Below are 144,179 nucleotides of genomic sequence, written 5' to 3'. Positions count from 1 at the left end.
GGGACATCCTCGACTCCCGCAAGCAACGAGGAACCCTACACTATCTGGTCAGGTGGAAACACTTCCCCCACCCGGAATGGGTGGCGGCGCACAACGTTAACGCGCCTGACCTGACCAGAGCATTTCACCGGGCATACCCCGACAAACCGCAACCAAGGTCAGCAAAACCAAACCCCCCCCCGCAGGCCTCCCCCCGCCTCCCGTGCCCCAAGGGAAAGGGCCCCCCCCAAGCCCGCGACTTGGGTGGACCTTCCCCCCCCCGGGACTCACTCCCCCCGCCCCGGGCCCACGGGGTGGTGACAAACGATCGCCAGCACCCTCCCCCCGCCCCCCGGCCGCAGGGGAGTGGCAAACAAGTCAACAGGGCAACCTGGGGGCAACGCCCAAGAGACACAACAAAGGCGACGCACTCTAAATAAGAAAAGAAGGGCCCTACCTGGAGCTGAGAAGCACCCGACCAGCCACGCCTCTCGCCTCGCCGAACTGAGCCAAACAAACAGGGTGTGGCTGGAGCATGCGCACGCCAGGTCAGAACCCGAGCATGCGCACCATGGACACACCCTGGGAAGGCACGTGGTAGAGGGAGGAGCAAAGGGAGGGGCGACAACTACTCCGGCGGGAACTTTGAAAAAAAAAAAAAAAAAAAATGTGGCATTTTGACAGCTCCATGGGGAAAACCCAGAAACCCGGGGGAGAACACTATTCGGAAAGGGGGCAGTATGTCATGAGTGCCGTTGAGCTAAAGTCATCAGCGCAATGGCACTCATGACAATGACAAGGAAATAGGTGAAGGGGTACAAGTTAAGTAGCCATCAACCCACAACGACTAACGGCTAACAAACAATAGCTAAACGGATCACGGAGCCACCTAAGCCATCAGCGGCAATACAACGGGGATCGCCCAGCTGAAAGCAATCAGCAGAAGAATGAAAACCTGAGGATGGGCGATCCTGGAAACCCTCAACCAATGGCAGGGCAACGCATGGGACAAAGGGGGGTGACGTGACCGAGAGCGAGGGGGCGCTGACCGGCGCGGGGTATTTAAACCCCGCACCGGCGCGCTCCTGTCACTCTCAGCTTTTTTCTACCAACGTTGTACCTACCCTGAAATAAACCAGAGCCTGCTTTGCAAACCAGTGTCTGAACGTTATTCAGAGGTAGGCAGCGCATGACATATAGGTATGAGGTGAGGAGGTATTCACATTGGACTCATGGCTACTCTTCTGCATTCACTGGCCCCAAATGCTCATTATCTCATATTGAAATGGGGATATTGAACAGGGTCCACTCAAGCAAACATGTATAGAAACTTCATTCAGATGTCTTCAATATATGAACATTAGGGACTGAGCTGTGGGGGTGGGATATCTGGGCAGAGTGGGTATATTGAGGAAGAGCTAGCTTTTATGGTCCATGTTCATATTGTTGGATCTATTCAAACATAACATCTGTAAGGTTAGAGGGAAGCCACTAGATTACACTAGATTAGACCTTCAGTATGGAATAGAACACCAGATAGTTCTGAATTCAGTCTTTGAGGTTCTAAATTTAAACCTGTGACCTTGGAGAGACAGCAGACACAGAATGCATGGGAGAATGAATAATATAATTGTGGCTCAGTAGAAACGGAAATGTGGCATTAGATCTATTTACATTTTAGCTGCCAAATTTTGATGAGGAGTACTGGAGTAACTTATGGTTTTTTTTCAGAAACATGATTTTCTTATGTCTGTGCAATTAATTTTTTTTTTTTTGCTAATTTCACACCAACCTTTGCTACTGAAGTGTTTAAGGATAAAAATGTATCTTGAGTCTTTGAGCTAAATTTCATGTTGCACTTGTTGATACAGGAAGATACATACATACATATTTGTTGAAGCTCAGGAAGTAACAAAAATGGTAAGACTTGGTTTTTAATTTGTTTTTTCCCCCTTCCAAAGTAATAGAAACTTTGAGAACAAATAAATGTTGGATAAATGTATATTTTCACCTTACTAGCTGTAGAGCCATAGAATACAATATATTACATATAAGCTAACTCATAATTTTGATTCTTCGGTTACATTTATAATATTTATCATTAGTACAACTACTATAATGATACCTACTTTTAGACATGGAACAGGAAGTTGTGCTGTGAAGTAGTTACTGTAATATCTTACCTTTTTGCCATGTGCTTAAATTCAGAAATGTGTAAGAGTATAGAAAAATAAGTATGTACAACAAGAATGTTCAAAACTGTAATAAACAAAAGGAAGAATTTCTAGATTTTAAAATAGCCTTTCCAGGCAGTGAGTATTATTGAGAAACAGAATGCAACTTGCCCTGTAGCTCCTGTTTAGAGATGTCTTAGTAGTGAAATTGCACATACCATAAACAATAACTTCATTTTTTAAAAAAGTCTTTGAACATTCTCCTCCCCAGCTATCACACTCCTAGTTAAAGCCCAAAGCATCTTTCTATCCATCAGAGAGTCTTTTGTATATGTAAAAATCACCTTGTATAATTGGAAAATTACACTTGGAAACAACCTCTCTCTCATTACAGCTTAAAAATTTAATGTAATTGTGGTCTGTAAATGTGATAACTTGTATAATAAACCTTTTCATAGTGAATTAAGTGGATTTACAAGGTGGCACTCCATTATTATTTTGGGAAGGATCCGATGAGAGGAACCAAAATATCTTAGTTCATCTGTAGCATTTAGGAAAAAAAACAATGGGACTGGTCAGATGTTTTGGGATTTTCCATGCTATGTTCATGTCTTTCAACCACAGGTTCTTCACTAGTTCCCTATTGGAGTGAGGATGCAGTTTAAATGACTACTACTTACATTTAGACCAGTTCCGTTACAAACAGCCTCCGTACATATGCATATTCACTTATCTCTTCCTACAATCTTGTTAGCTGTTTACATCCTTCTCTACTGGTCTTCTTCTGTTCCCCACTCTATAGCCAAAGTCTCCAGGTTCCAAACGGTAAAGGACCTGGCCCTGTAACTTCCATTTGCCTCTGAGTAATACTGATAGCCGTGGAATCCTTGGTGCTCTCTGAGCTTGGTTGTTCGCTTGCAGACGTTTCATTACCCAACTGGGTAACATCATCAGTGCAATGTAGGGTAATGAAACATCTGCAAGCGAACAACCAAGCTCAGAGAGCACCAAGGATTCCACAGTTCAACCCTGAGCTACATACATTCTCTTCTACTGGAATACTAATAGCCGTTAAAAAGGTAGGATTTTTATTTGACCAGTATGTATAGGGCCTCTTTTGATCAGTATAGGGCCTCCTTATTCCCCTTTGTTCTTAATAAGGTTGGTACTTTCTAATTTAATACTTGTTTTATATTTGTTAAAGATGTAGATGTATCATTTTGTAAGCTGTAGCTCTTGATTGAAAGGTTGTTGTAGTTGCTTGTGTTTAGTTGTAAATACTTGTTTTATTGGTTTGGCAGTTAAGTGTGAACTAATTCTATTGGATGGAATTTTGTAATCACACAGTTTCTTTGAGTTGCGCCCTGTCTTGGTAAAGGCACCTAATAAATAGATGATATTATTATTTTAAAAATCCTAATATTTTAAATAATACCTAAATTGGTTTTGTAAGGGGTTCAGGTATTGTTAGTTGACCTTCAAAAAATTACATTTGGAAATTTTGTGTGTAATGTTATTTGGTACACATGTGTAAATCAGCATTGATCCAATTCAAATTTCCAAATCAGCTCCAAAAATTGATCCAATCTGATTCAGTCTTTCAAGTCAGTTTGAAAAGTGGAACTAATTTTATTGAAAGTTACTAATGATTTTTCCCAAATATATTTGTTCAGGTGCACAAGCTTTAAAATCATAGAATCAAGTCTGAATTTTTTTAAAAAATCATTTAGGGGCATCTAGTCAATGTGGAGAGGACGCAATAGTGCTGCGGGTTAAACCGCTGAGCTGCTGAGCTGCTGAGCTTGCTGATTGGAAGGTTGGTGGTTTGAATCCGCGTGACGGGATGAGCTCCCGTTGCTAGTCCCAGCTCCTGCCAACCTAGCAGTTTGAAAACATGCAAATGTGAGTAGATTAATAGGCACCACTTCGGGGGCAGGTAACGGCGTTCCATTTAGTCATGCTGGCCACATGACCACGGAAGTGTCTATAGACAAACGCCGGCTCTTTGGCTTTGAAACGGAGATGAGCACCGCCCCCTAGAGTCGGACACGGCTGGATTTAATGTCAAGGGAATCCTTTACCTTTACTTTTAGTCAGTGTGGTTTTAAGTTGGTTCAGATACTTTAATCTGAAATTAAAGTCAAATCATTGTATTGATTGAGTCACCCTTGAATCAATTGCCCAGCTCAAATATCCTTCCTACTATATATAATAACACTTCATTACAGTCTTGCACATAGATGTGGAGATAACAGCTTTCAAATGCAATGGCAACAATCCTTTCTTCCTCCAGGATGCACTGACATTTTTACAAGAAAAAGAAGATCTGCTGCCTGTTGTCAACTTTTGATCTAGAGTATGGTGGATCTGCTCCTGTTTTTCCCTAGCCTGAAAATGTGACAGACAAGGGCAGTAAAAGCCATTTATTAGAGAAAAATGAAGAACTTGTCCAAAATATCAGGTTTAAGAATAATTGGAATTGGATGTTACACCAAACAAAGTATTTTTTATAGACTAGCAAAGTGAGGGGTGTTAAAAGTAAATGCTACATATATATATCATTTTTCCTAAAAGTTTTGTTTTTTTTCCTGAGAATTTTTTTTAAAGTTTTCCCTATTGCTTAAACATTTCTGGAAATTTTACATTGCCATGTGGGGCTCCAAGTCCAGCTGGCAATATGTATTTTGACATTTGAAACTGTGGATTGCTGATATACATGACAGTGCTACACATGTAAAAGTAAAAATTAAAGGCTATCAATATAAATGGATGATAAATGACTTGTACCTTGGCATATTTCATTCTGATGTAAAACACAGGTCATTTCACTGCCAAGTAGCTTTTTCAGTAGCTGTTCCATTGTTTGCCCTGCATTACAAAGAAAATTAAACCAGATGAAGATAACGTTTAGTAAGTTTCAAAAATAATCATTAGGGAAACTGGTTTACCTAGGGGGTCAGTGAGCCTCTGTACTGCTACTGACATTAGCATCATAATGAGACCATCTACAGATCTAAAGAATTTTGACTCATCAGTGAAAATGTACGCAACTATTCTATGCTATTTACATAGCAGTGACGTAATATACAAATGCTATGTTAATATAGATTTAAACAGCTCCATCCAAGCCTATAATGTTTTTGTAATAAAAAGGGCTATTAATATAGCATTGGAACTATTATGCTCAAATGGCAAAGTTAACAGTGTTGATAAGAGAAAATACCATGTCTGGATTTGTATCTACTTGGCAACCACTTTTGGATTATTTCCTTGTCTCTAAAAAAAATTAGGTTTTGATTTTGGGTTTTGATGATTAAATGGTTTGATTTTATAGAAATAATGTTACTAAGGTTTAGTTCATGGTTATATCTGTATAATATGCATTTATATCTGTGTTGGAAAAGGTCAGAAGTCACTTCCTTTTTCGGTCTAATCTAATTTTGCACTTTTGCACTTTTGCACTTTTGCACTTTTTCTTTTTTATTTAGTTCTGTACTCTATCTTTTCTATACTCTATCTTCTGATTTTTACCTATATCTTGAAAATTAATAAAGTTCTTTAATTAAAAAAGGGATTATTGAGTCCCTGATTCAGCAATTTGATCTCACTTTGCATGAAAGGGTTCATAGGTTCTTAAGAATCAGTTCATGAATGTGATTTTTTACTTTTAAGCATAGGATCACTGGTCCAAAAGGTAATTAACAGGTTGCTCAGGTCATTGGCTTTATGGAGAACCTTGGGGTACCTCAAAAGTTTATTCAATACACATAGGTCAGTAAAGACAAGTACCCTTTGCTTAATTGAAATCTGTTCACTTTTCAATTTCATATATGCAGGTCAGACCAGACTAAGAAATAGATTTCATGGAAGACTAAAAACCACTTCTTTTATTTAAATCAGCTATAGTAACGTAATCTTGCAAGTCTGAATGTGCCTCCCTTCTTCCCTTTTTCATATTCATGTCAATTAGGGGGCTGTTCACCCGAGACATTTCTGCAATCGTCCCACATCATTTGGACTCAAGCAATATTTTCCTTTTTGTTATTATTTATTTACTGAAATTTGTTGTGGCCACCCACTCTGGTATACTCAAGGCAGCTTACAAAATCCAAAAACAATAAAAACTGTTAAAAAGCATACAACAACAGAGACTGAAGCAACCATCATAATAACAAGCGAAGAATCACAATAGGGGCCCCACAACACATTAACCTCAGGCCTGAACCAAAGCCTGGTCTTGAGGGCTTTTTGAAACCCCATGAGAGAGGGTGCCATCCATATTCCTAGGGCACACTGTTTCAGAGTGCAGGGGCCACAACAGAGAAGGAATGATTTCTCAGTCCCATAAGATGACAACATGTAATAGAGAAGACCTAGAGTGAACCCACCCTGCCAGCACATACCAGGCAGGCAGAAACAATTGGAGAACAACAATGTGTTGGTTCGGTGATGGATCTTCCCTCTGTTCTTCAAGGTCATCCTCTTTACTCTTTACAGGTAGTCCTCGAGTTATGATGGCAATTGGGATCAGAATTTCCATTGCTAAGCAATGCGGTCATAAAGGATGACATTGCAAGACTGCATTGCTTAGTGACAGCAGTCCCTGCAGTCCCCATTGTTGCCATTAAATGAGGATTGCGGGTCATTAAGTGAGCACCTCCTCGCAACCAAAGTCAGTGGGGAAGCTAGCAGGAAGCTACAAGTCTCAGGTGGCTTGCAAGCAGGTCGGCTGGCAGGTAAATGGCTGCTGCTGGGCGGAAGAGGGTGTGCAAGTGATGGAGGAGGTGCGGCATGAGCGCAGTGGAGCTTGGGGTGGCTGCTGCTGGGTGGGAGAAGGTGTGTGAGTGGCCCAGGAGGTGCTATGTGAGTGCGGTGAGGCTGGGGGACAGTGTGCAGGTGGGGGAGACTTACTGGAGCAGCTTGTGACCTTCCCTGCTGGCTTCCCTATTGACTTTGCTTGTGAGAAGCTGGCAGGGAAGGTTGCAAATCTCAACCATGTGACCGTGGGATGCTGCAACTGTTGCAAGTGCAAGCCAGTTGCCAAGTGCCCAGATCGTGATCATGTGACCGCAGGGGTGCTGGTTTTCTTCTACTGCCTAGAATCTTTAGTTTCCTCTAGTGTCCAGTTTTTAAAAGCATAAAGTTACTGATCTTCGTTATGTCATGCAAAAACCAAAACAGACATATTTTCCATGAGAAGCTGTTTATTCTTTATAATTAATTCCAAAATGTTACTGTAAAAGTTTCTATATTCCAAATTTATCTGGACCCTTAGTCCATTTATAACTTTCTAAGATCAAAATCTTATTTAGCTTTTTGTTGTTTATTTCAAATTATTTAACTTAAGCTTATGATGAAGGCAAACTCACCTGGCATTAGTTAATAAGCAATTTCTGAAAGTGATTAGAAAGTGAGCTTAGCAAACTTAGTGCCCTTTAAAAGGCACTGGCCCCAGTTGCGAGCAAGATGGTTATTCTCATCCTCTCCCAGCATTCACACCTGTGGGAGACCCTGTCCTGTGGTGTCCTCATGGGGAGGAGCTGTCCAGATCACACGTAGGCAATCTCCCGTCCTCTCCTTATCCGGAGAGGTTCCTAGGAACTGGTCTATTCACTGGTTCCTTGGTCTTTGCCGCGGTCATCAACTCTGCTTTTGCGGAGACGTGTTCAGTCCACCATTCATTCCCTGGAAGCCTCCAGAATTCCTTATATCTTAAATGAGAATTCCTATGTAATGCCAGCAGATAAGAGTCCAGATGCATCAGTATCTCTCTAATTCTATGTGTTGATTTCTAATTCTGTGTGGGAGATCTGGAATTAAGTTCACAATGAAAAAATAAAGAATAATTCGCTCAGTAAATTATTAACTGTTCACAGGAAAGTAAAATAGTTCTGTGTCCTCCCAAAGTGAGCCCCATCAAAGCAACTGTTGGGGCAAGTTTCACGATTTACACTTGCTATGTGTTCCTTCTTTCTCTGTTACTCTTCAAAATACATACATGCCAATCAATTGCCATTCACAGACAATTTTTTTATATTCTTTTCCAACTCCCATTTATCTAGTATCCATTTTTTCCCACAGAGATGAATGCATTTCCTCTGATTCATATGCATGTACTTTCCTAGGCTCTCTTCCTGAAACTCTAGAGGACTTTCTCAAATAGCATTTTCGAGGATATAAGAACTCAAGCAATTTTTCCTAGAGAAACTGTGATGATTCTCTGTACTTCCATTCCTGATGGAAAGAGAACTGCAGCTCAGTTTAATGAATACTGACAATGCAATTACGTTTCTTATATGCCTTGCATATCCCAGGGAACCTGACAAGGAAACAAAAGGTAGTCCTCAGTCCTGTTCCCTGTATCATTGTAGAAAAAAAGCAAATGTAAATTGGGGCACCAAGGAATCACAGGATAAGCATTTCAATGCTCATCCTTCAAAGGCATTTTTATCTGTTAGTCTTCAAGTGCCGATCACTGCTTTGTCTCTCCTTGTTTTTAAGAACACTGCATAAATTAGTAGACATTATTAATATTAGCACTGAGTTATCTCCCAAATGTTTTGGAAAATTTGTATTATAAGAAGTAAAAAGAGGAAAGTTTTAACTTTATAATTTCTGGACAAAATCTAAGTGGTGATTCAAACATTCAGCAATATCTAAGGAAATTTAAATCATTTATGGATTGTACTGATTAAGGGCGAACACAGCTTTTGAAAGGGTTATGATAGCCTGCCAGGGAATAAAATAATAAAACTCCTGAGAATGCAAAAACAAGGGGGTGCTAAGCACCTGGCAGATCTATAATATGGGGAGATGGGCCAGAATTGGATAGACTGATGTAGATTACTACTATCTTATTTATTACTAAAACGCAGACATGGTATGATCTTGTCTTATTTCCCCCAAAAATTCTGACTCTGGATTAGACCTAGAGTAAAATTTTACACTGTTTAGAAATGAGCAACTTTCTAATCTTGATTTATGTATTTGAGCCTGACATGTTTTGTAATAAAAATAAGGAGTTTTTAAAAGTGACAGATCTAAATGTGCAGCAGACTTGGGCTACAGAGAAGGAATTCCTGCATTGCAACAATACAAATGAGATTCATTGGGCCAAACAACTGATAGGAGATGGGGGGGAAGCGTTGAGGGCAAAAATCTTAACATTATAATAAGCCATCTGGAAAAAAAGAAATAGAAAAAGAAGAAGAAGAAGAAGAGGGGAGCTAAAGAAAAAAGCTACTAAAAATAGCTTCTCACAACAAATAACCTAAAGAATGGACATTTTCTCAATAGAACAATAGATATAGCGAGTTAAGTATTAGGTATGCTCGCTGCCTTGAGTTATATATAAAAAAGGCAGAATAATAATAATAATAATAATGTCTAAATATCTGGCTGACTGTGACCAACCATAATAATTTAAAATCAGTTGCACAGCATTGAAATCAGGAGTAAGAAACCTGCAGAGACTGGGTAAACTTCATTTTTTGCCCCCCTGAAATTTTTCTTCTCAGAACTATTGCCCAATCTGTGGGGAGAATGACATACGTTCATAGCATCTAGCTATTTTTGTTAGCATTGATTGATTGATTTTGAGCAAGAATTAAAGGCAATGAGAGATTATTAGACAGTCCTACTGTAAGAAGAAAAGAAATAGTGGGGAAGATTCTCCTGAGTCTTCATTCCTCCCCTTCAGACAATTCCCCTTCTTTTCATTAAAAAAAAAAAAAAACTTACCAAGGGACAGGGAATAGCAGGCAATAGACAATTTGCAGTCCCCATCTCTTTCTTCCCTGAGATCTAAACCTCTATCTGTATATAAAGACTTCCCTGAGTTGAGGTTAACTCTTTATGTATAATGGGCTGTAGGAATAACCTTGAGAAGCAGGAGGAAGAGCTGCAACAGAGACAATGGTCAGATAAAGGAAATCTGAGTCCAAAGCAGAAAAGAAATTTCAGGTCTGACTTTCCTTAGTTCTTTTGAAGATAAAGGGAGGGAGGAGAGAAGTCCATTCAGACTTGCAAGATTCTGATATTGTAACCTTATAATAAATGTAGCATTAGCATTCATAACCCTGGTTTTGTAGTCTAGTCTACCTTGAAGGGCTGACACTACGTGGACATGACTATCCATATATTCTTCTTGGAAATAATATGGAAATGGTTTGTGGTTGCTGCCTTCTTCTTTTAACTTCCCTATCCAGCTTAAGGCCCTGGGGTTTCCTGGTGACACAGTTTAATTTTTGAGGGGAATGGGTATCAGCCAAGTTTGGCTACATGTTACCACCTACTATAGCATCTAATCTCTGATTCTAGTTGTATTCTAGAGGGAAAGAAATGAAGGGAATGACAGGGAACAATCAATGTGGATTGTAAATATGGATAGGACAGACATATTTGAGACAGAGTGTAACTGATTCAGAGGTTCCAAGAGAGTGGACTTTTGCATTTTCAAGTCTGCTTTTGGAATTATTCATCCCACTGAGTCCTTGATAGGTGATATAAAATAGGAAAAATACAAATGTATCAAGCACATTCAAGGCACTTCAGATGCAAATGTCAAACTGCAGCCGGACCATAACATTACCTGGGTCAGAATTTAGCAGTATATCTTTTTAAGAATAATCAGAGAAAAATTATATCCATATAATGAAAGGACTGTTTGTTTGTAAGATGATTAATATGTGTCTCCCAATTAAAGCCAGTTTCTGCAAAAAGACTAGAAGAGCAAGAAGGATCATGTGCAATAATTTTTTGAAATCAACCATAATGCATAAATTACTATTTTCATTGTTTTTTACTTCCTTGCTGGAGAGAATTCCAAACACATCACTACCCAGCTGTTTCCTTCTTTGCTTTCTCTGCTAGTGGTGCCTCTACTTCCTCTCCAACTTCTTTGGCAATAGAAGTTCTTATTAAGATCAGAGAGACTCAGATAGACAGTGTGAATGATGCTTGGGAAACTAACATTGTTGATGGTATATGCATTTTTCCTACACTGAGAATGTTGATTGGTTATTCTTTGCAGTATGAGAATAGATTCTTACGAGTGCCTTAGAGATTAAGATGTATATGTATAAAGCAACCCTTTGCATGCTTACTCAAAAGAAGGACTCACATTGTTTGTCCCAGAGGACACAGATTTCAGCCCTATTGTATATAATTTCATTTTCTACAGCCAACTTTCCCCCCGTTTTTAATATTTTATCTCTTGTTGAAATGTGATAGTTTTATACCAAAAAAAAAAAGAGAGATTTATACCCCACCTTTATTTTGTGCAACTCAAGATGGTGTACATATTACTTCCTCCTATTTTTTTCCCCACAACGACCACTCTGTTGAGCTGAAAGAGATTGATTAACCCAAATTTACCCAGCCAGCTTTCACATCTAAGGCAGGACTAGAATCAGTCTTCCACTTTCTAATCCAGCATGTTAGCCAGGGGTGTCCAAAGGGAGGTGGACTCAAAAAAAGTCAAGATGGCAGCCACAACCAAGCAATCAAAGCATTGCAACACACATTAGAAAGGGGCAGGACTTGGAGCTCATGGCTGTGGCCACCTATTTTCCCCCTGGTTTTATTTTGTATTAATTAGGTAAAACAAACAAGAGAAAAAGCAAAAACAAAGAAAAGGGGAAGTGATACACATAAATTAAGCTTGACACTAAAACTAAGGTTTAAGTTGTGGCTGCCATCTTGACTACTTTGACCCCCTCCCTGTGGACACCCCTGATCTTAACCTAATGAGTGAAATTCAAAGATTCTCTCGGTGGAAAGCAGGAGATTCTGACTTACTTGTGAAATGCAGGTAACATCTGAGAAAGTTTGAATTTTTTGCTTTAAAACTACCCACTCTCCAAACATATACTGTACGTACTACAATGGTTCAGATGGGACTTGCTGCCTTTCTCCTCTAGCAGGTGGCTCTGGTCTGTTTTAAGTGAAAGAAAGTGACCTAAAGCTATTGTAGAAGAGTGTTCATGCTAGACCACAAGGAGGAACCAAGACATTCCTGAAGTAAAAATGACAGGCTTCCAAGCTAGTGGCTTTTTACAGGGTAAAACCATCTTTCTTGCTCTGCCTTCTTGAGAATGTTTACGGAAATTATTCTATTCTGCACAGAAGATGACAAAACCGTATCACTTCCTCAAGGAGAAAACCATGTACAGTAGAATCTCGGTTAATTGGAACTCAAGCAACCAGCACTCTCAAGCAACCCACAAGCGAAAGAAAAATGAAAAATGAAGAAATGATACGTTAAATAAAAATTTAAATAAAATCAATTTTTAGCGGAAAGATAAGTTTAAACTTGGCATTCTGTGCCACATTGCCCTGACCCCACTCCCAGCAGAAACACAAGTCCAAACCCACCTTTTTAAAGGTAAGCCTAAACTCACCCCTCTGCTAGAAAGGGACCGGACTGGCGTGGCACGCCAAGCCCAAACCCACCCCTCTGCCAGAAAGTGATTGGTCAATCCCTCTCTAGTGAGTATAAAAGCACGCCAAGTTTGGACTTGCCTATTTTTAATAGTAACCCTCAAGCAACCAGAAACTACATTTATCCAGCATCTACCAATCCCCATGGGTGCTGGTTAACCGAGATTCTACTGTATTCTGGTGGGGGCAGAATTCAGGATTCCATGAATGTCAGGTTTAAGTAGAAAACAAAGTGGACATTCCTATTGAGTCAGACCAGCAGTTCGTTCGATCCAGTAATGCAGTTCTCCAGTCCTACCTCACTTATAGCTGCTGGTGCGGTGGCGGTTGACTCTGTGACCTTCTGGATCCATAGCATGTGCTGTGGATTCAGCCACAGTCCTTCCCATTTATAACAGTGGTGAGTGAGCTCTCTAAGTATCATGAATACGAGAGCGCTGAAAGATGTTTCCCCCCCTTCCATTTGGCTATTTTCTTCTTTTGTTACTGTTAAATCTCATGAACTGGATTTCTTATTTGTTAAAAATTGCGTTCATTTTACTGTGCCAATGGCAGTTCAGCTGCAGTAACTAAGCAGATTTTGCTGGTAGTTCTTGGCACCTCTATTTTATTTTGCTTCATTCGTCTATCTCCAGCCTGCCTCTTTCCGGACTCCAGTTCCCAGAATGCTTATCTCAACACGGGTAGATATATGGGACTTTTTGCATATTTTCCTTGTCTCTACTTCTGCCTTGCTTTCTTTTTTACTTACTTGGGAACAGGACATATTGAATATTGTTGAACCTCTCAGGCATATTTAATTCCAAGAAAACTCCTTCATCCATGGGTCTCTGAACTTTGGCTTGAGAATAAATTAATCTTTTGTAGGAATGTCACCAAATTTGAAAGGCAAATAATTTTGATAGAATTGCTATTAGGACATTCAATTTCTTATGGTTAGGTTCATCCTGCACATTTGTTCCAGCTACAGACTGCATGGCCAACGTAGTAGTTTTAAGGATTGATAAAGCTTAGATCTTGGCGAGTATAAAAGCAAAGATTACACAGTTCATTCCTTGTGAATACTATCAGTTTTCTGCAACAAAAACACTTGCCTCTCCAGCGGCTTTCCTCTTTTATTACATATTAGCTTTTTTCAATTTAATCTTTAGAGACTTTGTACTACTGGTTCCAGATAAAGCTTAATGTAAAAAGACTGACAGTCTATTGAAACACTGAATGCATAAAGACTGTCCAGAGAGATACAGATAATCTACAGTGTTTCTTTTGTTATCAAATAATAGAAGGTATTCATTGAGATTCACGCTCTGCACATTTTGAATGATGCTTTTAAAACAAGAGTTGAAAATAGTGTTTTCTTGGAATGTCCTTTTAGGGATCGAGGATCTACCCAGAAAGCTTGATCTGGTACATTTTCTTACCATCGGGTGAGTTTTTCCCTCCAGCTAAATGGATATTTCCCAGGGTCCTCAGCCCCTTATCCAACTGGTTGAAAAACAGGACTGCTTCTGTTCCAGTGGCTGCCATCATATCATATACGAGGTTACATATCCAGAAAAGGAAATATTTGTCAATATTGCAGAAGATGTCAACTAAACGATCAAGTTGAGCCCAAGGTATAACATTATAAAGATATTTTTTAAAAACAAAGTGACTAAAGTTGACCGCCACTCCTTTTTTAAAACTGAAACCTCTATTACATGAGATGCAAATCCAAAGAATGACCTAATAAGCAACATTTTGTTGAAACTAAGCTCATTCTTTCAAACTAAATAAATGTTTCTTGATTTCTATTTATTTTTTAGGTCTTCCACTCCAGATCAATTATATTCAGAGTCTTTGGAAGATGACTTTGAACATTTTCTGGCAACAAAATGAGGAAACTGTACTGTTTAATTAACTCAATTAAAAAATTAAGGATCAAAATACTAGTTTGATTTTTTATGTTATATGCTTGAAACAATGTTTTTGGATTAGATAGTCTGCAGGTTATGCTTTTGTGGATTGGTATTAATTTTACATCTTATATTTATAATACTGTAGATGTGTAAATTATTGAATAACTATTAAATAATTATTTAATAAAAATAGTTTTTAAAATGAGCAAAATCTTATGAAATTGCCAAATGTTAAAAAATCTGGCCACCATCAGATTACCCAATATCTGCATAAGATATTGTGATGTTGTGTCTTGTGAGATTTGAAAATCTTGTGGTTTATACCAATCTGAAAATTTGGTGGGGTACTGGTTTGGCGATGTATTGGACCATAAATGGTTCTTGATCAGATGCTCATACATCTGATTTCAGGGATCAAGGACCTAATCAAATCTCTCCTAAAAGCTGTGTCTGTAACATCATTTAAAGATAGTACAGTATGTACACCATAATATGTTTACAAAGAAAATTCAACATAGCTCGTTTTATACAATTTAAAATTCTCCACATTCCCATGCAGACTTCTCCACAAAGCAAATAACATCTGAGCCAGTATGATATTAAGGCCTTGATTCTTGCTGCTGATGAATATGCACAATATTGATACTTGTCATCAGGAAAAGAAACCAATAGTGAAGTTGTGGTGCCCCACTGGGGAACTGAGTCTTGACTGAAACCCAGTGGGTCAGACTGGTGATTGAATGAGGCCTATGGGCCTGAACCGCATCATCCCTTATGAACGGGTTTTATACTGCTGTCTCTATATTGTCAAAGATATTTTGCTTCCACCAACCCCCACAAAGGATGCAAATATAAGGAGACAACATAAATTCTTAATTGGATGCTATTAGATCCTGATGCTTTCTGATATTACCAGGAATATGCTGAGTCTTTGGTAGACAGATACTACTACTAACTCTAACTCCACTCCAGTATTTATTTTTTAACAGCATGAATCAGGTTAGCTGGCAAATTTCTGGATGGAATAGATCTCAGCTATTGTATGTGATGTAATATTTTCTTTAACAAATTTTTATCTGGAAGCTTTTTCTTCTCTAGAATATGCAGAATGAACACACCAAATGTTTTAAAGCTTTCCACAAACCCAAAACATGTATTACGAATTGCAGTGTTCTAGCAAAATATGAAAGGATGTTAACACTAACAAAAACGTTCCCTTGAATTTCAACGTAGACTAAATAAATACCAGAATGTTGGCAGCTGATAATCTTGCAATGTGCTGGAAAGGCAGAAAATAACTGAAAAATAGACAGGATCCTAAATAAGGAGATAAAGGAGAGAGAAACTTATCCAGCTTCTATAGATTATATATTGGATTAGTAAGTAACATTTTACTACTGGTTAGAGTTGAAGTAAGGATACTGTTATTTCATTTTTAACAGTGATAGGGACACACCCTATGCATGCTCACAAAAATCTTTTATGGTTGTGATTACTATTTTAGGCAGCATGTGTAGGCAACTTCCTAATAAACTATGACATCTTTGTGGTTTGAGCATTTTTTTTTAAAGATTATTCCAACAATGAAGCTAAATTATTTGATTAGTTTAATTTGCCACTAAAATTGCAGTTTTCCACCTTGGTATGATGGCTGTAGACCTTTGCTTTAGCACAATCATTTCCATCTCTACCCTACCACATTCAATAGGAAGGTGAGCTGATGAAACAAGCTGAGTTCACCCAATTACTCTTGTTCTTGTGCAGAATGGGCTATACAACCAGACTTCATAGATTTCACTACCACCGTTTAACTTCTGAGTATGAAAGGTCAGCTTCATCAAGTCACTGAATATAAAATGCCAACTCCATCAAGTCACTGAGTAAACCACCTTCTTTAGTAGGTATGAATATGAATATTAATATGATGCTTAAGATAAAAAAATATTTTGTATGAGAAATAGTGAAAATCAGCCTCTAGGGCTCCACCAATTAGCATTCTAGCATTTATCTTTAGGTCCTTTAGGGCTAGGATTCCTCAATTGTCTTGCTAACCACTTATTGAAGCTGTGGAAAGGCAGCTCCCTTTCTTCTTGATAAACGAGGAATGTGCAGATGTTTCAAAATTATAATACCCTGCAAACTGCCAACCTGATCTTGAAATAGTAATTCTGAAACTAGTAATTTTATAAAGGACAATAGAAATTAAAAGACATAGCCTTCAATGTTTACTCAGTTTTTGTGTTCCTTATGAGGCAAATGTTGTTTGCTGTTACTAAACATTTAATTAAGGCCACATGAATACTTTCAAAGTTTTGAAAATACTGACTTTTTTCCCCCAACTGAACACTAACTACAGCAAAGCAACAAAACCAGAAAGTCTTTTCCAGTAAAATTATCTTTATTGAAAATGAAGAACACCAAACACTGTACATTTTCATTCCTGATTATCACATTTCCTATTTAGATATCCAATGTTTGCTATGCATTATAAATTAGATGAAGAATTCAGTAATAAGGTACAAAAACAAAATTGTCTTCTTCACACAAGTGTTGCAAGTAATCACAGGAAGGAGATGATTGAAATGGAAAGACTCTTGAAAAAAATGAAATGTTTGTACACAGGTACTATCAGTAGATGCTTATCTGCGCAGTAAACATTAGCCTTATGCAAATCTCACTTGAATTCACTTAATTAAGAAGCTGAAAAGAAAGAGAAAATGATTAAATGCAAGGAATAATGGGCATACATGTTGCTCTTGCAATACTCCTGTTAGTAAAAATTAAGATCTGTAACCTCCTTGGAGGCTGGGCAGGGCTAATAAATATTAGCACATTAGAATCACAATACAATCATGTAATGAATCTGTACAAAATGGAAACATTTTATGTTTTAAATTGTGTGAAGTGTTGAGGGGAATAAATTAGGTAATGGTATTTGACAAATTATGTATTTTGTAACACTAGGGGATGCTTCAAACTTCATTTGTCAAACTTCATATCAGGTGGTTTCAAAAAACAGAGAATTGCAATTCAATAGCAAAAATTAGAGGTATGCAATCTGTGGACTGTAGGATGAATATGGGGGCCCGATTCCCTTTAAGACCCTTATATAAAGCTACCAAAATAAGGCAGCAATTTTTTAAATTTTTGGCAACATTTATTTAAAACGCTTTGCCTCAAAGGTATGCTAATGTTTTGCCTCAAAGATATGATCATGTGTCTATTATAAATTTTATAAATTTCTCAGCCTCTGGAATGAGAAATGTTAGGCCCTCACAGGCTTAAAAATATTTTTAAAATACAGTGCAGTTCCAGCAAAAATTGTCGCCTATTTCCACTGCAAATCATTAACACTTCTGAAATTATTTCAACATAATCGCTTAGAATGATGTCCAAATGAGTTCAGTAGGATTCACTCTGGAACAAACTTCTTTATCAGTGAGGTCTTGTCTAATGCAAGGTGATTAAACATTTTGTGACAGTAGGTATATCTGCAATTTTGAAAAAATAGAATGGATGGTCCCACAAAATGGCTTCTATGGAGGGGCTTCTCTTTCCACAAAATGGTTGCTATGGTGGCTGCAGCCAGTCACAAGACACTATCTACCAGAAGACATATCTATACATTTTTTATCTATAAAAACTCTTCCCATTTTTCCATATTGCTTATTCCTCATACTTATGTCATGCATGTAGGTTAGCCATAAAACAAGGTAGTTTGTAACTGGTTAATGGAAAGGATTGCAGTAACATTTAAGCTTGTCCACCTAAGAACAGTGCAGTTATTGCCAGAATAGGCCAAGCATACGTCATGGTTTTGACTTGAAAAATGCAAAAGTGGTTAAGGAGAGCAGACTGTTAAGGGAAATATATTTAGAAGAGTAATCAATACAATTTGCATCTGTAAACCTGTAAAAAGAAGTTGTTCATTTTAGATAACATCCTGTGACTGCACATATGGAAGATTAGCTGAAGGCTGTGTTTAACTTGCAGATAACAGGCTGGCATTGCTCAACGCTTTAGCTGACTTCACTAAGAACTGAAAAATACTATCTTCTGCATAGAACTTGTGATCCTAGGCCTATCTAGTACATTATATTTTTGCAGCTGCTATGAAAAACCTATTAGGTGGACAAAAAACACCATTCTCCTGTTCATATTTTCAACAACAACAACAAAAGGGCATACTGTATCTGGATCTTTTAATGCAACCTGACAAAATAGTCGTAAGTAGCAGCCACTGAAAGGCATATAGCTTCCATGATGTATTCCATTTCCCAACACCACAGACTGTTCTTTTTATATATGCTATCAGAACATCTCTTTATAATCCACTGTATGCTAAAAAAACCTCAAACATAGTACCTTTTTCTCATGGGTGAGTTATTCCACTCTGTCCAGCTGGTCTTTCCCTCTCTTTTCAGAGGGATATCGTAGAGGTAAAGGATAACTCTACAGTACCCTTTTTCAGGTGCAGTGGCTAAGAATGTCCATAATGTTCTGAGGGCTGCTCAGCCCTTGATACATTTGTATCAAGACATTTTGATTATTGCTGTTTTTACTTGACTTTCTTTTCAAAGATCCCCAATATGCTAATATGAAATTTATTTTATTTAATTAATTAATTTATAATCAACTGCCATTTTTAAATTGTAGATCAAGAATGGCTTTGCTCTTTTCATCAAACTACCAGCAATAACCCCAAGATCCCTTTCTTAGTTAGTCACTGTCAGCACAAACCTGGTTGGCATATATGTGATTAAGACTTTTTTGGGGGGTTGGTTGGTTGGATCCAATGTGGATTACATTGAAACATCCTTTGAATGTTACTGTCTCTCAGATTTAGAGAGATATAAACCAGAGCCCCAGTTAATCCACCTCATGCTTCACCAAATAAACAGAGATGATTATGTTTAGCTTTAATTGCTGTATCTTCTCAGCTGTTTTCTCCCAAAATGAGAGCTGTCTGGTCAAGAAGGAAATACCTGGCTGTCAAAATGCCATTCTTCTTACAGGCTTCAATTCCTACTAAAGCTACAATGATAGCATATCATAGCTTTGAAAAAAAAAAAGAACTTTTCACATGAGCAGCACCCCATTAGTAGGTTGCAGTGAATTTTGTGTGCGTAGATAGATAATAGGGAGGGAGAAATGGCCTGCTTGAACCAGGAAGCAGGAGGTGAGTGCACCTTACTTATATGAGCAGGGAAAATCAACCCAGGCAGTTTTAATAAAGGTTATGAAACTGATAAGGATTAAGATCAGATTCGCTATTAAAGCCACCTGTGAAACTACTAGAAAGCTGAGTTCAGTTGGCTGAAACAAGAGTTCATGTTAAAAGGAAAACAGTCTGGAGCTCCAGAAGTGCAAATCATAAAATAAAAATTTTGCGATTTTGGCTGTGCTGCTGTTGAGCCAGAAGAAATTCAACTCAGCTACCCAAGCAAGACAATGAGACACGATCACAGGGGTGCCAGGCTGGTGCTGAGGCAAAGCTAAATCCTAGTATGGAAGTGCTTATAATTTACTGCCTCCACAGGAAAAACAACAATCATTCAAAACTGCAGACAAAAGGCAAAAAAGGCATTAGGTAACTCAGTTCTACAAATGAAGAATGCATCTCTTTCCTAAATGAAGAGACTCTAGAAATAACCTGAAAGAAACAGTGATGCTGCTGAATAAGATTTCCAAGTTAACTTTCTGTAAGTAACACTTATCAAAAGGTTAGGACTGGCTATGGTTCCCCATCAGATCATACAAGCATGTGTAAGTCATAATTATTTGCTGTGTCTCCAAGTTACCATTTCATGTTTGTTTTCATATATAAACATTACAAATCTGAAATGAACTTCTGGCTTTTTAAATATTTTTAAAACACAGCTTTCATTTTTCTATTTCTCAGTGTTTAATATTTCTCTTATTCTCTGCCTTCCATTGCCCATGATGCACCTATTGCTGCTGTAAATACAGTGCATTTGGAAAGTATTCAGACCCCCTTCACTTTTTTCAATTTTGTTATGTTGCAGCCTGATACTACAATAATTCAAATTCATTTTTTCCCATTAATCTACACTCAGTGCCCCATAATGACAAAGTGAAAACAGAATTTTAGAAATGTCTGTAAATTTATTAAAAAGGAAAAACTGAAATATCACATGTACATAAGTATTCAGATCCTTTGCCACAACACTTGAAATTTAGCTCAGGTGCCTCCCATTTCTCTTGATAGTTGCTGCGCTATTTCTACACCTTGATTGGGTCCACCTGTGGTAAATTAAATTGATTGGACATGATCTGGAAAGGCACACACCTCTCTATAGAAGGCCTGACAGCTGACAATGCATACTGTATCAGAGCAAAAACCATGAGGTCAGAGCAACTGCCTGCAGAGCTCAGAGACAGGATTATTGCAAGGCATAGATCTGGGGAAGGCTACAAAAAAAAATCTGCTGCACTGAAGGATCTCAAGAGCACAGTGGCCTCCATAATTCTCAAATGGAAGAAGTTTGGCACAACCAGGACTCTTCCAAGAGCTGGTTGCCTGGCCAAACTGAGCAATCAGGGGAGAAGAGCCTTATTAAGAGAGGTGACCAAGAACCCCATGGTCACTCTGACTGAGCTCCAGAGATCCTGTGTGGAGATGGGACAAAGTTCCAGAAGGACAACCATCACTGCAGCCTTCCACCGATCTGGGCTTCATGGCAGAGTGGCTAGACAGAAGCCTCTCCTCAGTGCAAAACACATGAAAGCCTGCTTGGAGTTTGCAAAAAAGCACCTGAATGACTCTCAGACTGTGAGGAACAAGATTCTCTGGTCTGATGAAACCAAGATTGAACTGTTGGGCCTCAATTCTAAATGGTATGTCTGGAGGACACCAGGCACCGCTCATCACCTGCCCAATACCATTCCAACAGCGAAGCATGGTGGTGGCAGCATCATGCCGTAGGGGTGTTTTTCAGCAGCAGGGACTGGGGGACTGGTCAGGGTTGAGGGAAAGCTGAATGGAGCAAAGTACAGAGATATCCTCAATGAAAACTTGTTCCACAGTGCTCAGGATCTCAGACTGGGCCAAAGGTTCACCTTCCAACATGACAATGATCCTAAGCACACAGCCAAGACAACACAGGAATAGCTTAGGGACAATTCTGTGAATGTCCTAGAGTGGCCCAGCCGGAGCCCTGACTTGAACCCTATTGAACATCTCTGGAGAGACCTGAAAATGGCTGTCCACCGATGGTCCCCATCCAACCTGATTGAGTGTGAGAGGATTTGCAAAGAAGAATGGCAGAAAATCCCCCAATCCAGGTGTGCAAAGCTTGTCGCATCATACTGAAAAAGACTTGAGGCTGTAATTGCTGTCAAAGGTGCTTCAACAAAGTACTGAGTAAAGGGTCTGAATACTTACGTACATGTGATATTTCAGTTTTTCCTTTTTAATAAATTTACAGACATTTTTAAAATTCTGTTTTCACTTTGTCATTATGTGGTATTGAGTGTAGATTAATGAGAAAAAAAAATGAATTTGAACTATTGTATCCGGCTGCAACATAACAAAATTGAAAAAAGTGAAGGGGGTCTGAATACTTTCTGAATGCACTGTAAGTCCATAAACCTTGTTACTGCTTGTCCTCTTCATTTTCCTTCCATCTTTCCCAGCATCAGGGCCTTCTCCAGAGAGCTGGGTCTTCACATAATGAAGTAGGATAATTCAAGCCTGATCATTTGTATCTTGAGTGAGAACTCTGGGTTGATCCATTTGTTTGTTTTCTTGACTGTCCACAATATTCTTAGCAATCTTCTCTACCATCGAAGTTCAAAATGTCAGTATTCTTTATATCCTGCTTCTTCAGACTCCAGCTTTCACTTCTATGGAGTGTCACTGGGAAAACTGTTGCCTGCACCATTCTGATCTTTTTAAGTATAGATACATTATGGATCCTAATATCTCTTCCAAGGCCTTCATGGCTAGTCTACTACGTTCTAGCCTGTGGTGGTTTCCCTCGTTGCTGGTTCCGCTACTGCTGATACAGTAGTTGTCCCTATAATATCTTCACTGTCTATGCTACAGTGCCTGATATCAAGTTTGTTTTATGCCTGGGTTAAGGACCACACTTGTATACTCCAACAAGTGGGCGAGCACAGAGCCAACAAATGGATAATTCCAAGACAAAAAAATTAATTTGATTTTAATTAAATAAAATGTAATTATACTTACATTAATTAACCATAGTTAATTCTTCATTTATTTAATAACTTTTATATAAAAATTACAAGCCATTGAAAACTTTTAGAGGTATCATAAGCACTAGACCCAAGGCTTTAGGATGGTGTACATTGTATTTATAAGTTCATTTTGCTAACCCCTGATTTAAAGTGTACACCATATATCAAAGTAAAAAGATGAAATAAAACTTATACTTAAAATGTCACACCCAATTAAACGTTTATCTGGCTACATTTGCTTAATATTTTCAGGGAAGGAGCAGGTTTATGTTTTCGAGAACTTCCAAGGAAAATGATTTGCATATGCATGGCTTTGCTAACAAACCAGAAGAACTAAGAATATTAATCCATTTTATATTTCCCCCAATTCCTTGGAGACCATGCATATTCCATATCAAGTTGCCAAATTTTAGAAGAGTGATTTCTCTCCAATTTCAAATGAATGGCAAAGAATAAAAGTTGTGAAAGCCTGATGTGATGGACCAAGCCCCATTCACTCCAGCACCATTCATTCACTCCAGAATCTGCTGCACATTAGGCAAGGCTATCCTTCCATCCCACTTCCTTGCCCTGCCACACACTCCCTCTGACATGCCCAATTCATAAATCTACATATGAGAGAAAACAGAGGCTTGCCTGGGCAAGACCGAAAGGAGCTTTCTCCAACCCCACCTTTTCTGTCCTGAGATACAAGGAGAGGGACTGAGAGTGCTGTGAGAAAGATCAGAAGTCTGGAGTGGTTCTGCCAGAGAGAACATGGCACTCCAAGGACTAGAAGGTGATGCTACAGAGGTTAATTTTTAACAATTATTACTCCTAGTTTACTGGCAAGTAAGTATTCAGGCTGCAAGATGTCCTTTCTCACCCACATAAACTAGTGTGAAAGTGAAGGAACCACCCTCCAAAGGCAGGGAGTGCAGAAAGGCTACCAAATGACTGTATCATGGCAAAAAGGCAGGGCAGAAAGGGTGGGTGATGCTAAAGGTCTTGTGAAAGTGCAGGGGTGAGACTTGATATTCAGCCTGGCCACCTCCCACCTTTATCTTGCAGTTACAAAGCCTCTGAATACATTTTATGCATTAAAAGCAAAGTTTTCATCCATTTGCAATGGATGTCACCCCTGACAACAACACTTGCTGGAGAGAGATGTTTCTGGAAAAAAAAATAATGTGTTCCCAGCTCACTTTTGTTTACCAATCACATCAGGTAAACAAAGGCTGTCACTTTTTCATTTTCATGAGGTTATGAAAAATAATGAAAAACACTGTGAAAACAAGAAGTCAACTACTCTCATATATGCCAAAATCAAGTGATCTCATGTATCCAAAGTATAATCAGAATGAATGAATGAATGAATGAATACCCGCCACAATCAACTGATCATTTGGAAGTTTTGGGAGTACATTTCCATCCAATTCCTCAGTTTCTCTGACATACACAAAAAACTTATCTTAAAACTAATATTCCATGTTGTTCATTGATTTTTGTACAGATCTCTTGTACAAGAGAAGAAGAGCTTCTTGAATGAACAACAGAAATGGGATGCAAAATATAATGATCATTCAACAATAATTTGCATCGATCTCTCCTTTCAAGCCTATGTGTGTTTTTTGGGGAAATTGTTTTGTACCTTATGGCACTCTCCAAATTCTTACAAATTGGAAAGTTACAAAAACACTGTTGGCTATGTCAATTCAAAGGAGTCATGACTGGAATTTTGCACAAAGTTCTGTCTCTATTTGCACCAATGTCTCTCTTCCCACCAAAACTCAGATAAAATATTTAGGTAAAAACTGTGACAGAAGGGAAAGAAGTATTTGAAAATGCAGTTCATTCCCACCTTTACTTTTGGTTGTCTAACTAGAAGTAGCAACCAGGGATAATCAGAGGGAGCGGGGGAAAGGCTATTTTGGCCTAGGTCTAAAGTTCAAAGTCTGACTGACTTGAAGGCAGATGGGATAGTGGGAAAGTGGCACTACTTTTCTCAAAGCCACTGATTTGGTATCATTTGGAATCCCTTGCATTCTGTAATGTTAACAAATGTTTTGGGGCGATCCAATCTCAGATGGGAGATACAGGATGGAGTTGACCCATGGGTAACACTGCAGCAAACATGAGAGGGATCATGAGTGGGATCCAAAGGTCTTCCCTCAAGGGGGAAAAAAAATTGGGGATAAGCCCTCTTCTGAGTACTCAGATTGTTATGATTGTTGGAAAGAACACGTAATAATTTTCCAAATCAGTGGAGATGGTGGGATTTGAAAACTGAAGTACAACTGCATAAGCTTCACGGGTACTCACTGGACAGTGCCTATGTCCTTTTTGTTGACAAGCAATACCAAGTCTCCACCATACTGAAACTCCAGGGTCAGTTTACAAGTTAGACGTTTACTCCAGGGAATATCCTTTTCTGTACTAACCCTCAACAAGAAGTACTCGTCTCAAAATCTTCTTGAAGTGAATGACTCATCAACTGATTTCCTTCATAACCTGCTTTAATTCTAGCTGAGGTCCTCCCCAATGCAAATTCCTCTGCGGATTAAACACCATCTTGTTTCCTATTTGAGAGTACAAATCACCTTTCAGAAAGGCTACCTGTTCCCGTTTATACATAGAACGTCCTTCACACTGTTAGACTTTGCTTTGGGATTATCCTTCTAAAATGCAGGAATGGCACGTGTTATAGAGATAATCCAAATAAAACCTTCAGACACAGGCCCAACTTGCTTGTTCATAAATTCATGAATCTCAGTGCAGAAAATTGGAAGCAGATTGCTAGCAGAAAAAGATTACCTGAATGGATTATCCATGCTATTTGTGGCTTACCTGTACGGATAGCCATGGTATTTGGAGCGGAATATCGATAGCAGGAAGCTGAAGAAAAAAACTACCAGACCCAATCCTACTAGGCATATTACTGGAAGAAAAAACAACTATATTTTAGATTCTCAAAAAGCTATTATATCCCATATTAGGTACAATGACATACAGGCATATTTTGAAATATATAAGGTTAGTTGGGTCATCTCTCGTTGCCCTTCTTATATCATCAGTGGCAATGCTATCATCTTTTAAGAAAAATAGATTTCCAGCAGATTAGCTTTTCTTGACGGTACAAACAACAAGAAAATGGCTATTTAGAAGAAAAAGAGAACAGAAGGTAGCAATTCGGAAAGCATTCCATGATCCTGCAATGTTTCATTATTTCAGAGTATTGGAAAGGATAAAAAGTAAACAAACCATAGCATTTTATTTGCCCATTGTCAACAGTTCTCAAATCTTGAGCACACAGACCCTATGGCATACAGCAAAAAAGGAAGCAGAAGAGTTCACTAGGTCTTTAAAGTCTTCACTCATGCCACTTCGTTTATAGAATTTAATTTTATAAGTAAGGCTTTGACAATTTCTAAAGTCATTATTATATTAGCGCTCACCTTCCTACAAGACTTTTGCTGTTCTATCAGTTCAGAAATCCATGCTACAACTAATTTCTTTCCTCCTTCAAAGAGAAATCTCTGCCAATTCCCTTCCTAATTTTTGCACTGGCTCATTGGTATCCATCAAAGTATCAACTTTCTGATTATTCTTTTTAACATACTTTATCTCCTTGGCCCTTCCTAGTTACAAAAGTAGTTTATAAAATGACTGAAAGGAAGTTTAAATCATCAACTCGGAATGCAGCACATTTCAAAGAAGTTGCTCTCTTTCATGTTTTCCCTTTTATAACAATATGGAAAATGTCACTTCAGCTGCAAGTTCAGTTTCAAGCATCCTCTTTGCATATAAGAAGGGTGCCTTTTTCCTTAGATGTTTGCTTTACCTGTATCTGCCTCTTTCATGAGTGATGATAGGTAGGTAGGTAGGTAGGTAGATAGATGTTGCTTAAATGTGGATACATGATCCCACATCCCTATGTGGAAGTTGTAAGAGATTGGTAGATGGGAAAAAAGTCAACGCAGACAGAGATCTACAGTTGGCCCATCTGAAAAGGTAGCATATTATGATGGAGTGTCTACTGCCCACTCCCTCCCACCCACCATTTGGGGAACTAATAGTGGCCCACCTTTTGGGCCACTATTAAGAAAAATAAAGGGTGTGTATCTGTATAACAAAGCCACAGCTAGTTTTAAATGCCCCGTAAGAACAGTTCTCCATGCAGTATCAAGCAGCTTATGTAAAAGAAGGAGGAATGTATTTTGAAGTACCTTGTAGATCTCTGCTATTATACTGTCAATGTCTTCACATTTGCAAATGCTGTGGTAAACATGGGCATGGTTTCTAACAAACTGTGGATTTCCATGGCAGTTTGCCGTAGTTGCACTTACATTTTAACGGCAAGAAAAGAACTTATCTATTTACCTGATAGCATCAAACTACTTACTTCTCCTTTTCCCAACATCTCCCTTGGAGGTGGCAGCTTCATTCAAAAGAACCATTCCCATGGTGATAGCAGCATCGATATCATTGTTGTCAAGGAAACTATAGAAATGTTGAAGTTTCACAAAGCCAACAGTACATCTTTAACCTTAGCAGGTATTAATTTTGTGGATAAAAAAATTAAAGCTGTTTATCAATGGTGTGTGTATGCAGAGCTCTAAGAAAAAGGAAAAAAAAGTGATAATTCCTATGTATAATATACATGTTAATGTAAGCTAAGATACAGTTAGGTTATTTCAGAAATTATCAAAATAGAATAGAAATATGTTTAAGCAATCCAAGTATGCTAATGTGATTTTATTAAATTAGGTAAGTATATAAAGCCACTAAACCAGTGAGATGCTTAAAAACTCATGTACTAGTTCTGGTAGTACAAAATGAATGTTGCCAGGAGACAGATACAGGGTGCATAAAAATAATTACATTACTTCTCTGATTATTTGATGCAATCTAAGCCATTTAGATAGCACACAAAATGCAGTGTCTTCAAGTTGGATAGGATCTACCCACTATGCTACAAGAATGGAATAACATCACTGCATCAGCAAGTGTTTTCAGTCACTAGCCTTTTTATCCTCTTAATTGCTAGCTTTTACAAATGCAAACAAGCAGAAAATGATAAAATAATTTTAACTAATTTGTAAAAATCCTAAGCTGTTCATAAAATTGTTTGAAAAAGTATCAACAAAAAATTCTTACAACTCTAATTAACATCTCTTCCAGTCGCTCAGCTTACAATAACGCAAGTGGGATTAATGCTTTGTGAAAGCTGTTATCTATAGCTTTTTAAAAACAAAACAAACAAACCACCTGCTGGTTTTAAAACTGATCATTTATGTATTTGCCAACAGTAAATCAAAACTTTAACTCTTGTAAAAAGCTTAATTTAACTTACTAAATTGTTTGATGTTAGGTACTTCAAATTAAGGGAAATATCTGAACTGTCCTGTTCATAGCATAAACCAAAGCTGTCAATGCTTATCACAATTCAGTTGTGCTTATTATTAGCATTACACTCTCTCCTTCAATGACTGACATGTGCTGTCTTCGTTTTTTTTGTCTGTCTAAATAAGAACACAGAGAAAGTTACATATTCATCATTTTTTAAGGTTGCTTGGACAAACCAAAATGGTATGAAATTCAAAATTCATAATAAATAAAAAAATAAAACTTATAGGGAAGCACCAGCCTATTAAACCTTTCAAAGCTTCCATGAATGTGTGCCGTCAAAAAACCACTCAGCCTTCCAGTGAAAAACATTTTTTCCTGCAATCCCACATCTCCACTAGTACTAATGGTAGTATTTTTAGTTTTAAAAATTTTGCCACTTCATTGCCAGCTCACCTTAAAACTACCATTCCTAAGAGTGAAAAGTGGAGACACAAATCTAGGGCTTCTCTGATGAAACTGAGTAGTTGAATCCCTTTCAACTTGGATGCAATCCCTGTTTTGGGACGTACAATTGTTCGCTTACTTCCATAAAATATTATTATTATTATTATTAATCAAATTTATCACCGCCCATCTCCCAAAAGGGACTCTGGGCGATTTACAATAAAACATAAATAAAATATAAAACTGTAAAACACTGTAATACATAATAAAATAAATATAATAAAAACCTTGATGGCTGGAAGTTCTTTATGATTTGCAGGCAGAGCAGGGTCCTTCTAAGAAACTAACCATCCCCAGGAATGGCTACTCTCTCTCCCGCCCCAGGCATAATTACAGAGCCAGGTCCTTAGCTGTTTCCTAAAATCCAGGAGGGAGGGAGCCAATCTCACTTCCAGGGGAAGGATATTCCAGAGGGCAGGGGCTGTTGCAGAGAAGGCCCGCCTCCTGGACCCTGCCAGATGGAATTCTCTTGCAGACGGGGTCCATAAGGTAACCTGGACCCGTGCCATGTAGGCCTTTAAAGGTGATAACCAACACCTTGAACTGGACCTGGAAGCATACTGGCAACCAATGCAGCTCACAGAGCAAAGGGGTGACATGTACTGATCTTGAGAAACCCAAGATCGCCCACATGGCTGCATTTTGCACCAGCTGTAGCTTCCAGATACTCTTCAAGGGTAGCCCCATGTAGAGCGCATTGCAGTAGTCTATATGGGAGATAACCAGGGCATGAGTGACCGTTCGAAGGGCCTCTCGCTCCAGGAAGGGTCATAACTGGCACACAACACGTTGCACAAAGGCCCTCCTAGCCATGGCTGCCACCTGCTCTTCAAGCAGGAGCCGTGAGTCCAGGAGGATCCCCAAGTTACGCACCGGGTCTATCTGGGTCAGTGCAACCCCATCCAGAACTAAAGATGATAATTTCCCAGAAATCAAGGAGCCATTAATCCACAGCCACTCCGTCTTCCCTGGGTTCAGCCGCAACCTGTTGTCTCCCATCCAGGCCCCCACTGCCCCCAGGCACTCGGAAAGGGTGGCCACAGCATCACTTACTTCACCCGGGATAGAGATGTATAATTGGGTATCATCTGCATATTGATACCTCACCCCGTAGTGACGGATGATCTCGCCCAGTGGTTTCATGTAAATGTTAAAAAGGAGCAGAGAGAGTACCGGACCCTGCAGCACCCACAAAATAGGGGCCACGGGCCGGATCTCTCGCTCCCTATCAACATTGACTGGGACCAACCCTGGAGGAAGGAGGTGAACCAGTGCAGAACCATGCCACCCACCCCCAACCCCCTAAGTTGGTCCAGAAGGATACCATGGTTGATGGTATCGAAAGCCACTGAGAGGTCAAGAAGAGCGAGGATGGATGCACTGCCTCCATCTCACTCCCGCCAGAGATCATCCATAAGTGCGACCAGTGCCATTTCTGTCCCATAACCAGGCCTGAAACCTGACTGAAAGGGATCTAGATAATCCATTTCATGCAGAATCCTCTGGAGCTGCAAAGCCACCACTTTCTCAACCACCTTCCCCAAAAAGGGGAGGTGGGAGACTGGGCGAAAATTGTCCAGTATAGTAGGGTCCAGCGATGGGTTCTTGAGGAGGGGTCGCACCAGTGCTTCCTTAAAGGCTGCTGGGAACACCACCTCTCTCAAGGATGTGTTTACCATCGCCTGGACCCACCCACCTGTCACCTCCCACACTGCTTTCACCAGCCAGGGGGGGCATGGGTCTAATTGGCACGTGGTAGCATTTACAGTCCGAAGGATCCTGTCCACTTCCTCAGGTTCAACAGGATTGAACTGGTCCCAGATAACCTGCTAAGTAGGTTCCCTGGGTATCTCCTCCGACTCTGTCTCACGCTTGGAGTCGAACTCGGTCTGGATCTGAGCGATTTTATCAGGTGCCCGGAAAATTCCTCCACACGGCCCTGTAGATGGATTTCTGACTCCCCTTTCCCTAAAAGGGATCGGGTAATCTTAAACAGGGCTGCTGGGCGGCATTCTGCAGATGCAATAAGAGCGGAGAAGTACTGGCGCTTCGCCACTCTTACCGTCACAAGGTAGGCCTTAATCGCAGCTCCAGCTTGTGTTCGGTCAGGTTCGGTTTTTGTCTTCCTCCAGCAGCGCTCTAGGAGTCTCTTAACCCACTTCAAAACCCTCAGCTCCTCCATAAACCATGGGGAGTGCCGGGTTTGGATGGGCAAGAGAGGCCACACAGGTGCAATCCTGCCAAAGCTCTGGCTGCCTCCCTATTCCAGGCAGCAGCCAGGGCCACCACTGGACCGTGCAGGAGAGATTCAGGTATAACCCCCAGCTCCCTCTGAAACCCAACCGGGTCCATCAGTCGCCGGGGGCGGACCAATCAAATGGGTCCTGCCTCCCTGCGGATGGGGGCTGCACAAGAGAATCTCAAGGCCACCAGGGCATGATCTGACCATGACAAAGGGGAAAGACGTAATTCTCTCCTCAGATCATCTTGCCACTGCTCCAACAAGAAAACTAGGTCTGGGGTGAGGCCACTGTCTCTAGTCAGGTCCTGAATAATCTGGAACAGGACCATGGCTGCCATGGTAGCCATGAACTCCTGGGGTGCTTCCGAGGCCTGCCCCAGGGAAGGCAGATTGAAGTCCCCCAACACCATAAGCCTGGGGAACTCCACTGCCAAACCTGAGACGGCCTCCAGCTGCTCAGGCAGGGAGGTTGCTACGCGGCAGGGAGGCTGGTACAGTGGCAACACTCCCAACTGTTCTTGGGAACCCAGCCTGAAGAATAGGGTCTCACACCCGACCACTTGTGGAGCAGGACCCCTGACGGCCACTAGCGATTCTCGGAAGACAACAAATATATTTTACTTTAAATCATCCCAGGTACCTGTGAGTCAGGTGAAATGTACAAATGCAATTAAAAAAGGGTAACCATCCAATGACTAGAAAAGAGGAGTCAAAATTGTTTAAAAATCATCACCCTGAATGTTTTATTTAAGAAAACAAGTTTGGAAAATCCAACTTTTTGGCTGGATGTATGCCTGAAGTACATCACAGTTACCAACTGTGGCTTTCTTACAGAATATGCAAGTAAAATGCATTTGAATGCTTAATAAAGTTCTAACAGACCCATATTGCACCATGCCTTGATAAGCTTCTTTTTTCCCTCTTAGTTTTCTCAATTAATAAAACTCTTTTTAGAAAAAAAAAACAGTAGTAAAGATGGCAAAAGACATTTGGATGCCCGAGGCAGAAAATCTAGCTGGTTCCTCCACAAATACGATAATGAACTGAATAATCAAGTGGGATGTATCTGAAGGAGATGACTAAGTTCTTTCACTCCTTTCCTTCTTTTTAATAGGTTAAACCACCACTCCTAAATTTTGGTTAGTTAGAAGGAGTTTGATGATTACTTTAGAAACTTGGAGTGTATATATAATTTGGACAGTTCCTTCAGGTATTTTAACTATTTCCTGTATTATGACTTGGTAAGAGGCTTCTAGGTCAAAAAACGCTGAGGTGTTATATGCACAATTGCTTCAAGATTTTGAGGTCCTGATGTAAAGCTCTAAGGACAAGATCCATCTAGAATGTTTTCCTATATGGCGACTTATCAAGAAACGAATGCAGGTTCATAATATACTTGGGGGCGGGATACAAGTGATTTGAAAACATCTAATCTGAAAAATGATCAATAGACAACTTCCTGTGAGCCAATAGTACCATTTTGGAGGCACCATCAGATAATTTATAATTTCAGATAACTGAAGCAAAGTTTGGGTAATAAAAAGTTTTGGAAGCATTAAAACTCAGAAGTGGGCTGTGTACTCAAAAGTGCCAAGAGATGGTGCAAGATTAGCTGCCACCTTTCTCTAGTTCTCATTTCTTACCATTAGCCATAAGAGCTTATTTAAATGAATTCAGAAATAAATTAAATTCATCAATGTCAGAAACTTTGGCATTTCTACCTATATAGCTAAAAAGACAGGAGAATAAAATTGGCCAAGTTCCTTGTTCTTTGTATGTGAACAGGCAGACACTTGGCCTCCTTGTCCTTCAGGCAACTCAACTGGAAAATTGAAAAAGTAAAATCTCACTAAAAAACCAGACATTACATCTGAACCAAGGTATCCTGAGCAAAAAAATTACAAATGTATAAATAAATTAAAGGGCATTGGCTCACTATGAATTAACCACTCAAGTACTTGTTTTAATTTTTAAAAGATGAATGTTTGGCTAACTCTAAGCCTTATTGATGAGTCCAGATTAAACCCAACTCATCATTTATTAGATTTCTTTATTCATGGGGTAATAATTACACACGTTTATCAAATCCTGGCACCATGGAAGAGGTCAATGACTGCAAATGGAGCAATGAGGCCAGGAATGCTGCCAACTCCCTACAATTGCAGTCTCCCAATGGATCTTCCCTTTCAGCACTGTCTGCCACCAGCTGACAAGAAACAGCATCCTTTTGGATGAACATCGGGATGGGATTTCAACATTTCGGAACCTGTAGCAATTTCCAGGATGAACTACTTCAAGGTCCTATTGTTTTTCAAGGACACTCAAGCAAGCCAGGAGTAACAGCAAGCTTTCAATCAGGTCTCAGTGGGATAGCTGCCCTTGTCTTAGTCCTTCCACTTACATGCTCAACACTGTATCATTCTTCCCAAAATTGGCACAAAACATTCCTTGACCATTATTTTCCATACTTTCTGACCAAACCACCTGAGAGTAAATGGCATCTTACAGCCCAAAGTATAAAACCACTGGCTCCAAAACAAAGCTGTAAAGGATTTACTTATGTATTATACAACGTGCTAACAGTGGAAAAGCCCCCCCATTCCTTATAGAAAAAGATGATTTGAGATTCAGTTGAATTATGTCGAATCTGGTTGTTTCGGTGCTGAGCATTACAAGTGCTTTGCATCCCAAATAATATTCTGCTAAAACATAGACAAATTGGCTAAATTCCTGAATATCTCTAATTGTAACTCAAGCAAGCTGCTTACTTGGACAACATTCAAACAAGTTTTGAAACAATACTGAGAACTGTGATGGGGACCCATGGCCCTTCAGATGTTGCTGCACAACTCATCCCAGGGATAAGGAATGCTTAAATTTATAGATCACTAACATTTGGAGGGTCACAGTTCCCTATCCAAGCCTAAAAAAACTTTTGAATTATCTGACCTAATGCTAACAAGGAGACTCCATTCTCTACAAAGACAAACAAATGACACCACACAACAGACATCTCATTACTGAGGAAATATTTAAAAACAGGTACATCTTAATACTAAACTGAAACACTTTATTTTAATTTCAAGCCATGGCACTTTTGATGACCTTCCTGCTATGTGCTTAACGTAGGTTGTTATGCTTTAGGACTTGTTCCTAGACGCTGTTTGTTGTGCTTCAGAAATATTTCTGAAAATTCTAAACTGCCTTCTATCAAGCATCTAGTCTGTATGAGGTGCTGTTCCTGTGCGGCCACTCAGTTCATCAATCTTAATTTTGGGGGTCAATTGCAATAAACTGGGGAAGGGGAGAGGGATTTGGAGGGTGAACATTGCAGCAGCTGTAGTATACCTGAATGACAGAGCACAACCTTCTTTTGAAACTAGCTACCACACAGCTGCTTGTATAGATGGACTGGATATTATATTTACAACCATGTTTATACAAAAAGGTGAAAGGTCCCCTGTGCAAGCACTGAGTCATGTCTGACCCTTTGGGGGGACGCCGCTTTCGTGACATTTTCTTGGCAGACTATAGAATGGGATGGTTTGCCATTGCCTGGCATGCGGGTTAAACTGCTGAGCTGCTGAGCTTGCCGATTGGAAGGTCGGCAGTTCGAATCTGTGTGACGGGGTGAGCTCCCATTGCTAGTCCCAGCTCCTGCCAACCTAGCAGTTTGAAAACATGCAAATGGAGTAGATTAATAGGTACCGCTTCGGTGGGCAGGTAACAGCATTCCGTTTAGTCATGCCAGCCACATGACCACGGACGTGTCTACAGACAAACGCCGGCTCTTCGGCTTTGAAACAGAAATGAGCACTGCCCCCTAGAGTCAGACACGACTGGACTTAATGTCAAGGGAAACCTTAACTTTACCTTATACAAAAGCCACTGTGTTTGACTTAAGTTCTTCAATCATTATGATATCAGTCACATTTGGATTACATACTCCCTAGGAATTGGCTGAGGAATTATCTACTACTCTGTACATGTTTCTTAGGCACTGTACATTAATAAACAAACAAACAAACAGGAGAATCCACATAATTAAAAAAAATGCTTCTGAGGTTTATTTTATAAATAGACAGGGACATGAAGAAAAGGTATACTCAGATTAGGATTAAGAAAAAAGTTAATTAAGATATGATAACATAGCCATTTTCAAATATCTGAAGGGCTGCCAGATAGATGAGGTAACAATGTTGTCCTTTTTTGCTCCAGAGAGCAGGATCTGAACCAGTAAGATTAAAACCAAAGAAATAAATACTTGGATCAGTCATAAGGCAGAACTTCCTGGTGGTATGATAAATGACTGCCTGGTAATTATAAACAGAGAATGGATAACCATCTCAACTAACAGTGAATTTGCTGCATCAATGGGGGATTGGACCAAACCAGAAGCAGGAAGCTTACTGGTCCTTTCAATACTATTAAACCACAGCTCCCAGCACTCCTCCCCACTGGTGGTATTAGCTGAGCTAATGGTGGCATTATCAGTTGCAAGTCTGAGACTGCTACCAGTATAGAATCAATTTCTCCCTGAATATATTTCTAAACTGATCCAGATAAACAGGTCATTCGTAACTTTTGCAATTTGTCTTTATGTAAAAATAAGACTCCCTTGTCTTATGTTCTGTTTCTCTCTCTGCCAGTAAATACAAATCTTGCAAGAAGTTTTCCTTGTTTGCTGTATATTAGGAGAACCTTATATAGTTACCTTACATTTGAGAGTCCCAAACTTCATACCGTAGGACCCATTATACTTTCTTCTATTGTCTCTTTGAGATGTTATTTTAGCTAATCAGATATTTGTTAAAATCATATGTATGCATATCTCCATCATCAAACAGAAAAGAAACATTTTAATATTTAAAAGTTCTGAATGATTTTGAAGAATGCATCTGAAGGTCAAAGCTACATCACATACCGGTGCAAAAACAGAGTATGTTATTCAGTGGAATTACAGCAGCATGGATTTGAGAATTGAGTACGTAATTTCAGTGGCAATCAGGCTACCTTTAAAAGTAACTGGAGTGAATAGTTCCAATGGGAATTTCAACCACCACAGTTCTTATCTTAAACAAATACTCATACTGTTGTTTTTAAAGGAACCTCCTCAAAGAAAGTTCTTATAAAGCTGGACTACTTCAAATGATCTCTGCTGCAGAGAACGGACACTCTCGCTAAAGCCATCAGATCCATGCAGGTAAAGATTTTGCAACCCATTTCAGTCCAGCCCAGCCATAACAAGCAGAATATGGAACTACAGCTGCCTGGATGACAGACCACTGATTTTCCGATCTTTCCTTTTCAGACAGATAACACCTGGGCTATTTAGAAAGGTACCAATCAAACTGGTTGGAGAAAATAGGTTTTGAAAAGCTTGAAAATGAGAAACCATAATAAAAGTTGAGACACAGATACACAATTACACTTTAAACACAAAAAACAAAAATAATCATCACCTCCCAGCTATCTAGGTTTGTTGACTAGAGATGATAAAACATTGATTTGTTCTCTGAAGAAAGAAATATTCTGTGGCTGACAGTCTGCAGAAGTCAAAACAAAAACACACAGTCACTGAAGTCTATGGATTTATATAAAAGAAAATTATTTCATTCTTCCTATTATATCAACTGGTCAAGCTGTTTTGCTTTATTTCCTGCTTTATTTCCTGCTTTGTTAATGACTGTCCAAATTTGCTCATTGTCCTTATGACTGAAAGGCTGTTTCCCAACATTTACATGACGACATACTGTAGCCCTACAGTCTCTTGCAGACAAATAGGACTATATTGTGCTAAGGACATACATGCACAATTTTCATTTAAAGACCTTCGTATGTTTGGTTTGAAGATCTGCAAGATGGACATTCAACTGAATGTGCTTTTACTTGTACAGTATATGAAATCAAGGACTTTAATTTTGTGGAGCCATTGGCTCAAACTTTCGCAATTATACCTGTCTCTGTGTTTCCTCATGCTTGACATCCTTCGCTTTCTCCTCCATCAATGCTTTCCCCTTATTTTCTTTCTTCAGGCAAAGAATAAGATTTTGTTTCCTTTTGTCTTACATATACTAATGGCTCTAAGTAAGGAGTATAAACATTCTTCAAGTGTTTAGTTTATACAAAGATAATGAAGGACTGAGTGGCTTTGAGGATGTGCTCAGGGAGGGAAAGGGCAGAAGATCAATTGTACAATCCAGTGCAATAAAAGAAAACTTCAGAGAGCCTCTTGGCTGCTTGACTGATTTAATCAAATCAATAGCTACACTATGACAGACAAGGAAGTACATAACACATCAATGTATTTTGTGGAGTCCTCAGCTAGCTCTCTGAGGAACTGAGCTATGTTAGCAGTGGGAATGCTACAGGACTGCAGTATTTTTCTTGCAAAAGTCTAGATTGGCCAATTTATGGGTATCTTGCTTGGTTTCCTTCCATGGATGATGATTGAGAAGCTATTTGCTATTTTTAGGTTTAGGGAGGAAGGTCTGAGAGTTTTCTTTAAGATCAGATCCCAGGCTAACATAAGTAGAAAATTCAAGGTACAGCTACCCATTTTCTGTTGTTTGCTGAGTTATATACAAACACATTGTTTGGAAAAGATATAAGAAGTGAGGAAGTAAACGTTTTCACTGCTGCTATTTTACCAAGCTATGACAATTTTAATTTTGACCACTCTTTTTGTTTTCCTATCTTAATAATTAATTGTTTGAAATTCAGTTGAAATAATCTGCCCAAGTTTTTAGGAGATAGATATTTGAAAGAGGTTTTACAGATTTTAATTCCTGATAATTCACTTAATATATTTTGAATTGTCATAGAGATATTTATGCAGAGAAATTTTGTCTTAGAAAAATTAATACTTAAACCTACTAATTTGTTTAATTTTGTAAAAATGTTCTTAATTCTAGAGAATTAATGCCTTAAAGTTAAATTCAGTGTAATATTATCAGCAAAAATATTTATTTTATAACAAGCACCATTAATTTCTAATCCTCGTATGTCCAAACATTTCCTTTGCTAAGGGTCCCAATCAGATGGCAAGTAATATTGGGGAAAGTGGGGAACCTTATTTTGTACCTTTTTCTATTAAAAATGGGAGATCTACCATTAACTCTAATACAGGCACTGGTATTTTGATACAGATTTGGAATTCTAGAAAATTGATGTCCAAATTTCATGTATTCTAAGGTAGAATATTGTCAAATGCCTTCACCACATCTAATGATTAATACATTTATACATAGAGATAAAAAAACAAGAATGTTTAGAAAGATTCTCTATAAAAACACCAGTGAAGGAGACTTTGGAATTTCAAATATTAAATCATACACTAACCATATCAGTAACAATTTTTGGTTGATAAAAAAAAATTAACACCCTAGTTAAAGAGGGAGTGTATAAATATACACTACCATTGACCAAAGTCCACTTCTCTTTGCCCAAAACATTTCTAAAGAACCTAAGAATATTCAAAATCCCTTTCTTCTGTGTATGTTCAAAATTTGGAATTGACTGTATACCCCACATCTCTTTACCTTTTTATCTTTTCCTTTTAGGATGGAGATAAAAGTGAACAATATCAGGGTTGGGAAATGAAAGGACTTCAATATTTATAAGATTTATATGATGGGGATATTCCTAAAACAGAATAATGAGAAATAATCTCAGAAAATTTGGCTTATTATTCATGGTTTCACATACCTCACATTTTGCAGTTTACTTCAGCCTCACTAATTAGAATATGGTGATTAGAGCCATGACTAAATATGAAATTAGGCTGTCACCCCCACTAGGTACACCATATATGAAATAAACTCTACAGGAAGCTAAAAGTACTTTTATTGAGATTGGCTATAATAACAGAATCTTGCAAGTCTGACTGTGTTGTACCTCCTTCCTGTTCTTATACTCCAGTGAATCAAGGAGGTATCTGCCTGAGCTGCTTCTCGTTGTTCTCGTTGCTCTGGACTTAAAGATTGTTTCAGCCCCTTTTGCCTAGCCAACAATTCTTACATATTCTGTCAAGGTCATCTTCCTTACTAAATTCATCACCTAATGGGGAGAAAAGGAAAAGTTCAAAAATGTGCAACATTCTATTAGAAGAGAAGACATATTTCTTGAATGGACTTTAAGAAATATGGGATTTAAAATTTTTTTAAAAAAACTTTTATCTATTATTTTATGATTATCCATTTGGCATAGTAGAACACTGCATTCAATCTTGACCAAAATTGAAATATTTTATAGATGGTATTGAATGCTGAGAAAATTTAACATGATACATTCTAGGGTATGTCCCATGTGTTGGAGAAAGTATAAAGAGATACTGTAGGTGCATATGTGGTAGTCTTGTAAAGTTGCTTATCTGTTTTGAGTGAACTTTTTATTTAAAAAGGACAAATTACCACTCAGGTTATTACATTAGATCCTAAGCTAGTCTCATTAAGTTTTTACCCAAATTATACTTTAGATCATAAAGAGTTCATAGTGTTTGGATTTTTTTTTTTTGAGGGGTGGGGTTGCAGCCAGACAGGGAGTAGAAAACAAGAAAGGATTTGAAAAGTTTTATATGTTGGAAAAGCTTTCTAAAGGAAAAGTGTTCTGATTTGAGAAAACCAAAGTGAGGAGTATGGAAAGTGTGGTGAAATGTGTGGCAAAATGATGCCCGTGCAGGGCACCCAAAATATTGATATAAGTCTGCCTAAATATACAAACTATTATTTGTGGGAAATTACATACAGCACCTTCAGGCAATGATCGTTCAACTGAGCTGGTGACAGATATGTTTACAGTACATAAAGCTTCATTCTCCACTGCACCTGATAACAAGTGATTGTTGCTTCTAGGAAGGAAAAATAAAGCTTTACTCGTTGAAGATAAATGAGGACAGATGTTGAGGGAAAATGGCACTACGCTGCTGTTCAAAGTGACAGATTAAAGTAATCCAAAACCTAAAGACAATTCCCAAAGTGCATCCAGCGTGAGTTTCTTTCTTCCACCCTGAAAATATCTGTCCTTGGATGCTCTGCGCATGCAGAAATTGGGTGGTAGAATATCATTGGTGGGAACAGAATGTACATTTTTGGAAAGCCTGTCTTTCAAAATGCCGCTGTGCAACTGAAAACTGGTTTCTTGAGCCTTGTTATCCCTTAAGCCAGCTTTATAATCCCCTAAATGAATATACTTTGATAAAATTGCCTTGGACTTTATTTGATATCAACATGATGTGCAAGACACTTAATACTGCAAAAAGCTACTGGATGGAAATAGCAGGAGGGGCAGAAGAGTGATCTCCCTACGTTTACAACAACATGCTCTGAGAACACTTTTTTTGAATATCAGGAGAACTCAGAACTGCCTTGGACATGTTGCCAAGAAAGCAAAAGGATCTTAGAAGCTGGTGCAACTGAAATGATTAACCTGCTACCCTTACAAGGTGTTGCACAGTTGGCTTAACTATACACACCTATTTGTCAATTTCACTGGGACCGCGCTATAAGATACCTGTCTCTGGCTTCTCTCTTGATTAAAGGGCTTTCAAACTCCTGAATGATCAGACTCTGTGGATAAAGACTTCGTTTACTGGGTAATTAAATGGCAGTGAGATCTAAATGGTCAACAGTTAGTTTAACTCCTTCTGCATCACTATCTGATGAGCCAAGAAAGATGGCAGAGAAGGATTCTTCTACTCACTTGTTAAAAGAGATCCGGGCTTAGGTACAAATTCTGAAGCCGATTCAATAAAATCTGGCTGAGCTCAAGAATGATTTAAAGCAGATGCAAGAAAAAAATGGCTAGATATGAAGATCGATTACATGCCCACAAGACCATAACGCAAGCCAGTCATAATATTTTGGATAAACAAATTACTTATTTAGAATTACACACCTATTTGTGGCTGCCACTGAAAAATCCTTGCCTTGTCAGTGCCCAGCATTTATGTATGCGGAACAATATCTCCCTTGCTTTCCTATGGATTTCAATTGTGCCAGGAGTACTCAGATCTTGTCAGAACTGGACTTGTGACTTTCATCATTACACCCTGCAACTGAAATACTAGAATGATAAAGACTGTTTGGCAGCAAAGCCATGCCGAAGTATATAATAATATGATGCTATGTATTTATATTCTGATCTTCAGCTGAAAAGATTTCTAGAATGTCTTACATCATCATTCCCATCATCATTTATCCCTTTAGGCTTATAATCTAAAAGGCATATGATAAGGAAAAGAAAAAAAACTGGAGGAAGAGAGAGTGGTGGTAGGTTTGATTGTCCAGATGGGTGGAAATACTCTGATAGGACTGTACTCAAATCTGTTGCATCATTCTATGCCTGGGTAGCCAGTTCTTCTTTTCTCTACCTCCCCTCCCATCCCCTCTCCTCCTTTCCCTTCCTCTTCCCCTTCTTTCTTGGTCTTTTCCTTCTTCTCTTTTGCCACCAAACAATTTTCTTCTTTTCCCTTCCCTGCTGCAAGATGGCTCCTCAGAAGCCTGGTGGCACTTAGTATGGAGAAGGGCCATCATAAGTTGCTGGGTCATAGCAGGAACATAACTGAACAAGTGTCAAAAGCAGATTATATTTATAACTGACAATATACTCCTTAACAACTCACCTCAAAGTCAGCTTTTCCCATATTTAGTTCAAGGAGGATATGAACTTGCATACAGGAAAACTGTTTTCTTGTAACATCTTGTAGTATCTTCCTTTTCATCCTGGAAAGTAATCCATCTCCTTGAGAAGCCTGTGTGAATGTGTTTGTGTGAATGTATATGCATGCATGTATGTGTGTCTGTGTGTATATATATGTGTGTGTGTGTGTGTGCGCATACACACATTCATAAACATATCCAAATATATATTCCTTTTCCATGTAAAGTAAAAAAATGCAATTAAAAGATTATTCCAAGTTATAATAATCAAAAGATTAAATTGAAGTATAAGCTTAAATCAATTCATTAATAAAAATCTGTATACAAGAAGGACTGAGAATTGCTGTTGGTATCTGAAGAAGGCCTAGCTTGTGTTTATCTGCTGCCCTACCCCTCTCTGCTATTAAATAAATAAGCCAGCCAGCCAGCCAGCCAGCCAGCCTCTTACATCACTTAATTAGCAGAACACTAATGACTGAACTAAAATTATTTTTCCTCAACCTTTCCAAAGTTGTTAACAAAAAAATTCTCGATAAAGCGTTTATGGAAATAACTTTGTTTAGTTTCCTTACATAGAGAGGTGAAGAATAACTGTCTTCTCTTTAGTACAGATAGGATTGGGCAAAGACCATAAACTGTCAGACCAAATGTTCTGGATGATGGCTGTAGTTTTTACATATGAAGCTGTAAACTAATATACTTCAATTGTTACAGAAATTACTTGTTCCAAAGAGACAACCTTTCCAAATGGAAAATTTATTTAACCTAATATCTTTCATGCAGTTATAATTACGAAAGGCTCAGTATGCCTTTGACTGCCATTTACTTAGAGAAGAAATGACCTTCTTTCCTTATTAATAAAACTCCCAGGAGAATCTGGTTGACCAGGGTTATAATCTGGAGACTACACTAGATATGAATTTAACCTGGTCTAGCAAAGCTTTTCTTATGATAATAAACTTAACAGAAAACAAAACACATCTCTGTTCTTCAGGCATTGAAGTGGGAGAGGCACCAGTAGAAACTTTTCTCTGGGCAAAACATCCAAATGCAATTAACTGACTTCTTGAATGCTGTGCAAGATTTGGCAAAGACATACAAGGAATATTCAATTATGCACCATGTGCAATATTCATTGCACTAGTAACAAGTTAAAAGATCACAGCCTTGCTGTTCATTTTACAGCAAAATTCAGCAAAATATAAGCACTTTTAGAGCATTATTTTCTGTGTCAAATTAAATGCAAGTTTATTTTTCCCCAGTGAACTCAACCAGACTTTAATGTGTTCACCAGTGAGCTTTCTTATTCTTAATAAAATTTATGTTATTTTGGAAAAAAAAATTGTAAACTCCACAGGGAAGTTAATATAGGATTGTTTGGAAAGTTGTTTTTATCAACTTTCCTTTTGCTAGAAATATTTTATGAATTAAAAAAAAATCAGAAAGGATCAATGTGACAGCTAATCCTATTGCTGGTATAAAGAGGATAATGGAAACCATTTCTTCAAACACATCTGCTAAAATTCTGTGTGTAAGCTCACACTGCCTGGGAAACCTCGCTGCATTCCAAATTTTAGTGGAATGGCCCTGACTGATGAAAAAACCTTCAAGGATTCTTGCTGAAAGATGGATTAAGATGCTATGTACTAGGTTCCATCAAGATTTTGATTAGAAAAACTACTTTGAATAAGCATAAACAGATAGCCATGGGAATGAAATGCTAAGTCCAGAAAGAAAAAAGCCTCAGCAGTTTGATTTCTGGATATGAAGGTTTACATCTGATGTTATCTTTCTGGCTGCCCCTTGTCTGGAATGCAATCCCCAGCATGCCACTTAAAGATCAATTGTGGCCCCTGGTTTAAAAAAGGTTGGGGACCGTTGCCATAGGGAATGAGACAGTTTGTCTCAGAGAAAACTATTTAGGAGGATCATGTTCATTTAAATAATGGTTCCTCTCTTGATTATGACTATATACAAATGCACATACCCAGAAGAAAAAGTTTATACACGTGAAAGACATATATACAAAGTTATAACTACCTTCAATTTCCAAAGTATATCTACAGTATGTTACTAATGTTGAATATGGACAGGGTCATAAACTAGGAGGAGAGGGCAAAGCACAGTAGTGGTTAAGGTGCTGGGCTAGAAACCAGGAGTCTGTGAATTTGCCTTAGGCATGAAAGCCGGCTGGGTAACCTTGGGCCAGTCACTGTCTCTCAGCCCAACTCACCTTACAGGGTTGTTGTTGTGGAAAAATAGGAGGAGGAAGGAGTATTAGGTATGTTCGACATCTTGAGTTATTTATAAAAATAATAAAGGTGGGATAAAAATAAAATAAATAAAAATATGTATTTTGAGATGCACGGGGTTAGGCACTGGACTTTACAAGATCATCCCTGTGTGTGTGAGTGTGCATGAATGAGCTATGTCGGAGACCTGCTTCCACATTTCAACATTATGTACAGGGTATGAATCAGCTTTTAGCTGTGACAGACAGGTTTTACCAATTGATCAAGTTATTCCTATCACTTAGTTGATGACCTCTGCCATCCTGAGCTAATTCTCAGTGTATTATACAAAGCCACGAGGTTTTGTTTATAAAGGACTGAAGTCCCCAACACAGCATTAGAACTGAGAAAAAGGAAAAGGTATGTAATAACAACAAAACAAACCAAGATTCCTTTCCCTAGGAATAAGCAACACAAATAAAAGGCATCCAGCTAAATATATATTAAATAGGCAGGGAATTCAATACCTGTTGAATACTTCAATGACAGTCACTATCAGTGCAATTCCTTTTAACTGTGGATTCTGATTGAGCCTTGCCATGTTTCCGCCATTAACGTTTGAAGGATACTCAGAAGGAGAATAATATGAGACTCCGCAACAAATTGTGCCTGACTGCTTCCATGTATATAACTCTGAAAAATTGAAGGAAGAGAAAATAAATAGATCAGTCATTCCAACTGAACAGTCAGTGTGTGTGTATGTATGCATGTGCATATTCATTTAGTTATTTAAAGGATGTATTTGTATAAATCAGCCTGGAAAAACATATAACAAAAGAACACATTGGCATATAAAGATGATGGAGTTACATAAATTGCCCAGCTGCAAAATTGTCTCCTGAATCCTTCTTGCTTAAATCCAAAGAACCAAATGCAGGGAGAAAAGCAAGCAAGGAGGGCCTCTGCCTTTTCTCCCAATTTGCTAGTTTATTAGTGGCTTCTCAGAGGCTGTTGCTGGTAGCAGAACACTTGAATAGATGAAACGTGGCTGTGATCCAGGAAGGTAATTGTTTTCTTAAAAGCTATGCCAGCCGATTTTGCCCATAATTTAATTACAATGATAGTATTAAACAGAACAAAATGCATGCATTAAATAGCTTTTAAATAATAGGTAGCATTCAACAGGCCAAATGCTTAGCTTTTCTCACTTGCTGTCCATGTACCTCTTCCTTTCCATTTCTGTCTGTGCTGCAGGAAAGAATGGGTGGATAGTTTCCCACCCTCTTTATTTTCTGAAACCTTCTAATTACAGTGAACAACATGATTGCTCCTTGGACTGTGAACAAATAAACTGAAGTGAATGAGCAACAATGTTTTAGGACAGAAATGATAATTCTACACCCAATTTCAGCTTCCATTTTATAATTCAGGCTGATGTGATGCACTTTCTCTCTCAAACTTCAGACTTTCACACTCCAGAATCCCTTCCTCTCTCTCCTTCTCTATGTCACACACAAATAGGAGAAAGAAATCTTAGAAGATAATTTTTTTGGGAGGGGGGGAATTAAACATACCACTTAAAAAAAAAAGAATCATAGTAAATGTAGACCATCAAAATCCAAGGCTCCAGTTGAGGCAGGAATCCAAATTAAGTTATCCTGGGCAGATACTGGAGCACATCCAGTGAAGGGGCACTTACCACCTCTCTGGATATAGAGAGGTTCCACACTGAACTTCTCTTACTGTTAGAAAGATTCCCTCCCCGCCCTAATATTCAATGTAAGTATCAGAATCTGCCTTCCTGCAGCTTTAACTGTTTACTCCATGTCCTATACTCTGAAATGAGAAAAAAACATCTTCTATTGACATGCTTTCAGATATTTGAAGAATGATATCATATCCTCTCTCATTTGTCCTTTTTCAAGGCTAAATATACCAGCTCCTTCAGTCTTTCTTCATAGGACTTAACTTCTAATCCCCAGAGCATTCTTTTGGCTTTTTCCCCTGAATATATTTCACATTTTCTCAATCTTTCTTAGTGTGTGTGCCAAGAAGAAATACAGTACTTGAGGTGATGCCTGACCAAAGAAAATAAACGAGAATAATTACTTCCCATGATTTAGAAATAATACTTCAGGGCTTGCCTTTTTTGCAGTTACATCACACTGCTGGCTCATATTCATTTTGCAACCAATTGCTTGCTATTCCATAATATTTATCACAAGTATTATTTCCAAGCCAGATTTCCCCATTCCGTACCTGTACTTTTGATTTCAGCTGTCTAAATGAAGAACTCTGCACTTATTTTTGTTATTTTTTATACTATTACTTTCAGCCTAATTCTATAATGCACTATAACCCTAACTGCCCAGAGTCCCCCTTTCTTGGGGGAGATGGGTGGTAATAGAAGTTTGAAAAATAAATAAATAAAATAAATAATCTATCAAACTGTTTTGAATTTGATTTCTCTTTTCTAGGGTATTAACTATCCCATCTAATTTTGCACCACCTGCAAAAATAATATCCATTCCTTCCATCTCTTCATCCAAGTCATTGGGGTGGGGGGGAGAGAGAGAGAGAAAGAGAATGAATAGTGGAGGACCAAGGACTGGTCTTATGGCATTACACCTGACACCTCTCTCCAATCAGATGAGAAACAATTGATGGAGTATTCTTTGAATATCACATGAGTACTAGGGCCTGGCTCACTTTCTCTCTTCTCATGTCAAGCTCCCTAGCTTGTACTCATTAGAAGGTACCAAGAAACACAACATGGCCCATCTGGGTAAGAATCCTTACGACAGACCAAAGCCATTTTAAGCACTTGATTGCCCTCATCAACATGAAGGTGTAGTCTTTTCTAGCATTTCTCTTTTCCGGACTTTCCCTGACTCAACAGAACCCCTGCTATGTGCTTCTTGGGCTTGATACTAAGTGGCAGCTATTGGTCCACATAATTGACATTTCTACTCTGGGAACCTCGTAACTCCCACATATTGTAACTTGGTTCTGGCTTCCTGAATGTTTTCTTATCAGTAATTCACCATATCAGTCTTTATGGCAAGACTTCATATCACCATTTATTCCTCATATCAATCTGTCATGGGATCAAAATATCTGAAACCAGATCAAAATTCATGGGCCAAACCCTACTGCTTCCATAATAGCTCTGCTACCAGAAAAATAATCTGAAGATTATTCTGCGCCCAGAAGTGAGAAGGCAGAGAAGTGTAGTACAGCAGCTGGAAAAGAGATGAGCCCAGTATATGGTCTTCTGGCTCAAAAATCTTTGTAGAGGCGAGCAGTGCTGGGAGGGTTCCCCTGGCCCAGCTCTCATGACAAGAACACCACCTTCTGGAAGGGATTAAGAGACAGGAAACTTTGGGACCAGCCTTTGTGAAAAGGCTCTTTCAAGACTAGTGTTAGTTCCTGTGGACTGGTATGGGGAACAAGGGACAGCAGCAGCATGAAGACTTCTGTTGGTTTTTTTCTTTTTCTAAATCTCTAAATTAAATAAAAGAATGTGAGCCAGCCTTTACTCCATTGATCCAACTATTGGGGGAGACAAGTCATTTGAAGAAGATGAATAAAACACCCCACATGTTGATACACAAAGTTCATTTTCCTGTGACTGTGTCCTCCTGATTTCATGAACTGTTACAGACAATTTACTAGATTTTATTTTCCATCTCCTTTTTCTCTAAGAGCTTATGCACAGAAAAATGGCAAATTTGCAACATTATTTAGTTACAGTACCCAGCCCCCCCCAAAAGCCTGCCACTGACGTGATGTTCCTTTTTATGGAAAATGCAGTTATTCCAGTTGATCATCAGCAGGCTTCCAGGACTGCCTAACAGTGAAAAGTAAGAAGAAAATAGATGGGGAAATAGCACAGATAAATTGATGAAAGTCTGGGAAACCAGCTCCTCAATTATTATTTACAAGGATGATTTAGGAGCCCAGAAATTGCCGCTGATAGCAAATCATACTGTACGGCCCCAAAAGTCATAATTTATAGCAGTTTCCTTATCTAATAGTTCTGGCAATTTTGTTTAAACACTACCACCTCCACCCTGGATGTCGGCATACACATAGCCTTTACTTATGGAGAATCCCCACCTTCCTATAAATATTAGGCTCACTACAATCCTATCAAATTTTAAGATACTTTGAAAGTCACCTAAGGGATGGATTTTAATGAGGCTTACATGAAATTAAGTCCACTATGGAAAGCTGATTAAACTATATCCATATAGACTCTACCATAACAGCATCAAAGGGTCGTCATACAGGGAAAAGTCATATCTACATAACCAACTTACTGATGGAGACAAAGCACAAATTATAGCTTTAAAAATTGTAAACGTAAAATCGATTTCCCATCTTTCCCCAAACAAAAGCAGAACTGAATTAGAACACATCAGCAGCATCAGTACTTTGTTTTTAAAAATCTATTCTGAACAGAGATGCGGAAGTCCTCAAAAGCTCTCCTAAGGCTATTGGAGTTGCTTCTGGGTGAGAGAAAAATCAGAAAAATAAAATAAAGGTGCCTGTCAAATAAAGAGAAATGATATGTTCCTATGAGGACCTTAAAGAAAATCCCTATGGAAGGGAAATGCTGCATGGAAATCAAAAACTGTTGCCGTGGGATAAACCACAGAATGCTGGCTTTCAATCCAATCCTGATCTTGTCTTCCTAGCAATTAGCCCCTAGTCCCTATGGCACTCTGAAAAAAGAATGCCAGGGGGAAAATTGGGTAGGTGTTGGAAAGGGATACTCGGATCCTGATGATTTGCAGGAGGAATCAGAGGTAGACACCAATTTTGGCCCTAGAGAATACCCTGCAATCTAGATTGGGAGAGAAAAGAAGAAAAATCCTAAGTCACTTATACATAGCGGGACACGAAATTCATTTTGGAATATTCCACACCAGACTTCTTTGATATTTATTTGAATATGTCTTTGGCAATGCGAAGCAGCATGCAGCTAGAACAACTGATCTTGGGTTTGGATCAAGGTCAAAAGCAGTTAAAAGATATCCACCAGATTCTCTAGAAAGGGATTTCCATTTGCTGCCAAAGTGGATAACGGGATAAAAAATAAAATAAAATAAAATGTTGTATTTGGAAAGGCAGTACATAGGAGCTGGGAGGAAGAGAAAGCTCCAGTTTTTTTTACCAGCCCTTTCCACATCCCCCCCTCTACTCATCTCTCTTCCCTCTATAATGCTTTGGCTTTCTTTTTATTATCCTAAGATTCAGCAAATGTTTTACATTGTTTGAATATTAAGGGTCTCTTTAGAAATTAAGAGCCATGTCATGCCTAAACATAGGGCCAATTTTTTTTCTGGAGTTCCTGAGGTTTTTTTTCTTTTTTTTGGTAGGGGGGAGAAGGGTTTATTTATTTTTAACCCTATTTTTGTGCCATCTCTGCCTACATGTGGCAGGAAACCTGCTGTCAATTTTCAGCAATAATAGTTAGCTCCAAGAACCAGAACCAGACGAGTCCACAGGGAACATCTAGCCCTGGGAACTTCAGACAGCCCACTCCTATCTTACCCAATCCTAAAAGCAAAATCAGTATTATCATCTTCCATTCTGAAAATGAAGCAGATGAAGACAGAGGCAACATTCAAATTGGAATCTCCCAGATTCAGCTACAAGCCATAGAATCAGAGGATTCTGGAGTTGAAAGGTATCATAGAAGTCATCTAGCCCAATCCTCATCTAGCCCATAACTCAGTAAATTCACTAGAGTTTCTCTGATACATGACCATCCAGCCTCTGTTTGAAGGAGAACTCAATAGTTCCCATGGCAATCTGTTCCATCACCTGATAACTCTTACAGTCAGGAAGTTCTACTGATGTCCAGACTGAATCTGCTGCCTTGTAACTTTTAACCTAATGGTTTTGATTTTGCTCCCTGGGCAATAATGAATAACTCCACTCTCTCTTCTATGTGCCAATCCTTTAGATATGAAGGATGCTATTATATTTCCCTTCGATCTCAACAATATGCTATACCAGCTCTTTCCTGAAATAGCACCAGGATACCAATTCACTCCCATCTAATTTTGCAACAGCCTCTTCAAAAATCCTTTGTCTTCCTCATTCTCAAACACTTGCCTTTCTCTTTCTCTCTTCCTTTCCCATATTTATTATTTCAATGTGTTGTGTATAAGCTGCCCTTGAAGGCAATGTGTCCAACATAGGAATCAGGATACTAACTGGGACTATGGATACAGAAAAGGCTCTCGGTCCATTTCCCAGGAGCTCCAGTCATGATCTACCATCTCTAAGGTTTGTACAGCATCATCTAAGTGAAGGAACAGAGGAATGAACAGCAGAAATGCTCCAGATTGTAGGGTCAAGCTCCTTGGGAGACATGACCACTTTAGGACTCAGCATCATGAGTAATGCTATCTGAGCTTTCAAAGGCCCAGTTACTGGAAGTTTTTTAAGGCAATGTTAAAAGGTTGATGGTTGATGTGTGTCATCTTTTTCATCCTGTGTTGGAACGCCCTTGTTCCAACCCCCTTCTATCAACTTTTGTCTAGAATATGACCCCTCTTCTAGGCTGATTCCTACTAAGTCCAATATAGCGCTTATTGGCTTTAAATCTACACTCAGGCTTGGATAGATCTTCAGCACTAGTGTTTCATAGGCCTGGGTTAATGGTTTTTGATTCTTATCTCTCTCTCAGTTCCTGCACCTCTGCGGGATAACAAGAGTTGGGCAGTTGCCTGAGATTGCTACTGGGCTTCCAATTTGCACCTGAATCTTCTTTACAGTATATTTTGACAGCTGAAAGCTCAAGGTCGAATAGACATACCATACTTTGCAGAAGAATGTTTATAATTTGCAGGAAAAAAAACCCCAATTGTTCTAATCAATACTGACTTTCCATGTTGCAGAGTAGGAAAGTGACTAATACTGAATAGAACCTTAGTCATTTTGACTTCTCTGGTGTACAAAATATGCTTGGCCCATCAAAATCTGCGAACATAGAAAGCTCTAAGCTTGTGAACCATACCTCTGTTCAACTTGTAATTATCTTTGGTCTTGACTCTGATCCCACTGAATGTGATAAGAGTTCAGTGTTTTCCCAACATATCATAATCAAAAAAATCCTTTTATATATATTTCTAGAGAGAAAATTAAGTATTACCAGCTCTATAAAACTTAGCAGTACTGAAACAGAGAAGGCATATATTTTATATATATTCTCTGAAGTAATCAATGCTAGTTATAATGGATTGTAATTTTAAATTTCTCTAAATACTACATATGTTGGTGATCTTCAGAGTGATATCTGTCACTGTTCAGTGAAATGCTTACATTAAATGTTGATTTCACTCCTTTCTTTCCTGTTAAACCACATAAATAAAATAGAAAATGGTAATTGGAAACATGACCACTTTGAGTTACATTTTAGTCCTCAAGACAGCCCAATTAACTTCTGCAATAGTCCACATTAAAATTTAAGCACGATTGCATGTTTTAGATGCCACAGTGGTCTGTTATGCTGTTACTGGAATGAAGCAATATGGATTTTGTGCTTCAGTGTTGGTAGGTGATTTCTTAAAAATGGAGATGTTTAAAAGGCACCATTACTTAAATTTCATTTAAATTAATAATCTAGCATCAGAAGGCAGCATTTCTGATAAATTTTAAAAAAAGCATTTTTCTCTTTTAAGAAAAGAAATAGAAGTGATTCATATCTTTCCAAGTGGCCATTTCTGGCATGGAGAAATGAAACAGCTACTAAGAGTACAAAGGTTTGAACAAGCACCAATAAACATTCTTTCATTGCAGCACCCCAAATCATTTTGCTGTTGCAACTCTCAAATAGTCTTTTTTTTTTGCCACTGAAAAACGTAACTAAATCTGACAGTCTTTCAGTTGCCAAGATTATACATGATAAAGCAGCTTATGATTCTCAGTTTAATCCAGTTTCTTTTATGTATCATAAATCTCACTAGGAAGCACTCCAGAAATTAAGATCTGAAGGAGGAGCCCACATGAAGATGCAGCCATTTACTGGTGCTCATCCATCAGGTAAGTGGGAAAAGATGTTCTCTTGCACACTATGGGACAACTGTCTTGCGGTGATTTCTTTCTTTAAGTTCTTTAAAAACTAGAGGGATATGAAGCCACTCTTTATTCCATTACCAGTTGGGCTGAGAAAAAATCCATTGGACGTGTATACTACATGTTGAAAATACATTTAATTCTCCAGTGACAATAATTTGACTTTCTGAATCAGTATTCCAAAATTAGCTTCCACCTCCTCTCTCTCATCTGACTATATAGAGGAATTATAAATGTGTGCACTTTATAAATGTATGTGCTTGGATACAGAAAAAAAAAGGTCTGATAATGTTAGATAGGTGTGAACCAGCAAAAAGCCAAGAGACTATACAAAGGGATGCTTAAGCCCCACGTCCCCACCCCGTTTGAGTGGCTGATGGTGTTCAGACGAAGTGTTTCTCCATTGCAGTCCCTACCCTCTGTCATAGCCTCCTGCTAGGGGATCGGTTGATGCCCACCTTGATATAATTTAGGAGGACAGTAAAAACAGTATTGCTCCATGGAGCATTTAATATGTAATTGCTGCCATTGGGACTGGGTGCCAGTGGGTGTTATTTAATTTGTTATTTAATTGCTTTTATCAATTAGTTCATGCTGTTTTATTGTTTTATGGGTAAACTGCCAGGAGTCCTATTTGGAATATGGCAATATATAAAATCTCTAAATAAATAAATGTGTGTGTGCTGGGGGATCTTGCCTTACGTTAGACTTTCCAAGTCCTTTGTTAAACATTCATTTTATATTTCATCCTAGAGGGTAGTTTCTTTTTCTTTTTAAAAATTCTTATACATTTACTTTTGGAAATATTTATTAAATGAGACACTAAATTTCATCTTTAAAATGTTTAGAAAAAGAGGAAAAACTCTCTTTTTGTTTTTATATTTTCTCCTAGTCTGACATTCATCTGGATAGTTTCAAACCAATCTAATGAAATTCCCACAGGCTGTTCCTGGGATAAACACATGCATGTGCATGCACAAACACACATACACCAAAACACTCATAGCATTAGCTCCTGGGATAAATATACATCAAATAAATGGAGGAAACAAAACTGAGTCTTCATCTTTTTTTTTTTTAAGACGCGTGTTCCCATCAAGTGTATGGTACTTTCCCAGTTCTGCTCAGGATTTTTTCAGTCTCTTGACATGGCCATTTCTACATCTCATCTGGAAGTTACTGGTCACATGGTATTCATATCTTCAGCTCTTATTTGACACGGGCAATGAAAAGTGGTTTATGAAAGGATCAACCATGTGCCTTGAACAGGGGTTGGGAATGGATAGCTATCTTTTACCAAAAAGTTATCCTGCAACTTTCCAACAAAGTTGAACTCCACTCTGATAAACTCCACTCATGATGAGTAGATTGAGGTATTCTTACTAAGACAGTAGCAAAATGTTTATTTATAGCTTTAGCTTATAGAAACCATTCGTAAGAATTTTATTAAGTTTCAAGCAAAGATAAAAGTTACAGAAAAACAAAAAAACTACAAAGAAGGAAAAAAACCAAAACAGTGTAGAAACACAAGAGAATTTTTTTTCAAAATTACAAAAAGAGGTGACTTCTGACTTTTAACAGCAAGGATATACAACAATTTTCCATAATCAATTCCTTACTCTATATTAAACCAAAATCACATTATTTCTATAAATCATTCCATTGGCACATTGTAATAATCATTAAATATAGTTGCTCCCTCCCCTTATATTGATACACACACACACACAGTGTGTGTGTGTGTGTGTGTGTGTGTGTACACACACAGTATATACACCTTCTAATCAACTTCCCCCAAAGATAACATTTAATTATTTCCTTCCTACTACTATTCTATACATTCCTGTCTACTATAATAAAGATCAAACTAAAAAACATATGTCTGCCATTGTACTTGATAATTCAACAATTTTAATAATCTTAATCATATTAAACCAGACATTTATTATTTTTATTATACCTTAATAATCTTAATCCAAATTGTTAAATATAAACGAGATCAGCCAAACCCTAAAAGCAAACCAGATAAATATTCTTAAACCCTTATCCCACTTCAAAATAAACCAGAACATTTACATAGCCCCACAAGGTGCACAAAGCTTTTTTCTTAAAAAAAATCAAAGAGCCCAACTGCCCCCCTCAAAAACTCCAATTCTCTTCAGGAGACCTCCCATACATCATAACCCCTTCTTTTCCATGGCACTCCACCAGAAGATCAATTGCACTTGTGGCTTGCAACTCGCTCTCTCCCTTAAATTTCTCCAACTCAACTATCCGATCTTCATCCAGCATTTCAACAGAAATCCCAATCTCACTCTTAGAAGAGACATTTCTGTTGTTGTTAAATTCCTCAACTTCATCCATGACATCCCCAACTAGATGACACATTTTAGATCTTGTATTTTTCACAATGTCCTGAATGCCTTGTATAAAAACTTGGTAGGAATCAGAAAGCATCTGTTTAAAATCTTGTTAGAAGTCAGAGAAAGTTTGTTTAAAATGACTCAAGCAGTAGATTATGGTGCCCCCTAGGAGTTTAACCAACGACAGTTCCCAAGGGAAAGTATAATTAGAAAACTGAAAGTTCAAAACAGCCAATTCAACATGTAGGAAAATGCTAATATCTTCAAATTTAGTACAAAAATAATAACGGAAACAATTATTTACTCTCAATCCTCCTTAATATTTGGAGGGAAAACAAAGTCCAAAACTTTAAAAGAATTTTTTTGAGAAAAACTGATCCCAAGAATAACAATAAGCACGAAGAGAACCACTTCTCCTTCCCCCAGAAAGCCTCTCTTAGGGCATGTGTACTTAAAAAAAATATAAATTGGGTGATTTAGAAATGGGGTGGTCAGTCTTAGTGTCCCTTTAAGGCTACAGTGAGGCTTGGAAATGGTGACATCACAGTCTCCCTGCTAAGCTCTTACCAGTTGAGTGTGAATGCTATTTGCTATCTTCTGGCTGCAAGCAGCCCTCCGGAGGACAGATGAGGTGATTCCAGGTGTTTTCCTTTTTCTGGAAAAACACTCCTGGGCTTCAGGAAAAACCTGCCGCATTGTCAGTTCTGCCCGCTGAGCCCACGGGCACAGCTGTTCAGCCCACCATGTCCGAACCGGAAGTCCAGCTGATGAATTTCATAGGGTTTCTTTGTTTTATATATGTATGTATTGTTACATATGTATGGATTAACGGTGTGCTGTATTTTTAAATTCTCTGACTTGATCTTGGACCATAAACAAACAAACTTTCCAACAAATGGGTGAACAGTCAGAATGTGTTGTCTTCTTTGTCTGAAGAAACATTTGCACTTTTCAGCAACCAACAAATGTTACTTATTTCCGACACAGAAACAATATTTAATCTCTGCCTGCTCCTCAGCAGTGTCTCAGCCATTTCCATTAAAATATTCTCCCCAGTTTCAGTGTGCAGAAGACTTGTGACACAGATTATTTCTATTTGAACTATTCAAGTCTTATTATAAGCATCTGAAAACAGACATTCAAAAGTACTGTAAGTATAACTGGAGTTACACTATTGCTGTGCCTTTACGCACACATATTTATTGGAGTTAATGGAACTACCAGTGTGAATAAGGTTTATGTCCTCATAAGCTTCACAGGAAGCATTTTAGTGCACCAATTATTTTAGGCACACAACTACATAAATACATAACATACTAAAATTTAAATCATATAAAAAATGTGGCTATTTTGGTACTGCAACTGGGTTTATTATCCTATTCAAATTTATGCTCTACTCATTATATGGTCATTTTGTTGCAACAATTCTCTATTTTTAGGATTTAAATCTCCATAGCATCTAAATATTGATGCTGAGAATTTATTATCATTTAGCATAGCTACACAGCATATCAAAGGCAGTATTTTCTCAGGAAAACATGCAATGAAATTGGACACATTGGTATATATATGAAGAGATATAGTATATATACACACTAAATTTAATCAGAAGGAATTCCTGAATTTCATATTACAGTTTTTCAATTTTCTTTCTCCTTCCCATCTCGAAATACCATAAAAGAATTTCCAAGCATCTTCTGGTTGCAATGATAATAAAATGCAGATATATTACAGGGTAGTTGGAATGTTATTGAAAATCACATCATCCTATGAACAAGCACCATGGTCTTCAAAGTGACATGGTTAAGCAACATTTTTCTAAAAGTTGTTCCACCCCCCCACCCCCCCCAGCCCCACTCAATAAAGAACACATATAATTTCTGTAATACCATCTAGGAAGCTTGAAAATTAATCTAGATTCTGGATTAAATCCCTAGGCTCTGATGCAACAAGATGTCAACCACATAACAATTCAATCTCTCATATTTCTCAAGTTTATGGATTCACTAAAGATGCATAAAAAATCCCAGGCCTGAAACAATGTTATAGCTGTCATAAGCTTCCTTGACTTTCCCACTACTTCCTGTAAGTAACATGAAGGCAGATATAGTGGAAAAAGTTCATTCACAACATTCCTTGGACTGAGCATGTCTGTATAAGAGGAACAGCTAGCTCTATCTGCTTATTCTCATGGCAGTAAATATGCTGGTGAACATGTATATCACTTTCTAAGGACCATATATTTCAAAGTAATCTCCTATTTCCCAAACACCAAACAAACAGCCTCTCCCCCATCCCAAACTAAAACAAAACACAAAATAATTTAAAATATCAGACAAATTGGTCATTTAAAAAGCCAAATGAATCAACTCCTTAAAAATGCCAAATCTTAGATCATTCTGCTGTCTACATAGTTTTATTATCAATTTCCCTACCCACACTCCAGTTTTATTCTTTGTATGAACAGGCTATGGTATTAGTCATTTCAGTCATTTAAGCATTTATCAAAAGTTTCCTCTGTCAAATTCCGTTTTAGAACTTTATTCTCAGCTTTGTATTAAAATGTATTTTATTCATTCAGTATATTTTGGTATCACATTTCTGATCACAGAACATTTAATAGAATATCCAGATAACTAAATAATTGAAACTATCAAAAAAAGAAAGATCACATTATTACAAAACCAAGGAGCACTAATGAAACCAGATAGTAGCACTAATGTACAAAAGAGGTGGCAACGTCACCATCTCTCTGAAAGACAGCAAAAAGGGACTAAGGCCCATGGCAAAGTTGTTCCACTTCAGAAGTGAAGAGCATCAGTTCCATCTTACACAAAATTTATTTTTCTTTTCTTTTGCCCAAACGAGGTTAAGCATGCTTACACTGAATTTAATTGATCATTTTAATATCCACTCCACTCCCTCACTTAACCCATTTTGAGGAGATTATTTACTATCCTTTTTTGGCTTAGCATTTCTAAATAATTGGGTAGTGTTAGAAAACTCCAGGTATTTCATTGCTCACCCCAGTTTTTCAGAAAATATTACGGGCTCTTTCTTTGGAAGCTTCATAATTATATCCCTCTATTACACAGCTTCATCTTTTATCCTATTCTCCATTTCCTGTTTTTAGGCAGTTACCAACTGTCAAGCCAACCAAAGATGCAAGAACCACACAGATTTCAAAAAGGCATTTTTAATGCTAGTCTGAGGTAAAAACCTAATCTTGAAAACTACTTCTTAGTGTTTTTCCTGCGCTATGGCAGGGTCCGCTTGTCGGCATATCCGTCTCCATTTGACTCGATCAAAGGCATCTTCAGGGGGGACGTTCACGCATTCCATGTCTTCCTTAATGCGGTCCATCCACTGTTTCTTGGGTCTACCATGGGGCCGCCGGCCACCGGAGTTCAAGTGCATGGCTGTTCTCGCCACCAAGTCTTCTTTGCCACGTATGACGTGTCCATACCATCTGAGCCTTCCTTCCCGCAGTTTTGCTATGATTGGTGTGACTCCCAGTCTTCGTCGGATGTCATCGTTCATGGCATGGTCGAATCACGTTAGTCCAAGGCACCATCAGGGCATTCGCATTTCCATCATGTGCAGGGCCTGCTTGTGCTTTGCTGTCACTGGCCAGCACTCCGATCCGTAGAGGGTGACTGGGAGCACTACCGTTCTGTAGACCTTTGACTTGAGGCGTAGGGGCATCCGACGATCACACAGGACTCCAGGCACCTGGTGCCACTTCATCCAGGTGGCGTTGACACGGGCGCGGGCATCTGGAAAGCTATCGCCGTCGCTGCATATGAGGGAGCCGAGATACTTGAATTGCTCTACTTTCTTCAAGTCTTCTCCACTAATGCTGATGGTTCCATCGGTTTGGGGGCCGCATTCCATATATTCCATATAATATATTATAAGATTGATTGATTGATTGATTTATTATAAATTTAAATAGTAAAATTTATTTATTTATTATAAGATAATATAAGATTATATGTTCCATATAATCTTGAAAACTGTAAATTTCTAGCAAAGTTACAGTGAGTTAATTAAGGTGGAGCGTCTTTGAAACATTTTCTTCTCATAGCTCTCACATCAAGACTGTGTTGCTTCTCCTCATCTAAACGGCATTCTTCCTCCACTTCCTTCCCACAGACTTTCACATTTCCTCTTGAGCCTTCAGTACGCTCAAGTCCAAGGAAACAAAAATTACTGCATCATCTTTATTAACATTCTTTGATCTTACAACTGGTTGAAAGACATAGCATATTTTTGCTGAAGCCCCGTTGATTCTCCAGCAAGACTTGTCCTTCTAGACTTGTCCTTCTTAATAATTTTATCTTTTTTCACAATTTATTAGAATAGCAAACTAACTGGCCTAGAACTTGCTCTAATTTTTACTTTGGGAACTTTCCAATCCTCTGCTAAAAAGGCCAATCTTTTTTTTTCTGGACATATTTCTTATCAAATTATCAATTTTATAGCTCAGCACCTTGCAGTATATGGCCTTATAAAAGAGAGATACTGTACAAGGTAATTTTCCCCTAAAAAAACTGACATATCTGTTTGCGCGTCTCTAAGTCTAATTCCGAATTTATTTCTCAAGTCCAAAATATTTATTTATCACTCAACTAATATTTGAACCACAGTAAGGACCCGGAAGTGTCTATGACAATGCCGGCTCCAAGGCTTAGAAACGGAGATGAGCACCGCCCCCTAGAGTCGGACACGACTGGACTTTACGTCAAGGGAAACCTTTACCTTAATATTTGAACCACAGTAAGTACATTTCAGCAAATGAAATAAGAAATTGGTTACACTATAAAACACACTTCAGCAAAGGATCGTCACCTTGTCGTGGTGCTGGAGCTTGAGCACCTCAATGATGCCATGAGCTAAACCATGAAGGGACACCCAAGACGGGAAGGTCATGACAGAGAGGTCAGACTAAACGCGATCCCTGGGGAAGGTAATGGCAACCCACCCCAGTATTCTTGCCGTGAAAACTAAATGGATCAGTACAACCAGAGATATGTCGGTATACCATCGGAAGATGAGACCCCCAGGTCGGAAGATGGTCAAAATGCTACTGGGGAGGAACAGAGGATGAGTTCAACTAGCCCCAGACGTGATGACGCAGCTAGCTCAAAGCCAAAAGGACGGCTAGCGGCCGACGGTGCTGGTGGTGAACGGCGAATCCGATGTTCTAAGGATCAACACACCATTGGAACCTGGAATGTAAGATCTATGAGCCAGGGCAAATTGGATGTGGTGATTGGTGAGATGTCAAGATTCAAGATAGACATTTTGGGCGTCAGTGAACTGAAATGGACTGGAATGGGCCACTTCACATCAAATGACCACCAGATCTACTACTGTGGACAAGAAGACCACAGAAGAAATGGAGTAGCCTTCATAATTAATAGTCAAGTGGCTAAAGCAGTGCTTGGATACAATCCAAAAAACGACAGAATGATCTCAATTCGAATTCAGGGCAAGCCATCTAACATCACAGTGATCCAAATATACGCCCCAACCACAGATGCTGAAGAAGCTGAAGTAGAGCAGGTCTATGAGGACCTGCAGCACCTACTGGATGACACACCTAAAAGAGATGTTATTTTCATCACAGGAGACTGGAATGCTAAGGTGGGCAGTCAAATGACACCTGGAATTACAGGTAAGTATGGCCTGGGAGAACAAAATGAAGCAGGACACAGGCTGATAGAATTTTGCCAAGACAACTCAATGTGCATAACAAACACCCTCTTCCAGCAACCTAAGAGACGGCTTTATACATGGGCTTCACCAGATGGACAACACTGAAATCAGATTGACTACATCCTTTGCAGCCAAAGGTGGCGGACATCTATACAGTCGGTAAAAACAAGACCTGGAGCTGACTGTAGTTCCCATCATGAACTTCTTCTTGCACAATTTAGGATCAGACTAAAGAGATTAGGGAAGACCCACAGATCAGCTAGATATGAGCTCACTAATATTCCTAAGGAATATGCAGTGGAGGTGAAGAATAGATTTAAGGGATTGGACTTAGTAGATAGGGTCCCGGAAGAACTATGGACAGAAGTCCTCAACATTGTTCAGGAGGCGGCAACAAAATACATCTCAAAGAAAGAGAAAACCAAGAAGGCAAAATGGCTGTCTGCTGAGACACTAGAAGTAGCCCAAGAAAGAAGGAAAGCAAAAGGCAACAGTGATAGGGGGAGATATGCCCAATTAAATGCAAAATTCCAGAGGTTAGCCAGAAGAGATAAGGAATTATTTTTAAACAAGCAATGCGCGGAAGTGGAAGAAGACAATAGAATAGGAAGGACAAGAGACCTCTTCCAGAAAATTAGAAACATTGGAGGTAAATTCCAGGCAAAAATGGGTATGATCAAAAACAAAGATGGCAAGGACCTAACAGAAGAAGAAGAGATCAAGAAAAGGTGGCAAGTATATACAGAAGGCCTGTATAGGAAGGATAACAATATCAGGGATAGCTTTGATGGTGTGGTCAGTGAGCTAGAGCCAGACATCCTGAAGAGTGAGGTTGAATGGGTCTTAAGAAGCATTGCTAATAACAAGGCAGCAGGAGACGACGGCATCCCAGCTGAACTGTTCAAAATCTTGTGAGATGATGCGGTCAAGGAAATGCATGCTATATGCCAGCAAATTTGGAAAACACAAGAATGGCCATCAGACTGAAAAAAATCAACTTATATCCCCATACCAAAAAAGGGAAATACTAAAGAATGTTCAAACTATCGAACAGTGGCACTCATTTCACATGCCAGTAAGGTAATGCTCAAGATCCTGCAAGGTAGACTTCAGCAATTCATGGAGCGAGAATTGCCAGATGTACAAGCTGGGTTCAAAAAAGGCAGAGAAACTAGGGACCAAATTGCCAATATCCGATGGATAATGGAAAAGGCCAGGGAGTTTCAGAAAAACATCTATTTCTGTTTTATTGACTATTCTAAAGCCTTTGACTGTGTGGACCATAACAAATTGTGGCAAGTTCTTAGTGGTATGGGGATACCAAGTCATCTTGTCTGCCTCCTGAAGAATCTGTATAACGACCAAGCAGCAACAGTAAGAACAGACCACGGAACAACGGACTGGTTTAAGATTGGGAAAGGAGTACGGCAGGGCTGTATACTCTCACCCTACCTATTCAACTTGTATGCAGAACACATCATGCGACATGCTGGGCTTGAGTAATCCAAGGCTGGAGTTAAAATCGCTGGAAGAAACATTAACTATCTCAGATATGCAGATGATACCACTTTGATGGCTGAAAGCGAAGAGGAACTGAGGAGCCTTATGATGAAGGTGAAAGAAGAAAGTGCAAAAGCTGGCTTGCAGCTAAACCTCAAAAAAACCAAGATTATGGCAACCAGCTTGATTGATAACAGGCAAATAGAGGGAGAAAATGTAGAAGCAGTGAAAGACTTTGTATTTCTAGGTGCGAAGATTACTGAGATGCTGACTGCAGTCAGGAAATCAGAAGACACTTAATCCTTGGGAGAAGAGCAATGACCAATCTCGATAAAATAGTTAAGAGCAGAGACATCACACTGACAACAAAGGTCTGCATAGTTAAAGCAATGGTGTTCCCCGTAGTAACATATGGCTGTGAGAGCTGGACCATAAGGAAGGCTGAGACAAGGAAGATCGATGCTTTTGAACTGTGGTGTTGGAGGAAAATTCTGAGAGTGCCTTGGACTGCAAGAAGATCAAACCAGTCCATCCTCCAGGAAATAAAGCCAGACTGTTCACTTGAGGGAACGATATTAAAGGCAAAACTGAAATACTCTGGTCACATAATGAGAAGACAGGACACCCTGGAGAAGATGCTGATGCTAGGGAGAGTGGAGGGCAAAAGGAAGAGGGGCCGACCAAGGGCAAGGTGGATGGATGATATTCTAGAGGTGACGGACTCGTCCCTGGGGGAGCTGGGGGTGTTGACGACCGACAGGAAGCTCTGGCGTGGGCTGGTCCATGAAGTCACGAAGAGTCGGAAGCGACTGAACGAATAAACAACAAATAAAACATACTGATAATACTGCTATCTTTTCTATTTCAGCAAATATAACCTCAAAAGGAGCTTCTTCTATTCATAGTTCAAAACCTTCCTGAATATCCACATTATGATTTCGGCATTTTTATGACTGACAAGACAGCAAAAGTGCTTGAGAAAGTTTGAAGTTATTCTTTTAATTGTCTTGTTTGAAACTAGTAATTTTAGTAGTATGTGATGGAGCCTTATCTGACTGAAATGTTCTCGAGAAACTTCCTTTCTGATGAAATTAAAATGCAACCTCTATTCATCTGAATCTGCTCTCATCTCTTTTGCCAAACCCAAACCAATAATAACAAAAGCATCACAATGAATAGAAGATATCACAACAGAAAAATGTATCTTTTTCAAAATTAACTTAAGTGGCATTTTGTATAAAGGGAATATCTGAGTATAACCGAACTTGCTTTTGTGGTATATTATGCATCTAAAAAGATGTAAGTATTGTAAAGAAAACATGTGTATGAACTGTGTAAGATATTTAATTAAAAGAAGCTGTGAATAATGCCATTCTAGATCAAAGCAGTCACATTTGCTCTTCAAGGGATCATAAAAAAAATAATGACTTCAGAATTTTTAAATCAGGGACAAAAAATCTTGATCCCCCCTATTGTTCTAGACCAGTGTTTCTTAACCTTGACAACTTTAATCTGTGTGGACTTCAACCCCCAGAATTCCCCAGCCAGCAATGCTGGCTAGGGAATTCTGGGAGTTGAAGTCCACACAGTTTAAAGTTGATAAGGCTGAGAAACACTGGTCTAGACTATAACTTCATACCACTTGTCATGCTACTTGGGAATTAAAGCTCAAAATACATGCAGGATACTAGGTGGCCTATACCTCATTCTTGTTAACTGAACCACAGTGGAGGATGGATCCCAAATCTCAAATTATCAGAAATGTGCCACAACTATCAATGACTGAAAGTGCTGAGACCAGGAAAAAATTGTCCCATTTCAGTCTTGAATCTCACAAAACAAAACATCTCTTTTCTTCATGTCATTCCCGTCATATGTATAAACCCACAGAGAAACCTTATTTGCAAATTAATTTGTATAGCTTAATTTACATACCAAGGCTCCTCATAACAAGTTCCAGCATTTTCATGAACACAGGAGCTGGGAAATGATAATGGAAATGTATTCAGATAAAGTCAGGTGGGTCTCTCTCAAAACAGCACCCAGTTGCAACAGCATTTTCCATCCTATTTCATAGAAAATACAGGGAATAATGGGCAGAAGGGTAGGCAAATGCATGAAAAGGCAGTAGTTTTGCTTTCATAGTAAAAGATAATACAGGAAGGGTTCAGTAATATGGTATCCATAAATATTAATGTATCAATAGGTATCTCCCTTTATGCCTGTTAGGCTCCCTGACTTCATTAATTTGTTTAGATCATTTTATATATTTTTAAAAATTATTAAATCAGAAGCTGATATACCGCAACCATCATTATATTTACACACAGAGTTAGGAAATAAAAATGATGAGTGGCTGCAGCTCAGCGTGTTGCTTGGAAAGGTGTTCATGTGCCTAGAAAAAGATAAAATTGTGGGTTGCAAGGAATACAGTATATCTTATGGAACTCAGGATAATTTGCCTTCAGATTTTGTGACTAAGCACATATACTGTGGCTGTTATTTTGTGAGTCTATGACGTGGCCTCAAATTTCCAAATGTGTCCACCAGGTCAAAAAGTTGTCTGTCTATGAGCTAAAGCATTGAATTTGCTAAGGCGTTAAATAAGGCACTAATGAGCTGGGCCATAAGAATATAAAACGAGCCATACTGAAGTATGCTGAGTCAGATCAATGAGTCAGCTAAGTCAACATTCTGTTCCACAGTGGCCAAGCAGATGTCTACATGAAACACTTAAATAGGATCCAACTGGTGGCTCAAAGATTACCTTATCACACATGGATATTTGCATACCATACTTCACATTTTATGTGAAATAGTCTAATATTGAAAAGTTAATATTTAGATACTGAAAAAAATGCAAGTTGTTTCATGATTTTGAGATCAAATGGAAGAATATTTCAGAGCTGCTAACATATTCTCAGAATCTTAACTTATCATACGGGATACTACCAACTCTATTCAGCATACTATAATATAATGAAGAACAATATTGTAAAGTAGAGCTATTAATGCTGGGAAAGGTAGAAAGAAAAAGAAGAGGACGATTAGAAGCAAGGTTGGATGGACTCAGTTACAGTAGCAGTGAGTGCACAATTGGGAAGACTAGGTTAGGGATGGATCATCATGGAAAAAAATCTATGTGATTGCAAAGAGTTGACACTGACTTGATGGCACACAATCGATTAAAAAGTATGTAAAATGCATGTTTTTAGTGAAGTGCTTTAATGTACTGGATGTGTATGGATGTGTACACAAATGCTTTCTTCCATTGCTCTGACTCAGGCTACACTAGACATGGGACGTGAAATGATGGCAAGCCAACCCTGTTAGTTAATTTGGAATCTGGGCATTCATCCTGTTTCAGAAATATTTTAAAAATGTTTACTGTTAATTTCCCACCTCTAACAGATAAAATAAAAAAAATAACTTAGGAAGCTGGCAAGAGTAACTATACTCATCACTTGGAAAGATTTCAGTCCTTAAAATGAACCCTCTGCCAACCCCCTTTAAAATATGATTACACTAATTCATTTAAAAATATTGAAAATTGGCATGGAGTTGGTGGGATTAACAATGCTTTCTAAGCTTTATTAAGTTTAATAAGATTGGTATTTACATAAATGTGCCCAGGACTGCAGCCTGCTTTTTTTAGACGGTCAAAGAAGAACTGAGAATTGCTTTTACAAGTGTACTGAAACTATCTGATGGAAGTGGCTTAAAATTCAAAATATTTATTATGACAATTGTGGTGGTAAAAGGTACCCTCCCCCCTGCATAAACATGTAAGCTGCATTCAGTACCAGACCCATGAGATCCCCCCCCCCACCATACATATGAACTGTTTAAAGCCCCCTTGAAAGAAAATATTTAGGGCAAGCTGAATTGACCCTGAGTGGTGACAGGGAAAGGTATCAGTCAGGAACCTGTGACCCAGTAAACCAAATTGTTTTATTCACTGACCGTATCTCAAAGACAGTATAGCTAGCATGCTGACCTAGCAGGAAGGGATAAATAATAAGATCACACAGATGGGTTTATTTAAAATATTCCAACACCACGCTGTAATTTCCACTGTGCCTGCCTTTTTTCTGTGTCTTGTCTTTGCAATGTAGCGGGCCGAAGGCTGTTCAGCAAAGTGTTAATGCTTTGCTGGGAGCCCAGTAAATATACTGTTTATTGATTGCATGCAAATAAAATTATGGCATATCTTCGAAGTGATTTGGTTGCTTTAGGTGAACCAGGTTTTGGCCACGACACAACGCAGCATAACTGAACCCAGTTCCACCTTGATATACAACACAGAATGAAAAAGCTTCGTACTCAAGCAAACGGAGCAATTTAGAGATTCCTTTATAGGAGCATGGCCATATTCAGAATAACCGATTTAGAATTCTTGGAGGCAATACATCTGTAATTACAGTTTTAAAAGTTTGGAACTCATAGGTAAATTATTTAAATTCTGTACTGTCCCCAGTTACTCTTGTTGTTGTTTATTCGTTTAGTCGCTTCCGACTCTTCATGACTTCATGGACCAGCCCACGCCAGAGCTTCCTGTCGGTCGTCAACACCCCGAGCTCCCCCAGGGACGAGTCCGTCACCTCTAGAATACTCTAGAGTATTTAGCTAGCTGACAATACTGAGGCTTTGAAACGTTGTGGCATGGTGAAATTCAAAACCATAATTTAGGCTGAAGAGTATTTAGCCAGCACAGACTTTGGTGGAAAATTAGGGCGTAATTATCTACAATGGCTTTAAAAGTTTATGCAAAGGTGTCTGCCCACTGATGGTGTAGGGGGACTCTTTGATCCAGATGAAGCTTCTGAGAGCACCACAGATTTTCAGCAGAGCCCTTTGCCTCCTAAAAACCTGCCCATCTCACAACCCGTGAAGTTCTAAAGGATTTCTACCCCAAGACAGATTTGGGGGAGGAAGAAATTGCCTCCTTCTGTAGTCTGCTGATTGAAGCTTCCTCTGCGTCAAACAAACCTAATCAATGACAGCACTTTCCTCCTGTATTTGCAGTTACTTGATTTTGCAATAGGGAACATCACTGCAGATAAAATAAGAACTAGCCTGTCAAAACTTGAAAATTCATTTTGGGTATCAGACCAAACCAACCAACCAAACAAACAAACAAACACCATGCTGTCAAAAGTAGATAACTTTCTGCTGACTACAGAGGATTTCCTGCATCATAGCAATATTAAAATTTCAGTTATGTCAGGAATCTTCATCAGGGAAAACAGTTGTTTATATTTATAAAAGACACCATTCTTTTTCTGCTTAAACATGAAAAACAAGAGTTGGAGGATATTTATTATTTTTGCAAAACTTCAGTAAGCTGAATGTAAGTGTAAAATACATTAACTGCTGAAAAATTACATAAAGAATATATTGTAAGTAAAAATTGGGTGGGTAGGTTAAGGGAACATTTCATTGCCCTACTCTACAGTAAAATATATTTATTCTAAGGGAGAAAGTGTGCTATAAAATCAGCCAACAGACCAAGCTGAAGCTGCGCCAAGGAGCGCTCCTCGAATTGAGGGTGATAATCAAGAAGACATGATGGACACTGCTTGCCCTTTTCCCGTGTCTCCTAACTGATTCTTGACAGTCCAGAGACTAAATGTTAATGCCTGAGACAGAAATCTTGCAGGATTAAGACTCTTTCAAAGTCTTATGCAATTAACATTACTTTAAAGAATACACTCCCATTACATTACTTAAGACTGTGCCTAGCCACCTTTCAGGGTTTCCAGTTCTGGCCCTATTATCACCATCACCATCTTTGAAATTTATATGCTGCCAAACTCCCAGCAACTCTGGGCAGTTTACAAATTGCTAAAAACATCTGAAGCAAGAAAACCACCCAAAGCAAAAAAGAGCAAAGATACCATGCTTCAGTATGTTTCTTTTAAGTGTGGATCACTTTTTGCATTCCTTTCTACCAACCCTTCAAACCTCACAAAGCAGACTTGCTGATATCTGGCTATCAACCCTGTTTTCACTGTGGACTTGTTCTTTCTCTTTCATTTCAAGGAAGGAACAAATAGAGATTTCAGCCAGTAAGATAAGAGAGAACGCTTGCATAATGCAGGTGTCTTGCAGACCCTTGAATGCTGAGTGCGAATGTCTGCGAGAGAAGAGCTGTGTGGGCTTCCATGTGAATTAGAACCCTATTAATGTGGGTTTCTGCCTCACATAGAAGACTGTGTAGCTCCTATATGAATGGCTTTTTTTTCTGCAGACATATGTGCTCAGCATGAGAACATCTAAAGGAGGCTGATGCTGAGTGAGTGATATTGGCAGGGGGCGAGACTTAATCAGAGTGCTCACATGAGAAGCAGTATGGATTTAGGAACACCTGAACAGGCTGTAGGAGCCTTTCATTTCCCCTGGCTGAGCCAAGCATAGCTTTAAAGGTGTCCTGTAAGATGCAAGAAGTTGTCTTCAGAAGGATACATGGCAGGAGGGCAATGCTAAATCCTGACCAATATTCCATTATTATATGAGCATAGATAATAGTCTAGACATTGAGTGCTTTTCTAATACACTTTTTAAAAGAAAAGCTAACAGTTGCTAGATCTCATCTATTTAAAAATAAAATAACAATAGAATAGGGAAGGAGAGTATATTTTTGAGGTGAGAAGGTGAAGCAGTTTCAAGGAGTTAAGGACAAGGGATATCTTTGTACATTTTGAAGCATCTTTTCACCTTCAACTCTGAAGTACTGGGAAGTCTTGGTATTAACTACTATGAGGTTGATAATTGTGTCCTGATGTAGTGCCCAAAAAACAATCGAACAAATGATTGATTGTTGATGAAAGGATGAAAATGGAGACAAAATCAATAACCTTTATATGATTATTGAGGAGAAGCTACTTTTTAACTGACCTACATTCTTCAGTGCCAAAGATGTCCTCTTAAAAATCATGTTTTGTTACTTTGGAGGTTGTTAAAGCCCAACAGATATGTCTGAACAAAAAAGGAAATGAAGAAGGAAGAGGACCCTGCAACACTAAGTTATTAGAATTTGATGTATGGTTCTTTAGATTCCAGTTACAGAATTCATAATGATGAGCTTTCATATGTAGCTGAAAATGTATGAAATTCTAAGAAAAATTATTTGCATCTACCAACCAATTTCCCAACAATTATGATTTGCAAAAAAAAAAAAAAAAGTTGATTCATACAGGCAACAGAAATGAGAACAGGTTCAGGCTTAATAAACCACACATTTTCCATAAAAATTAGAGGACGTTTTCTACTAAATGCAAGTGTAAACATTTCTACTATTTTTAGTAAAAGTCCCCCCTCTCTATCAATCTGCAAAATATTACCATGTTATTTTAACAAAGTGAAATCAAAGGGTAAACTAATTTAACAATGGTCACTTATAATGCACACATTTATAATGTAACAACTGCACAGTAAAATCTCTTGCCAAGATAAGTCTCATTATCTGTAATGGTGCAACTAATTTAACAACTTTCACTTTAAACTAGCTTCCCAATTTATCAGATTAATGACCACAATATAACTGACTTCAGTACTGTAAACTAAATTCTCAAGCATAGCAATAAACCAGTACTCAGTAAATAATAGATAATGAGTGATCTTTTTTAAAAATGTGAGAAATACAAAGAAGATATTCCTGCATTTTCTTTCCTGGATCAATTTTTGAGCAGGTCATTTATCCATATATGAACCATTCCAGACTGTAAAGATAGCTACCCAAGTACTATTGGTATCATTCTCAAAAATTCCCCAAAATATTTTAATTTCAAATATTAATGCTACAAAGCCAGATCTATTTATACAGGAGTAAGCCCCACTGAATTCACTAAACATATTTCTGAGTAAGTACAGGTAGGATTGTCCTGAAATCCAGGTTCCTTAAACCTTGAATAACTCCAACAAGGAAATGGAAAGGCCAGAAATAGAAGTTCATTGATTATGAAGTTTTTAAAAGTATGAGGCACACGTGTATTTTATAAATGGAAAAACCATGTTTTATCTTCCTAGAAAGCCATCCTCACAGTTTGTTCTAACGAGGTGTCATTTCATTAAACCTTGTGACCTTTAACCACACATTATTATTTCAGAAAATCTTTTTCTCCAACATGAAGAATGGAATATCCAACTTTTGCAATAGTGGAAGACATCCAGAAATGTCTCATTATTTAAGTCAGTATTAAGAGTATCTGCAGAATCATAACAAGACATTCTTCGCACACTTTAGCTAACCCAGTTTCTTCTTGGACCACTGCATTTTCTTGGGGCTGCATGTATCTCCACTATTTGCAACACTGATGTTGATTCTGAGAAAACCATAACTTCCATCGAAATACAGTAATTACTTTTAAAATATGTTCATCTCTATGACAAATCTGGCAGTTGCATGTTCAGGTGTCATTCAGTTCTAGTTGTATATTAACTTCATACTTAGGTTGGTGGGACAGGAACTGCCTCAAAAGAATGATTATGTCATTGCATCCCAAGTTGCCTCCCACGGCACAGCAGTGGAAGATCTGTTGACTTGGAAAGGCAGGAGGAAAAAGGATTTAAACCATAGATTTAAACTGTGAAGGACAGAGATATGTACAGGGTTCATATTAATAGTCCAGTTGTTTACAATGCTTAAATATATCCTTTGAATCTGAGCCAAGAAAGTAGCTTCAAGCTTTTAGAGGAAAGATGGAACGTACCCAAAATGCATATAAATAAATAAGCAGCTCTTCCTCTCCACTGCATGCATTATACACTGCATTATACACATTGCTAAGCTGCTGCTTGACTCCATCTCTATTGTTCTCCAGAGCACCTTCAGAAGACAAGCAAAAGTAAGGAAATCATTCTGAGCCTGAAAGCCAACCACATGGATCTTTTCCTGTGTGATTTACGCTTCATCTGAATAGCTAAACATTTCAAATTCATTGAGACTGGGCAGCAATCTGTATGCTTTCAATACTCACTCTTGTTAGTGAAAAGCAAGGCAATGCAAAGCATTAGACTTTACAGGCTTAAAAAGGAAATGCATTATTTAAAATTATTTTAAGGAGTTCAGTTTATTTGTAGTAGAAGAACTGAGCAAAAATATGTTATTGCAGTATTGTAAAATACTTCAACCCTTTTCATGTAATTCTGGATTTTCTTCTGACATTAGATAATTAAAGAGCAGTGGTAAACCTTCCAAATAAGACTTTAAAAAGAGAATTGTGACATTATTTGTGACTGTAGTGAGTATAAATATGTGCTAATTCAATTGTCTTGCTTTATGGCACAAGAGCTAATAATGTGTATTTTAGTTGAAAATGTTCCATGAGTTCCTTTTCATTTAGATGGAGAGAACATTGTGAATGGTGATGCCTTTACTTTTGGCCAGGGTTGACGACTACCAAATCATGGACAAGAGGTGGACAAGAAGGGATGATCAAGGTAGTGACAGGCAGAGGGAGAGATGGCAAGAGACAGTGGGTAGGTCACTCCCTGAAAAAGGCAATTGGTCATCTGAGACCAGGTCTTACTTCTGGTTCCCTATACTCAATCTAGGATCCAGGTTACCCTATACTTGAAGGCCCTGTCCTCTGCCTGCCACTACTGAATGCCAGGTCTGCCCATAATAAATCTTCTGCCTGTCCAATAACATCTGGAAGGGATCTTCTCCCACTGAGTGTTATTGGGAAGGATATAGGAGTGGGCTTTCTCAGTTGGGCTGCCCCCTTCTCTGAAACTGCATTCCACTTGAGATCAGGCTGGCCCCAACCACTTTGGGCTTTCAAAAAGCATTAAAAACCTGGGTTTTTCACAGAAATTTTGGGGACTGATGTGGTTTTATTGTTTCTATCCTGCAGAAGAGCTCTTATTGTTATTGGGTCATTCCTTGTTGCTCAGGCAGGAGGTAACCGATTATACTTTATCACTGTATTTGTTTTAATCCTATTACAGAGTTTAGTAATGTAAGCAGCTCACAGTTGGTTGCAATTGGAGCAGCATATAAGCTTAGCAAAATGCATACATACATATGTACATTCAGTATTGTGAATTTTTAAGGCTCTCTCCTTCGAAAGGAAGATAACATGCATAGTATTTAAAAATATGTTCCTTAAATACAAAGATCAGAGTTATGGAACAGTCCATATAGTTCACATTTGAATGATTGTAACAATCATCCATAAAAAATTCTGAACAATATTGCTTAAAGAAGCATCACTCTGAAAAACTATAAAACAAGCAACTGCTCATAACCCAAATATGTACATGATTTGTACTTTTAGCAGCCCCCCAAAGATTGCAGATCCTTTGATTTAAACATTAATTTCTCTTTAAATCAAGAATGGGAAATCTGCAGCTCCATCAGCTTCTTCCCCCAGCTGGATTTTTGAGCCCTTCAAAACTCCTTAGGATTATCATGCAGAAATTTAGTGGCAAACTGCTGTTTTTTAAATGTACATATGCTATTTGCAATCTGGACTGTAGTCTTTATCTGTATAAGGGGACAACTCAAAAAGAGGATAAAAGAGGATAAAGTCAGATACTATATGAAGATTGACAATACACCCTAAGAAGTCAAGAAAAAGACAAAAATAAAGATACAGGAAAGATGTATCTTTATAGTCCTCGTCAAGACACAAAAAATCACCCAAAAGAATTTATAAAATGGACAATTCGTTAAATTCTCAACATACTATAATTTGTTAGTATCAACGTCTGCTCCTGCACTCTCTTACCTTTCTGTCACTCTATGTAAAATGCATCATAAGTTAAATAATGAAATGCAGTAATAAAAAGTCTGAGCTATTCTAAACAGTTTTAGTGACATACGTATTTATTATTTATTTTCTCAAAGTTCAGCATAACACAGCTGTCAGACTAAATGTGTCATATTGTGTCATCAATCAGCTCCTATCCTTCTGTCACCAAGTCGGTCATTAAATTTAAATTCAAGTTGTCACTTTCTTCTTACATTAATTATGATGTGAAACATCAAAGAAAACCAAAAATGGATTTCCTTTTGAAAGGCTAGGCAAATTATTTTCCATTAACCGATAATGAGAAAGTTTGAAAACTGTGGGAAGTTCAGTTCAATATAAAGTAGAGGGGGGAAGAAGAAAAAATACATTTCATATAGGCTTCTAATAAAAGTATTCTTGTAAAAACTAGTTCTATCATTTACAGGAAAGAAAAACCCTCAACAACTCCATTTTCTTCATTGTGCTTCAAAGTATATCCAATAATAGGGCCCAATTCAGTCTTTCTACAATGGGATGAAAACTGATCACATGGATGCCTTAATTTCAAAGCCCTGATTGTTTGTGATAATTTCTTTGACTATTTGTTATCAAACGTATGTATGATATGCTTTCATCCAAGCAGGAAGGCTGAAGAGCATTATACCATAAAATTATTGTACACTCAAATTAAACATACACAAAATCTACATATTCAAAGGAATAAAAGATGAAAAAATATTAATATGCTAAAAAGATTAATATGCTACTTTCCTGGCTCAGATTCAAAGGAGATATTTAAGCATTGTAAACAACTGGACTATTAATACATGTATGCCACGAATGTAGAATCAATTGAATCTCCCAATTAAGTACACCCTTGCTGTACTTGAAACCAGAAATCTACCCATCTCTTGCCTCAGCTTGGTTGGGCCTTGCCCTTCTTTGATACACCTTTACTTTATGACAAGTCCTTCACTACAGATTATTGTCAAGGTGAGAAACAGGAGCCTATATTCCAATGATTTTTGCATGGTTCATTTTAATGACTATCTCTGATGTAACAGCTAACTTAGATCTTATCAAGATGGAAAATACATTCAACAGCACACTGGGGAGACCTACCAATGAGGATTTTAAAAAAGTAGCATCAGTTTGCCACACTGTCCAAATATCCTATGTATTTCGGTAAGAGTTCAGTGTTCTAAAAAGACTTAAACATATGTTATAAAAAAACTATCGCAGACTTAGAATTCATTACATAAAAGGTATCTTCTATAACTATAAAAACAATATGCAAGTTTTACTTATTACAACTAAGCTGTATTGTTTATACATTTAATGTGAAATAAGCTATGGTGGACATTCAGCACTAGCTAATTAGAACACAACTAACTGTCATGTATTCTGTGCTAAGATTTAGCCATCTACAATGGGCTCCACTTGGATAAATCTTCTGCCATCTCAGACACACAAGGAAAAAGGGAACTATAAAATAACATTTAAAGCTTCATGAAAAAATCATAGACAGAATGGAGAAACATGAGGATGCAGTTCACCCATCTGTTACAAAGATTTAAAGATAATTGGTACACATTTAACTGAAGAATATTACACATCAACCTTTTGTAACAGACTAATCGTTTCCTTAAATTCATTGCAAGTCCCTACAACAACATTCCATTAAGCTTATGTGCAATCAAATGCTCATGATTTGTGAAACAGTGTTGAGGAAAACTGTCCCAGAGGTAAACAGTCACCACTCATTTTCATACTTCCTTTCATACTCTGCCATTTCATCTACCATAGAAGCTTTGAGAATGACACTGCTAATTTTGTCCATTGGTATAAGAACTTACCACTTGTCCATTCTGAGGATTTTTATGAGCATATGGAGGTCCTCGGATGTGATTCCACATTTGGCCAGAAGTCATTGCAAAAACAACACACTGAGAAACAAACAGAAATAAAATGTTAATTTATATCATGCCCGGGAAATATTTTTCTTTTTAAATATATTCCTATATCTTAGTTATTTACATGGCAGGCAGGAAAAGAAGGGAAGAATATATTTTGTGAGACTGACGTGTCCTAACTTTAGAAAGGAAATTCCAACTTGTGGAAATGGTTTTTACAGTCTGCCTGGTGATTTATGTTCACTATCAATAAAAAGAGTCTTCTTAGGTAAGCAAAATTGTGACTTAATTTCATCACGAGAACAATACAGGGTTATTCCCTGCTGACCTCCTTAAATGTTTATTTTAATTTTCATCCAATATGAAAAATTACAATGATAATATAAATTATTTGGGGGGGGGAACTCATTTAAGTAAGGACAAATCCTCTTTTCAGATTAATATAGTATGGCAGCGTACATTTCACTCTCTCCCAGAAGCCCAAGATGTAATGGAGAATAATATCAAGTAGCAGCCAGCCAGCATTAGGAGATGCACCTTTCATATGACCCAAGGCTTAGAAATGGAAGGAGAGGAAAATAATTCTCCAATCATTGTCAAAACCATATGCCACCATGGGTACCTACCTTCCATCTACATTTCACCATTGGTAAACAAGATCATGGTAAACAGGGGAAGTTAGCTACTTGCAGCCTTTTCTCAGAGCACAATTGCTTATAAGATTAGGAGAAAAAAATCCATCCAATAGTGTGAAAATGTAATTTAGAAGGAGGGGGTTCTTAATTGCATGCCACATTAAAGCACAATCTTAGCTAAAAAGCAAGGTTTACAGTTACTTTATTCAGCTTTACCTTACATGCAACTCAAAAAAATAAGAATACATACTGTAAATGCTAGTTGCTATAAAAAAACAACAACCATATAACCATGAAAAGGAAAAAAAAAATCCAAGTTCTGTTTGAAGCAAAATTTTCATTAAATCAACTTCGTGTCACAAAACGGCATGCTCATTTTCAAGTCTCACAGATTATCTGTTGAAAGAACTGCTGTATCTGGACTGCAAAAAAATCCAGATACGCAGTAGTTAGAAGCAAAGTGTTCTTCTGTATCTCTTTGCTTTGATCTACAGTTGATCTGGATTTTTAGACCCCAAATATCTACAGTTAATCTCTTCTTAATGTTATTTAACATGATGGTCACCATATATTACATGCCCTAAACTAAATAAAATATAATTTATATATAGAAATACAGTGCTTCATACTATATGTTGTAATTTTAAAGGGTATATTTAGCTCCCTCTCATCATCCTTTTATTTTTACTTCTATCAAAACATTTCAAGTTCATCGAAGTGGATTAAACATTCTAAAACAAAGTCCAAGTTCATTAAACCCTATCATTTTTTTTACAATATTAAAAAAGCATGTATAAAATCTACAGCAACATGAATTAGGATATACACTCTTTCCTATTTATCTCACATCAAACAACCAAACTGATTCTGAGATACTAAAAAAGAACATCTCATGAGGATTTTGTTCTGACCAAAAAGGAGCTTAGGTACCATTCATATCCATGAGTTCATATCCATGAGTTCATATTCATGAGTTCAGGGAAAGAGAAAGTGTTGTATTCATCCTTATTTATTCATTTGATTTATTATCCACTTTTTATTATTACATCATCCCCAATCAGGGTACAATATAATTCAATAAACTATAAAACCATGAACATTGGTACAAGTGGACAAGAAGAACAGAAAAGGGTATCTAGGGAAGAAGCCCCCCCCCAAAAAAAGTGTCTCCTTAAAGCCAAGTGCTATGGAATGGGGATGGACTTTTGTTTCTCAACTATGTATCAGCCCCAAACCAAATTTACAATAGTGTCTTTAGCAAACCTAAAATATTGTACATATACAAGGTAATTTCAGGCCCAGCAGGGAGCTCATGCAGTTGGATTTACAGCTTTTTGAAGCTGCAGAAAACATCTACATCCCAGTTCCTATTGACTAAGTTGAACAAAGAGCTGTTTCAACAACTATGTGTCTATTGTGTGATAGCCAATTTGAAAAAAATCAGTGTCTGGGCCTTCTTGCTATTTTAATGCCTTATCTATTAATAAAGAATAAACTAGCATGTTATTAATGTGGAAGCTAGCAGACAATGTTAATGAACCATCTAATTCACATACAGCCTGGAGGTAAAATGAACTCATGCCATTTTATACAAGTCCCCTACATCTAGAACTGGATGATTACAGAATGCTTGGGAATCTGGATTTACAGAGAACACTGGTCTTCACTGTAGTTTCCCTTGGGCTGCTTTTGTTTTCAGAAGGCTAGGAAACAGCTAATTTTATTTCACTTTCTTATTGTTTCACATTCTCTGATATTCAGTTCCATTTCCTCATTTATGTTTTTACATATATGAGGTATCTCAACTCACACATTATATGGTCTACAAGATTGCATTTCCCTCTATGAAACACACGCTAAAAGGATATTTTTCTGTACTCCATTACACAAATAACTTCTTCCTATTTAAGAAATATATCAGCTTTTCTATATTAGTAAAGTTTTAATTACTGAATCATGATATACTGTACTGCAGGTGTTCAGTTTTTTACCCCTTGAATATTCTGTATTCAAATGGATTGAAGCATTATTATCCAATTTATTTTCTAAAGAAATATGCTAACTTTTCCCCTCTCTCTGAAAAAATTCTGATCCCATGCTTCCTCCAAGAAAAAAAATCATAATATATAAAGCTGCTCCACTTAATTCTAAACCAGAGAGAGGTAGATAGCTAAAAATACTAATTGTATGACAGATAAGTAGGTCAGAACCATGCTGGCACATGTATAGCCAATATTCAGACTCTGTGACGGAATGCGAGGGTGACCTTGGAAGATGGGGAGAAGAGATGCTGCCTAGGGAATGATCAGATAAATGAGAAAGGAGCCTGCAACAGAGTAATGGTCAATGGAAGAAACTTAGGAAGGATCCTCACTAACCACTCAGGTGGTAAATAAGGAGGGCAGGGGATTTGTACTGTCAGACTTGCAAGACTCTATTAATGTAGCCTTAGAGCTGGGTAGCACAGAAAACAGTACAAACAATTCCCCCCCCCCAATAATCAAAATAAAAAGTCTATAAACTTTATAGAAACTCATGGCATCCAGGGTAATACTCTTGCATATATCCACATACCACCTCATTGGGCTCCAGTCTTGTTCTACCCCAATGCTTGTTGGTAGGATAAGGCTGGAACCTGGTCATATCAACACTGATAGGCATTGTTACACTTTTGCTAACATTTTTCCCTGAGTCCTGCTAACATAATCTGGATAAACCTAGTATCAAAATACATGCTACCACAAGGAAGTAATATCAAATTGCTATGAATTATCTGAATGAAATACATCTTGAAAATACAGATCATATCTACTGACTGATGCCTTGTCAATTATACATAATATTTTAGAAGCAGAATCATGCTTTATCAACATTATCAGAAAGTGACCTGCTTGTGGCTGATGCTGGTCTTGCTTGCTGATCAGCAAAAGCAACAATTTCAGCATTAGAGTGGCTGCAGTCAACAAACTGTGGAGATTTGCTCATCACTTTGCATCCAGACCTGGCGAGAGACATGACAGAGAGCTGTACAAAATGTTTAAAAGAGAACAATGTGGACAAAGCATCTCTCTTTGAAGTGTTAATACAGCTGTTGCGAAGCTGGTATAGCTGCTTCAAAAACAGCCTGCATGCACAGACAACACTTCCACTGGGGCCACCAGTCAAGAGAATCACCTCTGCATGCACACAGAGACAGTTGGAGACAGCCTTCTAAGCAGCTGCTAAGCTTGGCAAAGGATGCAGCTGCTTTAACACTTCAAAGAGGGATGTTTTGTGTGCCAAAACATTTTGCAATGCTTTCGAATGCTCTGCCCAGCCCTAATAATTACCTAGGTGGAATCTGACCTAGAGCTGATCTTCTTGAATAGGTCTGCAGCACGGCAAATTTGTATTTTGAGTCTCAGGTCCGCCACGCTTTAAAACAATAATTATAATCCTTAGGCAGGATTTCATTGAGAAGCTCAGGAATATCAGGCAGGACATTTTAAATTCTGGTTTAGGGAGTAACATATCTTGCAGTACTTAAAAGCTGTAACACTTACAAATAAAAAAAGGAATTTTTGTAGGCATGGGTTGGCTGCCACAGATGCAAAAGGCTGGAATTATTTTGTAGATGTGCATTGAAAATACCAAAAGGTAATATGAGATTGAAAAATAAATGAATATGATGATTTTCAGATGCTGAGGCCTTCTAGACAGTGCTGATATTTTTTGTACATTTAAACTTTAGAACTACTGTCACTTTAATAAATACCTACCAACAGTGCTGGAACCAATTAAAATAAGTTAGAGTATTGGTACTCCCTTGACTGCATGCCCTTACTCAACCAATACAGTTTACTGCCCTTGAGATTAGGCCCAGCTGTTCCTGTTATGATTTTGTAATCAATGCTGTCTCTCTCTAAGCTATTTATTGATGCAGCACTTTCTCTCATTAAGAGTGCAAACGAGACTTGAAACTCTGGGATATACAGAAATGAATTATTTAAATTTAAAACTTTTTTGTTTTTAAGTTGGCATACCAATGCAGCCATTGCCCAACCGGTCTTGTTGTAGATGAATTCCAGGTTGTTTCGCCGCAAGTAGAGCAAACCACCAACAAGCGACACCAAAAGGGCTAATGCAATAGTTCCTGAGTAATTTGGTGGCCTGAACACTCTGATCTGTAAAATGGGGGTGGGGGTGGGAGAATTTGGTTAGTATAATTCTACTTTCTGACACTAAAAGAAAAATGCAGCCTTAAAAAAAAATCAGAAGCTCCTGATTAAACTCATGTGCATGAAAATCAATCAAGAGAACTAGTACAACTTTATTTTCTGTTATGAAAAAACTATTTCCTAGAAACATAAAGCCAATATAAAGAGAAGGTGTTTCTACAAACATGCACACCCACTTAAATCCAAATAGAAAGCACTACTGGCTAACACTGTGCTCTCGGAAATAAAACAATATAAATAATTTGCCCTTTGTTAATTAAATCACATCAATCTTAACATCTTACTTTAAAGAAGAGTTCTATAAAGTTGCAGAAAATCCCCCAAAGTCTGGAGTTCTATAATACGATAGTGAACCAAGGAAGGAAGGAGGGAGGGAGGGAGGGTTGGTCTTGTATTTAGTGAGTCAGTCTGCAATGAACTTACCAGGGGACTTTTATTTGGCATTTCCCTCTCATCACACCTGCCTAGAAAGCTCAGAAATGTAATTTGCTAGGCAAAAGCATACAAAATTCTACTTATGTGCTGACTATGACCAGTAGGGCCCTTTGTAATGTGGCCTGATAAAATAGAAACTGTCACTATGTATTAAAACTGATCCCATTCATGTCACATTAGCCACAGCTAGAACAGAAAGCTCTGGCCTACCTTCAGGTATATAGTAAAATACTAACATAAAAGCATGCAGTCTTCATAGTCATTATTACTGTAACTGGCTGGCAAGAAGATGCTCAATGTACAATGTACAGTGCATCAGGTTGGGACATGTTGAATACTACCCTATATAATGTACACTGTCACTGTATTTATATGGCAGCAAGAGTCCCTGTATCTTTTTATAGAGAAAGTTTTTGTCTAGTTCTTTGACCAGTGTGTCCTCTAACACAGGGTTGGAGAATCTAAGCACCCTCTCAATGTCATGGAATGTAAGTCCCAGTAGTTGCAGTCAGATGGTTCAAAGATTGCATACAGACAATGCGTCCCAAGTAAAACAGATACTGAAACACATGGCTGCCTCCATCATAACAACAATCAAGGACAAAACTATACTTGAGAGAATATGCTCAAGATAATGGGGGAAGTATCCACTGTGGGTTCCATGAGCGAGGCAATCTTCAAGCTGGCAACAAAACAGCCATGGAAGGAGAACAAGTTGAATAAACTTCAACTGGGAAGGGTTTTTGTTTTTGTTTAACCTTCCTGTAAAATAGAAAGGAATCCAAGAACAGAACAAGAGCGCTTCTGCAACTCTTCTTGGTGAATTATGACCCAACTCTTTCAGGAAGACAGAATAGGAATAATTTGATAAGTGAACTCAGGGTCCTCTTCTACCGCTGACCTCCTCCAAAAGATGTGAAGCAAATCCCTCTTCATTTGGTTATTAACATTATTAATAGTACATGAATTCCAAATCTGCTGTTGTGTCATGTTCACTGTTTCAATGTGCACTGTACATCGTAACGTTTCACATGCCATGGGGCTGACACGCGTTTCTGTTTGGGAGGGAGCTGCTGTGAAACCTTGTGCCAAGCTCTATATCTATGTTCATTTCAATGGAATGTGTTTGGGTTATGTGCTCTGCTCAAGGACTTTTCCCACGGACCATCAGAAGCCATTAGGAGCACCCGGGATTGTGAGCCTGGGAAGATTCTATGGGGGGAGGGATCTCATTTGTACCGAGGGTTTTTAGTTTGCATTTGGCGCGCTTTTTTCATTCTCAGCTTTCTTTGTGATCCTGCATACTATTCTTTAATAAATCAGATATCTTTGTGATCCTGCTCATGAGTCTGATGGTGTTCTAGAATAGGCAATCATTACATAAAGCTGAGAATCACCAAAGTTGTACCGTTAGCTCCTACCAAGATTAGTTTCTTGTGAGGGAAAATAGTTAACGATGGCCGAGTCCAAGCTCACGACTGGGGGACTTGAGGAGCCGGCTAGCTTGATGCCCGAGTTGACGCTCAGGAGCGGAGAACTGAGCCTCCCCCCCAAACCTTCAGATTCGAGTTCCAGCCCTGAGGTGGAGGAATCTAACGATGTGGGAGAACCAGAGCAACTGGCACCCAGCAAATCGCCTGCAGAGTTGATCACCTGGGATGCAATGAGAGAATTGCATCGGTTCCCGCTGCCCCCAGATGTAGAATTTTCCATGGTGTCAACAGAGAGACAGCCTAACATGTGAGGGAGGGAGGAATCTCAAACCTCTGAAAGGCTAAGAGTGGTGGAGGCCAAAATAGAATCGATGGAGTACATGTTAAGAAACCTGTCTCTATCATTGGGGGGGCAGGGGAGGCACGACAGAGGTCCCAGCTTCACGCAACCATTCCCCATCCTCCCACCCGGACCGCCGGCGGAGCGGGGCCGGAGACGGCTCCGGGATGAATCTCCACCCTGCAGAGCGACAACTACCACTCAAGCAGCCGCCGGTTCTGCTCCAACAGGAATGGGGGTGAAAGACTTCTCTGTTAAGTTTGATGGGGATCCAACCAAGTTATCTTTCTTTCTAACCAATGTCAAAAGTTACATGAGGCAGTTTGGAGCATACTTCCCTTCCGAAGAGGCTAAGATAACTGCCATTGCCACCAAGTTGAAGGGTCGAGCGGCTGACTGGTATGTTCAATTAAGTGAGGCTGACTCCCCTGAACTTGAGTATTTCGAGGACTTTATGGGGGCGTTAAAGCTGCATTTTGAGGATCCTCTGGCCAAGGCAAGAGCTAAGAAGGCGCTGAAGGATCTTACCCAGGGCCAGCTGTCTGTAGCTGATTACGCCCTGGAGTTTAAGGCTTTAGCAGGGAAAATCCCCGACTGGTCTGAGTCAACCTGAATAGAACAGTTTAAAGAGGGACTCAACCGGGACGTCCTATGATGGGCGTTGTGTAGAGACGACCCAGAGTCATTGTACGAATGGATCTGTCTGGCCGGCAAGGCTGAGCATGCCCAGCATACCTTCATGCAAACCAGACGACCTGAAAAACCACCAGCCACCATGAGGGGCCCCCGAAGTGCCACAACTGCTGCCCGGCCAGGCTATAGAGCCTGGGAAGAGGAGAGAAATCGGCGCTATGTGAGGGGTCAGTGTCTCTGATGCGGAAAGGAAGGGCATCGAGCAGTGAATTGCCCAAAAGCCAAGGCTGGAGATTGAGCAGGCAAGCTGCTGGCCAAATCGCCGCCCCCCTTGCGGCAGATGACAGCAGCCAAGGGGGCAGCCGACGCTGAAGAAGTATTCTACTTCTCAGGAGAGGCTGAAGATGACTCTAAGGAGCCAGCGGGAAACGCTAGCCACCTGCCATGAAGAGCACCTGCGGGCAGGTGGGGGAGGATGGGCGCAAGGATGCTATGGTGAGTGCTGACTGTCCCACTTTAGCAGTAAAAGTGAAATTGGCTCCCGCACAAAGACTACAGAGGTCTGGGCTTTAGTTGACTCTGGGTGTTCCAGGTGTCTGATTCACCCTGATCTGGTTGCTGCTTTGGACCTGCCTAGCTTCCCCCTCTAGGAGCCTTTGATCTTCACACAGTTGGATGGTTCAACGGCGGGGGGGGCAGCAACCCATTTCACTGGAACTGTTGCAATGCAAATGGGCAGCCACCGTGAGACTTTAAAATTTGTAGTGGCACCTGTTGGCAACCCCTTGATAATTCTGGGGATTCCCTGGTTGACCTATCAAAGCCCATATATAAATTGGGAACACAGAACTCTGACTTTTAAGGATGGGTTTTACCAAGCCCCTACTGCGGAGAGAGCTTCAAGTGTGGGGGTTGGAAGGGCTGCAATTGCCACGCCGCACCCTACTTTGGCATGTTTAGAAGGCTTGCCCAATCAATACCAAGGCTTTGCAGACATCTTTGGGGAAATGGAAGCAGATCAGCTACCCCCCCATCGGAAAACTGACTGTGCAACAGAGTTGGTTCCCAACGCTCAATTGCCCAAGCCGAAAATTTATCCAATGACTCAGAAGGAGCTTGAGGCATTACGGGACTTTATTGACAAAAATCTGTCAAGGGGGTTTATGAACCTGCAAATTCCCCAGTTGGGGCCCCTGTGCTATTCCAGGAAAAGAAAGATGGCACGCTTCGACTCTGTACAGACTATCGGGGGTTAAATTCCATCTCAGTTTCCAACAAGTACCCTCTGCCGCTCATGAAGGACATGTTAGCTCACTTGTCTAAGGGCAAGGTTTTCTCCAAGCTCGATCTTCGTGAAGCCTATTTCCGCATCCGCATACGAGCTGGAGATGAGTGGAAAACCGCTTTTAATTGTCCACTGGGTTCATTTCAGTACAAAGTTCTTCCTTTTGGGTTGGCAGGGGCGCCCGGAGTCTTCATGCAATTGATTAATGAAGTATTACATGATCATTTGTTTAAAGGAGTCCTGGTTTATTTAGACGATGTTCTCATTTACCCTGAAACCGAGGAGGAATACGAACGCCTCCTCAAACAGGTATTAAGCAAGCTTAGAGATGCCAAGATTTATGCCAAGCTTTCCAAATGTGAGTTTCACAAGACCCATCTTGACTATCTAGGCTATAGGGTGTCTGACAAGGGCATTGAATTACATGTTGGTTGAGAATTATGAGAGATGAAATCAACATATCTGGCAGGCCCCAAATGGTGGAAATGTGGTTTCAATAATTTTGTGCAGTGGTCATGCTACTACATCTATATACAGTTAAACAATGTTTTTCAGTGTATTTACCCAACTGCTTCCTTATAGTATTAAAAAGTCAGATTTCTGGAGTTATTACTTGCAATAAGTAATATTTCAAGTGGACGCTTACATTAATCACCTAATTGGTATACTATCATTCCTCAGGTTCTGTTAGGGGAGAGCAAGATTAACATTTTAGCTATGCAAAGCAAGTCTGAAATACTTCATTAATTTTTTTCCATGTTTTGTGTTACTACAGAGTGATGGAAGGGCACTGCTGGTACTTTTATTATTTTAGTCCTTTTTACAGAGTATTACTGCAGGGGGAGGGAAAATCATTTGAAGGGTGAACCCCAATTCCTAGGTCAATTTGTGACAGAACCTAGAAGATTAAATGTGGGCCAGTCTTTTTCTTCTGTTAAGTAACTTACGTGAACATCCGTTCTGTCAGCAATCCACTTAGCTAACTGTTCTGCAGCAAATCCAATTCTCTGTAGGTCAAATGTGTCTGCTCTCTTGGGCTTACCTTTTGGAGGGAAATGCATGAATGTTGGAGCAGAGTTCATATTGAGCTGAAACAGACAACAAAGATGCCCTCAATATTAAATAAACATACTAATACTAGTTCTTTGCCTTTGTCAGTCTCTTTGACAGCTATTACCATAAGTCATAGTATGACACAGAAAACCTAGCTTTTCAAGCGGGACTTAAAAAACTACTAAACTTTGTACAACCTTCCAGCTATGATACTAAGATAATAATCCTAAATACCTTATAGGGCCCTGTAAAAATTGCTGACATGTTAAAATTTCAGAAATCTTGAATATCCACAAGTGCTAAATAACTGGATAAAATCTAATGGGGTATTTTTACTGAGAGAACCAGTTCTGTAAGAAAAAACAAGAGGAGGTCCATTTCTTCTTCCTGTGACCTCAGCATCTGCTCTGGAGCAAAATTCATTCAGTGCGACTGTTTTCCACTATTGAAGTAAAGTATTGTATGTATTTGTATAATATCAGACCAAAATAAACGTGGATAAAATTATACTGAAAATTGAGAGAAAGGGTAGCTAGGACCCTGCGCAAACTAAAAACAAAATTGCCTGTAATGATATATACATGCAAAGCTGCTTTCATTGACTAGGACTGTGCGTTTGATACACAACTGAATTACGTTACATAAATACTGTATATTATTTAAATATTGCAAATTCAAATTATCTATAATAATCAGGTGAGATGCTAGATAATTGGATTTATTTCTAGTGCAACATATTCTGTCCCTTCACTGAATATTTGTTGACAGCCCAATATGGCATAAAATAGCAATATGAGACACTACGAAACGCTTTTTCTGTCAAATGTGACAGTGTGTAGACTTACTGAAACCACAAGCTGTTTTGTGAATCTAAGACAACGGAAAGTTAATTTTTTTCTTTTTTTAATTTCTTCAAATAAAAGAACTTGCACAAACTCAATTATGCAAGGCTGGGGAAAGGGGGTGCTGAACGGCGCAGTTCTCTCAGCTGCAAGATAGCTGTAGATAACGTATTTCTTGCATTTCTCCCTTTTCCATTAGATTCACTTTCCCTTACTCGCAGCATAATGTCATCACATTATCTGTCCTCTCTGCAGTAGCCAATGAAGTAGAAGGAGAAAACTTTTGTGTATATCCTGTCTACTATAAACTGTTTTTTTATACTAAATCTGGTAATTTATTTAAAATATCTATATTCTACTTTTTTGCCACAAGGTGCCCAGGTCATCTAACAAAAATAAACAAAAAAATAAAAAAGTGAACTAGAGATTTTAAGAATCAGAAACATCAAGAGTCTGTTCAATCGAGCCAGAAAAAGCAATGAGGAAAATTCAAGCCCTCACTTTATATTATTGAGCAGCCAACTTTGAGGCTAGACGAGGGAGAGAGAGAGAGAGATGGCACTGTAGATAGACCATAAATAGGCTTTGTGGGAGAAAGCCTTACCACTTAGGCAGATTTATGTACAAGGAAATAGAGCTTCAGGCACTCTGGTCTCAAGCCAAGCTGTTAATATCTTACGTTATTTTAACCTAATCGGTTTTCTTACATATTACATCCCCCCACCATTCTCCAGAAAGCTAAATCTATCTCTCAGGATCGTTTTTATTTTCTAGGTTCTCCTGGAACAAAACAATGTTCAAATACTTCTGATAATTCATATCATGGTTTAGATGGTTGAGAAATAACTTATGGCAAGCTACATGAGACCTTCTCATTTTTTTTCTTTTTGCGTCTTCTTCTTACACAAGAAATAAAGCATGAGTAACATTTGAGGGCAAGGAGTCAGGCCGAAATTCACTGAGCGGGCGGGAAGAGCAGGGGAGGGCCAGGGATTTTAAGAGCTGTGGATACAAATCTCAAGGTATATAATTAATATTCCCATTCCAAAAATACCCCCTCCCCCCCAAAAAGGGGAAGGGAATAATTGTTGGCCCATCCATTCTGGAAGCCTTAAAATGCAGTCCCTGTGGTCCTATGAAGTTCCCTTCCTTTTTGCACCTTGTCTTAGGGGAAAAGAGTTCCATATTATGTATGAGTTAGTGGATAGGTGTGAATGTTCAGTTCAAACTAAACTCAACTTTGGGCAGAGAAGGGGAAAGCTAGTCAAAGATTCACAGTCGCTTGCTCTGGAGAATCTAAAGCCTAGATTAGACAAATGTTGGAACTGGGTCAGAAAGGATCAAATTCATTAGCATTTTTATAAGCAAGGGAAACAAATGAAGTGTGATGCTTATCTTTGGCACCAAGTAATGTATTACAGTGGGAGTTGTACCCTAATAATCTCAATCAAAAAAAGATTGTGCTTGAGCTTGGCCTTTTAAAAATATATAAATAAGCAAAATATTTTTCAAACGTTAGAAAATAAAGGCTATTAATAAAGTCTCCTCGAAGGTGAGATTGGCTCCTAATGACTTTACAGACACATTCATGTAGTTTTCTTGGCAACTGTACAGAAATACCGGTAGTTCTTGACTTAAGACCATTTGTTTAGCAACTGTTCAAAGTTACTACAGCGTTGAAAAAAAGGTGACTTACGATTGGTCCTCCCACAACTGTCACAGCACCCCCCTGGTGACACGATCAGAATTCAGGAGCTTGGAAACCAGCATGTATTTATGATAGTTGCAGCATCCTGGGGTCACGTGATCACCATCTGCGACCTTCCCAGCCGGCTTCCAACAAGCAAAGTCAATATGGGAAGCTGGACTTGCTTAACAACCACATGATTCACTTAACAGCTATGGCAAAAAAAGCCGTGAAATCAGGCATGACTCACACGCTTAGCAATGGAAGTTCCGGTCCCAATTGTGGTCATAAGTTAAGGACTACCTGAAGTTTGCCACTGCCTACTTCTACGGCCCTAATCTTGCCTACAGGCTTGATATTCCCTGGATATCTTCCATCCACGTACAACAAGGCTCAGGCATAATGCAACTTAGCTTCCAAACACCAGCTACAAGCTAGGTATCACTACTATACTACCACTCATAGAACAAGAAGTACAAATTGGTTGTCAAAGAAGGGAGTTACTTTAAAAGCAGTTTTATCATTCTCCAAGGCATAACCTCACCTGCTGGAAAACATCTGCACCCTCATCATAATCAACTAGAGTGAAGAAGAGCTTGTTTGAAAATGCTGAAGAGTAGCGCCATGAGTTAGCCAATACTTGATATTCTTCATTAGCTTGCCTAAAAGTGAAACATAAACATAATGTAGCAGCTTGAATTATACAGGTTTCTCTGACAAAAAAACGTTATTTATGTTATTTCCTGCAAAATCCTGCTAAACTGTTTTAGCCAAACCAAAGTATCAAGGAATAAAACAGAAATAATAGCAGCAGCAGCAGCAGCAGCAGCAGCAGCAGCAAAGTAGCACCTCCATAATATATAACGTAAGCATACGAATGAAAATTTTCAGATATAAAGGAAAAAAAGCAATAACTGTGTTTACACATGGAAATAACAATTATATGCAAAACAATGTCCATTTTTCCCTATATTTGTGTATATCCCTTTTCTCTCCCCTTCTGCAAGTATGTCAGTGACAGTGGGAGGGGATGAAAAAATGACAAGGAAAAGAACTGGATTACTCATAATTCTATGAGTCAGAGCCTTTGATTAACATGGACTATCAATTTATCAGTCTCAGCAATTTCCTCCTATAAAATGAGAAGATTCTTTTAGATTGCCCTCTAAAGCTGCAATCCTATATCCATTGGCCGAGCTGTATGCTCTGGTCTTATATCTAATAGGTAAGTAGGTAGGTAGGTAGGTAGAAACAGTTGGGTATAGTGGTTAAGGCACCAGGCTAGAAACTGGGGGACCCACCTCAGATACAAAGCCAGCTGGGTGACCTTGGGCCAGTCACTCACTCCCAGTCCAAGGAAGGAGGCAAGGGCAAACCACATCTGCAAAACCTTGCCAAGAAAACTGCAGGGACTAGTCCAGGCAGTCGTCAGGAGTCAAAAAACTGGCTCGAAGGCACACGGACACACAAAAAGTAGACAGATAGGCAAACAGAAAGAAAATTGCAGTGGAAAATATATATTGACTCAATTCCTTAACAATGCCATCTTTATTATCATGATGTAAATTTGCAGACATCTGGAAATATTTCATCTGCATGCCCTGGTAGGATTAATTATTTATTGCCCATTCTCTCAGACATAACGTTCACATGCTTACAGATTTGCTAGCCTCCATCCTATAGGTCATCAAATTCTGATCTTCTAGCTTCTTCATACGGTCTCTTAGTTTAAGTTGTACACTACTGGAGACTGTGCACTCTTCTTCCATGCTAGCTATAGACAGGAGGGTGTCTTAAGCTGAATTGCAATGGTTTGCACTGCTGTGTGTTGCATAGAAAGGTTTCAGTTTGTCCTTCATAGCTCCCACTCCTCCATTGTATGGAGCTACTGTATGTGCTTCCTGTGATTTATTACAAATATATATTATAGGACACACGGGAGAGTTTGGTGAACGAAGTATCTTCTTTGCAGATTCCTCTATAGCCAATGCACAATTCTGCATGCTAGTAAAATAAACACCTCAGGACAGTCCTCTCCAACTTACAGTCTCCAGATATGTTAGTTCCTCCCCCCAATATTTTATGCCTACTGTTAGCCATGTTGACTAGGAATTCTGGAAACGCATCCAACACATCTGGAGGTTTGGTAGGGAACTTGAGGGTGATTCTTCACATTTACATTCAATTTGGGTATGCAAACCGACTCTTGTACTGTGAAGCCTGAATGAAACAGTTGACCACTGTAAAGATTTATTGCTATGATGACTTAAAACTAGATACATGTTTATTGAAATCAGCCCTAAACACAACGTTAGGTAAAGGTAAAGGTTTCCCTTGACGTAAAGTCCAGTCGAATCCGACTCTAGGGGGCGGTGCTCATCTCCGTTTCTAAGCCTTGGAGCCGGCGTTGTCATAGACACTTCCGGGTCATGTGGCCAGCATGACGACTCGGAACGCCGTTACCTTCCCGCCGAAGCGGTACCTATTGATCTACTCACATTTGCATGTTTTCGAACTGCTAGGTGAGCAGGAGCTGGGATTAACAACGGGAGCTCACCCCGCCGCGCGGTTTCGAACCGCCGACCTTCCGATCGACAGCTCAGCGGTTTAACCCGCAGCGCCACCGCGTCCCTGTTAAACACAACATTACCTTTCTAATTAATTTGTCTTTTAATCTTTATTTTCCTGTTATTTAACTTAAATTCTGAACCATTATAAAAAGACACTGAGAGTTGTATTCCTCATATTGTTCCTAATTGTATGCATGCCCATGCCAATTACAAATTAACTGAGATATAGGCATGCCTTGCATGAAGTTCTATGTTCTGCGGGAGTGGCGGGTGGGGACCAAGTGCAGTCCAGTCTACACTGGGGCACAGAAAACCTTCATCCACATTTTTTTTTAGATCACTATTCTAAATTTTAGTGTTTTGTTTTTTAACTGATCCATGGCAGCTGCTGACGAAGTAAGTGGAAAGGACAGAACTGGGAAATCTTACTCCATACCATTAACAAAATTATAGTCATTTAGTGACTTGACTTTTTTTTTAAAAAATAACAGTTTATCTAAAACTAAATTGTGTTTGGGGATCTATGTGTTTTTAATCATGTTCACTTAAAAGGGAAGCATTAATAGATCCAATTAACTTTTTCTCATCTCTCGTCACTGTAAGGATCTTTAACAAATATTCAAATACTACTATCTGTCTATTGAGAGGAATGCAAATAGAGAGCATGATCATACACTTATATTCATCCAGTTTAAGTAACTCAAATCTTGGCACAACAGCTACTCAAATAACAAAACAAATAAAACAAAACAAAACAAACAAAAATAGGTCTCTCAGCCCTGTCTTGTTTGTCGTATACTGAAAGGTCACAGAGTTTTGCATAACCACTTTGGAATCATCTTTTCAGGAAATCTATTGTCCATGGAGGGAACAGTAAGATCATGGAATGATGTAACACCATTCTGTGTGCACAAGGATACTGAGAGAGTATAAAGTATACTTTTTTAAGAATATACAATCCCCCCATTGCTCCCAAATTCTTCATGGGTAACTCTGCACTGGTAAAGATGAACAATAATGATCATATGCATGTTGAATCAAGACTACAAGCTCGTCCTGAAAACTCTCTGTATATGGATGCATAACTGATACCTCTTCATCACGCTAAAATAACTTAATGCCACTACACTCATTAACACTGACTCATTTTCAGCAACCTCACTGGCTATCTTTACTTGGTTGGAATTACAAAGCAATGAGGTACAATTAAAATGTATGATACCATCCCTCTTTCATACAGGCAACATTTCTAGTGTTCCAAAACATTATCCTGAACTCCACCTGTCAAAGAAAAGGACATTAGAAGGAGAAAAGTACCTTTCTTTAGGGTTCTAAAGCTGTGAGTTTTGGCTTTTATCTGTGCTTTATGTGCCAAGCCATACTTTATCTTACAGAATTAGATTCAGAAATGAGATTCATTCAGAGCCTGTGATCTCTGAAGAGTACAGGAGCATGGGGCATCCAAGGCACACCAAGTTCCTACAAAAGAACTGGAGTGTTGAGGTAGGTGAACTATGTGGCATGCTTAGATAAACTGACCTTGCAAAATTATTATTCATCAAGGGCAAATATAATACATTGCTCCCAGGAGACCAGAGCTGATTAAGAATCTATAGAGGGAGATCACTGCACAAGTTAGCTCAGTACTGAGTCAATTCTTGCTGTACATATCTAATGACTGGCCCAGAATTTGAATGTTTTCAGTTCTACAAAAAGCGTGGATAAGTACTTCTGTACCATTTTTTGAATAAGTTTGATCTGGGCAGCTGAAGGTATACCTGGAAATATTGGTGGATCAGAGCAAGGATCAATAGTTCTCAAATATCAAATAATAGTATTTCCCTCAACCTCTTCTCAAAATGATACTGCTCAAATAAAAAACAAAACAAAACAATATCCAGCAGAGTAGATTTTTGGGCAGAAGAACTTTGAAGACAGTTTTGATGCTCAGCCAAGTCCCAAGCTTTGAATTCTTTAATTCTAAGAATAACAAAGCAATGAGGAACAATTAAAATGTATGATACCATCCCCTTTTCACATAGGGAACGTTTCTAGTGTTCCAAAACGTTTTCCTGAACTCCGCCTCTCAAAGAAAAGGACATTGGAAGGAGAGAAAGTATACTTTTGTACATATATTCAAAGTATATCATGTGAGCGTGAACGGGCCCAACCTGGGCTCAAATATTTGGCTAGTTAAGCATTGTGAGATTCTCTCCTATATGCCTGAAGAGACATTTGAACCATCTGAAGTGTCTTACCTAGAGAGGAAAAGGTTGCAAAGCCTGCTGGGTTGTGCACATCAGCTCTACTGAACACTAAAGGGTTCACTTCCAGGTAAATCTTGAGTAAGATCCAGCCAAAAAGCATGCCTTTTCTGCCACAGCACCTGCCCTTTGGAACACAATATCACTCCGTGTCAGATTAACCACGACACCGCTGGCCTTTCAGAAAGCCCTCCAGACCTGGGTCTTTTCCTAGGCAAGGGGATTGTGAGGTTAGGTGAGGCCACTGTATGTTGATTGACTGGTTTCCCTCGGTTGCCATTTCATGCTTTTTGCTTTGGTTATTATTGTTTATATTTCCTTACTGATTTTGTTTTGATATTTTAACTCTCTTAGCCATGCAGAGTTGCATTTGTGAGATGGGTGGCCGTATCAATGGATTAAAATAAATAATGAATAAATCTCCTTGAAGCCCCCCCCCCCTCCTTTTTAATTGTCTTTTAGGGTCAAAAATGTAGGATTCCTCCTTGGAAGTTACACCCGGTTGGTCATATTTTCTCTCCTTTCAATTACTTCTGCTTTTCTTAGTCTTCTAAATCCAGAACAACTTTTCGAATGACATTACTTATAATCATATAAGCTTAAAGGGTTTTATTAAAAGCCCACCATGTTTATGGACAAAAAGCCCAATAAAAATGGAGATGGCCTTTGATATGGCTGGTCACTGTAGGAACACAACAATGGTCATGATATGCTCTTATCTAACAAGGTTATTATTATTATCTGAACTGAACATTACTTTTCAAAGCTGATGTAAATTGTTCTCAATACTACACTTTTTTGTAAAAGATATATATTTCACAAAATGTATCCAAACTGCAGTGCTCACTTCCTTCAGAGAAATGACTAGCTTCCACCACCTAGACTCACAAAAAACGATTTGACTTCACCTTTCACTCTTTTTTCAATGTTTCATTGCAGCCTAAAAGTGTTAAGTCTGGACATTACTGCTATGTATAACTTAAGAGAGTGCAGTAATGCTGGATGGTTGCAAAAAGCTAATCAGGTTGATTAGCATGTGGATAGGAGATCGTTAGGAAATACTAGGGCCAAATGCTAGACTGAAAAGTTGAAAAAAAAATGGAATAGCTTTCTCCCAGAGAGCCAAATGGTAACATTCCTGACGGCTTTCAGGAAGATGGTTAAAACTCATTCCAAAGAGTTTATGATCTGTAATGTTGCCAAATCATCACCAGAGTTCCCTGTAAAAGGAATTTCAATTACAGTTTTACTAGAAATTATTAGATTACTTTAGATTTATTTTGTGTGTGTGTGTATCTATCTATCTATCTATCTATTGCTCATACCGAACTATATAAACTATGTAATCTGCCTCATCTCCATGCAGAGTTGGCACTAAGCAAATATTGCAACAAATAAATAATACATAAATACTATTGCCAACAAAACTACCTGGCTGCATTCTTAAAGTTACTAGAAAATAGAAGCTCATCTTGATGGAAATTTCATATGGGAGGGGGGACAGTTTGTTGTGGGGGTGGCTGGTGCCTTGATGCGGCCCTGAGAAGTTTTATCAAGACTGTGATCTCACCATCTTGGGTTTTAGATCTCATATTTTATATTTTAGAGTTTTTAGTATATTTGTATATGCATATTGTATTACATATATCTTTTAATCAATATTTAACATTTTTACTGTTTTAATTCACTTGTAAGCTGCCCAGAGTCGCTTCTACGAGATAGGTGGTGAAGAAATGTGATAAACAAACAAACAAATAATTCCCCTATGACCTTAGCGTTGTTTTTATTTAAAATTTCTCATAAGTTCCTTGATGGCTTCTTAGTAGGCAGGTGACGTAAAAACAATGAATACATTATAGTCAGTCAAATAAGCTATTTCTCATTCAACTTCTGCTGAATCTTCAACCTCACCTCAAATCTTACATATGTCTTGACAATTTCTTACAATTTCTGACAAAAGCACAACCAACCAACCAACCAACCAACCAACCAAAAGAATGTTTAAGGGCTTGTGAAATAATCAGATTCACCAGCTGATTATTATTACAGAACAAATAACTTTGCTGGCTGCCACCTATAACACCCTACGCAGCATAGGGCCTGGTTACTTGTGGGACAGCCTGTTTATTTATTTATTAAATTTGTCATCTCCCCCAAAGGGGACTCTGGGTGGTTTACAACAGAGAGTTTCCCATAGTATCTGCCCAACCAGTTCGATCCGGCAGGGTTGGTGTTCTCTGAGTTCCTTCAATTAAACAATGTCACCTATCAGGACCCTGGAAGTGTGCCTTTTCTATAGCAGCACCTGCCCACTGAAATTTGAATGGCTCCCACCCTACTGCTATTTCAAAGGACCTTAAAGACCTGGCTCTTTGCCCAGGCCTTTGGAGAGGACAACTGATATCTCTTTCTTCCTTTCTGTTCCCCTCTGGGTTTATTTTTTTGCCATTGTTGTTCCTTTGTTTTGTGCTGTTTCCATGTTTTTGTATTGTTCTCTGTTTTTTAAATGGTTTAACAGTTGTAAACTGCCCAGAGTTGCCTGAGTCAGGTGGCATATAAATTTAATAAATTATAAATTATTATTCCTGCAGCCCTCCCACCCTCACATAACTAGGTATGATGTCTCAAAGGCATCAGATTGGAAAAGCTACATTATCTTGTATAAAATCCAAAGCTCTTTAGATTGTGGTGGTGAAGAATAATTCTAAAATGGTTCATGCAGTTTCCAAGGCATGCCAAATATTTTCTTGCTGCAAGTTTTGCTTGGGGAGATTTGTGTTCTGTGTACTGCAGCGTAACTACAGAATTTTGGCTCAAAAGAATAACTGGCATTCAAGAAAGGTGAGTGCAGTCACTGCTAAGCAAATAAAATGCCACTTGGGGAGAAAGGTGTATTTCCCTATCACCTCAGTGCACTGGTGTCCCCATGAAAAGAAAACCAGTATTTCTGCACCATGGTTGCAAGGAGAAAAATAAGGACTCACTTTCAAGAGGGGTTATTCATTAGTATTAGAAACAAAAGAGAAAAAAACCCCACAGCTTTTTGCTATTAGTGGTGAGCCTGGAGTTATTCTTGTCTTTCAAAATCCCATTTAAGGGGAAAAATTGGAAGGCAAAGCATCTGGCTGTGATGCTGAACTGTCATTAATTAACCAAACTGTTATTCAGTAGCATCTTCATTAACAACCTGTAGAGGGCAGTCAAGCTGCATTGAATGAATCCTGCCAAGCTTCAGCCCTATGCAGTGCATAGTTGTGTTAAACTAAGTATAAAAGAAAAATTCTGAAGTTTGAATACAAGAACAAGGTGATAACATCCATTCTCTCCAACTCAATCATTTAGATTAGTTTATTAGGTCACATTAATGCAAAACTATAAAGAGACTTGAGTAATATATCCTCATCTGTATATTAAAGCTCATTCTATCAATGCACTGATCACTAATTAATGAATGTTTAATATCGTTTGCAAAAGATTTCTACCTTTCCCTGAAGTTCAAGCTCATTGTCTTACATTTGCTTACATGTTACACAGTAGAGATGTGAGAAACTATTTGTTCAGAGAAAGAGGGGACATTTTACTTTGTCTCAGAAGGCCTCTGTCACAATACTCAGTTGAAACTTAGCAGGTGCTCCAAAAATAAGCTTTCAGTGGCAGAAGAAAGAAAGAAAGAAAGAAAGAAAGAAAGAAAGAAAGAAAGAAAGAAAGAAAGAAAGAGTCTCTATCCCCTTCTCTAAAAGAAGTGGTTAATATCCCATATCAACAGGTTAGAGAGAGGAGCAAATTTCATGAACTTTCTTAAGCCATCTTTAGGAGTTGAGAGTCATAGTAACAAACAGGAAGGAAAATTTTTATAACTTGTTTTATAACTTTAATCAGAGCCATTGCAGAAAAAGGAATACTGGAGTGCAAGGTATTCTGCTAAGAGCTCCAAATATATCAGGGATTCTCAACTAGGGTTCCGTGGACCCTGAGGTTTCCGGAAGAGGTCACTAGGAGTTCCCTGGGAGATCACGATTTATTTAAAAAATTATTTCGAATTTGGGCAACTTCACATTAAAGAGGTAAGTGTCATTCTTTAGTTTAAGAACACTGTTAATCCCTATATACAGGCCTACCCATGAAATGAATATAACAATAATGTAACTTCTGGTCTATGTTTGAGCCTGAATGTGCAGGGGTTCCCTGAGGCCTGAAAAATATTTCAGGGCATCCTCCATGGTCAAAAAGTTGAGAAAGGCTGAAATAGATAATAGCCTTAAGAATATACTATTCTGCTAAACCCAGCTTGAGCCTAAAATAGCTGCAAAATAACTTCATTTGACAGCACTCTTCCTGCTAAGGGACCTTTCTCCCTAGGTGAATTTGCCATGTTTAAAGCATGCACCTTTTTGAAGGTGCATGCTTTAAACATGCAAGGACCTAACAGAAGAAGAAGAGATCAAGAAAAGGTGGCAAGAATACACCGAATACCTGCATAGGAAGGATACGTGAGCTGCATTGGTTGCTGGTGTGCTTCCAGGTGCAATTCAAGGTGCTGGTTGTCACCTTCAAAGCCCTTCACGGCTTAGGGCCAGGTTACCTAAGGGACCACCTTCTCCCAGTTGTTTCTGCCCATCCAATTCGATCTAGTAGGATGGGTATGCTGTGGGTCCCGTCAGCCAGGGAGTGTCGGTTGATGGGAACGAGAAGGCGTGCCTTCTCTTCCATAGCACCTGCCCTCTCAAACATCCTCCCTCCAGAAATTAGGATGTCCCCGACCCTGTTGGCCTTTCCTAAGACCGTGAAGACCTGGCTTTGTGCCCAGGCCTGGGGCCTCGAGCGTGTGGATGGTCCCATCTCTTGGCTGTATTAACATCCATACATTGCTCACTTGGCAGACATGTATATTTATTTTGTATTTATTTTATATTTTCAACTGTTTTAATTGTAATTGTTTTATGGTTTTATTGTTGTAAGCCACCCAGAGTCACTTGCTGAGATGGGCGGCTATAGAAATCAAACAAACAAATAAATAAATAAATATTTCAGGGACAGCTTTGATGGTGTGGTCAGTGAGTTAGAGACAGACATCCTGAAGAGTGAGGTTGAATGGGCCTTAAGAAGCATTAATAACAAGGCAGCAGGAGACGACGGCATCCCAGCTGAACTGTTCAAAATCTTGCAAGATGATGCTGTCAAGGTGATGCATGCCATATGCCAGCAAATTTGGAAAACACAAGAATGGCCATCAGACTGGAAAAAATCAACTTATATCCCCATACCAAAAAAGGGAAACACTAAAGAATGTTCAAACTATTGAACAGTGGCACTTATTTCACATGCCAGTAAGGTAATGTTCAAGTTCCTTCAAGGCAGACTCCAGCAATTCATGGAGCGAGAATTGCCAGATGTACAAGCTGGGTTTAGAAAAGTCAGAGGAACTTGCAGTCCAAGGCACTCTCAGAATTTTCCTCCAACACCACAGTTCCAAAGCATCTATCTTCCTTTGCTCAGCCTTCCTTATGATCCAGCTCTCGCAGCCATATGTTACTACGGGGAATACCATTGCTTTAACTATACGGACTGCAAGAAGATCAAACCACTCCATACTCCAGGAAATAAAGCCAGACTGCTCACTCGAGGGAATGATATTAAAGGCAAAACTGAAGTACTTTGGCCACATCATGAGAAGACAGGATACCCTGGAGAAAATGCTGATGCTAGGGAAAGTGGAAGGCAAAAGGAAGAGGGACCGACCAAGGGCAAGATGGATGGATGATATTCTAGAGGTGACGGACTCGACCTTGGGGGAGCTGTGGGTGGCGACGACCGACAGGAAGCTCTGCCGTGGGCTGGTCCATGAAGTCATGAAGAGTCGGAAGCAACTGAACAAATAAACAACAAAATCTTTTTGTATATATCATATACTTTCAACACAGCAGCAGCAGGTTTACTAAACTGTCCAGAGCATTACCCCCACATGCCTATACCTCCTGTTCAAGTACAAGAGAACAATTCTGCCAAGGGGAACAAAGGGCACCCCTTCTTCTAGCATATTAAGCCAACATAGAAGATAAGGACAGACCAAAAGAAGTCAACCTTCAAATCATCCTTTAAATAGTATTTTGTGTGACGCTTAGAGGCTTAGCCCTTAACAGGCACATGTAAACGTAGCAATGGAATTTTGCACTTATCCCTAGTACATCTTTCCCTAAGCTGATGCCTCCAAGATGTATTAGGACTAAAATTTCCCCTAGCAGAGCCACTGGGAATCTGAGAGTAGCAGTCCCAACATAACTGGAAGGCACTAGCTTAGAGAAAGTCAGATAAATTAGTGCCTAAGTTCGGTCAATGGACAAGACTGCTATCCTAATTAAATTATCAACCATAGCAACAATTACTACAGTGGCAGGAGGGGCAGATAGGATGAACTGAGTCCCTAAACTGTTTGTACCTACACCTCCAGAGGTAGCATGTTTATAAACATATGAACACACATGAGCACACGAAGGAATAACTATGAGCGTATGAAGGAACACACAGACAGAGAAGCTATATGCACATGGCCGTCCCTAACCAATTTCTTCCATTCTAACAGAAAAAAAGCATGTTAAGATGGTGATTAAATCCCATATAGTTCAGCTGGATTTTCTTCTAAGGAAACATGTACAGAACAACAACAGAACTTACAAATAACACAAAGTATAAAATCCAACTTCAGCAAAGGATCGTTACCTTGTCGAGGTGCTGGAGCTTGAGCACCTCAATGATGCCATGAGCCGTGAAGGGCCACCTAAGACGGGAAGGTCATGACAGAGACGTCAGACTAAATGCGATCCCTGGGGAAGGTAATGGCAACCCACCCCAGTATTCTTGCCGTGAAAACTCAATGGATCAGTAAAACCAGAGATATGTCGGTATACCATCGGAAGATGAGACTCCCAGGTCGGAAGATGGTAAAATGCTACTGGGGAGGAACAGAGGATGAGTTCAACTAGCCCCAGACGTGATGACGCAGCTAGCTCAAAGCCGAAAGGACGGCTAGCGGCCGACGGTGCTGGTGGTGAACGGCGAATCCGATATTCTAAGGATCAACACACCATTGGAACCTGGAATGTAAGATCTATGAGCCAGGGCAAATTGGATGTGGTTATTGGTGAGATGTCAAGATTCAAGATAGACATTTTGGGCGTCAGTGAACTGAAATGGACTGGAATGGGCCACTTCACATCAAATCACCAGATCTACTACGGTGGACAAGAGGACCACAGAAGAAATGGAGTAGCCTTCATAATTAATAGTAAAGTGGCTAAAGCAGTGCTTGGATATGATCCAAAAAATGATAGAATGATCTCAATTCGAATTCAGGGCAAGCCATCTAACATCACAGTGATCCAAATATACACCCCAACCACAAACTCTCTTCCAACAACCTAAGAGACGGCTTTATACATGGACTTCACCAGATGGACAACACCGAAATCAGATTGATGACATCCTTTGCAGCCAAAGGTGGCAGACATCTATACAGTCAGTAAAAACAAGACCTGGAGCTGACTGTAGTTCCGATCACAAACTTCTTCTTGCACAATTTAGGATCAGTCTAAAGAGATTAGGGAAGACCCACAGATCAGGTAGATATGAGCTCACTAATATTCCTAAGGAATATGCAGTGGAGGTGAAGAATCGATTTAAGGGACTGGACTGAGTAGATAGGGTCCTGGAAGAACTACGGACAGAAGTTCGCAACATTGTTCAGGAGGCGGCAACAAAATTCATCCCAAAGAAAGAGAAAACCAAGAAGGCAAAATGGCTGTCTGCTGAGACACTAGAAGTAGCCCAAGAAAGAAGGAAAGCAAAAGGCAACAGGTATAGGGGGAGATATGCCCAATTAAATGCAAATTCCAGAGGCTAGCCAGAAGAGATAAGGAATTATTTTTAAACAAGCAATGCACGGAAGTGGAAGAAGACAATAGAATAGGAAGGACAAGAGACCTCTTCCAGAAAATTAGAAACATCGGAGGGAAATTCCAGGCAAAAATAGGTATGATCAAAAACAAAGATGGCAAGGACCTAACAGAAGAAGAAAAGATCAAGAAAAGGTGGTAAGAATATACGGAAGACCTTTATAGGAAGGATAACATTATCGGGGATAGCTTTGATGGTCTGGTCAGGGAGCTAGAGCCAGACATCCTGAAGAGTGAGGTTGAATGGGCCTTAAGAAGCATTGCTAATAACAAGGTGAACTGTTCAAAATCTTGCGAGATGATGCCGTCAAGGTAATGCATGCTATATGCCAGCAAATTTGGAAAACACAAGAATGGCCATCAGATTGGAAAAAATCAACTTATATCCCCATACCAAAAAAGGGAAACACTAAAGAATGTTCAAACTATTGAACAGTGGCACTCATTTCACATGCCAGTAAGGTAATGCTCAAGATCCTGCAAGGCAGACTTCAGCAATTCATGGAGCAAGAATTGCCAGATGTACAAGCTGGGTTTAGAAAAGGCAGAGGAACTAGGGACCAAATTGCCAATATCCGCTGGATAATGGAAAAAGCCAGGGAGTTTCGGAAAAACATCTATTTCTGTTTTATTGACTATTCTAAAGCCTTTGACTGTGTGGACCATAATAAATTGTGGCAAGTTCTTAGCGGTATGGGGATACCAAGTCATCTTGTTTGCCTCCTGAGGAATCTGTATAACGACCAAGTAGCAACAGTAAGAACAGACCACGGAACAACGGACTGGTTTAAGATTGGGAAAGGAGTACGGCAGGGTTGTATACTCTCACCCTACTATTCAACTTGTATGCAGAACACATCATGCGACAAGCTGGGCTTGAGGAATCCAAGGCTGGAGTTAAAATCGCTGGAAGAAACATTAACAATCTCAGATATGCAGATGATGGCTTTGCACTTTGATGGCTGAAAGTGATGAGGAACTGAGGAGCCTTATGATGAAGGTGAAAGAAGAAAGTGCAAAAGCTGGCTTGCAGCTAAAGCTCAAAAAAACCAAGATTATGGCAACCAGCTTGATTGATAACTGGCAAAAAGAGGGAGGAAACGTAGAGGCAGTTAAAGACTTTGTATTTCTAGGTGCAAAGATTACTGCAGATGCTGACTGCAGTCAGGAAATCAGAAGACGTTTAATCCTTGGGAGAAGAGCAATAACAAATCTAGGTAAAATAGTTAAGAGCAGAGACATCACACTGACAACAAAGGCCCGCATAGTTAAAGCAATGGTGTTCCCTGTAGTAACATATGGCTGCGAGAGCTGGACCATAAGGAAGGCTGAGAGAAGAAAGATAGATGCTTTGGAACTGTGGTGCTGGAGGACAATTCTGGAGTGCCTTGGACTACAAGAAGATCAAACCAATCCATCCTCCAGGAAATAAAGCCAGACTGCTCACTTGAGGGAATGGTATTAAAGGCCAAACTGAAATACTTTGGCCACATCATGAGAAGACAGGACACCCTGGAGAAGATGCTGATGCTAGGGAGAGTGGAAGGCAAAAGGAAGAGGGGCCAACCAAGGGCAAGATGGATAGATGATATTCTAGAGGTGACGGATTCGTCCCTGGGGGAGCTGGGGGTGTTGACTGACAGGAAGCTCTGGCGTGGGCTGGTCCATGAAGTCATGAAGAGTTGGAAGTGACTGAACGAATAAACAACAAATAAAATCCAAAACAGCTAATGCTCAAACACACTCATCTTGTGGCTTTTTGTCACATGTCCATAGCCCTCACAGAATACTCAATTATTTAGTTCCCTCTGCAAACATGTTCTTTCTTGCAAATTCTAATTTCCACAAAGAGTACAGAATGAAAGTCCACAATGGACAACTGAGGGGGGTTTTCATACACCCACTCACTTGGTTTTGTGCTAAGAGACACACTTGTAGGACACTTGGAGATGAATGAAATCAGCAGAGACTAATGAAAGCATCAAGCAGATGGGAGCAATTTGATTGCTTGAGTTCTAGCACTTACTCTCAGAATGCTCTAAATTGGAAGAACGCGATATTAGTATCTATTGTGAAAAAATGTTTTAACTGTAGAAGACAGTAATTTTTATTCTTTTTAACATTTCCATTTCACTACATTTTTAGATATTTAGCCAATACTGTATTTCCTTTGGGCAATGGCTGCACTGTAACTAAGCAAGAATCAATATTAACATAATCTTTACTACAGGTTATAAATGTAACATCAAAGCTATTAGATAATAAACCAGAAACCTTTCACAATTATTCATTCCCTGCACAGGAGATGCATCCACATATAAATCTCAATATAAAGGAACAATGAGAAGACCCTTTCCAGTGTAAGGATACTTATAAAAGGGAAAGACAAGACAAAACAGTAGTCAGGCACTTTGCACATGTTATCTGGGATATGGAGGAGGAGCTGCAAAGCTATCAAGTAAACATCCCTCTTATAGGACCTGAAAGTCAAGAGCCAGGAAGAGAGGCAAAATAAGATCTCCACCAATAGAGAAAATGGAGCCATAGCATTAGTGTGTATGGAAATATACATATACAGGCGTGAAGTTCAGACTGATTTCAACTGCAATGCAGCCATACCAGAAATAAATCAGTTCATCTCTCCCACACAAAATGGGAAAACAGAAGCCAAAGCACTGCAGAATTTTTGCATGGAATTCCCCTAAGTAGAACTGAGGATATATCTGAAGAGCTGATCTACATAAGTTCAGCACAGTTGTCTGCTGAAGGGAGGTTTTCCAGACATGCAAATGCTTCCACATTTATTTGCTAGAATTTATTTGTTAGATTTATATCCTACCTTTCCTTCATGAGTTCAAGGCAGAGTATCAAGAAGTCCATCTTCCCATTTTTTTCCCAACCATAACCCTGTAGGGTAAGCTAGGCTGAGAGTGTGTGTGACTGGCTGAAACCTGGTTCTCTGATGCCAGTTCAACACTTTAAGCACGTTATCACACTGCTTAACACAGGGTTCCAGTTCACAGGAAAGCTTTTCACATGCACACATTGCCACTGCAGGCAGGCACGCTATACTCATGGACAAGTGGCTATTCATGACATTACCAGCATGACTTGAAGAGGGAAGGGGCTGCCCACCACTGCTTGCATGTTGAAATCAACATACAAACATATTGTCTGAAGGGTCTGAAACTCTTCCCACTTCCTGCTTTGTAGTTCTGGAATGGACCCAGGGACTTCCAAACTAGTCCCAATATCCTTACACATTACAGTGTGCAATGTGATCAAATCTTACTGAGGCCTGCAACAAATGGGACAGCCTTGGCTTGCAGGAAGGATGGGTTATTATATATGCATGTATACTAAAAGCTCATTACTTATCAAACAGTCATTCAAATTACCTGTTACAAGCAGTTGCATAAATCAATAGCTGCATGTGGTAAATATGATGCTGGCCTGTGCTCAGGGGATCATAAACATGTTCAAGAGCTTATCCCTAAGATTTTGCATCTTTCCTAAAGTACTGAGAAATGAACAGACCCACAGGAATTTTGCAGTGACTGCAAAGTGGAATGAATGCCTTCTCTAAGCTTTTTCTAACCTCAGGAGAAGAGATGGGGAGATTCCAGACCTTATGCCGAAGCTATGGTCTCAAGATGTTGCAGAACTGTAACACCCAGCCTGGATGATGATAGGAATGGGAATTGTAAGTCAGTAACATTTGGAGGGCAATAAGATTCCCATCCCTCATGTAGGCTAAAACCAGAAAAATATAAGCCTCAGAAGGCCTAAGATCTCAGAAACCCTGAAAAAAACACACACAAAGGGACAGCTACTGGAAAGTTTGGTTTGTTCCTTTCTGACAGATAAAATATTTTCCTTCTTACTGGCAGGAAGAACTTACAGTCCCAAGACTGGACAACCAGTGGGCAGCAAATGTTGGTTTCATTTATTAGCTGTGGGATTAAGAATGATTAAATGGTCTTCAAAGAGGACCACTAGAAGGGAAGATCAACCTGGTTATAAAGATCTGGATATCAGTGCCCCTTAGTAGTGACCTTGAAGAACCAATCTTGTTTCTCTACTTTTTCTCCACTCCCCTTTTGTGTATTGTCTTTTTTAGTTTGTAAAGACTAATCATAAGCCTTTGCCTTTTATGATTATTGATGGGAACTTCTGTGAGAAATAATAATTTCTTTGAAAAGCAATATAAACTGAAATAAAAGGAAGAAAGAGGAAAGATTAGAGGACAATGAACAGGCAGAATGCATGCTATGAACTGCTGGGAGGGTTGACATTAGACTCTATTACAGTTAAGCTAGTAATATACTTTCAGATATCTCACAGTGACAGTTTCTAATTTTACTCATTTACTTGATCCAGATACAATCCAACTTCCACACAGTTGTAGCTACAGCTTGAATAGCAGCTTTTTGATAGAGGAGATAGCTTTTCCACTATATTTGCTGAGTAAAATTGATAGTTTCATTACTTATCGTCCAGATTAGAGGGAAAAAAACCTTAATTTCCATGGGGCTAATCATCATTAGCTCCCAAATGATTAAATGAGACTTAATGATAAGAGGCAGACCTAACTGATGCAATGACTTATTTCATTAATGGTCAGTGGAATTACTCCAGATGACCAAAAGATCAGCCTCCTTACTTTCTTTGATAAGCTGGAGAGGTAGAGTGGTGGTGGTCATAGTGGTGGTAAATAAGTTTAAATGATACCCCAGACTCTCATGTCCCAGCCATGCCGCAAATCTACATTTTAAAAAAATTACTGTATGAAAAAATGAGAATTATAGAACCTGACTAATTACAGCAATTAACCAAGGCTATTTGCTTGTATAATTTATTTTTCTTGTGCTGGCCACAGGAGAAGCAAAGATTATTAGCAAACATTGATGCCCTGGCCTTCTACTCACTAACATTCAGTTTACAGAGCTTGCCAACACACAAAATTTGTCTTCCAAACCATAAGGTTTACAGATTAGTTAAAAAACAACAACTCAAGAGTCTCAGCCCATTGGATTTTGCAGTCTACACATAATGACATGATTATAGAAGATGGAAAGAAAATATTCATGTCCTGTGTTCTCTCTGGTTTCTTCAAAGAACTAAACATCACTCTCCTTTTCTAAAACAAACATACTGTTATGCTTTTATCAGTGTATTCTCCAGCAGAGATTCTCTGGACAGTAGTTGAATGGAGGACTTTAAAATATTTCCGTTTTTACAGCAGCAATTAAAGTTAAAACAGTAACTTCTAAAAATTGAAAATACTGTTCAATTGCTAATACTTCAAAACCAAAGCATGAATATACAATATAGCAAAACAACAACAACCAGATTCTACACAAAAAGGATCATAGATCTTATTCTCTGGGTATATCTAGCCACTTCAAAGCAATTCTAACACAAAAAGTAAAAAAAAAAATAACGTGTGTATGTGTTTTCCTAATGCTTGTTCATTCCATTACTATAAAACAGTATATTGGCAGTAAAGTTTTCCAGTGAACCTAATAATGACCAGAATTTATCTTCTATATATACTTGCAATTCCCAACTTTTGATTACTCAATTATTTAAGAAATTTTAACTTTCTGTTATAATTTTCAAGCAGAACAGTGGCAACTTCATTTAATTCATATTGTTTCCTATAGCAAAGCTGAGATTTCAAATCCAAATTATTTTAAATGTTTTGGACTAGAAGCAGTGAGTTAATTGTTTCTTTTTTTAGATGTCCAGCTGCATTCTGCTGAAATGATGAAGCATGCAGTCCTAAAGTTATTTAGAAATGGATTTCACTGAAATTAATGCGATATGTCCACAATCTTTGGCATATGGAAGATGAATCTTAAGCCTTCTTCCCCCCTCTGCAGTAAATAGGATCCTTTTATGAAATGGTAATATTTATGCAGTATAAAATCCCATGAACAAAAAGATTTACACCAAGATCCGCATAAGGGAATGTGTCTTTCAGGTAATAATCAGGGCAGTAACCATTTAAAGCTGCTCTGATCATTCCTGATCTTCACCCTCCTGAGGATAAAGCAGTTTCTTGGCAACAAACAATAAGCCCCTTTACTGTTTGCCAAACCAATTCTGTCATGCCAACCTGTCATTCCAAAAAGGCACTACAGGAGCCTGCTGAGAATTTATTTCCTGGAAAAAGAAGCTGAAGGTGAACACAAAACGGAAGTATCTGACATATAAATGCCTAGAAAAGCCCAATATAGCTCAGTGTATGACAAATTAGGGCAGCCATTTCCTATCCAAGCATGTCTGAAGGGATGGTTGTGTGTTGCCAAAACTGCAAGTATGGGCTTATATGTACCTCTAGCATCTCCCATAGTGTGCAAGAGCCCCTGAAATATATCTGATCTCTCCTGCATGCTGTGAAGAACACAAGAGGCCCTGAGTGCTTCTTCAGTTGCACAGACCACAATTTTTTTTTCCCTAAAAATATATTTCACCTTTCCAGCCCACCATCGAGAATGCTCACACCTAATCCAAAATATGAGATTCAGAAACTTAAACTATGCAATTAAAACCATGACCAAATGACATAAATCATTTTGGTTATATATCTTAACCATGTTTTCCTTGTGTACTTTAAAACGTTATTGTGATCCTCAAGTATTATATGACAAGGTATGGAGAATATGCAGATATGAAATCATTGAAGAGTTTCTGAAACATGCTTTAGGTCAATGGCTTAGGAGCCCAGGTATTTTTATTAGTTGGCTAACACAGGTTTTTTTCAGGCTAACTGGGCCCCTTTCAGTTAGGGTTCAGATCTCATAGCACTGGTCACTCTGATAGATAATCTGTTTCAGGAACTGGATGAGGGAAGTAGAACTGGTCCTACTCAACTTTTCAATGATGCTCAATAGCATTGATCATGATGTCTTTTTGGAATGTGTGCAAGGGTTGGAAAAGTCAGCTCAGCAGGTGTTTCCTTGTGACGTTCCACAGGTTTGATTTTCTCTCTTCCTTTTCAATATCAATGAGAGTTTTCTGGGAAAAGTCATCCATGAGTTTGGAATCAGATATAGTTAGTATGCTAATGGCACTCAGCTATACATCCACTCCAGCCAGAGATGCCATGGAATCTTGACCCACTGCTAAGGAGGCTGTGTGGTCCTGGGTGGGATGAGAAGAGGCTGACACTGAATCCAACAAGATGGAGTTGCTGTTTGTGCAAAAGCCTATTCAGTTCTCTATCTGCTTCACTTATTTATTTCTTTATTATTCAAATTTTGCTACCGCCCATCTCCCTCTGGACAGGGGGTGGCACTCTCCTGAAACAGCAGGTCTGCATTTGGGATGCAACTACTGAAACAGCTGTTTTATGGGCAGGCTGAAACTGTGGGTTCACCCTTGCGACTTCCAGAGGAAGACATGGAGGACTGAAGACAGCTCCGTGAAAAGTGGAGCCAAAGACCACGGTGGAATGAAGAGCTGGCGAGTAGACTGGCTCTTCAATAATTCCTCTCCAGACAAGAAGAGAACATGAGATCACCCACAAGTGCTCCAGACATCTGCTCCTCATGAGGAGACCACAAGATAGTAGTCTCCAGTGGTTTTAGAGCTCTGGGAAATGAGGGAACAGCCATCTTACTCAAACCACAGTTGGTACCTTTGAAAGGACACTAAATTCACATACTTACTTTTCTATCACTTTTAGAAACTGCCTGTTAACTGCCTTTCAGCTATTAGAAACCATTGTATTGACAAGTTCGACAGCACCGGGTGAGTTTCCTTCAATCCTTAGTGAAAGAAAGTTTTAACTACAAGTTAAAGAACTTTAAAAAAAAGGGGGGGGGGAATAAGCAGCAAAAGGGTGAAGAAAACTTTGATTTTTGAAAGTTATAAATGGACTAAGGGTCCAGATAAATTTGGAATAAGTTTTTGGAATTAATTATAAAGAATCCATTCTGTGGGAAAATGCTTTTGTTTTGATTTTTTTAAAAAATAAGATTTTAAAAACTGGACACTAGAGGGAGCTAGAGGGAACTAAATATTACAATTAAAGGAGAACACAAACTCGACTTACAATTATGGAATGAAGCAAAATATTCTACCATTGGACATATTTAAAGATATTTTTGAACAATGGACTCATTGTTCAAAAATATCTTGTAAAATTGATCAGAAATCAATTTTAAAAGTGTCAACAGAGACATCTGCTTCTATGGAGAGACTGTGTCTAAAAGATGTTATAGAAGAGGAACAAAATTCTATCTGACAAGATCGAGACTGAGTTGAAAGTAGATTTACAAATGATAGGCTACAAGAATGACAAAAGATGCTACAAAAGAAACCAGCTGATATTTTTATAATTAAAAGGGATATACAAACAATACACCAAGAGAGTCACCTGGATGATTAAGATTGTTAGAAGTAAAAGGAAGGAATATGTCATGTGCGCCGTTTCAATGTATTTGATGCATCGTAACGTTTCGCATGTCATTAATTGGATGCGTGTTTCCTTTATCTAGGGAGGATGGGAACGATTATATTTTGGCTTTACTTTGGAATGTATTTGTGTTATCTACTGCGCTCAAGGTTACTTTCCCAGGCTAGCAACTCTGACGATTGCTAGCACCTGTGCCGGGCGGGGCGTTACGAGGGAGGCGGGATACGTTTGAAGCAAGGGTTTAAGTTTGTATTTGGCGCGCTTTTGCTCATTCTCAGCTTTCTTTGTATTTGTCTTTAGTACTCTAATAAATCAGATTTCATTTAGCATCCTCTTGTGAGTCTGAGTATTTGGGGCTAGGGCAATCATTACAGAATATAAAGTTGGTTTATTTGATCAAAGTTAAAATAGATATGTTATTATCTCTGGTAATCCTTAATGGACTTTTGCTGACACCAGGACTGAAATGACAATGCTTTACGGATTTGTTTATAGGTAAGACAGGGGATATGGGAAGAGATCATTTGTTGTATTTTAAGAGGAGATGATAAGTTACTAAAATTGTTCCTACTTGTGACGAAGGTGGGAAATCACTTCTTTATATGTTTTTTTTCTTTTTCTTTACTGTATTCTTATTTTTCTTACTTTCCTCTTTTTCTCTTTCTTTTCTGCACCTTCTTTCTTTTTATTCTTCTACCTTCTTTTAGTTTGTATTAGTTTTTACTGTTTTAATTATAATCTTTAATAAAATTATCATTTAAAAAAAAAAAACGAGGCTTCACCCAGCTTCAGTTTTTGTGCCAGCTGCTACCATAGCTGGAGCAAGATGGCCTGGCAATGGTAACTCGAGACCTGATCACCACCAGGACAGACTACTGCAATCTGATCTCTATAGGGGTCTGTTTGGAAAACAGATTACTGCAGAATTCAGTTGTCTGCATGCTGGCAAGTGAGAGGCCCTTCAACCATACTGCATTTATAAAGTGGGCACTGTCCTGGCTACCAAGAGGTTTCTGGGTACATTTCTATTGGTTTTGTTTTTCAAAGCTCACATGTCTCGGCTCCTAGATTTCATTTATTTATTTTATTTATCAGGTTTGTCACTGCCTATCTCCTCCCACCAGAGGGGCTCTGGGCAGTTTACAGCAAAGTAATCAATAAAATAATAAACATACAATAAATTACAGTATATAAAAATACAGTATATAAATAGACAATAAATATAGGTAAAAATAAAGTCCAGATGGCAACGATCTAATTCAGTCCTTGTATGGGATGAGCACCTTAGGGAACTTGACATCCCCAGGCATGACTATTCCCCTCCTGCCCCAGGCCAGGTGGAAGAGCCAGGTCAGATTCCTCCGGAAGGTCAGGAGCGATGGGTCTAACCTCTCTTCCAGGAGAAGGATGTTCCAGAGGGCAGGAGCTACAAGATATCTGCAGGATCACCCTCTCAGACAGAATCACCTTATCTGGGGCACTCATTTTGGCTGGGATGTTACCTATTCCCTGTGCGTGGGAAGTTAGATCAATGGGGACCAGTGTTTCTCTGCTATGGCCACCATCTTTTTTTTAAATATAAAATTATTAAAAGTTTTAAAGAAAAGATAAAAACTAACAAAAGCTAATACAGAATAAAGAAGACAGAAAGAAAAAGAGAAAAAGGCAAAGACAAAAGTGCAAACAGATAAAAAAAATAGAAACAAGCAGCTTCTGATTTTTCCTGCAGTAAATACAGTATGATTACAAAGTTATCTCTTACTCTATGATTACAGACAGAAAAAACCCCTCAGTTATTTCTATTATCTAATTGTTTTTCTAATCACCAAACTACAAATTGTAAGTTCATTTTTTTCTGTTTCATGCAAAAAGTCTATAAGCGATTTCCAGTGAGCCATAAATGTAGATATTGTTTTTTCTCTAATCAAGGAAGTCAATTTAGCCATCTCTGCAAGTTCCATCACCTTTGCCAACCATTCCCCCATTGTGGGTAGTGTCGAATGCTATGGCCACCATCTAATGGAATAATTTCCCTCAGAGGTTAGACTAGGAATGACCTTGATTGATGCCATTCCATAAAGCAGTTAAGAGGTTGTAAGGTTTGCTGGCATATAAATTAAATAAATAAATTGCACTGAGTTCAAGTCCATTGCAAAACAGTAATATCCCATCTACACAACTGCTGATTAAGTAAATCACTGCTTATTTTTTTAGGTAGCATATTTTCATATAAACATAGGCATTGTTTCCACTACAGTGACTGCAACTCATAGAAAATAGGCTGCAAAATGTTACAAAAACATCCTGAGTAGATAAAAGCAGGACCAAAGATCCAAGCAGAAGCCTATGAAATATCAAGTATGCGTTTAAAAAAATGCTACCTGAAGTATTCAAAATTAAAAGCACCCAGTTGCTGGATTTGGTAATAATTTACTTTAAAAATAGAAAATAACGAATTTATGTTTAACCTATATACTGCAGATACATACAGGAGGAAATTCAGTATTATTAGGACCAGAAACTATACAGATTGTCTAAGTTAGCACATGGCCCAAAGTAAACAACCTGATGCTAGATCAGGCCATTAGCAGAATAAGGAGCATGTGAAAACTGTTATCTCCTCAAAACAGAGAATCTCTGGAACTGGTAAGACAAAGAAGTTCAAGAAGTTTGAACACCATCGTTATAAACAGAGTTCATGATTGACAGGCAGGAGTTCTTAGAATTCTTTCATAACGGCTTCTTAGCTTTTCTACAATAAATTTACTCATAAGAACTTCTTGGATTCTTGTGTGCCTGTCTGTCCAGGCCTGCTGGGGGGAACACTGGATAAGTTAATTCTGTAGCTAGGAAACCTTTTACTGAAAATATGGGGAGGAGGGGAACAACTTACCTGCAAACTGAGCATTGCCTCTGTGGCTGCAGAGCTGTAAACATCACAATCACTGAATAGTTGCGAGGTGGCGCCTTCACAAACCTTCTGAATTTGTCTCCATTCATACGGATGACTGAGCGCCTTGAACTCCATTCCATAAGCTGTTCCACCTTCTCTGCTAAAAGGTTCTGAAATCAAGCACAAAGAGAAAGGCTGCATTAAAAAAAAAGTTTTATATACCACAATGTGCCATAAACATGCTATCATGTTAATGGAATTCTTGTAATCTTTATTTTTATTTGCAAAATTTGTATGCTGTGCTTCTGTTGTCACAAGCTTAATAGATACTTGCTGCTGGAATAATTTCATACCGTCATTTCCCTGTAGAAAAGTTGGTCATAAGGAGACATTCTAGTACTACAGGTTCATGAATTTGTCTGAAATAAGGATCTCTGAAGGCACAGAACAGGACTGATCAATGTAGCAACTGCAAGTGCCTCCCTTTCAAAAATAAAATTTTAAAAATGGTAAGATTATGAAATCCCCTGGGTTAATGAAAATCCCACATGTAATCAGTGAAATCTCTGAAGATTTCAGCCTCTTCAGTTCATTTAGAAGGGACATGGAGGTCACTCTGCACCCAGGACTGAAAAAGATTAATAAGCCCTGGAACAGTGTCTTCCATTCACATCAAATCTTCTTGAAAAGCTATTATTTAACTAAGCATATGTAGTGCCAATTTTGCACTATGGAAACATGGAAAAATAATAGAGTTAAGTGCCATAACAAAGTGCCAGAGTTCCTCTTCCTCCTCCAACAGCAAAAGACAAGCGGATTTCACTGGTTAGTTGCTGACACAACATGTATTGATGGCAGCTGACACTCCATAATGAAGAAATTACACATGATGACAATACCAAAGCCTAAATTTCAGCAGGATATAGGTGATCCAAAGATCCACGGATCCTATATATCTGACCATTCTGAACTAACTCCTTATTTCATCCAGTTTACCAGCTGGGACCAGATAAGATACTACGCCATTTGTCTGATTTATCCAACCTTTAGTCCTTAGCCTCTGGAATCTTTCATTGGTCTCAATGCCACCCACCTGGACAAACTTGGCATCTGTAACTATGGAAGCAAATCACAAACGTATTTGCTCCCAGTTAAATTAAATGCAGTACTATACCTCTGGATGTCACTATGCAGATCTGCAGTTATGAATAATGATCCTTCAAAACTGTCTTCCAGCCATCTAACATAATAGCTTCCCAAAGTTATTTGATTAAGATGGGCAGCCATATAAATTTGCAGAATGAATGAGTGAACGAATACATGAATAAGCAAGCTAGCATTCTGAAATTACACATTTTGGTCCTCTCAATAGGGAATGATGAACTTTTCTCCAGCTTTCCAAGAACTAGAAAAAGTACAAAAACTGAAATGTTCAGTTTGGTAGACTTAACAATATTTTGCTGTGCTGGAAAGCTGACAGCCCCGTATCACAATGCTGTATCGATATTGTTTAAATAAGTGCAATTTTGGAAATGAACACAGTACTCTAACCCCTTATTCCACTCTGGGATTTGAATAGGTTAATTTCCTCTCTAGCCTGTATTAGTGTCCATCTGTTGGAAAAAGGAAGTTCTTTTCACTAATGCATTTGAAGAATAGGAGTTTTAACCTGTTTTCAAACACATATTTACAACCTTTCCCACCCCACTGCTACTCAACTACATCACGTACTTTAAGTTTGCAGAGTTGTGTCATATAATGTATGGTTGTTTCACAAAAATAATTCATACACCTTCATGGGGTAGAAGCCGCTATCTTATTTATGGATTTATTATGGATAATACAACTGCTTCCTATTTTTCAGAATACAGTAATAGGTATTTGCCATTGGTTGGCCAAAACAGCAGTCTCTGATTTGCCAACACACTCATAGATGGTAAATTTAGGATGAAAGGTGAGAGAACGACCACTGGATTAGAGAGCTTTTGCTAGGGCTGAGCTCCTAGCAATATGAAACAGATGATTCAGAGTAGCTTGTCATGTTATCAAGGCTGAATGGATAACACATCCTGTTCTGAATAAAATCTCTGGTATCTCTGTTGACACAGGATACTACGATTTACATAAATCTCACAAATATAATTGTGGCCTCTGCTTGCCTAGTAATATTGGATGCTTTTCAAATTTTAGACATTTGGATGTAGACAAGAACCTTGATGAGATGAGGCTTGATAAAAGCAGCCAAGAGAGGGAATCTGACTGAAGGGTCTGGTAATAAAAACCTGAATTCCTTCATATTAATAATTTTCAAGAACCTTCAATATTCTATTTTTTATCAAAATGTTGGACTTCATGGTGACATCTCAACGTCATGTTCAAATGATATTATTTGGATTGTGATGGCTTTCTAATGTTTTGAGGCATGAAGAGTATGAAACCTGTACTGAAAGTTCTAACATAACTTTAAAATAGCTTCAAAAACAAATGCTGGCTTCAACACTTCTCTCCAAATAAGGAGAACAAAACTATCAGTCCCATATATTGGCATCACCACCCTGCCCCAGTGAAGCCCTCCAAATGCTAAGGGTGACCTTCCAGCATTGCCCAGCCATTAGCTGGATCCATCTGAGAATGTTTCAGGCCTGGTTACAGGGTACTGCCAGCCCCACTAAGTAGACCAGACCAGAAAATCAATTCCACAGGAAGACTAGAATTATACTTTATTGAGACAGGCTTTAATAACAGAATGTGAGGGAGTTTGTATTATCGCTGTCCTCCTTCGTATAACCCAGTAAATCCGGGAGGTGTTTGCCTGGTCACTTCAAAATATTATCTTGCTTCCCAGAAGTTAAACTATGTCTCAGCCATCTTTGCCTAGGTAAAAGGGCTTACATATTTCTGTCAAGATCATCTCCCATACTCTAGTCCATAAATTTAAATAAATAAATAATAAAATAAAATAATAAAATAATAATAATAGTAATAACAACAACAACACAGGTACGCCTTTGGTCAACTTGACAAATAATTTATGCTGGGAAATACATGACAAAATGGATCCCCATTCGTTCTGCTAGACCTCTTCGCAGCTTTCAGTTCTACCGAGCACGGTAGTAAAAACAATGCTCAATAATGTTTACATTATTGTATTGTATCTGAATAATGATCCGACTGATCTGTGCCAATATAAGAACATTACGGCAAACCAAATAGCTCATTAGCTGTTGTTAAACGGCAGGGTTAAGGAGAGGCTTAAGAAATGCAGGCTTCCAAGGGCAATGGAAGGGGAGGCCAGCGCTCTGACCCCCCTCCCCCCTGTGACAGAGAAGAACTGGAAACAGCAATTCAAGATATGAAGAATGGAAAAGCTGTGAGACTGGACAATATTTGTGTTGAACAAATAAAAAACGATGGGGATTTCGCTAAGCAATGGTCGCTGTCACTTTTTAATGTATATGTGGCCTCAAATCGTATTCCGAAGATCTGGAGGAAAGCCCGGGTTATTGCACTTTTGAAACCTGGAAAAGAACCGAATGACCCAAAGAACTTTCGTCCAATTTCCCTCCTTGGCCATCTTTTTAAACTCTATGAGAGAGTTCTTCTAAATAGAATGCTTCCTGCTATTGAACTGATTCTTATCCCCCAGCAAGCTGGTTTTCGGCCGGGAAAGTCCTGCACAGGCCAGATACTTAAATCTCGTCCAGAATATAGAGGATGGCTTTCAGTTAGGTTTAATCACAGGAGCTGCTTTTGGCAATTTATCTGCGGCTTATGACACAGTTAATCATAGGAAGCTTCTCTTGAAATTATATAGTATTACACACAATCTTGCTTTAACTAAATGCATTGAGGCAATATTCGAGAATCGATGATCCTTCATTGAATTCTAGGGAAAAAAGAGTCGGTGGAGAGTTCAGTGGCATGGTCTCCCACAGCGGAGTGTCCTTGCCCCTGTTATTCCATATATATACTAATGATCAACCTGTCAGTCCTGATACTTTGTCCTTCATCTATGCCGACGATTTGGCACTTACTGCTCAGGGAATTAACTTTGAGGAAGACAAGCTCACTCTTGCTCTTAAGAATATGTCTGATTATTATAATGAGAATGGACTAAAACCTAACCCGTCAAAAACTAATGTCTGTGCATTCCACCTCCAAAACAGGCAGGCCAGATGTAGGCTTGCTATTATCTGGGATGGAGTGAGTCTGGCACATTGTGAGATGCCATATTACCTTGGTGTAACACTGGACCGAACATTAACCTTTAAAAGACATTGTTGCAACTTAAAGCAAAAGATTTCCACCTGTAATAATCTTCTCAGGAAGTTGGCTGGTACTATTTGAGGTGCTCACCCTACTACTCTATGCATGGCTCTTCTTGCATTGTGCTACTTGGCGGGAGAGTATGCTTGCCCCATTTGGGGCCGCTCTACACACTCTACGCAGGCGGACAGGGCGCTTAGTGACACATGTTGCATTGTTACCAGATGTTTACGCCTCACTCCACTTGATAAATTATATATCTTGGCGGGAATAACCCCGCCAGGCATTAGAAGGAGTGCGGCACAAGGTGTGGAATATGTAAAGGTGTTACACAATCCAGCACACCCATTATTTGGCCAAGTACCTCCTACAAAAAGACTGAAGTCAAGAAGGAGCTTCTTAGACTGCGCTGAGGAGATTGCTACTATACCTCAAACAGAATGATTAAAAAGATGGAAATCTCAAGTAAAACTTCTTTATAATCAGATAGAACCGCTTGAGGAGTTGCCTGGAGGTTCGGAGGAGGAGTGGATGGTTTGGAGATGTTTAAACAGATTGCACACTGGTTTGGCCAGAACTAAAGATTACATGGAAAAATGGGGGTTTCTCCCTGAGGGCAAGGATATTTGCTGTGAATGTGGCAATATTCAAACAACTACCCATCTTCTACAATGCCCTTTGGGACCGACATGCACACAGAGGGCCTTATTGATTGGAAACACCTCTGCCATCAATGTGGCCTGGAATTGGGCTAGAGTTATATAAATTTATTTTTATTAAACGTTTTTAACTTTTTAACTTTTAATTAATACTCTCCCCCTTTCTATTTCCTGCACTTCTGACATGAAACGAGAATGTTTACAAGAAATTCTATCAATGGAGTATCAAATGAGTTGATGTGCATGTAAATAAGGTGCCGTTCAATAAATACATGCATAAACACCAACAAAGCTATCCAAAGTATACATTTAATTAATTATTTGAGGTGCACAAAAAAGCTGAATACAACAAATGGCAGGCTGGAACAGCTGGTTGCCGATACTGTCACACTGAAAATCATCTTAAGAGGCTAGCAACCTATTGTCTTTGTGACTAATAATCCAGGACAATTTATTCAATTCAAACAACATGCTATTTCTTCAGAAAATGCCAGCTATATACTGGCAACTGATCAAAGCCCAGTTACAGAACAGGGTGAAAGGTACATTTAAGATATTAATTTGTCAGAAATATATGGACATATGGTCTTGAAAACCAATAAAACTATGGGGACTGAGCATTTGTATATCACATTATGTAAAAAAATCCTCTTAGGCCAGGTTCACCACCAGGTTCATTACTTTGCATGCATTAAGCCTTATTTTATTTATTTATTTTATTTATTCGATTTCTATAGCTGCCCATCTCAGCAAGTGATTCTTATACTAATAGTTAGGTGCTAGTGACTATAACAACAGTAAAAGGTTTTGCACTCTCACATTTCATAAACATGAAATTACTTCCAAGTGTCCCAGCATTTGCAACACCAAGTTGGTTTTCTGGTTAACATAAATGATGTTAACTTCCTTAATGGTACTTTTACTGCCAAGCTCTTTGTAAAGCTGAAGTTAGCTACACCAAAGCTAGTGTGGCAGAAACAATGTCTTTTGTGGCACATACTCTTTTTTGTCATGAATTCATCCTGCCCTCAATGCTGAATGCATATTAAGAAAAGCTGATATGAAGGAAGATGAGCATGTTTTTACAATTGGAGGAAGAAACACCAATAATCTCTGCCATGCTAATGACACTACCCTAAAAGCCAAAAATGCAAAGGATCTGCAAGATCCTATAATATAAGTCAAGGAACAGAGTGAAAATGAGGCTAAAATTAAATATTAATTAATTCAATTAATAAATATTAATTAATTAAAGAAGACCAGCCTAATGACAACAGGTAGAACCACCACCGTAGAACTGACAATGAAGATACTGAACTGGTAGATAGCTTCTGCCTTTTAGGATCAACCATAAATAATAAAGGAACAAGCGGTCAAGAAATACGCCACAGACTAGCACTTGATAGAATACCATGGATAGCCAAGAAAACAAATAAATGGATCATTGAACAATCAACCCAGAGTTCTCACTCAAGGCACAAATGACCAGGCTCAAATTATCTTACTCAGGATGCAAAGGCCTGGCTCTCTGGAAAAGGCTCTAATGCTGGGAAAAGTAGAAGGAAAGGGAAGAAGAGAATGCCTACCAGTAGTGATGGGTGCATAGCTGGAAGACCTGAAGGACCAAGTTAGGGGCAGATCGTCATGGAGAAAATCTATCTACATAGTTGCTAAGAGTCACCACATACATGATGGTACATAATCAATCAAACAGCTTTGTATATTTTCTTTCAAAATATGAAACTATGTAACACATCAGCTCATTTGGTCCAATGGTCCCAGAACCATCAATTTTGACTGGCAAAGGATCTTTAGGATCTCAAAAGTCATTCTCAATTTGTATAGAAGACATTCTTTATAACCAAATATATTGAGACTTGGACCCAAGACCTTTCCCATACAGAGCCTGGTCATTCTCCCTCACTGATGGTCCTTTGGTTCAAACCACTTTCTCTTCTAGCACAAACATTCAGGCTAACAGATCTTGTCTTCTGAAAAACCACATATTTAATATATCTAAATATTTAAAGCCATGGATGGCTAAAATTTGGAATTCAGGTATGGAACACAGCCTCATCACCTTCTGGAAGACCACAAGATGGCATCAGAGATGCTGTGATCTTCAGTGGGGCTTTAAGATGGGAATGAGAGTAGGAAGCTTCTTGGAAGCAAACCAGCACAACTCCCACTGCATTCTTAAATGTCCCCAACTAAAGAAACAATCTGAACTTGCGCTAGCAAAGCATGGCTATTTTGCTGCCAGACTTGGGCAATAACTTGTTTTGGAGTTTTGAAGGTCTCTTGTGGCCTGAGGGTTGCCCATCACTGCTTTAAGCACTCAAAAGTCACCATGGAAACAATAAGAATTAAGCAATTAAGCTGGGCTGTGAACAAGAAGCTGACAATTGGAAGCTATATGGCAAAACACTATAAAGATCAAAGAGCAAGCTTGAGCTAGAGGATATGCCAGAAAGAACCAAAGAAAAGGCATATCCCAGAAGAACCAAATACTTTAATACTACTTCCTCCCCAGAAGGATCCAAAAGTCAATTAGAACAATACCAATTTCTGTTCTGTGACTCACTCAACAGAGATTTCAACAGCTCCTGACAGTCACACAAATGAGAAATGGCTGCAACTCAGAATTCAATTTCAACCTGATTTCAGATACTGTACTATGAGACATGCTCACGTAAACAACGCTAGATCTACAGATATCCAGATGGTCACTCGGCCTATACTTCTTGAAAAATGTCTTCTGTGTCTCTTAGCGAATACTGTTGAAATTGAGGAAAATGCATAGGGGGCAGGGGGCTGGGTTCTCCAGACTAAGGAAGGCAGCACATAAATGCTACAAAGATTAGCACACCCCACCAAGAAAAAAAGTGGCGTCATATACAGGATCAACTGCCAATATTACAACCAACGTTATATAGTACAAACAGAAGGAAGGAACACATAACTACAACAAAGAACCAAGATCAGAAGTACCCAACAGCTACTCATGCCCTCAAAATGAACGATACATTTGACTGGGTGAACACAGAAATAATTCACCAAGCAAACAGCAGAAAACCCAGAAAATTCTTGGAAGCCTGGCACTCAAATGAAGGCGCCATCATCAGTACAATTGAACTAGATACAATTTACCACCCAATCAGGCACAAGATACAAACCATTCACAACAGACTGATAAGACAGACCAATCAGAATTAACACTGTGCCCAACCACTAATCAACAAATAGTTTCCAAGAAGCATCCAATCACCTACCAACCCCACAGAATTCAAATTCCATACAGATTATAAACAGAGCAAGGGAAACCCCACTGCTGTACCCTTGCATTGAGGAAGTCTTGCTGGATCATGCAGTCAGACATCTGCAGCACTTATGATCTATATTTCAGTGCAGATCTTCCTGGGCCTGGAGACCCCCCCTCTCCTGAAAAGGTATGTACAAAGAACCTAAGCTACTGCTATTTCATGAGATCGCTTAGCTAAATCTTAATAGGAGTCTGTGACTGGCATGTGGTATTTGCTGCTGTTGGAAAGAATAAAAATGGTTTGGAGTATGAGTTACCTTTCATAACATTTTATTATCTTAATTTTAAAATAAATTATACTATTAATTCTTTTAAGTGCTTATAAGCCACCTGATTTTTGTAACAAAAGAAAGTTCAATGGGTTTGGGAAAGACTTGTGAACCAATTCGTAACTATTCAACAGAAAGCTCAGTTTGGACTAGTGGTTAAGGCAACAGGCTAGAAACCAGGAGACTGTGAGTTCTAGTCTGCTTTAGGCATGAAAGTCGGCTGGGTGACCTTGGGCCAGTCACTCTCTCTCAGCCCAACCCACCTCACAGGGTGGTTGTTGTGGGGAAAATAGGAGGAGGAAGGAGTATTAGGTATGTTTGCCGCTTTGAGTTATTTATAAAAATAATAAAAGTGGGATAAAAATTAAAGAAAGAAAGAAAGAAAAGATGCAGGCAGTGATTCACATTTTTTCTGCAAACAAGCAACTTTGCAAGGAAATACCCATTAAGCAAACTGTACATTAGAAATACCCAAGTGGGACCAATGCCTATAGGTTGCCTTATATTTCCTCTTCCTTAAATAAACTAGGCATTCCCTCCAATTTGGACTTTTCCTCCCCTAAACTTTTCTACTTCTATGCTTATTGGACATATACATTCATCTATGGGCTGTTTTTAGGAAGAATTTGCCCCTTTCATTGCTATAAATTTATTTTTAATGTTTCCCAACTTCAAAATGATTAATCATCCTCTTGTTTATCAGCGGTCCCACTATGACTATCTACGCAAAATTACTATTAGAAGGAATGCATTTATTTATAACAGCATTTACTAAACCAATACACACACTTTTCTATCTCAAGAAATGAAGGGCAGCATATTCTTTACTTTATTGGTTTTTAATCAACTGTTCTCAAAAACCTACTCTTGAAATTGCTTTGATAAGTAATTAACCACAGCTCACTCAAGGAAGGTCAGCATGAACTTTTTATTGGCCACCCAATCTTAGCAGCCTGTTACATGAAGAAGCTGAACTCATTATCCAAAATTTTTGTGCATTACCCATTAAGACCTTTATTATGAGACTATGCAAGACAATATTAATAAGCAAAATAAAATGGAGAGTACAGGATGTTCAGCCCAGTATAACACTAATGTAGGAAAAGCAAGCTGGAGTGCTCAGTACTCAAAGCAGAGAGGGCAAGATGATACATCTTTGCTGCTTTGAAGATGAGAAAATTAAACTGCTTCAAAACAAGGAGCATCACTAGAAAAATGCAGCATAGTATATGCAGAACTATTACATAAAAGTGAACCAATGGATGCATGGCTTTGATAAGATACAACCTGCAGGAAAGGTCTCTCTCTGTACATATACACTCTCTCCAAATACAGGAATATCAGCCCTTTCATACCTTGCTTCTGAAATATCTGAGAAGGAAACAGATTTTTGCTCTAAGTTCTTCTTATATGAGATACAGAATCAAATACAAAACAAAAACAGACTACTGCTTTTAAGAAAGAAGCTAAGTGTTGGCCAAAAATATGTATTTACTCACTTTATATCTCAATTTTCTATACGTATTGAACTTTCAAGAGAGCCACTTGGTTTAGTGGTTGAGGCACCAGGCTAGAAACTGGGAGACCATGAGTTCTAGTTCCACCTCAGGCACAAAGCCAGCTGGGTGACCTTGGGCCAGTCACTCTGCTCAGCTCTTAGATGCAGGCAATGGCAAACACTTCCAAAATCTTGCCAAGAAAACTGTAGGATTTCTCCAGGCAGTTGCCAGTAGACAACACTGATTTAAAGGCTATAAGGCTATAAGGAGATATATACACACAGAGAGAATATGTTCACATTCCTACACATCTGAATTTATTTATTTATTATATTTTTATCGTCGCCCATCTCCCTCATGCGGGGGACTCTGGGCGGTTCACAATAAAACAGTTTAAAATTCAATAAAATCATAAATAGTATCATTAATGATATCAGGTTGAAGACTAGTATATATAATCAAGGAAAACAGACTTTAATTAAAAAGGAACTAAGAAAAAATAATAGTTGCCTAGATGCATAGTCCAGTCTTGAAAATACATAATTTGAATGTGAAATCTATTGACTGTTTTAAAATAACTGTAAACCACAAAAAATACTGGATTTTTTTTTTTCTCTCCTTGCTCTACAAATGTCATGAGACAGTTACATATAGGAATCCAAGAGCAAATCTAAGTATAGAAGCAATGCTTTCCATTTGTAAATTGCTTATGAGATCTGCATATAAATATTGCAACAAAAGAAACAGACACACTTCGTCATATCAAAACATAAAAAGCATTATCCTTTCCCTTAACTACAGCTAATGTCAAATGCATTCAGAACTTAACTGCTAAAGTTCTAAACCACTGGGTTCAGCGTGATGTTAACACAGTTTGACAAGAGATATTGGCGTCTATATGAATCTATCTTCTTTCATTAAATACCTATGTGTAAACAGACTACTCTAAAGCTCATACATACAGTATAATGAAACCTAACATTAATATACACCTCCCTACATATGGAAGCAAGAATACTGGAAAAGTGATGGGTGGTGGTCCAACAATGCAACAAAAGGCGTCTCTTTTTCTTTCAAACAGTTAACAGGAACAGATGTTGATTAATGGTTAATCAACAGATCAACCATTCTGTTAGCTGGTCTCTTATTTCAGCTACTGGTCTATTCTGGTCTCACTACTACCTCTCTCTTGAGCCAAGGTGAAGAGAATTTATCTGGAATTCTTAATGAATTGCTTTACGGTAGTCCATTCTTCTTCTTTCTTTAAAAATCTAGCTTTTCCCCCAAAGTTTGTTCCATTATTACTGTTTTAATTTCACTTGACTTTCAGAAATCTCAGGCATTTTTCATAGGTCCCCAAGCAGTCTACTAACCTGAAATGGACAACTGCTGAACATTAGCTACAGAAGAGCACTAGATGTAAGTGTGAACTTTTTCTGAGAAACATGAAGCGTGTTGCTGGTTTTCTGTAGCTGGGTCATGAAAACTCTTCTCACCAGGAGAAAGCCAACCTTCAGAACAAGGAGTATGCCTCAGGTCTCCGATAAATTTGATCTTGGTCGGATGCAAACACTTTGCATGAAAGCCCAGCTGATTAAATAAAGACTAAGACATATCAAGGAACATCTTAACTTTTCTCTGCATTTTCAAGAACTGCTGACAAGATTTTTGGTTTCTGTGTATCTATTTTCTGTAACACCACAGAGACTGTATTTTAAGGCAGAAGCGACTGAACGAATAAACAAAAATGAAGGATTTGGCTCTCATTCCATCCACGCTTAAAAAGAAAAATCAGTGAAGCTTCAGAATAAGAGAATTAAGCTTTTAAAATCACATCTGTCTGCTGCTACATTCTTATTAGTACAATTCCTTTATAAATTAAGAAGTTCGGTTTTATTTTCAACAGCTTGTTCTAATATAGTTACATTTAACTGTAATGACCAACAGACTTTAAAGTTCCAATTGCTACTTTTGGGATGCAAACTTATAATTGCTACTAGTCAACAGGCCAATATAACAAAGGGGAAAAAAAAGCTTTATATGTTTGCAGAGCTACTCCTGCAGAGGTCTGCACTTTCAATCACCCAATGGTTTTCATTTCAGATGGGAATCTTCATTTTGCATGAACAATTATTTGAAAATGTAAAGGACAGTCTGTGGGCTCAGATCTTCACCCTTGTGCTATCTGTTCATTCAAAAATCTTTATTTTCAGAAAAAAAAAAAACATTTAAAATAAACACAATTCTATGTCCTGAGCAATCCATCTTGTCCAAAGCAAACATCCACTATACAATGGTATGCAGACAATGGATTTTTCTTTCTGCAAACTCTGTTATAACAGAATGCAATACATTGAAAATGCAGAGTCCCCACAAAGAAGAATTTGAACGAACTGATCTCCAGACATCCTTGGTATTTTTCTCCACCTCCACAAACCTTTAGGGGTTTATTACAGGCCTTATGGTTTTCTAACGCCATAGAAGTCAGAGATTGCTGCCTATACCTCTTTTCTCACACAGTGAGAAATTTGGAAAAAGCCTAAACTGGTAGTGTGTATTGCTCATACACCAGATTTAGGAAGATTAAAGCAAAAAGAAAAGCCCTTCATAAAAAGGAACTGTTTCATATTTTAAGAACATAACTAACAGTTTTTCAACTGTCTAATCTGGGCAAAATGAAAGAGGAAGAGAAATACAAAATGTAAACCTTAATCTTTTGGATATATCTACAAGAATTGTAGACACTGTAGGGGGAAAGCCATGTTAGTCTACAGAGGCAAAAAATCAGAAGGAATCTGGTAGAACCTTTCCCAACTAACAAATTTTATTAATAAGGCATAAGCTTTCATGAGCTGCAGCTCAATTATCAGATACATATAGAGGATAGATTAATGTAGGATTTAAATTGCAATGGAAAATACATTCGCAACCTAAAAAAAAATGTATTTTGCACATTGCTGCTCACCTCCATGAAACTGTTATTTATTTCAGGTAAGCTGGCAAATGTTGAATAAATTAATGAAATTTCAGGGCGAAAAATGCCAAACTTTTTTTTTAAGACAATTTTGGACCTGATGGTTGAAATGATAGTTTTTTTCATATTTCTCTTAGTTGCTTAGAAATTCACATTTTAGTTGTAAAACATCTTTTGTCAACACTCCATGGTTTCAGAATTTGCATACAGCAGTTACAAAATAAATCAGCATACATCACAGAAGGGGTTTAGCACCACACATTTTAGGAAAATAATAGTTTCCCAAGACAATTTTGCATATGAAAGTTGCTCATTTAATTTCAAAGGGGTGAAAAAACATCATATAGAGCTTTAATTGCTAAAAAATGCTGTTTCAGCTAACAAACTTATAATTTATTCTCCATCAGCAAAGCAAGCATGTGTTCTGCATGAAAGAACACTGTATTAAGTTATTTTTAAGCAAATTGTTTTGCTCTCCATGCAGATTTGATCTGAGAGAAAGACAAACCCTACATTTGCACATAAAATAAAATCCAACTGAACCTTTGATCCAAAAGTTGTAAGTTGTATTTAACTTTAGGATTGTCCAGAAGCTTTTGTATAACACATTTCAATTATTCAATGTGCTTCATGCATTATCTAGAAAACCCTAACTGCATTAATATTAGGCAGACTAGTATCATTAAGCGCATGATGTTTCATGGTCACAAAAATCTGAGCTTTCAGACCGTCAATATTCTGTATCAATCCCCTCTCTGAACCATGGTTCTGAGAATATTTATTGATGTATGAACCTATCTTATATGGACAAAACTTAAGTATAAACTTGATATATATATAGCAGTCAGTCAATATGATTTGGCTCATTTTGGTTTAATTGTTATATGAACCCTGACATCGTGATTTTTAAAAATGGAATGCCAGTTGCTTTTTGGTGTACTGGAGACCAGGAAGAGACCTCAAGGTTGTCCACGCAAGTTCTGCGAAGATGCTGTGAAGGAAACCCTACTCCATTGTGATATCCAGCCAAGGGAACCAGAAGCTGCAGCTGCTGACAGAACCTGCTGGCGAGCCCTGTGCTATGAAGCCTCCACTGGCTTTGAAGCCAAGAGCCGCAAAAAACTGATAGAAAATTGTGAGCGGTGTCACAGAATAACACTCACAGCTACTACAAAAATGGACTTCCAGTGCCCCTCCTGTGCTAGACTCCGCGTTTCCAGACTGGGACTGCAGAGCCACCTCCATGTCCACAGATGAACTGCACAACAGCGTGTCTTCTTCGAAACCGAAGGACATTTGTTTGTTTAATTTATGCCTTTGGGTCAGTTTTGACTCCTGGCAACTGCCTGGACTAGTCCCTGCAGTTTTTTGGCATGATCTCGGAAGAGGTTTGCCACTGCCTCCTTTCTAGGGCTGAAAGAAAGTGACTGGACCAGGATCACCCAGCTGGCTTTGGGCCTAAGGCAGAACCAGAACTTACAGTCTCCTGGTTTCTAGCCTGATGCCTTAACCACTACGCCGAAGTGGCTCTCAACTATGCCTTATAGTTTAGTGTACTTTATTCAAACCATGATTAAAGAAACTATGGCTTAGTTCAACATGTCAACTGGTTCATCTAGTTGTGGCTCTCCATCATAACAATGCCATTGGATCTCACATAAGCCCCACAAGCATTTTTGGAAATTTAAAAATAGTGCAGCTTCAGTCCAATGCTTTGGAATAGTGCTTACCTCTACAAAGAATAAAGTAACAATAAACTGGAATGGAAGAAAACAACTTGGGGTGGGAACTCAAAGGGAGCAACCTTATCAGAAGTTAAGCAGTGTTTTATAGGTAATTTCAATCACCCTACCCCTGAGTGTCAGCTAAGTCCTTGCCCAAGACAGCCATTTTGTGAATGTGCCCATAATTGGCTTTCAAACATCCAAATGTGCGCATTGACCAAAACATTTGTCTATCTGTGCTCTATTAAATTAACACATGCCACATAAACAAAAGCTGCTTCTAAGCATTGGAAATATTTTTTGGTCGAAATGTGATAAGGCATAGAAGGTTCCAGTAAATGAGAAAGGGGTAGGATGATCTACTTCACAACTGAAAGCATATTCCACTAATGCAAAGTCACATTTGCATTCGATCCAATATGTTTATCTCACACATCATTGCAAACATTCTTGAGACCTGAATGTGGAAATAGCCACTAATTTATATAGCTTCTGAAAGGAAATGGACAATGGCTATTAGGGTTGATGGCTGTTTGCTACCTCCAGAATGCAGGGCCATGCCTAAAATACTTGCTGATAGAGAGCAACAGTGAAGGAAGGCTGTCATCCTTCTGCTCACGTTTATGACCTTCCTGATTGCACCGGCTGGTCACTCATGACCATGAATGCTGGATTGGAAGGCTGTTGATCTGCTCCAGCAGGGTTTTTCTTAAGGCCTTTGTAACAACTAGACAAAGCAATGCTGTTCCTACCCATTGTTTAGATGTGTGCTCATGAACCTTTTTATAGGTGGCCAAAGGGAGGAAGGAACACTCCAATTACATTAACCAGTATGTGGTCACATTTTTCTCTTAGACACTTAATTGAACCTCCTTTCCTCCCTGCAAATAATCCCAGACAAGTCTGAAAACTAAAAATTGGATGGCTCATTGAAATGAATTTTGAATAATACACCCCATAGAGGAAAACGCTTCAGGGTTCCAAACTTAGACTGTTATGAAGCACCACAAGAAGCCTGCAGTAAGAAAAACTGTTAAAGCTTAAATCCTTTGTTTGGAATATTAGCTGTCAGTCAGAACCGAAGAACAGTATATGGTTGAGGAAGACAAATCTCTGGACATTTCTGGCCTTAAATGGAATAGTCTGATCATATAGTTTTTGAGTTTTGATTGGAAAACCTTTGCAGTCATAAAGAAAACTATTAACAGAAAACATAGATACCTGGTGCAAGCACAGGAAATATTTAAATATTTCTTAGTTAACTTTGAACAGAATTCAGCTCTTCCATTATTTAATGAAGGCTCAGTTCTGCCCTACTTTCAAAGAAAGGAAGTAGAGTCCAAGAGCTGAGTGATGGATTCTATGAGGGAAAGCTGGGGATGCTGTCAGTAGGAATAGATAAAATTCATTGAGAGTTCTAGTTGGAGCAAACAACCTAGCCCAAATGCTACTGTTTATGTCAACCACCGATATATGAAATCAGATTTTGTAGTGGGTAACTTCAAAAGAAGTCCCCAGGATCTGGGACATCTAAACCAATCAGAAAATAGATAGCTAATGCATTAAGCTAGAAAGCTAGCCACCCAAAGAGCATGAGGGGAGTTTTTCCTAAGTGCATTTCATTTTTTCAGCCTTCACATAATTCCCAACAGCAGTTGGCCTGAATTTCATCTACAATTTCTAGTAAGTTTCACTGCTAACAGTTTTAGTCATTTCAATCCCATCCCCATCCCCACTAAAAGGGCAATTTCTTAATGAAACTCTATTGTAAAGTCTCTTCAAATCTTTAATATAAAAATTAGGGTGTCTTATGCTTTGAAGCTCTGATTCACCATAAGAACTATGTCAAAAACACAAAACATTGTTTTGCCTCAGTAGAATAAGGATCCCCCCTCTTTGACCTATTTTCATGTGTTTTCAGAATTTGCATCTAGGTTGATACCGAGCACTAAAAAAAGCAGCTGACGGCTAATCACAAATAAGGAATTGATACAAGAAGCTGACACCCATGGAGTATTTGGGAAAAGAGGACAAGGCCTTTTCATAAATGGAAAAATGGGATAAAGAATCAATGAGAGGGCTCTAAATCATAAAGCAGGGAAGTCATAACAGAAGTGGGATGTAGCTAGCCAGGGAGATGGCCTTGAAGCAGATATTCAGAAATGGTTGCATGAACAAAAAGGACAGAAGTATTCCTTAAGTCCTGGGAAAGGAGATAGTATTAAGAAGAGACTCAGGATGACTCCTCCCTCACGTGCTAGGGTATAAGAGAGGGGGCAGGAAGGGAAACCACAATCAGACTTGCAAGGTTCTGTCATTATAGCCTATGTTAATACAACATAATTCTAGTCTTCCTGTGCAGTCGGTTTACTGATCTGGTCTATCTCCAACAGGGGGAGATGATGATCCTAGACCTCACTTTCTTTTGTAAGTTGGTAGTAAATCCTCAGAATAGTGTCCAGTTTTCAGATGACAGCAAATAATCACATAAAGGTAATGGTACAATCTGAAGAGCAAATTCAGTTTATGTTTGTTGTTGTTATTACCATGTATAGATTGTCCTGAAGATGTGTTCCAATTAAAATGTGGTAACTATTTTTAGGCAAAAACCCTAGTGATGAATACCCGCTGCATCAGACTTAGTGTCTATCAGATTGGGAAAAACAGATAATAAGTCCTCAGTGTTCCTATTTAAGTGATTAGCTAACTTCATCTTGCCCTCACCAGTCTTTACATAACAATTTTCCATTATCATATTAGATGCAATAAACTGGCCTTCTAAAAAGTCTAATGTTTCATTTTTATTTTCTACCACAAGGAACCTTCTGGGGTTTTAATTTTTCTAGGCCAAATAAGCATTTATAGGAACTAAACACTTTTTTTTACCTGACTAAAGTTTATTAAGAAAAATAAACTCTTAATACTATTTGTCCAAGTTTCCATTTCTGGCTCAATACAGTAGCAGTTGCCTCTGCTGGATGACCTTTTTCCTAGGAAGTATCCTTGTTTGATTAACTTCTACACAGATGGTATCCAATTTGAACTCAATGATTCATGTCTTCTGAAAAAAAGAATCAAATACCTATAGGAGCGTACTTTATACCTCTGCAATTCTTCTTTGGAATATTGCAAATACCTGATTGCAATATTCCAAAGAAGAAAAGAAAAGCCACTTGACTTAGCTAATCATATATTTTTAATGAAGTTTGTTGGTCAATCCTGAACTATATTATAGAGAAAACTATTCTGTTTTCCAACAGCTTTTTACTATGCCCACCATATTAAATTTTTCTTTGAATGCCAACATTAAATCTAGTGCCTAGCAGAAATTCTCGTACATGGTTTCTACCAATTTTCATTTATGTTGATGAAGAATTTGCTTTAGTTGGATTTTTCCCCCCAAAGGAGAAGAGAATTTCAGAGAAATTCTCATGTGGTATTCTTGCACTTACTTAATTACAACACGGTGAGATATTGTGTGTGTGCGTACGTGTGTGTGTGTGTGTGTGTGTGTATGAATGACCTCCTTTTCACTCTATAATATTCACTCTAGCTGTATAATATTCACTCTAATATTCACTCTCTGAAATCTCCTTGCTTTCTCTTTATCAATTAAATCCCTAATAAAACTATTCCCTTTGGTCTTCTTCAGTAGTGTACCGTTGCCACTCTAAGAGTAAGTCCTTCTGTCCAAATTCTCTGTCCAAACTTTGGGTAGAAAATTTTGAAAGAACATTTGTACTAAGCTCTGCTAAAATCTCTGCTGCTTGAACTTGAGTCTCTTGGGCTTCAGCAAGAATGTATGTGTTAGAGTTGTACAGCACTTCGAATCTAATTCCAAAAAGGTGCTTCAGGGAATTCAGGAGCACAAATCTAGCACCCGTCTGCAGCTTCTTATCACAGCTGTGTCTTTCCATAGAACTGTATGATCCTGGATAAACATGTGTCTGGTTTAAAGAGATGCAGGCAGGAGATTCATTCATTTCACTATCTGCTCCAAAGCATCTTTTTGGGATTGAACTGAAAGCACAGAACAGCATTATACGACTCTGGATTCTGCCAACTCTTAAGAGTGGTGTGTTGAAGAAGGCTAGATATGTTACCTGAAGAATGCCCAGTCTGATTTTCCTGAAATAGTTAACATAAACTAAGCCATTATCATAGCAAGGGGAGTTACTTTTTTGTTTTATTCCACTTCTACCCAAGAGCATGAATACAGAAATCCAAACAGGATTATACTTCTCTAAAGTCGCCTACTTCTATCCTTACCTTTTTATTCATTGGCAGCTAAGGCAATAGTTCGATCAAGATAGGAAATTCAAGGCTGAGGTATGACCCATGAGTATCAAGGCTTAAACTTCACACTCTTTACCACTATATTAGACCTGTTATCAGCACTGTTTTCCTTTATTAAAACTTGCATATTCCATCAACTGTCTGCTGTATCATCTCTTCCCTGCTCTTACATCGATTTCCCCAGTGATCCATCAACAAAATTACCACATCATTTTCTTTTTAGAGACATCAGGAATACTTGCCAATGGAAGCAAAGGTGCTGCAGATGTTGTTATTTGCCCCAAGACACATAAACAGAAGTGGAAATGATACATCAGCTATCTTGGGAGAAGCAGGAGAAAAAAAGCAAAAAGGAAAGTTTTATTTATGGCTGAACTAAAACAGAAAGAAAAACAAAACACAGCTCCCAGGTATCCTATGGGAGACAAAATGGTAATAAAGCTAAAGCCATCAGGGGGCAACTGACCCCCAAACTAACCAACAAATTATAGAGAGAGGTGATTATGGGTGATAATCACCACAAGGCATCTAAAATATTCTTTGCAGAATTGCCTTATAAGCCTGTCCATGTATCAACGATAGCATCCATAACTTTTTTTTTAAAAAGTGGTTCTCCATCTCCAGGTCCATACCCAAACCTCACCCATTGCATTAAGCCATTGCTTGCTTAAGCAATGTTTGTGGAATAAACCATTAGACTTCACTGTACCAGCAGAAATGAACAATTAAGGCAAGTTCAAACACAGATCCAAGAACTACAGATAAGGTTTATGGAAGAAGATAAGAAGCTGCCATCTAAGACTTCCAGCAACTATGTTCATTCAAAAATAAGCCCTATATTTAAAAAATAGAGAGAGAACCCTTTATTTTCACCCTCTTATATTTCTTTTCCTTTTCATTGATAACTTTGTCTCCTCTTTGGGATGATCTGGCTTGTCCTTTAGTTCTGTAACTGTCAGATTTGCTAACCATTAGTTTTCCTTACTGCATGAAATCCTTCACATAAACCATAATTAGATACCTTCACATCATACATTATGGTTAACAGCTGAATTCAGCTAACCTAAAATCAAGCAAACCACTTTACAGTTTACCACTATGTGTGAACACAATATATATTTGATTGTCAGCTATATTTCAACCAGACACTTGCACACTGCAGCTGTGATCCAAGATGGACTGTAAAGAAGAGTCCATTCTTGCATGAGGCTTATCCTTTTGCCCCACTAAACCCACATAACATATGCAACTCTGTGGTGACCTTGAAACATTTTTTTTCCTGCTTCAGACTTAAGGAATAGTTTCAAGGCAAGAAACCGACATATAGCCATCATCAACCCAACACATCCTGGGACAACATGTAACTACAGATCACATCAAATCCTAAATTCATTTAAGAAAATACCACATGGATGCCCCCAGATGGAATTAGATTTCTGCTTTAAATGCTTTCACCAAAAAGCTCAAGCCACAATCATCAGTTAAAAAAAAAAACTTTTTCAACAATCTCAGCAGGATAAAACAAGATGCCATCCAAGGCCTCAAGAACAGGATCATAATTGATCTTTCTCATAATGTGAGAAAGCTCCTGAGAAATAGGGCAAAGACTTACTGCCTAAGGCAGGGTTTCTCAACCAGAGTTCCACGGAACCCTAGGGTTCCATGAGAGGTCACTAGGGGTTCCCTGGGAGATCATGATTTATTTAAAAAAATATTTCAAATTCAGGCAACTTCACGTTGAAGAGGTAAGTTTCATTCTTTATTTTTAGTTTAAAAAACACTGTTAATACATATATACAGGCCTACATATGAAAATGAATCTAATAATTTTGTGACTTCTGGTCTATATTTGATCCTCAATATCCAGGGGTTCCCTGAGGCCTGAAAAAATATTTCAAGGGTTCCTCCACGGTCAAAAAGTTGAGAAATGCTGGCCTAGGGAATGGTCAGATAAGAGAGGGCATAGCCTGCAGCCGCATAATGGGAAGAGAAAGGGGCTCAGAAGGGACCCTCCCTAACTTCTCAGGCTGTAAAGGAGACAGCAGGAAATCTGTACTTTCAGACTTGCAAGATTCTGTTAATATAGTCTTACAATAAAGTGGAATTAGCTCATCCGGTCATGTTTCATGTCTGGTCTCCCTGGATGGCTGACAATAATCAAACAAGCTGACTTCAACAACTTTGACTCTAACATCAATCTCAGTTTCAACCTATCTACAGAACAAGCCCATTTCTTTGATGTTACAGTAAAATGACACAACAAACCCATACAAAACATGTTATGCAGGAAACCAACAAATTGCCATGCACGCTTACATGCTTCCAACTTCCATCCAGAACACACCACCAAATCTAACATCTATAGCCAGGCTCTACAGTACAGCCAAGTTGTTCTGACCCACTTGACGGAAATGTTTAACTAACAGAACTAAACCAGACATTCAGGAGACTAAATGATCCACTCAACAAGATCAAGAGACAAATCAATAGAGCCAGATCAATTCCCAGGGAGGAACTGTTAAAATGCCAAACACAAAAACAGAATAACAAAACACCACTGGTTGTCATCTTCAGCTCACAGTTCAAGCCATTCAAATGCACTATTAATAAGCTATAGACCATACTGGACAATGACACCACATTTTCTCAGGCATTGGGTGGTAGTCCCATACTTGCATATAAACAACCACCCAACCTGAAATAGATTCTCATAAACAAGAGACAACAGAACAATTATGCTGACATGGGAACCCAGTATCCTGTTCAGACTTAGAGGCAGCCAGGCAGATTAAATATCAAAAATACTCTTTATTAAGTAACTATTTACAATAAATAAATCCTTAGAATCAAGAAGAACTTAATCCAATTAAGCCCAACTGAGCAACAACAAGGAAACTAGCAAAATTGCAGGAAGAGACAGCAGCAATGCAGCAGAGCAGGACTCCCTCATGGAGACTGGAAGGCTGGGAGAAGCTGAAGTGCGAGAGACTACTGAAGCTGAAGACAAAAGGTCTCGAACTAGAACACCACTCGAATTAGGCTGGCACCGGAACACTGGACACTTCTGGGATCTAAAGATCGGGCTGGACTGGATACTGGACTAGATACTGATAACTGAAGGCTCAAAGCAAAGCTGAGAACTTGAAACAAGGCTGGACTCAGCTGGAAGCCCTGGACTAGGCTGGACACTGGACTAGGAACTCGGAGCAAGGCTGAAGACTCGGAGCAAGGCTGAACTCAGCTGGAAGCCCTGGACTAGGCAACAATTCAGGTTCACAATTAGATAGGTGTGAAACTTCAGAACAAGGTTGAGCACCCAAAGGGCGGATGGACTGGAACAAAGATTCCCTGCAAGACTGGAGGTCAAAGGCACACTGAAGCTGCATGGGAGACCTAGAACTAAGCGGCGGTCTAGAAACATTGCAAAGCTGCACCGAAGGCCAAGGGCAAGATTGCGAGCTGGAGGCACAAGGCTGGACTGGAGACTCTGAGCATGGCGGAATTCTCAAAACGGGGTGAGGAATGTGCCTGGAACACGCACAAGGTGAATGCAAAGATCTGAAGCTGGACACAAGACTGAGGTTGCTGGGTTCGGCGAGGAGAAGATCCTGGGTAGCAGCGGGAGCAGGATTTAAGTCCTCTTCCATGGAGAATGCTGGTGCTGATTCCTCTTTGGTAACAGACACTGTCTCCGACGCTGGTAAGGACTCTTCTGCGGAAGCTGCAGGCTTGTAGGATCAGTTGTCTCCGACAGCTTGCTCTTCAAGCATCTGCCTTTTATGCCGATCCTTCGCACGCCTGGACCCTTCTGCAGCCAATCAGGCTGCCTTCTCCTTTGCACGCTTTTCTGCTCATCGTTGGCGCGTGCTGTTTGGAGGATTCAAATACTCCTCCGAGTCTTGGCCAATCAGCACCTTTGACTCTTCCCGCACTGCTGATTCATCCCCAGGTTTCGCTTTCCCGGTCTCAGCCTGGCAAGGTTCTGTTTCTTCCTCTGACTCAAGGAAAGTTTCGATTTCTGAGCCAGAGGCAGGCTGGATTCTCACACCCAGATCTTGCAACAAATCCAGATGCCTCCTCTGCCCCAACATTTGTACCAACAGCACAATCATCAGCCACAAAAACTTTACACACAAAGTTAGAGGTGCCTTCACATGCTCTTCCTCTTATGTGATATATGGCATCATTTGCCAACAATGCTGCTCTGGATTCTACATTAGATAAACAAACCAGAGTTTGTACAAAAGAATGGCAGACACAGCAGACTCAAAACAGTAATAACGTGACATTTTAGCCTCTCGGGGCATTCAAATACAGATCTTAAGGTCGTTATTTCAGAACAACGTAACTACACCAGCACAGTAGAGCAAGCCTGTGGAATTCACATACATCAAAAGGTTTCCGGCTATCCCAGAAGGTCTTAACAAACACAATGGAATTTTAACACACTATAATAGTTTATTGATATTGTACTTGTAATCTGTCTCCATCTCCCCAACCCTGTCTTTCACCTCCCCAACCCTGTCTTTCCCCTCTCCTGATCATCCCAATTTAAATCTTACATTAGTTTAGCTACTCCATGCTTGTGATGAAGTGAGCTGTAGTTCACAAAAGCTTATTCATTTTAATAAAATGTATTAGTCTCAAATGGTGCTACCTGAATCCTCCTGATTTTTGGCTACCATAGACTACTATAGCTATCCTCCTACAATGTAAAGAAAAAGAAAATAGTTTTTCAGAAAAATTTCAGCTTAACTATTGCTTGCAAACTTAAGGAAATAACCTGTTCAATCAAATGTCTTTGGTTTCAAAAGTTTTTAGCTGCAACCCTCAGCATATTTTACACCAAGGATATCATACCAATTCCAACTGCACTGCAAGTTTATATTGATCAATGATACATGTAAAAAAAAAAATGTAACTATAGAAACATAGCCACAACACAAAGTTAGGCACACTTCCATCATCTTAAACATGTTTAATTCTATATTGGACAGCGGCCAAAGAAGATTTTCAGAGAAAGTTGTTGCTATACAGATTAAATTTAGATTTCATATTAAGTGAGGGCTGGCACTGAGAACATAAGAAATATAATACAATTGCTGCAGAAACTGAGTTTAGTACATAGTACTTTATAGTATTATTTTTAAGGCTTTTATTCTATTATTCAGGCACAGCATTTGCTGTATACCAAAACTGTGAACAGGGAACTCTGTTATTTGTGGGACCCCCTCTCTCCAGATCCATCAGAAGGTCCTATCTATCAAGGAATGCCATATGGTGGGATCAGGAAGATGGGCCTTTTCTGTTGTAGCACCTTCCCCCAGAAGACCCTACCCTCCACCCCCAAATTTAGTTGGTTCTGATCATGCTAGCATTTCAGAAAGCTTTTAAAACATGGCTGTTTTCCCAGGAATGGGACCCAGGAAGTTAATAGTCCACAAGATGGATGTGTCATCTGCTAACTGTTTATGTTGCTCTCTGTTGCCACTATGTATATAGCCAGATAGTACACCTAAAAGGAAGGACAAGAGGATTATCTTTTTCTAATGAATTTTCACATGGTGAAAATTTTCGGTTAGTATTGTGGCAGCCAAGGATACAGAGCATCACAGTGCTAGAAAATCAGATTATACTGTATGTATGTGCTGCTCTGTATCCTTGGCTGCCACAATACCAACTGAAAGCAAGGTTCTCCCTTGCTCTGAAATGGAGAATACATTCATCCTTTTCCAAAAAAAAAAAAAAAAAACATATTTAAAACAGCTGGAAATATAGCTTTATGCAGGGATATACCAGTAGAATTGTTGGACTAGGACAAGTGTTACTTAGTTTTAAGCTCACCCTCAGCCATGGAAGCTCACATAATTCTTTTAGTAAAATCATCACCTGGTTGATATTGTGGAGGGGATTGGAGAATGGAGTATTATATACTGTACATTACCTTGATATATAGGTAAAAGGAAAGCTGCAATACAAAAATAACTAATATAGACACATGAACACAACTCCCTATGGTGGGAAATGGGTTTTATTTAACTTTTTAAATGATGTTTAATGAAGTTCATTAAAAATGCCTTTCTCTTTCATCTCAGTCCTAGGTATATTTCAATACAAAGTTGTATATAAAATAACCTTAGAAACAAAAAGAAAAGGGAAATGTATACAGGGGCTTAAATATGTGGTTAAGTAAAATCCTTCTCATTGTTTCCCTAAACTAAGCAATTAATGTAAAGCACTCCCAGTCTTCCATAGGTTCACAGAGGACTTTTATTTCAAGTTCCACCATAAGCATACTTTTCTTATTCACACATCTTATGTTGGCAGATGCTGGGAAAGCCTTTAGCCCAGGAGAGGTCAACAAAGTCACACACCAAGCATTTCTATAAAAATAATTTATTTACAGAAAGCAAAAACAAAAACAAAACATTTAAAGGACTTAGCTCCCTTTGGAGCAAGCCTTGCTTGCCTACATTGCCGGCAGAGAGAAAAGAGGAAGTGAGAACAAGTCTGGGCAGGTTTCCTCCGCCCCCCCAGGTGATTTTGCATGAAGCACGTGAGAGGAGACAATCTAATACAACCTTTTAACCTGGCCAAAATGATTTGATACAATAGCAGTCTTAATCGTTAGTAGGAAAACCTCAACATCTTACACTGAGGGTCAAGATGTTTTTGAAGCATTTAATGGATTGTTTCACTCTATCCCTTTAAAAGAAAAATTACGACCCAGGAGTTTGAGTTATGTCGCACACCATGAAACAGGTTCCATGAACTAGATAGGGCAGAGCAGAGAAGTATTTTCTGTATTCTAGAATATAACTAAATGAATGGAGGGAAAAAACAAGCAAACACCAGCAGAACTCAGGCAGACAAGATGGAGGAGGGTGGTTGTGCTTCTCTGTGCAAAATTTTAAAACTGTCCTTGCTGATATCTGAAATGCAATTTTCTTCTGGATTAGTGCTTTCTGCAACAATTTAAAAAAGTAAATTTCCTCTCCCCCCTTCAAAAATGATAACTACATGTCTCATTATGGAATGTAGAGTAATCCTCTTGACATTTCACCCCTCGCCTTTATTTATCCCTTTCTATGTGGTGGCAATTCTTTAGACATTCTCCTGCATATATGAAATTGCTGCAGTTGGTGCAACCCATGTTTTCTTTCTTCCTCTTTCCGTATGTTATCACAGTCTGGCATCAATGCACAACAAGGTTTCTCTTCTCCAAGGACAATAGAGTAATGGGTGCATCCAATATGGTGGCTTACAGTTTGTAGGTACATTTCAGACTTACAAATATATTCCAATACATAGTCTGGGAATTGTTGGCTTACTTCATAATTCATCTAGAGCCAGTGGAGTTTAACTGGTAAGACCAGAGAAACCCAAGTTCAATTATACCCCAAACTATGGAAACTCACTAGGTGATTCATGGGGTATACCTCTCAGCTCAATCTACTTAATAGATCATTATCTTTATAATAATGAAACTGAAGGAGGAAATATATATGCTACTTTAAGCTCTTGGAAGAAATGCAGAATATTAATCTAAGGTATAACTAAATAAAATATAGTACACAAAAGGACTTGTAGAAATATATATTGTACCTCTTATTTTTAAGGCATATTAATCTTTACTGTGCAGTGTAGGGTCTTGTGAAAGTGCTACAGTACACAGCTTCCTTCCTAGTGGTATCCAGAACTCACAGATATTATTGAAGGCAAAATGTACATGCTTGATAAATGCTAACAGAAGACGTTTCACTGTATAAGCCACACCTACACGTAACATTATCTTGTTGGCTACAACCTATTTAGGACTGCCTCAGCTTTTTTTTAAAAAACCTATTTAATAACAATTGTCACAAAGAACCAAATATTATCTCCATCACCTCCAACACTGCTGTCACCTATAAAAAGAATTATGCCAAAACACGCCAACAATCAGATTCTTATGACAATGTTCCATAAAGAACAGTCATGTCAAAGTTCAAGAAAAAGAACGGCAGCTATTATTATCTCACTAGGAGCTCATCAGTCTTCTCCATTTCATCTTCCATTTAATGCATTTCAATCCAAAGAAGAGAATGTCAGGACTACAAGTACCCTATTGCTTGAATGAAAGAAACAAACACAAAGTGTCCAGAAAAGATATTGGGGCTCACTCTCTTGTGAAAGCACAGAACGTATCATTGCAATTTGCAAACACACACTGTTCCCTAAAGGAGATTAGATCAACACATCAAAAATAGAATTTGGCATGTCAGAATGCCAGAAGCAGATGCCATTTGCCCATGTCTCTAAGGAATTGCATAAAGAATTGGACCAGCCACCTACAACACCAGGAAAAGTTCAAAAGCATTTGAAGGCCAATCAAGTTTCCATAACTAAAGGGGGAACAATGGTAGGTTTTCAAATACATGTCTAGGTCTAGTAACAAAAATTGAGATGCTTTATTTTTCTTCTCCCCCTATAGTCACAATCTTGCACCAGAAGTCTGTAATTAAGGCAAAGAGTCAGGGATTTTAAAGCATCACCACTGGGTTTAGGAGTCTCAGAAGTTGACCCAATGCCTGGTACCTAGATTGTGAAAGAGAGCAGAAAAGAAATTTTCCTCTCCACTAAAATGAAGTGTATTCATATAATCTGCCTGCTACCTTCTCTAACCCCCAATTTGTTTCCTTCAAACTCAATTACATTTATCAATGTTACTGCATTTTATTATTTAATTTCTTAGATTTGTACCTGTCAAAATCAGAAGACCTGCAGTGATTCATAGCAGAATCATAAATGTAATTCACTCTAGTTTAAAAATCAGCAATACCAAAAATCAAATAGCAATATAAACCCTTACCCACAGCACAGACTAATAACATCATTTCAACATCCAAGGGCTCAACAAATAATTCAGTTAAGAGTTTATGAAAGGACATCAATATGGGAGCCAAACAAATCTCCAGGGAGAGACTATTTCATAATGGAGGTACATCAACTGAAAAACAGCACCTGTATTCTTCAGTCTGCCTTACTGCAGTAAAGTGGGGAATCAATAGTAGTTTTTCCCACGGTACATAGGTTGGGCAGGGCAAGTCTGACTGAAGGAGATGGCCCTGGATATAACTTAGCACCCAGCTGGAAGAAAACAGGAAGCCAGTGCAAGGCCTGAATCATCAGAATAAATATGTTAATGTTGGTATATACCAAGCAACTTCCAGATTGCTGCATTCTAGCTGAATTCTAACTTCCAAATGGTCTTCGAAGACCACCCCATGTACAGTACATTGCAATGGTTTAAGCAAGGGAACTCTGTTATTTGTGGGACCCCCTCTCTCCAGGTCCATCAGAAGGTCCTAACTATCAAGGAATGTCACATGGTAGGATCAGGAAGATGGGCCTTTTCTGTTGTAGCACCTTCCCCCAGAAGATCCTACCTTCTACCCCCAAATTTAGTTGGTTCTGACCATGCTACCATTTCAGAAAGCTTTGCAGAAAGCCCAAGTCCCTCTGGTGGGAGGAAATGAGCGGTGACAAATTTGATAAATAAATAAGATAAATTTATGAGGGCAAGAGTTACCCTTGCCAGATCCTCATGCTCCAGGTAGGGCCACAACTACCACATCAGCTGCAGCTAATAAAAAATCACATTGGCATGGCTTTCACCTGCCCATCCAGCAGTGGCCTGAGTCTAGAAGGACTTGTACATTGTGGACCTATTCTCTCAAGGGTACAGTATTTCAAGAGGCAGTACTGGAGCTGTCACAGTACCTCAATGCACAAATATGCTGCTATTTAGAAACTGCTTAACAGCAGAAGCAAGAATTTCATCACTGTTTCTTCCTGTTCTTTGTGGCCAAACTAAAGTAGGTGCCAGAATGAACTTAAATACTTGCACTATCATAGGTAGCTTGGCTGCTAGGTATTTAAAAATGTTTCCGCCTCAGATGGGTGAATGTTTGGATATCATAAAGGAGTTGTGCATGTTACTACAGTTTTCAGATTTGCTGATTGATATTTCACACACTTTTGGTTTCTATTCCTCCTTGCCATGTAGAAAAGAATCCACTAAAGAATCCACCATAAAATATCAGGACTGCCTCATTCTTCCCAACACATGGCACACCTCTGAACCGGCATATCCTGACAAAAATAAATAGTTGTAAACTAAAGATTAAAACAAAGAAGAAAGTCATGCAATGTATTATTCCAAACACAAGGACAAATTTCATGATTCCTATAACTTCATTAAAAAAACAACCAAAGGAATTGATATAGTTCTGAGTAATTTCTCAGGAAGTTTAGTATCACACAGACCGCCCCCTCCAAAAAATTTTAGGCAATAGAATAATTTAGTTTCTTTACTTCAGAAGTTATGATGGAACACAGTGTCCGTGTATGATCAAAGAAATTAACCTTTTATTTGTTTAATGCTCAAATTGTTAGAAAATATGACTGCATGTTGAGCCCATGGTGATCTAACTTATGGATAATTAGTTCAACCCCACCGCAAGGCTGTCTCCTCACCTTACTCCTCACTAGGGGTTCACTAGGGGTTCCTTTAATAGTATTGTTTGCATCTCCGCTTTCCATGTTCCCCATCTTTCCAAACCTATTAATTTATCTGTCAAAGTTTACAGAACTTTACATTTACAGTTTACAAAAAAAAACATAAAATCAGAATTCATAACCAATGTTAAAATAATGACTAAAATGTAATTAATCCTATCAAAAATGAATAGCCTAGGTATCCCAAAGACATATATTCCTTTTGTCAATATGGTCCTCCTGCCTCCACTCAGGTCGTCTTCCTTCCTTCTCCATGCCTTTTCAGCTAGTCCTTTCCACTTTCCTACAGGAAGATCTTAATTTTAATCAGGATCTGTCCTGAACTTTTTTCAGAGCATAGGATCAATACAAGGACAAGAAATAGCAAATTCTATCTATCTATCTGCTTCAGATGGGTTTAAATATCACAGAAAATTTCAAAATATCCGCAAAACGAGATAAGAAAGGAATAAAGAGAAATCTCTCAGCAATTAAGTCCACAAAGGATCATTTTTTCTCCTGCATAGAAGTAACCATCTCTGACCTCAAATTCACTTCTCCCCAAGTAGTTACTTGTTTTGCATGCACAAGGGAACAGCCACAGAAAAATCCAGGCCACAGAATAATTTAGCTTCTTTACTGCAGAAGTTATGATGGAACAGAGTGTCCATATATGATCAAAGAAGATAAGCTTTGTTTATTTTTTTAATGTTTTAGAAAACAAGACTGCAGGCTGAGTCCCCCCCCCTCCCGAGCTCCAGCTTATTTATGGATGGATAATTAGTTCAATCCCGCAGCAAGGCGGTCTCTCCACCTGATTTACATCTTGAAGGCCAGGCCTGGAGGATCCATTGTTCCTGCCACGCTGTCCTTCTGCCTCTCAGAAGAAAGGCTGCCAGTGCCTGCGCCCGGCCCAAGAAACGTTACTCGAAGCAGCCCCCCACGATATGGCAACCTGTGAGACTGCTGGAAAGAGGGCGGCGTGGGGAAGGGCTGCAAGCGGATTCTGAAGAGAAGGACGCTCGTCTTATACACAACGCGCAGAAAGAAGGGAAAGCGACGAATCGGAATGGCATAGCCGGAACGAGACGGAAAGCAAGGGAGTAACAGATTCAGCCACCCGGCGCTAGCAGCGTGGAGGAAAGGGCGCAGGACAGAATGGCCCATTCTTATCAGTGCTCCCGGGGAAGAAGGAAAGATGGGGCAGGTGAAGACAGAGAGGCTAAGGGTTCTACCTCCTTCTTCTTCTGGCTTCCCCCGAACTGGACACAGAGGAGGAAGAGGAGGCAGCTCCCTGCGGACAGGTGCAGCGAGAAGCGCCGTAGCGATGCCATGGCTTCCAAACAGCGCCTGGTCAACACCTCCCGCGTACCTGCAAACGCCGTTATCCCCGCCGCTTTTCCCTGCCGAATCGGGCCTGGGCAGTGGCCAATCCCAAAGCAAGCTCCTGGGCAAAGTGTTCTGGGAAATGTAGTCTCCTCCCATTCCTCTTAAGCACGCCTTCTTTCTCTCTGTAAGAGACAGGAGCCTGTTATTTGCTTATCTGTATTATGAGAGGCTGCGGGAACAGCAGCAGTAGTTTTAAGTCCGGAGGGTAGGCGTTCCTCAGTCCGAAATTTGGTGCAGCTGTTTGTTCACCCGGAAGAAAAAAAAATTTGGACTGAACAGAATTTGCAAAGGATGCGACCTAAGTTTATAAGGGTGTAGCTCGTGGGCTTAGGCTACATCCAATAGGGAAAGTCGTGGTTCCATGATTTTGAAATCTGGAAAGAGACTCCACACCATTGACTATTACAGTGAGGACTGAACAAAAGAATGATTAGCACTATTAGAGATATTGCCAAGTTCCATATGTTGTCGCATAAATACAACACAACCATGAAGTCACCTAGGTCAAGCTCGACTCAAAATACGTTATTTTTATCATATAGTTATTAAGTGGGCATAAAAGTGAAGTTTTGCTATGTAAAATTGAACCTCCCTGCTCAGAAGTCAAGCCCACTGAATTCAATTCCTTGGATGGAAGTGTGTAGAAAATTGCACTGTTATCCATTGGGAACTTGTGGTCTTTCTGTTTTCAGACCTTGGGATAGGTATTTCCTTTGGTGTCAAATGCTCTGGGAAACTTGAAAGTGATTATACTTTTCCAACAAAGGCTTTCAGTTTACTAACCCATCTGAAGATTGACTGTGAGCTAACTTGCCTCTTCCCTGTATCCTGCTTTTGGTAACTCCTTGTCTGATTAAGAGTTCTGGAGAACTTGAAACCCTGAACAATTTTTGGTGATATCTTGAATATTTTTCTCAGGTGGCTGGGATTGTTTTTTACTGTTGTCCTGCAATATCGTTCATATATCCTGAGGTGTAAAGTGCATTGAATTAGGTGAAATTTACTACTTAGTAGACCAATGTTTCTCAACCTCAGCAACTCTAAGATGGGTCGACTTCAACTCCCAGAATTCTGGGAGTTGAAGTCGACCCATCTTAGAGTTGCTAAGGTTGAGAAGCACTGTAGTAGACTGACTTTTAGGATTTCTCTTAATCTCCCAACATCTTGATGTGAAACTAACTGGAGATAACAAGGCATTTCTCTCTGGAGAACGTTGCACAATTTAGAAACCATGACTAAGAAGACCCTCCCTCTTGAAACTACTTATTAGTTTTCCCATTGCTTAGGGCCTTTCCCACTGCTATCCATCCAGCCTTGAACTGCCAGAAAACTATGCCAGCATGAAATTTGTTGTGCCCATGAGTGATCCTGATCCTGCCTCTACTGCCTGTTTCATGTTGCGGCCTTTCCCTCCAATGTAATAGTTGATAAAACTGTATAGAGTTGACATTCCTTACAGCTATTCAAGACAGTGTCCAAATACTTGAACACCAGTACAACTTAAGGCTCATGGGCTCGTGATGAGAAGAAAGCAACATCATGGAGGCACAGCAGAAAAAAGATGTTGCCAAGGTTTGTGTGTACCATGGTTACGCACAAGTGGAGAAAGGGGGCTGGGAAAGGAGCTGCTGAAATATAACAAAATTCTTGAATAATTTTTTGAACGAGGAGGTCCCAGTCTGCTTAGGACCCAGATCATTTAGGACTTTATTCATACCAACAAAAAGAAAGTCTCAGTCAATGGGGCTTGCATCTGAATAGATATATAGGCATTACAGTAGAATTAAAAATGTAAAATTAAATGCAACCTACTGAGCTGAATCTGCAGTTTGTGGATTCAGGTAGGATATAAAATATGCAAATAAATAAATAAAAACTACTGCTTCAAAAGAGCACTAGATCAGTGTTGAAAAAAAACAGGTCTAATACTCTCAAAAAAGTACTAGATCCATTTATATAATGCCTTGTCTAACCAGTGTTTCGGTGCTTCCTGAAACACTGGTTAGACAAGGGCAAATGCATCTTTGGAAACCAAGTGTCCAGTTTCCTCTGCAGTCCAAGCCAAAATAGCTATGGAGGGCAGTGCCCAGTGACCAAAATGAAGGGACATGCCTAAAGCAGTGGAAAATAGCCAATAGAATCTGGACTGATTCACTCCCTAATAGCATCATCAACAACATTGTCAAGGAAGCTTCATAGATCATATCTGTGACAAAACTGTGTCAGGAAAAAAAGTAAAGCACTACTATAAAACTGGAGCAATTAAATATGTCTTTAAGATGCTTATTCTGTGGGCTGAGGATGAGATGAAAGAAATCACATCATTTAAACACTATTTGAGTTGTAATTTCACGCTACAGTTAGAAGGATATAAGGATGAATCCACTGTAAAACCTAGCAAATTCACAAACACAACATAGTCTCTGTGGTTTTAGCATGTACCTTAAAAGCTCAACATCAAGAAAAGCCTGCTCAGGGTATCCACTGTTTACATAAAGCTCAACAAACTAATAAAACCAGCATCATAGTCTCTATAGTAAGGACCCAGATCGTTCAGCACTAACAAGACACAAGATGTGC

General features: G+C 38.8%; 1 protein-coding gene across 1 annotated transcript; it reads right to left on the bottom strand.

Annotated features, from left to right (window-relative positions):
• Nucleotides 1–25,536: 25,536 nt before the first annotated feature.
• Nucleotides 25,537–141,768, bottom strand: TUSC3 (tumor suppressor candidate 3). The gene is made up of 9 exons (XM_063310168.1): nucleotides 141,446–141,768; nucleotides 110,663–110,832; nucleotides 87,106–87,223; nucleotides 83,927–84,067; nucleotides 78,659–78,799; nucleotides 73,945–74,034; nucleotides 44,307–44,370; nucleotides 27,096–27,170; nucleotides 25,537–25,631 (listed from the first exon to the last, which is right to left on the bottom strand). Exons 1-9 carry the CDS (start codon nucleotides 141,542–141,544, stop codon nucleotides 25,537–25,539), a joined length of 993 nt encoding a protein of 330 aa, XP_063166238.1. The 5' UTR covers nucleotides 141,545–141,768.
• Between the last annotated feature and the right edge of the window lie 2,411 nt (nucleotides 141,769–144,179).

Source organism: Candoia aspera, chromosome 8, assembly GCF_035149785.1.
Source record: "Candoia aspera isolate rCanAsp1 chromosome 8, rCanAsp1.hap2, whole genome shotgun sequence".
Lineage (NCBI taxonomy): Eukaryota > Metazoa > Chordata > Lepidosauria > Squamata > Boidae > Candoia > Candoia aspera.
Note: the sequence above shows the minus strand (reverse complement) of the source record. Positions and strands in the feature narration are given on the sequence as shown.

Coding starts and splice junctions, on each gene's coding strand:
- TUSC3 (XM_063310168.1), bottom strand. CDS start 141,544: ATGGCATCGCTACGGCGCTTCTCGCTGCACCTGTCCGCAGGGAGCTGC. Junction 74,035..78,658: donor GTTGGGCAATGGCTGCATTG/GTATGCCAACTT, acceptor TTTGTTTCTCAG/TGTGTTGTTTTTGCAATGAC. Junction 25,632..27,095: donor AGATGTTGGGAAAAGGAGAA/GTAAGTAGTTTG, acceptor TTTTTCTTCCAG/TAATATGCCTAGTAGGATTG.